This window comes from Thermobia domestica, chromosome 4, assembly GCF_964235325.1.
Source record: "Thermobia domestica chromosome 4, izTheDome1.hap1.1, whole genome shotgun sequence".
In the NCBI taxonomy this organism is placed as follows: Eukaryota; Metazoa; Arthropoda; class Insecta; order Zygentoma; family Lepismatidae; genus Thermobia; species Thermobia domestica.
In genome coordinates this window covers 232,792,621-232,936,799 of record NC_137457.1, presented here as the reverse complement: position 1 = coordinate 232,936,799, position 144,179 = coordinate 232,792,621, and the positions used below count along the sequence as shown (strand labels likewise).

At 34.8% G+C, this 144,179-nt stretch overlaps 1 protein-coding gene across 4 annotated transcripts; it reads left to right on the top strand.

Moving 5' to 3' along the window:
- Nucleotides 1–41,130: 41,130 nt before the first annotated feature.
- On the top strand, nucleotides 41,131–137,665 carry drm (odd-skipped family member drumstick). 4 transcript variants are annotated; one of them, XM_081755564.1, is made up of 4 exons: nucleotides 41,948–42,085; nucleotides 120,646–121,309; nucleotides 134,028–134,091; nucleotides 134,910–137,665. In XM_081755564.1, the coding sequence occupies exons 2-3, from the start codon at nucleotides 121,083–121,085 to the stop codon at nucleotides 134,041–134,043; spliced, it is 243 nt and encodes an 80-aa protein (XP_081611690.1). In that variant the 5' UTR covers nucleotides 41,948–42,085; nucleotides 120,646–121,082; the 3' UTR covers nucleotides 134,044–134,091; nucleotides 134,910–137,665. The 4 variants fall into 4 exon arrangements, with proteins under 4 accessions (XP_081611687.1, XP_081611690.1, XP_081611689.1 ...); XM_081755563.1 differs by lacking the exon at nucleotides 134,028–134,091 and adding an exon at nucleotides 133,403–133,455; XM_081755561.1 differs by lacking the exons at nucleotides 41,948–42,085; nucleotides 134,028–134,091 and adding an exon at nucleotides 41,131–41,941.
- Nucleotides 137,666–144,179: the final 6,514 nt, after the last annotated feature.

The following is a 144,179-nucleotide window of genomic DNA, read 5'->3' as shown; positions in this document are numbered from 1 at the left end:
CTGACTACCACAAAATTAAATACCGCCATGTATGAAAAAAAAATCACGTACTAACTACACAGACAGATTACTGAACGGACAGGGGGGCAAGCCTAACGTAACTCTAACAGGAATAGTTTTAAGGATAAAAGTATTTAAAGGGAAAAAACACCACTCTTCCGAAACTGTCTGTGGATATTTAAGAACCACTAGCAAACTGATGCACTTCGTGGAACCTGTCCATCACTCATTATATCTGCTCAACATGGCGTTGCAATGTTGCACTTCCTATTTCAGTTCAGTTTTAGTATGAAATTTAATAGTTTTTGGCTCCTAGAGACTTCCAACGATTTTAGGTTAAAAAACTCCCAAATATTACCTTGTTTGCAGTTTTTCTCACTCCGTTGCGACCTTTTAAGCTCGACGATCGAAATCTGGCTGTTGTCAGCAAGATTTTCCGGCTTGGAATGGAATAATTGCGCCCTAATATCATGGCGTGGGTTTATCAGCCAATCAAAACTAAGCATTTTGGCGGTGGGGCTTTGAAGCGAATAAAATTTGGTAAAAACTGGATTAAACTAGATTTTAGAAGGACCTAAGTATCTAAAAGAGAGGTGAAGGGTGGTCCTTAAAATTCTGTCGAATTTTAGATTGGTTATTTGATCTGGAAAGTTCCGTCCAATAGTGGATCTATATTTTCGGATAGCACTGACACCGTAAGAATTGTAATAATCCATTTACATATCCATATACGAAACTTATAACTAATTTAAAATATAAATAAAGGTATTGATTCCCAAAACTATAATTCCTAATGAATTTTTACAGTTCTCCATGCTAATTTGAAATAGAATAACGAATAAAATTACGGATTATCTGAACAGCCAGAAATTTTTTGTTAAACGTCAAGTACAGTCGGTGCAAAAAATTTCGGGCACCCTCCTATTAAAAACATAATTTCACTAGACTGTAATGGCATATTACAGTTCCCCGGCGTCGTTAAAAAAAATTTTGTTTGAATAACAAAATTTTGTTGAATAGAGTTAACATGTATTAATACTAATAAACTAACTACTCACTCATACTCTCATACACTCAAATGAGACAGTGTAACATTTACTTTGGGTATTGAGATAGAAGTTCCCGTTTTTTGTCCTCGGTACAGTTGAAAAGCTTAAGATTTTGGAAATTGTGAGTTCCGATACTTTCACCTTTTAGATTGTGTAATACAGCGCAATTTTTCAATAATTTAACTGCTAAAAACGTTCACGAAGGAACAGGACTGACAGGAGTTCCAGCTGAGATATTGGAAGAGACAACTCATAGGGTTTCACTCGCAAACTGGCATATCCAATGACATTAAGATCTAGTTTCTCGACTATCACTCCCTCGATTCGCTAGAATTCCATTTCCGCCATTAGTTTGTATTGGCGAAGGGGCAGAACTCTGAGATCTACTTGCACAGTTATTGTTAACATTGCCGTTTTGACCATTACCGTTTTCTCTTCTCCGGTACGCCCCGTTAAAGTTCCTCCTATTATCGTCCCTATTCGGGTTCGATTCCCCCATTGTGCGGTCATAGGGGCGATAACCCCGGCGATTGTTAAACATCGGTCGGTTACGGAACAGACGTCGACCATTATATTGATTGCTTTCTGAGCCACTCCCACTCGGATAGCGAGATCCAGCTTGGGTGTAACTCAGAAAGTCCGTTTGGCAACTAGCCGTTGCCTTGCTTTTCACGGGTTTCACAATTTTTGCCTGTCTGGCGAAATACCTCTTTGGTGGGCCTCCAGTTTCTTTCCCACACAGGGCAGCTAGGCGTGACGTAACTTCTCGCACCGTTTGGCACAAGTGGGAAGCAATAGCCCGCGACTCATCTGGTGGAAGAGCGTTCACTATGATGTCTACTAGTTCGGCTTGCGATGGATTCTCTGCAATCTGGTAGTACAGTTCTATGATCTTCCAAGCATAGTCCAGAAGGGACCCATACTTGGCTCGATCATATCTTAAAGATTGGAGGTTGCGTTTCTGAAGCCTCTCTATATGTTCATTGCAGTATTCTTCCTTGAAAAGGATCAGGAAATCGTCAAACGTATGGATTCTATATTTAATAGAAGCAAACCACGCGCCTGATGCTGCAATTAAAAGTTTTTCCACTATTTGTAAACGTTCTCTATCGGTCAGCCGATACATTTCTAAACACTGCTGCAATCTACGCAGAAAAACACGAGGCTGTCCATTGGTAATATTCCCATCAAAAGTGGGAAAACGTTCGATGTCCCTCAGCGAAACCTTGGAACCCATACTAACATAAGCAGGGGAATAGTTAGTGGGAATTAACATATTATCCTGCACAATCGGAGTCGTCACCGGATTTACCACCGACGACGTAGTAGCGGTGTTATAATTACCCATGTAATTAAAAGGGATTCTATTGGTCGTATTAAATATGTTGGGCTCCATCCCCGGACCAATCGCACCCGTGAACAACGACTCAGAATGGCACCCATCTCCTCTTCCCGGCAACACGCTATGTGATTGAATACCTCCATGTAAGGAGGGAGCACTCACGCTAGTGACCGTAGTCGTCACAACACTCGACTGATTCGGCACACTATTGGAATTGAACCACGACTTTGGTTCCGACCGATGCATGGGGTAGTGCGTCGCAATATTCCGTGCATCAACTGACATTAAATTTTCTTTTCCTGCGCTACATGTAGTTGTTATCGCAGGTAATATTTCTGAGGAATCGCTACCGGGGAAAGGATAGGTTACTTCTGATTTTTCGCGACTAGATTTTGTCATTTCTTGAATATTTGCTATCTCGTTTTGAATTTTCGAAATTTTCTGGTCAGTCATTTCCAGTTTGGTTTCTAATGATAAATCTGACAAGGTTGACTTTAAACTATCAATTTCGGCCTGCTGTGTTTCTAATTTATTGTTAATCTTGTGCAATTTGGTATCTATTTGTTCGATTTCAGAATTTACATTATCTAATTTACCCTCAGTCTCCTGCTGAAATTGCTTTAGGGACTGTTGAGCCTCGCATCTGACCAAATCAATTTCAGTAGACGTTTGCTGCCTCAATGTGGTTATTGAGGAAGCAAAGTCCAAACATATGTTGTCGATTTTCTGGGTTAATACCTCGAATCGAGATTCGGTTTCTCGTTTCGAGGTGTCAAATTTCTCATTTATTTCACGTCTCATCTCCCGGCTATTATTATCTATTTTTTCATTTATTTCGCGGCTATTTTCATTCATTTCGCGTCTCATTTCCAGGCTATTTTCATTCATTTCGCGTCTCATTTCCAGGCTATTATTATCTATTTTTCCATTTATTTCGCGTTTCATTTCCTGTAGCATTTGCTGCAATGAAAGGAGGAGAGCGTCATTATTAGATGACCCAGTCTTCCTTTGCTTTTCTTTGGGTTTATCACCAATTGGATCCCCATCTCTTTCATCATCATCGAGGTCAGATATCTCCACTGGAGATATTTGGCCTCGGTTCTTCGGGGTACTAAACCCTCGCTCACCGTCCGAATCGGGATGCTCATTTTCTTTTTCAGAGGATAAACTCATGGGTTCACGCGACTGGTGGAGCTTCCCCTCACATTCTTTACAATATTTAACTATCTCACCAGCCCGGACCTTTTCTGCATTTTCAGCAGTATCCTCTAAATTGGTACAACTGAAATGAATCCATTTCAGCCCACATTCGTGACACCTCACTAGCCTACGGGAGACGCGAGCTCTTTTCTCACTACTTTCTAATGTACATTGTGTACATGAGACTTCCGCGTTCTCGTGTGATACGACTTCTCTATTGGTTGCCATAGCTTACACCCAAAAAGACACAATATAAACACATGCAATTATATACTTATCAACTAACAAGACTTATTATTCAGGTACTATTCATAAATTAAGGGACTCCTATCTAATTCCCTCCTTGGGTCAACTTCCAGCATTTTCAAATTTTAGAATTTACTTTGACAAATTCCTTCATTTCCCCCTTTCTACAGAGAGAGACAAAGATAGCAGAACAGCCAATGACTACGACTATTTAATCTCACTGTAACTTTTTAATTATGCACCTTTTGTGGCCAAGTCAATATGTGCTCGATCCTAAACAGTGTTTAATAAATAATTTCAAATCCGTTACCAGGGAAAACAATTGTTTCCATGGTAACTGTCCTATGTCAACGGTCGCCAAAATTGAAAGAAAACTTCTTCTTCGTTGCCATAGAAACCGCCGTTTCCAAGGCAACAGGTCCTGTCACGGTTAGCCAAAATTGAAAGAAAACAAAAAGTAAACGAAGAAAATAATAAAAGCGCAATGTACTGGAGAGGAGTCGCTAACATTAATTCTCTTTAATGAGAACGATTTACGAAACATCATCTACTGATTGAAATCCAGATTATTTTCCAATAGAGTAACTTCCAATAAACCTTTTGTTATTGTTAATTATTCCATATCGGACTCCCGAAGAAAACTCATCGAAACAACTTATTGACCGTGCCAATAGCGACTACTCTCAATCATGACTCCGTTTTCTTTCATTTAGAAATAGGAAAGAAAGAGAAGAAAGTAGAAGGGTAAAAGAAGGAGGTAGGTAAAGAAGAAAGAAAAGAAATAGGGTATTTTAATGAGAAACAGATTACTGGATAATTCCGGAAATATAGTAAAAGGTCGGGAAAGTCGTTGAAAGATGAATCATTCTAAATGTTATTAACAACTAATCAATTTTGGAATGCTTCGGAATAGACACATGTTCCCTCATACCACCCAGACCTAGCTCCAGGCACCACGATCATGGGGTTGCCCAGACCTAGACCTGGAAATGAGAAAAGTGAAATTTAATTCTTTGTAAAGTTATTCCAACCGGTGATTGATAACTATCCAGCATCTGAACTCTGTCCTCTAGGATCGACCACACATATGAATTAGCCAAGAGGAAAAAAAAAATCAAACTTATAAACTCAATATAAATTTATGTGTCGTATCAATCGAAGTCTCAACTTCCTGGAAGAAAGATGTCGTATTTAGGCTTATCCTGCTATTTCTGCTTCACTCCTCGAGCCGATTTAAACCATTAGTGACGGTCCTTCATGACCTAGGTTATTTACCTTAACATATATATTAAAACATGACACATATATTACAGATGTTAATATGACAAATGATATCACTAAAATTACTTAAATTAAATCTATCATGCATTCACACGCTCACTCACTCAGGACAGTGTATATATGTTTAAAGGAAAATCAACTAGCTACAAGGGTACAAATAGTTTATTACATTCATAGTGAAAAGAAAAGACAAAACAAATAATTATGAAAAAAAAATATTAAAGCACAAATTCTTAGTTATATATTAATAAAGTACATAGTGTTATATTTTAGTAAATTTTATATATTCAATCATATTGACAAAAGAAAAGAAAAAAGGAATTATTACATATATCATATCTTGGGCATGCTAAAGCAAAATTATGATTTGCAACATATGCAAAGAAGACACTTATTTCACTTAAAAAAAAATTGGACAAAGAGGAAAGAAAAAAAAACTTTTAAGTGTATCAGAACTTATATGAGTCTCTACCTCACATCGGGTAATAAAATATTAATGATTTTGAGCGTTCAAATCACAAATCACGCACTACTCGTAGTGTCCAGAACATTTCGCTCCATTTAACTTCGTTCGTGTTTATATATATCTCTCTCTCTATATATATATATATCTATTGGTTTACAAAACCATTCGTCGTCTATACTTGGTTTATAACTCTTAACAGTTTATATCTGCAATCGCACACTGCTACGTTTCACCCATCTAGGGATTTCGAGAAAATCACTTTCACCAGAGGATGTTTCTCCTCTTAGACGGTCTATTTCCAAACTTATTAATCGAATAATTTCAAATTATTTATCCAACACTGGGACACGTCATGAGACCTTTCATTAGGATCACTTTCGTATATGTTTATATGCATGGTTCGGATTTAATTAAAAAAAAAACGATCTTCCACAGGTGTACGGAGTATAAAGGTTCAATTTGAGGATAAAAAAAAAACTGGTCAAGTCATAGGATACATATGCAGGTGAGAAGGATTCAAGGTGCACTTTCCACAATGGTTTTTGGTTGGTAGTTCAGGGATAATATTCGTTATGATGTGGGTTACGTTTAGACCTGCCGTTACTTTCCAATACATGCCATTACAGAATTACATGAGGTATCATTTACATTTATTCAAAAGAAAAGGAAAATTACTTGAATGCACGGCGGTATTCATGACAAAATCTACATTCTCACATTCGTCGGAAAACTCACTGGCAAACTATAGCAACCAATACACGTTTAGGGGGAACAGACACGAGCGCTCTTACATATATTCATAATACATTTAATATTATACTTTTACTATAAAATCATATTCGTATACTAAGTACATATACATCTCGACGTATTCATTTCTCTCTCTCTCTCTCTATATATATATATATATTTTCATATTCAATAAATGCGCACACATTTAAATTAATCACCCCAATAATAAAATCTTTACAAGGTTGCAAACATTGTCCAAAACAAATGACTTCCGACATTACATATGAAAAAGAAAATCGCTTTTCTACCTGATACCGCGCATCTATAAATTTTTAACTTTTATATACTAAATTCGTGCTTAAATAATGAAAAAAAAACTTTGTGAGGCAGGCACGTAACACAGAGCATTTCTAAAAATATAACTAAATAAACCAAAGTACAATTTCTGGGCCCAGATCAACTACAAAGTAATCGAAAACCAAAACAGAAAGGAAAGTGACCAACGGATTACACAAAAAAAAAAACTTAAGAGGAACGACGGTGAAAGAACGTAATCGAAGTGTCGTCAAATACTAAGTCTTTGTTCATTTCAGCGATAGGTCAAAATGTGATGGAGGACCCAATCACTAACTACTTTATCTATGAATCGTGTCTTGCAACGTCTCAGCTGGTAATTTCAGATCAGAGTTGTACGTTAAATAAATTGTAAGCAACAAGTTCAAAATCGGGGGGGGGGAGGTTGAAAATTTGAAAAAAAAAATCTCGAAGTAATGAAGACAGAGAGAGAGATAGAGAAGAAGGAAGACGAAGAATAGGGGCGCCAAAGACTTAAGTGGGAAATAACTAACGCTACAAAGACAGAAGTCGAATTTCTATCTTAACAAATCCATAGCCAAAATATACTTAGCATGCCAAAAGGGTGGTCTACTCAAATACGTAGACTCAAGGGGCGCCCTGCTGCCAAGGATGCAAGTTCTGTGTCCATCAGATCCCAATCCCACAAGAGTTTGGTTGTAAGATTGAAATCCGATCCCCGTATCCGGCCCAAACCAGCAGGTTCCCGGAAATCTTCCGGAAGTTTAGGGTAGGCGTTAATTTAGGATTTCAAAAAGGAAAAAAAAAAACATCCGACCTCTTGGAAACTAGAAGATTCCAGAATAGTAATGAAATTAGAGTAATAGCTAAGATATCCCTAATGAGAATTTGCCAAAATAAAAAAAAATTAAATAAACTGAATTTTGGATCGGTGATTTCAATAACCAAATTTCACCGATGGCTACCCCGCGCAGACATGCCACAGTCTGGGACGTCGTTAATTTCCCTCATCTAATTAAACTAAGAAAAGACATGAAAATACTTAAGGGGACTAGGGGTCGACGTCCGGGTACGCTAAAATAAATTTCAATAACTAATTGTTTTGATTCTGTACCCAGTCAGAGCTGTCGCCTCCATGAACATTGTAAGCTAGCCCGAGTAGGTAACGTGGGGAAAAAAAAAATCTCACGGAGCAGGATATTCTATTTTAAAACCGACCAGAAGATATGATTCACTACAGCCCTGTTGTCTAACTACTATTGTCTTTTCATAATTTATTATTCAATATGTCTAGTCAGCGATTATATGATGCTACCCATTCTATCAGATGGTATTACTATGGTTGATTATTATTATGACACATAAAACTACAAAGTACTACCATAGTCCGACTATATATATCGCCCTCCGGTCCGCGTGATATTATGGTGCAGGGGTCGGAACCTGAGATGTTTGTAGCTATACGTCTCTATTCAATATCTATATATCAACACGCGGCGAAGTATTCACTGGGCTACTATATATTTAACTATATGGGTGTCCTATATTCTATATTCATTTACTACAATATTCATACACTTTATATTCATATTCACATTAATATTCATTTGCCACGACGCTATATTCTACAAACACCCTGTTTCCTCTATCTACGCCCAGCCTATTTACACATTTCATCATAATACTTTAAAATCTATAATCACTACAAACATTTTCCCATTCCGATCACCGCACGACAACCTCACTCGAACCCAAGACTCTTTTACCACACACACAATACTATGTAATACTCGGTAGCTTTATTAGGAACGAAAGAAAAAAAATCCTATGTATGTTCACTGAAAATAGAATTATCTGCGATAATGTTTAATGTTTATGAAATTCTGCAACAACAATAAGCTTCTGCAGCCACGAAGAAAAATGAACATCTAATATATTTTCAAAGCGAAGAACTAGCATCATATCGCCCGACTTCTGTTAAAAATTTACGTATTGTTTATTTATTTAAATATTTAGATTTCTAGACTAGGCAGAATGTTGAAATTTTCAGAATATATTAATTTTGGGTCACTTGACCTAACTGTACATTCATATGGGCTGTGAATTATACCTTCTAGGTTTTATTTTGAAAAGAAAGGTCAATTTCATGAAATCTAAATCACTAAGCACATCGACAGAAGAATGGCGGTTAGTACTGACTTTTGACACTAGGGCTAGCGACGATATAATCAACCCTTGAACAACTGAATGTGACCTTGTACACGGAATCATTATACTATATTACGTTCGCTATTAAATATCGTGTATGAGTTCACTTAATGACGGAATAATAAAATATTTATCGCATAGTAAATACTACACTGTCCAACACACTCTTTCATCACTTAATTATCACTATCACTGATACTACATTACAAATATACACATACTACTCGAACTACAAGACACATCATGCCACATTCATACTACACACTACATTAATACATGTTATACTAATAAATATACACAGAAATCATTCAGATTTTACCATGTTAAATCGGCTCTATGAAAGGTAACGAAAGGAAAGAAATGAACAGGGCCAACTGGCTCTTATATTCACTGAATCATATTCTTGAAATCAACCTGTTTAATTAATGCCCTGAGGGGACATATCGGAGTATTAGCTAACAATAGGACCCCTGCCCTGAAGGGGCAGGAACCCGGAACAAACTGAATGTTCAACTCATCCCGCTGGAAGCCGTACTCCCAATTTGGGAGTCAGATAGGAGCCCTTACTGAAATTTACACGTGCATTGTGATTACTGGACTGACTACCACAAAATTAAATACCGCCATGTATGAAAAAAAAAATCACGTACTAACTACACAGACAGATTACTGAACGGACAGGGGGGCAAGCCTAACGTAACTCTAACAGGAATAGTTTTAAGGATAAAAGTATTTAAAGGGAAAAAACACCACTCTTCCGAAACTGTCTGTGGATATTTAAGAACCACTAGCAAACTGATGCACTTCGTGGAACCTGTCCATCACTCATTATATCTGCTCAACATGGCGTTGCAATGTTGCACTTCCTATTTCAGTTCAGTTTTAGTATGAAATTTAATAGTTTTTGGCTCCTAGAGACTTCCAACGATTTTAGGTTAAAAAACTCCCAAATATTACCTTGTTTGCAGTTTTTCTCACTCCGTTGCGACCTTTTAAGCTCGACGATCGAAATCTGGCTGTTGTCAGCAAGATTTTCCGGCTTGGAATGGAATAATTGCGCCCTAATATCATGGCGTGGGTTTATCAGCCAATCAAAACTAAGCATTTTGGCGGTGGGGCTTTGAAGCGAATAAAATTTGGTAAAAACTGGATTAAACTAGATTTTAGAAGGACCTAAGTATCTAAAAGAGAGGTGAAGGGTGGTCCTTAAAATTCTGTCGAATTTTAGATTGGTTATTTGATCTGGAAAGTTCCGTCCAATAGTGGATCTATATTTTCGGATAGCACTGACACCGTAAGAATTGTAATAATCCATTTACATATCCATATACGAAACTTATAACTAATTTAAAATATAAATAAAGGTATTGATTCCCAAAACTATAATTCCTAATGAATTTTTACAGTTCTCCATGCTAATTTGAAATAGAATAACGAATAAAATTACGGATTATCTGAACAGCCAGAAATTTTTTGTTAAACGTCAAGTACAGTCGGTGCAAAAAATTTCGGGCACCCTCCTATTAAAAACATAATTTCACTAGACTGTAATGGCATATTACAGGTAATTTTACTGTTAGTAACCCTAAAGTCTTTTGGTCTGTAATTAAATCTAGAACAAAATCTCCGGGCATACCGGCAACAGTTCAAGATGAAAATACTGAAGCGAGTGATGATCAAAGACCCGACCTCTTCAATAACTACTTCTGCAAAACATTTACTTTCCTTCCCTCTACAACCCATCTTCCCCCTCTCCGCTCCATCTGTTCGGACACCTTATCCAATCTCTCTACCACCCCGGGCGAAGTTCTGGCTCTCTTGCTATCGTTATCTCCACACAGATCACTTGGACCTGATAAAATTAGTCCTCTCTTTCTCAACAAAACTGCTTCAGTTATTACGGTTCCTCTATCTATCTTATTCAATAGATGCTTCAAGGAAGGGTATTATCCCACCAGTTGGAAACTAGCTCACGTGACCCCAATATATAAATCAGGACTTAAAGATCATGTATCCTCCTATAGGCCAATATCTCTTCTTTCTGTCATATCAATTATCTGCGAAAAATAATCAAAGACAGGCTACTTAAATTCACCTCACCTTACATCCATAGTTCTCAGCACGGCTTTCTACCGAAAAGCTCAAGTCTCTCAAACTTAAGTACTCTTCTTTCCTGTGCAGTCAATTGTATGAATAACAATACTCAATTAGATGTTATCTATTTTGATCTCTCGAAGGCCTTTGATTCTGTCAGTCACATTCATCTTCTTCATAAACTCTCCAATAGATTTAATGTACATGGCAAATTTCTCTCTCTAATCACAAGCTACTTGAAGGACCGTAAACAGAGAGTTGTTCTTTCAGGGGCGACTTCTAACCCCCAACCCGTGATCTCAGGGGTGCCTCAAGGGAGTGTACTTGGGCCTCTGCTGTTTGTCCTGTATATGGATGATCTCTACACGCACTTATCAGCTCAACCTAGTGGCCTTTTGCTTTTTGCTGACGATTGTAAGTTATACAGAGAAATATCGTGTCTCCATGACACAACTGCTCTATAGGAAGACATAAATTACCTTACAGGCTGGTGTGAAATGTGGCACTTGAAACTCAACAGTAAGAAGTGTGACAGTATTACTATTACTTTGAAAAAGTCTCCTGTTCCCTCCACATACCATATCAACGATTCCCCTATCACACATTCTTCTAGTCATAATGATCTTGGTGTCATCTTTGATTCAAAACTTACATTCTCTGACCACATCTCCTCAATACTAAAGAATTCAATGCGCATGTTGGGACTTCTTTATCGATTCACCGAACTACGCACTGTTTCTTCACTAGCAACTTTTTATAAGACATTAATAGCGCCCAAGATCGAATACTGCTCTCCCATATGGGCCATGGCAGCACCTACACATCTCTCCAGACTTGATTCTGTTCTCAATTTCTTCATCGCTATAGTCCGTTTTCGTGTTCCTGCACTTCGAATATTATCTAAGAAGGAGCTCTTGCGACATCTTAATATTCAGACTCCTGAAGTACGCAGAACTATCTCTGACCTGAAATATCTACATAAAATAGTTAATGGAAACTTAAGATCGGAAATATTACTTCAGGAACTATCCTTACGTGTCCCTTCCCGCATCACCCGGAATACCCACCTATTCCATCTTGCCCGTCCTAGGTTGGCTGTTATACAGAGGTCTCTTTTTTATAGAATACCAAACTGTTATAATCAAGTAACAACTGATGTGGACATATTTTCGAGCTACCCAGTGTTTGAAAGAGCAATTAAGCGAGCTTTGACGGAATAGTTTTACTCTTACACTCTTCTTTCTATGTTGTTGTTATTGTTGTCTTGTTTTTTTTCTTTCTTTTGTTAGCATGTCCCTGTGTAAAATGGCAAAGTTATGCTGTATCTGGGAATTTGTTCAATAAATAAAAAAAAATAAATAAATAATATAATATAATACAACATAATATAATATAATATAATATAATATAATATAATATAATATAATATAATATAATATAATATAATATAACAGACTTATAATATAAAATTAGAATGGTATACAATTTTAGAATTTTGACAAGCCAAATAGTCACAAATGCGAAATTATCTGTATGATGTTCAACGAGCGGATAATCTTCATTAATGTAAACAGTGTTGAATTCAGACGCAGATATTTTGATCATACAGACATAATAAAGTACAAAATCGTTTTTATTATTTCCGTCTTCTCTAAACGCATATTTGCACTTTATTTACTACTCGTAGAGCTATAGAGCTATTTTTCCGTTTTCGAAAGCACAACTTCTATAAGCATTTCCAGGTATATTACTCTGATTCCAGACGACGCCTATTCACACAATTCTGGATGAAAAATTCCAGCATGTTTTTGCATTACCATGTTTTTGTCTCATCGTTGAAATTCATAATGGCATTTTGATCTAGTAGAGGGGCCCCCTCAGTCACAGTCGAAGATCAAAATGGAAAATGCAGATTTCTCTGCTTCCCAGTGGATATTTCTTGACGTGGAAAACCGTACAAAAAATACTTTTTATATATCTATGTTCAGTCGCACTGAGCCAATATGACTCGACCCAAACCTTTGCTATCCAGTACAAAAAAAACCGAGTGAGATGTGGCTCATAATAGCGGTAATAACTTACTTGAAAATAAACTTGTGCTGCCATCTATGATCATTCAAAGAAATTTTCAAGTAGCCGTTGTACATTGATTTTGAAGATAACTCATGAATATTTCAGAACAAGGCCAGTTCAAATCCTTGAAGGAAATTACAGTTAGAGCCAGAATTAAGCGGAAAGACATTTTGTCTACAGTTAGGGAAGGTTAGACATGAGATGATGGCCTCCCATATAATGTAGTTTCTCCAAAGACATAAGGGAAAGGAAAGATGTCAAAACTCTCCCTTAACCTTCTCACCTCGCCCTTTCTTTCCTTTGAAGTGTTTTAATAAACTTTTCTCTGAAATCCTACGTTGTTGGACAACGCAATCAGAGCAAAGGAAGGTCCCTGCTGCGATTCTTATTGTTCTCTTGTCTTCACCCTTGTCATGGCTTCCATGCATACGGAAAGAAGCTCTATCTTCTTCGCATGGTAAGTGGCGAATGAGAAAATGAATGAAGAAAATAGTTAACGTTGCCAATTTTACTATGATTTTCATTGCTTACCTTTAAGTCAATGTTCGCTTTGCACATGATTTCAGTATTTAGAAAGCTTACTAGTTAGAGGACAAAACTAACGAATTAAACTTACAGTTGTGATGAAGATTAGATGTAAGAAAGGGTTAAGCACAAGAAGGGGATGACATTTGAGACAAAGGAAAGTACGTTAATAATAAAACTTAATATGTATAACAGAAAATTACCAGTTTCACGATACGTTTAGCTATCTAGTGAAAATACGAATGTGATCGATTTATTTATTATTTGTATACGTATTTCTGTTCATTACAAGCATCTACGGCCTTAAGCCCATCTTGTATGAAGGGAGAGGCAAGTACATTATCAGACTGGGACCTACATGTTAGGTACCACTCCGGGATTTGCCTGATGTAAATGTGGAAAACCCATGAAAAACCGTATTCAGAGTGGCTGGCCTGAAAAGGCTGTTATATATTTTTGACCGAGTGTTCCCACCGGGAATCGAGCCCGGGACCGCTTGCACCAAAGGCGAGAGCATTAGTGACGATACCAAGCGGGCCTACATTAATGTGATCGAGAAGTGATGTAAAAGCTGTGTTAGTAATGGTAGCTATGATGAAGAAAGCAGTGTAGATATTTAAAGATAACTTATGTTTTCAATTGAATTCTTAAAATTTTGCAATATATTCGTAAACTTAGTAAAATCTTTTTAAAATATTAATCTTGAGAGTTCTTCTGAGAATAAAAAAAAATCAGAATGGTCTCTTGAAGAAAGACAATAAAATATTGGGAAATGAGTGAGAGAAGCTTTAGAAACAAGAAAATTTAAATATGTTAAGACAATGTGTAAGAAAGTATAATGCTGATTAATTACCTGCGACAACATCGTATTCACAATAGATAATGTATATCTACAATATCTGGATTTTGGAAACATAACTATGTTGATTGAAAATATAATGAATGTATACTATACTTCAAATTATATTTATCTATTATTATTATTATTATTATTATTATTATTATTATTATTATTATTATTATTATTATTATTATTATTATTAATAATAATATTATTATTATTATTATTATTATTATTATTATATTACATTTAATTATAATTACATTTAATAATGATAAGACAGTGTAATGTAACATATGGTGTATGAAAAGAATTAAATTTTTATGTAGAATCATTTTGCATTCATCATACTTCTTAAATTCTGAATATTGGAGCAAATTAGAAATTGAAGTTAGTATGAACTGAGCAGAGAGATACAATTACTTGTTCTGGTTTAAAACTAACTTTTATCAATAAAGTCAATTTAAACAAAATACTACACATTATTCCAGAACAAAGAATAAAACAGTTGAAGGTATTGTTAACATGGAAAGATTAAATTGTATCATTATGTGTAATTCTGATTTATATTTTGTTTCTTTGTTTTAATTTGTAAAATATTGTGACTTTGTCATCATGGAGAGGAACATACATAAACAAAAAACTGAATGATTTTTTTATGTGAACATTGTGTTTTATTGATATAAAGCAAATCAAACTAAGTATAAGAGTTATCTTACCTTAATATGTATCCAGGGTGTAACAAATCAATATAGATACGAAGAAATGTAAAAAAAGCAAAGTTGCTGGAAACGATAGGTTTTCAATCTAAAATGTTTGAATTTTTCCGATTGGCTCAATACTGGTACTTTCCCCAATGGTAGGTAGAAAAGGCAACATTACCAGTCAGTGTTACAGTAGAAACATTAGTTCAGGCAATAATTTGTTACGAACTTTAAATCTCCAGATGACAATTTTTGTTGACTGGTGTTAACTTATGTGGTACTCATGAGTCCCAGTTTTTCACTGTACTGATTGCATAGTACCGCAGTGGTATGATGTATGCCTAACTTGTCCAGAAGGACCCAAACACATTTCCTTTTGTCTGCTTCCACAGAGTTCCTGAAGAGTCCATCTGGACAGGACGTTGGCCGGGGTGCACGAGTCTTATTTTACAGTGCTGTGACTCTGGAACGAAATTCAACCAACTAAAAGTGAATGGTTCATTGGCGTTCATTCACCATTCCTGGGTCAAATGCACTGTTAATCTGTTTTATATGGCTTACTATGTAGTATATCCCAGAATGTGTTCGTAAAGAAAAGTTATTTGCAGTTGTGTGTTTGCATGATTCATTTTAACACGATCCTATTCAACAATGCACTATCTCCTGGCTATATGGTTACCGCAGCTTGTTTGCTGGATTTATGCAGAATGTATGACGTTAAACGCGTGATCTTAGTCCATCCCTTAATAACTTGTGTTGGAGAGGTGAGTTTCTACCAGACGTTAAATTGAATATTTCGTTCGCACAACCTAATATACGTCTTCATTTTCAACAAAACTAAGCATGACTTAACTATTACTACTAACCAGTAACAGAGATTTTGTGGTTACGGGTACTCACCGGTGAAAGCTAGTAATGTAGATTCAATGTTCATCATTCACCAGTCCGGAGCAGTGATTACTGATAATCGCGGTTGATTTCCTCTAATCACGACATTTCCAAATGTCACCACGACATATATACTAGAAATATTTCTACTGTGAATAAGACGTGGTGTAAATAATCAGTTTATAATGTTGAAAAATATAATACAATAAGTCATTTATATTTTGTGTTGAAAAAAAATTGAAAAGATCTTTTGATAAATAGGTAATCTTTCTCCTTCCGCAATGTACCAAACTCACCTTTCTTACTTTAAGAAATCATCATGTAAAAGTGTTAAAAAATTAAGACTAATCAGAATTTTCACATTTCTGTGATCAACTTTTTACTGAAAATCAGAGTCATTTAAGAACACAAAAAAATATTGATTTTACAGTAAATAGGTACTAGAGCTGGGTAGAACTGTTACCATCTAATGTGGCTTAGAAGTTCTCTTTTCAGTCAATTTCTTACAACAAAATATAATTAATTTGTCTTCCCTTGTCTTTGCCATTTATCTTACCAAATAGGTGGACCTACTTAACTGGTAGAAAAGCAGTAAGGTAGACTGAACTCGCAAAGTTATAAACAGTGTTTCTTCCAGACATGTTTTTGGGGGGCACTGCCACCCCCTGGAGCTCTGAGAGTGCCCACCTAGAGTAGACCAAAATAATACGTCTATAATATAACAATAAATACAATAGTACCGCAGTGCCCCCTCGGAATACTATCTAACTGTGCTTCCCTCCCGGAACATTGTTTCTGAAAGAAAGACTGGTTGTTAAGTGTTGGATTCAGAATTATAATTAGAAATAATACAGATGCACAAGAACTTTATGGTTATCACATCATTACGTAGCTATTTATTTCCAAAGGTCTGGTAATATCCTCCATCTAGGGGAGATATATTATATCATGAAACCGTCTCCTCAACAGTCTCCTCAAGATCTTAACAGAAATCTGTAGTAATTTATTTCAAAAGAATATTATTAAATTTTACTTTAGAATGTTTCAGAAAGTTTCAAAAATTAAAATACAGTATCTTGGAAGTAATTTTTCCTATTGTTAAAACATATAATTAACATACTGATAATGAAATTGTAATATAATGTTATGAAATATTATATTAATATTAATATTATGAAATTGTTTCCACTACAATAACAATCAAAAATAAATGCAAAATTGGAAAATTAACAAATTGATTATCAAATTACTCTCATATATTGTTCTGTTAGCTATTGCTAAATTAAAAAGAAGGCATTTATGACATTATATGTTAGCAAGATGAGTTCTATTAGCAGGTGCATAACCACGATCACTTAATGATATGGTGATGAAAGCAATTTATCTTCTTTGCAATATGAAATTCTGCCTCCCCAAACATGTAATAAACTTGATAATAACATGACGATGGCAGAAACGTGAAGCAACTACCTGCTGACTTTCAAAACATCGTAACTATATTTTTCGTAACCTGGCAATGTATTGATGTACGGAAGAAAATCATTTAAAAATTCGTGCATTCAATAAATATATTTCACAACAACTTGTACAGCCAAAAGTAAAAGTGTTTTCTCAACATTATAATTTGCTAATATAGGCCTATATTCGTATTAAAATTACCCATTTCTTTCTTGAGTTATTGTAGGAAGAAAATGCAGTTGGGAAGAATTTATTCTTGTTGTTGACTGAATATGCTTTAGTATGTAAAATATCAAAGATAATAGAGGACTGAAAAACTAATTGCTGCCAAATTCAAATGAAAGTAAACAAAATATGAAATGTATAATGATACAGCTGTTCTAATATTATAATGACTATGTTTGTTTTGCTATTTTCAATTTGCGTAATAGTGAAAATACAGGAGTATATGACAGTACAGTTCGTGGGATTACGTGTATTGCTATATATACTAAATAGCAACAGATGTGTTCAATATAAAAAAAAATGTTTTAACAAAACTCTGTAATAGTTTTAAACAGATAATGTTTTAAACTATTGTTTGAAACATTAAATAACTAACTCTATGGCCTATAGAACTGGAGGTTCAATGCCGCGGACACAAAAGGTCTCCATTGGCTTCTATCCTTAGCCAACTGCATCCAGTTTCTACTTCGTATTCCTGTTTCTGCGAAATCCATCTTAATATTATCCTCCTATCTGGGCCTATATTTTCCTAATGGTCGTTTTCCGATTGGATTTCCAGTCAAAACTTTGAAAACGTTCCCACTTTCTTCCATTCTGGCTAGATGATCTGCCCACCTGAGCCTTCTAGATTTGATGACCTTAACAATGTTCGGTAAACCGTATAAATTATGTAGTTCCTCGTTATGAAGTTTCGCCATCCTCCATTCCCATTCCTCTTGAGTCCAAATATTCGTCTCAGGATCTTATTCTTAAATACTTTCAGTCTGCGTTCTTCCCTCAGAGTCGGAACCATACAGCACAGCAGACATGAGTATCATCTTATATATTTTAAGCTTCAAATTCCTCGACAAAATTCTTGAAGACAAATGGTTTTGAACTGAATAATATCACGAATTCCCTGCTTTTAGTTGACATTTAATTTCTTCATGAATATGGTCTGTTAATATTGGTCCTAGATATTTGAAAGTATCCACTTTATCGAAAGCGTTATTTGATATTTTAACGCATTCAATTTGCCGTATTATGATCTAGATGGACTTCCAAGTATTTAGTTTTCTCTGCAGTTACTTCTAAATCCAAGTCCCTATAACCGTTTAATAAGATCTCTGCATTTCTTTCTATTGTTCTTCTATCATCCCCTATTAAATTCATATTATCAGCATACGCCATATTCTGGTGAATACCATTGAGCTCTAGACTTTGGTTGATTCCTATCTTTGATTTTCCTTACAGCATACTCCAGGACAAAGTTGAATAATAACGGCAACAACGCATTTCCTTGTTAAAAACATTTTGAATTAAAATTTTGTTTGTTTTATTTTAAACGCAGAATATTATATTCTAAAAGAACGAACAAAATGTTAATAATATACGAAGAGTAAAGGAAAAAAAATTTAAAACACGATCTCTTGATGTTCTCACAGCACTTTCTTTTCCTTTGAAATATAAAATTATTTTAGATAAAATTGTATTTTTGTATTTTAATTTTATCGAAATCGTATTGTTATTAAGCCATTCTTCTGTGTGAAAGTTTTAAAGATATCTGTTTTTCTTACTTACTTTCTTCATTTCTCTCTCTCTTTTTTTTTCTTTCCAGAGACGAAACAAATGAAGTATTGCTGATCATGAAACAATTGAATTCGAGATTTCAATAGATTTACACGTTTCATGGCCCATAGATACCGAAAAATCGATTTTTCGACTTCTGTCTGTTTCCTCGTTCGTTTGTCCTAATGTATACTCACCTAGAGCTCATACCGTTTAATGTGTTGAAATCAAATTTTGAACTTATAGTTTTTATGTGACCCTCCAGAGAAGTTTTTCGAATTGTTTTCCTACCTCTAAATAAAGGGTTATTCAAAAAGCGCGACGGTTTTGGATCGTTTGGCAAATTTTTGTTTGTAAGTTGCCGACATTGTTTTGTGTTGCTCTACCCACAAATATTTCGATTGTCGCCTTAGTCTGAATTTCTCGCATTTCTTCAGTCTGTGTCTAGCTTAGTGGTGGGCATAAAAACCGGGTTTTCGGTTTTTAGAAAAAACGGTTCTGGTTTTTTTCAAAATTTGTTCTGTTTTTCACCAGAATAGTGTTTCGTTGTTCTCCGGAAACCGAATCCGTTTTCACAGAAATAGTTTTATGTGTTTTCTAAAAGTTTTCATCGAAAACCGAAACCGGTTTTTCATCGAACCGGTTTTGAAGAAAACCGAAACCGGTTCCGGTGAAAAACCGAACCAGTTTTTGGAGAAAACCGAAACTGGTTTTGATGAAAAACCGAACCGGTTTTGGAGAAAACCGAAATGTCGGTTTTTCGGGTTTCGGTTTTTATAAAAAACATTTTTGCCCATCCCTAATCTATGGAGCAGTTTACTATAGCGCAACGTGTACTAATTGTGATTTTTTTTATCAGAACGAATCGCCTCATTTCACGTAATGCTGACCAGTAATTGCCCCATAGATCATGCGAGTTAACTCCTCACTTTTTCTCTGGGGTACTCTTAAACCATTGGTGTATGTCAATAAACCCCATTCCATTCGTGAATTAAAGGAGGAAATCCAACGAGTCGTCAGCGAAAGCCAAGTGGAAACTTATCAGGCAGTCATAACGAATTTCACGAACACAGTTACTGCATACCGTACCAGCGCAGTAGAGGAGGTCATATGCCCAACGTCATTCACTATATCTGAAATTGGAATGTGTGATGAACATTTTTTATGAATTTTGTTAGTTTTTTTTTTAAAAAAAGTTCATAAATTAATGTAACAAAACCGGCTGGCTTTTTGAATAACCCTATAGAAGGGTAGTTTAGTTAAGGAGAAAAAATAAAAAAAGTTTGATTTTTTCAGAAAGGCTGTAACAATTTTGTCTACATTTCATAAATCAATTTTCGAAGAACCTCCCTATCACGTGGTATAAGTTATTTCTCTGGAAAATGTTGAGAAGGGGTAGTTTACTGTTGGGGTTAGTTTTTTCAGGAGATTTTCTCAAAAACGACTATGGAAATTTTGTTCGTATTTCATAAATAAATATTTCATTAATAACCTGCCAATATGACTTAACTCGTTTGCCATGAAAAAACGTACTAGGGGTAGTTTACGAGGGAAGTTTATTCTTGGATGTGAGTTCTTTTCGGACAATTTTCTCAAGAACGACTCAGGCGATCTTCTTCATGTTTCATGTACACATATTTCATGGTTATTCTTATAATGTTGCACAAATCACTTCCACAAAGAATATTTTGCGACAATTTTGTAAAATTTTGTCACTTCTCATCCGATTTTGTTTTTAAATAACCTTAACATATGGCATAAGTTATTTCTTATGAAGGAATATAAAAGGTGTATTTTACTTTTGAGGACGAGTTTTCTTTCGGTAATGTCTTCCAAAAATGCCTTATAATTTTGTTCTTATTTCACTAGAAAATGTTACGTTAACTGCAAAACAACATGATTTGCTTCAAGAAATTGGAGCGAGAAAGTTTAGTCTGGTGGCCTGTACCCTTTATTTGAATACATTGAATCTAAGTGGATATCAGGTACGCATGCAGTAGGAGAGTAAATGTGAATTACAAGTAAAATAAATTGAAAACCTATTTTGTTACGTTAAGTTCATGAAAAATTTAAATCAGAACGACAGAAATACAAATGGTTTGAATGCGTAACTAATATTGAAGTATCTATATATAATGATAATAATATAATAACACTTATAATACATATGATATATTGATAGTACATCTTACACATCTGTCCAACTATTATAGAATTCATTATATAAAAATCCATAACAATGACATCGTACTTCAACAAGTTAGAGACTATTTTCTGCCAGTAAGGTGTCTTTAGACGAAAATATCTGGTATCACTACCATTTGACCATGTTTGTGAGTACTGACATCTTCCAACCAGTGTTGGCAATAGAAATTTTATTTTTGAACAAGATTTTGAGTAAAAAGAAAAACAAGTAAAACCAGCAGAGAAAGATCATATTATACTTTATCATACAGTATGGTAAATAATAATAATAATAATAATAATAATAATAATAATAATAATAATAATAATAATAATAATAATAATAATAATAATAATAATATCTATAGTTTACGTCGCTTTTATGATTGTAAATCATTTTTAAGTCATTGTACACTGTTATTTTCTTGGCACATGCTCAAATAATTGCCTACATATTGATAATATACATGCAAACTTGTGTGCCATGAAAACGATTATGCATTCGAAAATCGTGCATCAACTAACGTGTGCTAGGATAGGTTAGGTTAATAGAGCAAATTGCAGTAAGATAGAGAAAGTTAGGTTGGTTCTCTTCAGTGTCTTCATCTACGCACTGTGGAAATCCGTTTTGGTCATCTGTGCGGCGAAAGAAGTAATCAAAAATGAATTGGTGCTGCCATTGGCTGTCGCATGAGGCATCATGGTTTATCATAGTAATCAGTAGAGAAACCATAAAGCATAAAAAGCAGTAAAGACATAATGGAATTTTTCACCTATGGGTGGTACCATATCTGTGATTTTGGCCACTTTACGTATCCAAATTTGCTAAACTTATAAGCATAATAAAGCATAATTTACAGAAATAAAACATAAAACATAATGCTTATATAATGCTTTTTATTCCAGAACCTTGTGTATGTGTATAATAAAGAAAAATTGTAAATATATTTTGTGCCAAAGAAAAAAATGATCAACAAAAACGCTGTTGCCAATGACACAAACAATGAAATTAACTGTCAATTGCCTTTACACTTAACAATGGAAAGTTCGAATTCCTCCTTTCGCCGCACCTTCCGCTCAGAACGATTTGTTTGTTTCCTCACTTTCTGTTAAAATGCTAGTTGTGCTTATAGCCCAAAAAAGAGCCGTGCTTTCCAAAAAATTAGGGGAAAGCTGCAAATGTTTTTAATTCACTTGAGACATCCCAAAGAAGAGAAAACTGAGTTTGCACCATTTTCTAAGTGGAGGTTTCGACGCTATGGCCAAAAACGGCCAACATTTTGGCTTTACAAACTTTTGCTTCAGATTTTTATTTACATAACTACTGCCTCCACAGTATCTGTTCGAATTTCATGGTTAGTACATCATTCTCTTCAGAATAAGGTAGGCTTTCAAAAACAATATGGAGTCAGTCCGTATCACATGTGAAAAAAGGGAAATTGGGGAAATTTTGGGAAATTCCTCTGCAAAAATTCTCTTTTTTGAAGTTTGGGACCATCTGGACAGGCCCTGGGTCAAAGTATACAAACTTAAACTAGTCTGAAAAATACGCTTAAATATTAGTATAATTTTTGCCAAATATCACCCCAATATCTTATATAGTAACCGGGAAAAATATTTCTAAATTTTTTCTCAAAGTAGTAACTATAAGAATAGTAATAGAGATAACGAGGATCTAAAATTTCTCGACCGATAAATATCCATACAAATTTGATGGCTAGTATTTTATCCTCTTTCGAATGATGCAATTTTTAAAATGCATTATTGTTCATGTCCCTATGACGTACCAATAAAGGGAAATTTTGACAAAAATCGAAAAATTTCTGTGAAAAATATTTTAGGACAGTGAAATTAAGATTTTGGTTTCGAAAAATTCAGGGATATCAGGAAATGTTTCTAATTTATTGGAACATCCCAATTCAGAGTAAATTGAGTTTGTACTATTTCTTGAGTGGAGCTTCAGTCGCTATAGCCGAAAAGCAACCATATTTTTTTTTCAGTGGGCCAACACCGACCTGTTATCGTTTTTCTATCAAACAGCTGTTCCCTTGAAGACGACGATCCCCGGTTAACTATATGTGATGAAGGCAGTATCTTGATGCATCGAATCATGCAACATTATGCCATTGCTCTACAGTTGAATGACATGGGCAAATGTCCATTCCAACCGTTATCGATTACACTGTACAGTTAACGTTTGTATACGTGTGAGTCTTCGGCTGAAGAGGCCAATATCTAACAGTGTACGGTGAATTGTGTGCTCAGACACACTCGTGCTTTATCCACTGCTAAAATCTGTTGAAGTTTCCTGTTAATTATGCCACAGTTTGCGACAAATCCTGTTCTACCAATTTGACAGTCTATGACGTTCGACATCCATAATGAAATATGGCCGCTCTGCAAAAACCCAACAAGTCGTGCTGTTTCATAGATACTCGTTCCCAGTCATCTGGGTATCATAAGCTTCCCATTATGATACTCTGGTATATTGTCGGTCTTTAGCATTCTTCGCATAAGTGTCACACTGACTGATCGAGTAAGATTGCTTTCACTGTCTAGCTAGCAGTTCTGCTGTTACATCAGCCAAACGCTTTCATTAAAAAAAGTAGAGTGCGGTGATAATATTTCAGCTGGTCGGTATGTTTTACTAAATAAAGAGGAAATAACAGGATTTATATTTAATGTATACGCGACTCCAAAAGTGCATTGCCACCGGCATTTCTCATTTTCCTGTAAAAGTAGGCAACCCAAAAAGCACGATATTGGGTTGGTTGCGAATGAGAAAGGCGTTAGACCAAACCTCAATTTTGTTATAAATTTATCAGTGTGTCACTTTGCAAATAAGAGAATAAAATAAATTGTTAAGAATGACGGTTTTATTATCGTGAGGCAAATGCATGACATAAAAAGTTACAAAATGAACTTACTTAAGCAGTTCAAACAAGATAACTGGTAAGTAATAGATATAAGAGGAAAGTAGTTTCTTTCCTTTTTGAAAAAAACTCGTAAAAAAGGAGAAAAGGTTACATAATGTAAAGGTTTAATATAAAAGCTTGACAGCACAACAACAAACATCCACAAGAAACGGAAAGAGAGACAAACACAGATACTATTGGCGTAGAAGACTTGCAGGCCTCCCATGCAAGATAAGAGATTGAACCCTAGTTGTAAAAATAATAATAATAATAATAATAATAATAATAATAATAATAATAATAATAATAATAATAATAATAATAATAATAATAATAATAATAATAACAATAATAATAATAATAATTATTATTATTATTATTATTGAAAACTCGTTTCCTTTTCAAAATCTCTGACTCGGCCTAAGAGCATGTCTGCATATCGCGGTCATGTATGCACTTTTTTCAATGAGCGGTCCTAAAGCCAAAAAGGGATGGAAATCTCCGAGAGAGAGGGGAACAAAAAATACTTTCCTATAATAAATTCTAGGTCAAAGTTCGAAGCACTCGCTTTTGAGAGGTACTTTCTTGTTCCTTTTTTCGGAAACAGAAGTAATAATAATAATAATAATAATAATAATAATAATAATAATAATAATAATAATAATAATAATAATAATAATAATAATAATAATACAATGATAACAATTGAGATTACAACTAGGGTCCCATCTCTTTATCTTGCATGGGAGGCCCGTAAATCTTCTACGCCAATAGTGTCCCTTAGTTTGTATTTGTCTCCCTTTCCGTTTCTTGTCGATGTTTGCTATTGTGCTGTTAAGCTTTTATGTTAAACTTTTACATTATGTAACCATTTTTCCTTTTCTACGAGTTTTTTTAAAGGAAGGAAACTACTTTCCTCCGATATCTATTTCTTACCATTTATCTTGTTTGAACTGCTTAAGTAAGATCATTTGTAACTTTTTATGTCATCCATTTCCCTCACGGCAATAAAACCGTTTGCAACACTGATATATTTGTAACAAAGTTGAGGTTTGGTCCAACATCTTTCTTGTTCTCAACCACCCCAACGATCTTGCTTTTGAGTTGCCTACTATTGCAGGAAAAGGAGAATTGCAGGTGGTAATGCACTTTTGGAGTCGTCCATACATATTATCAGATACTTCTGAATTTAAGCAAGACAGATAAAATATATGAATAGAAAATTGTAATCATTTCTTTTAAAAATTTTGTCATTTCTTCGTGTAGTTTTTGTTAGTATTTTAGATATATAAAATTTGTTTTTATTAATATCGTAAATTAGTTCATAAAATATTAAATTATAAGGCATGCCCAAATTAGAGTGGGACTGATACATTTAAGCAAAGATTTATTTAGTTTGAATGCATAGGCATGTTAAAAATTGAAAAGTGTTACATAGCGGACAAGATTTGTATAACAATACTGTCCATACATAATCATCTAGGTGGTTGAGACAGGTGTCCTATTGGTCCACGAGACGATTGATAGTGTCAGCGAAGAAAGTTGTGCTTTGCGCGTGGAACCATTCTTGAACTGTTTCTCGGACCTCATCCTTGTTCGTGAACCGGCGTCCCTTCAGTGCTTTTTTTAGTGGCCCGAACACATGAAAATCGCAGGGCGACAGGACAGGGCTGTAAGGGGGATGCTGGAGAACTTCTCACTCGAAGTGCTGAAGAAGATCGTTGCACACTTGTGCCACATGAGGACGGGTATTATCTTGCAACAGAATAATCCCTTTTGATAACAGTCGACGGTAAATGTGAGTTCCACTAACATTTTCTGATAACAAAAGTTAGATTACTGCGCATTGAGCCTGTTTAGAGAAATCCATGGCTCGCTCGTTACCTGTAATCTCGCTTCTGTTGCAGTCAACAATACACATATCCTACCCACTATACGTCAAATCTCTCCTGACATACACTGCCATCTACCAGGGAAATCACAAAGTTGTACCACTGGGAATAACGGTGCTCCAATCTGAGTCCCACTTTCAGTTGGGCATCCCTTATAGCTCAAACTACGCCAAAAATTTACCAACGATACTCTGTATGATTGATGTTTTAACTAGTGACAACTGTTATCCATGAGCCCTTTCCATATCCCCTGAAAGCATTTCCATTAGTTACATAGACATATGGTATTTTAAAAATACTTTTAGAAAACCGTAAAAGTACTTAGATGTAACTAAGTTGTTCTGTAAATGTGTTAATTTTAGTCAGTAAACAAAAACCATTCCGATTTTCAACTTTTCTTTTCTTCTTCATTATCATCATCATAATCTTCTTCTTCTCTCTCTGCAGTATTTTAAAAACAATTTAAAAACACCCGAAAAGAAATTAGATATAACTAAATTGTTCTATAAACGTAATAATTTTTGTCAGTAAACAAAAATCATACAAATTTTTAACTTTTCAGTTTTTCTTCATCATTGTTGTCTTTTCCTTGTTCTCCTCTTCCTCTCTCTCTCTCTCTCTCTCTCTCTCTCTCTTCCTCTCTTTCTTTGTTTTCGAAAAGAGATAAAACCTCATTCGTTTTTTCTATTAAATATACCAAATGTGACCTTCAGAAACAACAGACGAATTCAAACAAGTCAATGGTAATCATTTCCATATACGTCTCACCCGTAGCATCAAACCTTACATCTGTTCCATAATACAAAGGATTACCGTATTAGGTGTAAACATTACTTGCAATGTTCTTGTGTTCTCCGTGGAGCTGAATAAATATTAATAATAATGTATTCTAATGAACGCAGACGATGTCCTTGAAAATCAAATGTTTGTCGAATGATGCAGCCAACTAGATTCTATGGGTATAAAAGCATAGAACTACACAAAAATAAATACTAATGAACTTTTTAATAGAACAATATGGAGCCACGGTGACTCCGTGTTAGATCGCTTATCTCTTTTGTGTAGGATCCCGGGTTTGATCTCCGGCAAAATAAATTTGTGGAAGATAACATCATGACCGTAGATTTTCTCGGAGTATCCCGTTTCCACCTACGTTACCATTCCACTATTTTCCCCTCATCATTCACTTGCATTATTCCTCCGTCTCCCTTACCCTAACAGGCATAATCGTGGAACGTTTAACGAAGATTTCACTTCATTTCATTTAATAGAACAATATAAATAAGTTACTATCAAATAAAGAACGATAGCAAAATTTATAGGGAAACTTAGTGTCTCTAAACAGTTCTTATTTGTGTGTGTGGAGACAAAATATGTCTTAACTTTAATTGGTTACAGCTTTTGAATTATTTGTGCCAAATAATAAATACAACTTTATCTTTCTAAGACGATAGTAGACATTCAAAGTTTGAATGAAGTCATTCAAAAAATATGTGGTTACTTGCTTCACAATGTCAATATTACTACTACTACTACTATTAATAATAATAATAATAATAATAATAATAATAATAATAATAATAATAATAATAATAGCGAGCATAGTAAACTTCTACCATTCGACTCAATCGGCATGTGTGTGGTCTATCTATTTGTTACAGGATAATCTTCGTAAAATTTACACGATTTGAATGAAACATTATATATCAGGTGGTCCATTTGCGCCGTACAATTAGTGAAGTTGGACAACCAACCATACCGTGAAGTGAGATGCGTTGTATACATTCAAGGGGTAAGATGCTTAGAATTAGTATAAGTACGTATGTCACATTTATTTAAGAATTATATTGGAGGTATCATGCAAATCGCTTTAACAAACTAAATACTAAAAGAAACAAATTATAATTGCATAGCGTAAGAGACATGGAACTTGTTTAAAATCAATTACTGCTCCTAGAAAGTATAGATTTAACAACGATCTAGAGTTACGATAAATGAGATTTTTAAAAATGGAAAATAACCCAAATGTCCGAGTGAAGAAAATTGCTTTGGCAGGTTATGTGTTTCAGCAATTACTTTACTATAGGATCGAGCTCCAGGACTAGTGATGAGCAAATGCAAGACCAAGACCAAGACCCGGTTGGTCTTGGTCTTGGTCTTGGTCTTGCACATCCAGTCTTGGTCTTGGTCTTGCACTGGAACCTTTGGTCTTGGTCTTGGTCTTGGTCTTGCACACCTAGTCTTGGTCTTGGTCTTGAGTCTTGCTGCAAGAGTCTTGCAAGTCTTGCTTTTAAGAAATCTTATGCTTTTCATACGTAAATTTTACTCTGGATAAATTTACAATGCGCCAATAGTAACGGAAATACAATGTATGTTTCTAAATGAAATATAGTTTACCTTCGTGTAAGTATGATGATAGTATACAACATAAGTGATAACCTTTATTTTTTTCAATGAGTCCCCACGCTTCACTACTTATAAAATAAATTGCACCGTTTCGTAATCTTTTTCTATTTTTTAACAGATTCAATACTCTACTGGTTCCCAAATTGCCGAAACGCATGGAAGAAAATCAAGACGGCACAAATTACTGAAATACCATAAACTGCTAAATTATTTTTACACTCTAAAGGTGTCAGATATTTTCAACTAAGATTAGCTAATCTCTGTATTGAACAAACTTCCAATTAAATATTGAGATTTTCTTTTGCTAATTCCAATATGTACTCTATGGAACAGAAACATGAACATCACGCAAAAAAGATGAAAAAATATTGTAGGCTTTCGATAAAAAGAGAGAATTAGCTGGGTTGAACGAAAAACGAATGAGAAGGTGTTAGAAATAGTAGCAGTAGGGGAGAAAAAAAGAATTTTAGGTATAATTAAGAGGAGGAAAAGGAACTGGTTGGGACATTGGCTGAGGAGAAACTTTATTATGTGGAACATGCTAGAGAATATGGTGGAAGGAAAGAGGGGACAAAGGAGACTGTAGTTGAAGAAAGGTATTAAAACAGAAAATTGCTACGTCAAGACGAAGAGACCAGCTAGGGACCATCGTACATCGAAGCTCCTGAGTTGTAACAAGTGATCTGCAAATAATGGCAGAATAGCTATGATGATGATGTTAGCAACATTGACCAAAAAAAGAGAGAGAAATTAAAATAATAACGATTATAATCAAACTTCTTAATATTTTAGAATAACTTGAGTAAAAACTGAAAACAAATCAACTTTCCATGTCTTTTGTGTAAACTCAACTTATACAAATACTTTTGACCTATATTAGAAATACAAAAACACAGCATCAAACTCCAAGTTATTTGAAGAAATAACTGTACAAAATCACTCCCACTTGTGAATATGGATTATTTATTGTTGTATAATGTTATATCGCTCAATCCTCGTGTGCAATATACCTGAGGAGGCTAAAAATTATATTGATAAACAATTATTCAATGTATAAGCACTCGCCCATGAAATCAAACTTGCAATAACATACACAAGATTTTGTCCATGTCATGAAAATGTTATTTCGTTATTAATTTTTTGAGCACACATTAAAAATTTCTAACGGATGGTTGATCCTTGGAGCCAAGGCCCATATAGTCGGCACCTATGGTGTACGGAATTACCGATGTTCAATACTACATTTCTCTTAAGTTTTAGAAGAAGAACACCACTAATATGATTTGAAATAATGTAATATCTAGTTTTACGTGCCACGATTATGCACCGAGGCTACGAGAAATGGAAACGATGAGAAATGAATGAAATGGTGGAACGAAGAGGGTAGGAGCAAACGGGAAAACCCCGAGGAAATCTATGCACACGGTCTCTATCCACCAAGAAAGTTCACATGGTGCAAACTGGGATCGAATCAGGGACCCCAGCACAAAAGATGACCGCTCTACCACTGATCCGGTACTTGTGCAAGACTCTTGCGCAAGAGTCTTGGTCTTGGTCTTGGTCTTGCAGGTATGGTCTTGGTCTTGGTCTTGGTCTTGCACCCCTTGGTCTTGGTCTTGGTCTTGCATCGGGATTCCTGGTCTTGGTCTTGGTCTTGGTCTTGCATGCAAGACTCTTGCAAAAACTGCAAGACCAAGACTCTTGCGCTCATCACTATCCAGGACAAAACGTCTGTTTATCATTAATTATGAGCAACTGTTTTCTTAATGAAGTCTAGCCGAAATTTCTGAATAATGTACTAGCAATTTGTCATGAAATGCTTCGTAATGAAAACACTGACCAAATTTGTCCACCAACTAAACAAAAGAAACTATTTCATTATAGACAATTTAAACTACACATATAGTTTCCAATTAGCAGAAATCAGTAGGTTCCAAAAATATCACTAAATAAGTTATCTCCCATTAAAATATTTTAAAAAATCTCTTGTTACATATATAAATCTTCGATTTCAACTAATTCACAAAATCTCCTTTTTCATTTAAACAACTTAACCCAGTTATGCCAGATAATAACTTCAAACACTCAATATAAGCATTAGGAACACAATTAAGTTATATAGAAACCATCTTGTTGATCAAAAAACAATTCAAGATTACACAATCTTTATTTACCATACGTTCCTAAAGAAGTATGAATACCGAAGTGAATGCTTGAGAATAGTAACAAATGAGCATTTGGAGAACATTCGTCGATGTTCATTACCATTCTTTGCTGTAAATTCCGTGCATCGCTTACACCAACTACAATAACTTAATTCGGAATGTTGAATCAGTGTTGTCATAGGCAAGTGTCCAAATATAATACACAATTGTCTTTCAAATTGTATGTAGTCATACACAATTTACTTCACACACGGGTTGAATTTACAATAATCTATACTACATTATGTTGAATATTTATGTTCACCTCATTTACGAATACTAATTATAGGCCTAGTAGTATACGCACAAGATATAGAAACTTCGATGATTTGTATTAATAGAACGTAGGAAAACAGCAAGTTAAAGTAAATATGCTCGGAATAACCCGGGAAGATAGGAAACGAAATAGATGGGTCAGGAAGTTGACAGGGGATGGAGGATATAATCGCGTAAAATAAAGAAATTAAAATGACAATGCGCGAAACACATTGTAAGAACTGATGGCGGATGGACAAAAGCAATCCCTGACTGGATACAAAGAGACAATAGAAACCAAGAAAACATCTTAATGTGAGATGGTATGACGAAATTAAGAAGCACTGTGCATTAATTTGGAAATGAACTGCCAAAAAAATATTGGAGAGACCTCCATCCAGCTGTGGATCGACAATGGTTTATAATGAATAATAATCTTATTAGATATGGGCCGCGAAAATAACAAATAAGTTTACTAGATGCTTTTTAATTACTGGTGGTTATAAAGACAATTCATTGTACGTGCAATTAAGTTCAACAAGCAGAGAAACACTGAACATTGAACTGACAGGAATCGAAGCACAGTCGCCTGCATATTGGATAGTTGCAAGCAAAACTCTCTGATCAATTCTTGCCTTTCATACGTTCGATATTTGTTTCCCATACCTCACAACACTGTAGACCTAGTCACCCACAACTCCCTATTTCTTCCTTTTCGTTTCCTCTCAATTGGAGGTGACCAAATGTGTGTATACAAAAACAGCAAGTAGACATGTTCTCATTGATTTGGTCTTTTTGTTTGTTTTACAAGTGCATACGCATTTTCCTATCTTTTCAGTTGGAAACGCGTAGTTGCTCAAGCTCCACGGTAGCGAAGTTGTGGATGTGTGAATCTAGCATTTCATTTGAAACTAAGTTTAAGAATAATATTTTTGTGGTTAATCAAAATATGTAATTCTGAAGCCAGGGCCGTAACTTGTTGGGGGCAGGGGAACATTGCTCCCCCAGGAAAGCTTCTCGCCGTTCGAGGGGGGGGGGGCATTTTAAGACAAAATTTTCTTACTCCATATACAATACGAACATGAAATTATAAATGAAGCATCAAATAGGTTGACTACATTACATAAACAAAGCAGCACACAAAAGGTAAATAAAACAAAAATGAGTCTTGGATCCATTTCAGTAAAAATATGTTTACTACAAGGGGCCCTAGAAATAATATTTATTCTTCTGGCTTTTTGATTTGTCAATATTGTTCCCTTAATATAATTTGTCATGTATGGAACGGGCCCATCGGCATAACTAACGGCCCCGCAGATCTTGCCGTGAGGGAGGGCCCACAGGTTCCAGGGGGCCCATAAAGAGTAAGAGAAAGATGGAAAGAGGGGGTCCAATAATTAGAAAAACAACTTTTTTAGGGGGCCAAAATACGCGTATTAATGCCTGTCCCCCTCCCTCAGAAAAAAATCTAAGTTACGGTGTTGCCTAAAGCCCACTTTCAGTTTTTCGTGACGATATCTCACGAGAATATGGAATAAGATAGGGATCCAGTTGTACTGGGCAAGATCTTCTAAAAATTACACAAGTAATTTACTTTAAAAATTCTTGAATAAGGGTTCGATAGAGAGGCCACTTTCTCGAACCCGTAAGACTGAGTTGTGTTTGGTTTACAACAGAGACGTACAGAGAGATTTAAAAAGAGATTGAGAATTAACATCTTAAACGATAAGAATATTCCTGATTGTGTGTATGTGAACTTGTCATGGCCATTCTCGCACTGTTCACACAAAGGAACGAACACTACCAATGGTGAGGCCATTACACCACGTGAAGACATGAGTTGTTGTTTAATATAATGAAATGTGGTATTTTAAATGAAATTTGGCAAATCCCTACGAGGATACATTGAGCTGTGCCTTCTCTATGCGCCCCGACACAGTTCGATATCCATGGATTATTCAAACAAAAATGTCAAATCGCAATACTTCATTATAGTTTTAAGTACGACGCCTTGAATACCAAGAAATGTGACAAACATGATGTTTCAAATGTTCTTGAAAATAACCAACCGGTCTTTCTACATTATTCTCGTTGTCATGTTCTGATATGTGTCGGCTTGCTTGGAACTTGCATGAGCCCTGTGAGAACTTAGTCATTTCTGTATATCTAAATACATGTACTGACAGTAACTGTCGCATTGGGAATCGTTCCTGATATAACCTCCAAGTTTCGGAATATTTCTCCTCCTTTCATCATAGATAATAATAATAACCGGATATAACCGGACTCGTCCATCACTCCCATGGGTGCACTCCTGTACATAAATAAAAACTCAGAAAGAATAAACAAGTTCCAATGTAGCGATCATACACAGATTTAATTGTTTTCCATTCTTATTCGCAACCTGAATATGTCGTAGAGTTAGGCAACTGCTTTTTCACATATGTATGGATGGTCATCTACTTACGTAATTGTACGGCGCAAGTGGACCACCTGGTATATCTTTCTCCAATCTTCCGAAATAATTCTGTTATCTGGGGTTGAAATCTGTCAATAATAATGGAAAAAAAGACACAATATCCACCTCATGTTGCGAGTTTTATTTTTTAAAATACTTTACAATGTTTAGCATTACTAGTAATAAAATCTAGACATGAATATTGTTACGTTCTGGAAACAACAACCATGAGTCATGCAAAATTATTGTATTTTTGTTCTTTGATTATAGGACATGACTAATTTTAAATACATTCTTATATTTGTTTAAGTAGCCTATAAAAGATGTCAAACAAAAAATAGGTTTAATCTCTATTACACCCATATAGTAGCTTAAGGATTGAATATTCCTAATAAAAAAAATGGATTATTGTGAGATATGTAGAGTTTGAAAATGAACTGGCTTTTGAATTAAAACAAATTTAACATACATAACTTACACGATAATGAATGTATGCCCCTAATCGGAATATATGCGCCGATCTTATTACTTTAAGATATTTTATCTTTCTAGTGTTTGATAATAGAAAGTCACTTAGATCACAATGCTCCACAACGTTGCAATCTCAAGAGTTATGTTTCAGGACTATATTCTTCTTCTTAACCTTTTTTTTTTTTTTTTTTTTTTTTTTAAGTTAGATGGGATCGACTTTTCGGATCGCTGTCCCCCATCTGTTTCTATCTTGTGTTATATCCGCTGTGACACCACACTACACCATATTGTTTGTAACACAATCTTCACACTCTTCTTTAGCCGACCTAAGGCTCGTTTCCCTCTCACTTCTATAGCATCTACTCGGTGAGCTACCTACTTCAAAGGTTTTCTTCTTACATGTCCAAACCATGTTCGTTTACTTTCTTGCAGTTTTTCTATTATATTGGTCTCACCTTTACTGTTCTCCGGATCACTTCATTCTTAATTTTGTCCTTCCACGTCACTCTACATATCCATCGTAGCATCTTCATCTCCGCAACATACATCTTCTGTTCCTCTCTCTTCTTCTTCGTCCTTCATTCAGCTCCGTATAATAAAGCAGGTCTCACTATTGTTTTGTAAATTTTTCCTTTAAGGCGTATTGGTACCCTACTGCCACACAACACTCCTGTCTCTTCTCTCCATTTCACCCAACTGCTACTTATTCTGCTGTTTACTTCTTCTATTTTGCATTTTACTGCAATTGATCCCAAGTACTTGAATTTCTTCGTCATTACCACCTCTTTCTGGATTTGCTGTTTATGGAATATATCCGTACAATTCTGATTCTATACCCGATGAAGCTTACACAACTTCAGACATGATAGTTCCTGCAGAGGATGCCAATCGTACAAAATCCGTTTGCGAAAAAGGAGATATCACTCATTCTCAACATCAGAGATCTCGAGGGAAACAAATCGAATCCAATGATAAGTCTCTTGGAGAATCAATTCTAAACACATCTTAAGAAGTTCCAGTGGGTACTTCAACATCTATATGTACACTTCTACTCTCTAGTAGACCTTCATTTGCAAGTAGTAGATCTTGAACTCCAACAAATATGATATCATTCTCAGATTTGTTACCTGCCCCTACCTTCAATGAACCTCAGACAAACTGCAAACGCGAAGTTCTCTCATGTTCTCAGATTACAGTAAAATACCTAAGCAATACAAGAAAGCTGAAACAAAGAAATCGTCTCGGCCTCAAACTACAAAAGACAACCAATTACCCTTGTGAATACTAATGAAGATCAGTGTTCAAAAGAAATAACATTACTACACAAACTTCAAGTACCTTCTGAAAATATTATTGTGCTTTCTGTGGGCGATATTATTATAATCCTAATGGTCCTCCGGTTGATGGATACAATGCATTGGATGCAAAATATGGTTACATGAAACATGCACCAAACAACCAAATATTTGTGATATTTGTTTCAAGAATAAGAACATTGTTAAGAAAATGTAGTGTAGAATGTTTTCCCAAAAGTTAGTTTCAATGGATTGTACATATCCACATTGTCATGGGCATGAACAATATATTGGCATTATAAAATTACCAATATTATGTTATCTATGGTAGTTTATATGCTTGTATGTTTCATAGTATTACATATTGAGGAATGTAAGCGTATTTGTTTGGCTCTACATAATTATGTATTTTTAGTTCAGTAAACATTTTCTATCATGTAATCTTTTCCTCTAGATCAGCCTCACTTTGTATTTTTCTTTTTAAACTAAAAAAGAGTGCAGACATGCTTTGGTTTACTGTAAAAAACTGTTTCAATCATATATATTTTTATGTATTATACATATTCCTTTCCTAACACGCACGTTACACGAACTCGATTTCTGAGGCATCTTTCCCCGCATAGTTGAGGAAAGATGGCAAATTGTAATGTTGTGTTTGTCCTCTTCCAGCGTATTGGTTGTACAATGTTCTGAAATGTAACTATCTGTGCAGGTTAATAAAAGATCAAGCTTCAAAACTATACCAGTTTTTTTTTTTTTTTTTTTTTTTTTGCCTGTATACAATTTTCAACGAGTTATGACCTTCTACACATAAAATTAGGGCGTCTTTCTCCGAACCACTCAATATTAATATCCAAAAATGGCCGAAATTTTTTTTCACTTTGATGTAGTATACTCATCGCAGGTAAGTAAATAAAATCAAATAAAAAGGAAAGAAAAATGGAGGCCTTGAAAGTAAAATGTAGACAAATTCACCAGTTTTCAGAACATGCTGTCTATAATGCACTCAGCAGAGTGAGTCAGTGGGTCAAAGTGGATCATGGTGGGTCGGTGGGTCAGAGTGGGTCGCAGTGAATCATGTGCTGTTGACCTACGACCCACTGATCCACTCTCAAAGCTTGACTCACGACCCAGTGATCAATTCCATCTCTGGGCAGGAATCGTTCCTGATATAACCAAGTTTCGGAATATTTCTCCTCGTTTCATCATAGATAATAATAATAATAATAATAATAATAATAATAATAATAATAATAATAATAATAATAATAATAATAATAATAATAATAATAATAATAATAACCGGATATAACCGGACTCGGGCATCACTCCCATGGGTGCACCCCTGTACAGAAATAAATTGGAGAACGCGCTTCAGCCGCTTTTACCTCCAAGTTTCTCCAGGTATCCATTTGATAGAGGCTCCGTGAATACATAGTATTTACGTTTGAACCAGGATAAAACGCGAAAACAATCCAACTCCATCGAGGATTAAACGCAGGATGTTCAGTTGACGTCTTACCCGACTAACTCTAGAAGCAGTAGTAACTCTAGGATTGATGGGTCTTGCGGGATATCATAAAGGTAAAAATTAAAATTTTCTCGATACAAGGTGAGGGAAGAAACCTTGTCTGGTGTTCAAAATTTTCAATATTTGTTGAGAGTGATTTTTCTGTGACGAACACTGCAGTCAAATAAGAATGATGGATAATACAATAAATCATAAGATTTGCAATACGATTCGGTATAATAGTCATTCTGCCATCTACTATGTTATCTAGTATACTTTCGAATATACCTAACACTGGTTTAACGGGAAGAAAAGAAGTTAGAGCAATAGAGTTAAATGATTAGAATTTATCCTCCCTTTTCAGCACCCAGACTACTCGTATATAAGGCACATCTATTGCTTACAGTGTAATCTCTTCGGGTTTTGTTCGCATTTTCATATACCGCTTCATCCTAATGAAAAGCAATATCTTCTACCTTCATAAAATTTACTTAGACCTTCCCACTATACTATGCATAGTATCGGAAGTATTATTGAATGGCTATCTCCGTCTGTCCGTCTGTCTGCCTGCCAAAGGTATCAGAACAAAAACAATAAAAGATATCAGATTTTTTCAGTTGATTCAGAGTCTTAAAAATAGGTTGCAACTCCTCCATTAACCCTGTATTCAAACAGTCCACATCTGAGGTCAAAGTAGGCAAAGTACCAGGTTTAACCACAGTAACCTCTCGAGTTTGCGAATTTTGAGAGCGTCCCTTAGCACTTTCAGTGTGTTCTAAGGTTGTTGTTGAAACAACGGCCCGTTTTTGACACTGATAACATTGGTCTTGTAAATGACCATGTGATCGACAGTAATAACAAGGTTTTCTACGGTCCTGACCGTAATAAGTAGAGCCCGGATTTCTATGCACAAACAAACCCCGAGATATACATGCAAATATGCACAAAAATATAAAAAATATGCACTAAAACATTCATTAAAAGTTTTAACACATGCACTGAAATATACACTAAGAAAATAAAATTTCAATTTCTTATAAAAATATCTAATCTTAATGACCTCAATTGTTTGAACTATTAAAGTCTTCCTTAGGTTTTCTTCTGTAAACTCTCTGCTTTTATCAGAGAGAAACGTTTTGTAGATCTAAAAGTTCCTTTCTACATCAGCAGAAGTCACTGATGCATGTGAAAAACACCAAATGTCTTCCTGTGGTAAGTCGTTTCCAATTCCATGTTTTCACCATTAAGCATATTTGCAATGTCAGAGACTGTTTTGTATCCGGAATTTTTGCCTAATACTTGGCAAAGTTTATCTGATGGTAGTTTCGGAACACCGTGTGTTTCAATGGACAATCTGTGATAATTTGCCCAACAAAGAGAATGAATGCAGCAAAGCATTGTTACGGCATTCCAACTGTCTGATAATTTCAGGTATTCTCGAGAAGTGGTTGTGTATGTACTTAATTTTGTTCTCAGTGTCACTTGTAGAGAAACTTTTTTGTAACATATAAATAGCTGCTGCATCATCGGGATTTAGTGAGTTTACAACTGTCTTCACTTGATTTAAGTTTACTGCATAATAGAACACAGCTTCTACCCACGAGCCCCATCGGTTTTAAACTGGTTGCGGAGATAGCGGAACATTTGTTTTAATCGTGTATCTGTTCTTAACTACAACTGCTGAATTAAAGATGGACATTATATGCAGTAAACATCAGTACTTTTCTGTTATCACGGATATAGCATGTACGAGTAGAAAACGTTGTTTAATAGTGAAATGATAACTACTAATTTAACTTAGTTTTTTATTTATTTATTTAATTTGGTAAAAGTTAAGTACACCTTTGAAATTCTACAATCAACAAAATAAATTTCTAGTTTCGGAGAAAATTTGTCATGTAAGTTCAAAAATTACGAAACAGGGCTCTAGAAAACAGGAATCCCCAATATACTCTATTAGCATTTAATGTTTTTATTTTTATTATTATTATCTTGAAAATTTACGAAAATTAAGAATAAACTAGCTCTCCTGGCTACTAGGCTGAGACTACTGCGGAGGCTAGTAGAGATAATTGCCACAATGCTTATATATATGCTTTAGGAAGATGCCGTTTTCACTGATCGACTGCAAATTTTGTGTAGTTTGTTCAGTTCTAATTGAGTATTTAAAAATGGTCGTTATTACTTTATTACATTTTTAGGGGCACACTGGAAGTATTGAAGTTTTAAAAAATAAAGCATCATATCCTACGAGTTATACGTTTCAACACTACACATTTGTAGACAGGGTAGTATATCTTTCCGGCGTTTGTTTTATGGCCAAATGAAATGAAAAATGAAGGATATCCATTTCTTCAGTCGAATATGTAGGCCTATCTTTATTGTTAGGAGTGTTTTACAAAATGAACCTATACCGGTATATCACTGACATTATAATTAATTGTATGTGTAATGTATTTGCTTATGCATTCAAGAAAAGTAGGCTCAAACCTTCAAACGGTGCGATATATTGAAAAAATAATCGAAAAAATCCCCCCTTTATGGTACCCCTTGCCGATTTTTGTCAAGACGTCCTTCACTTGTGTCTTTGAAGGGACATGTAGAGATATTGTGAGGAGCGACAAGAAGACTCATGCTCATATGTGAATAATGCGCTGTGTAGAGAGCGCAGGTTCAGCTAGTTGTATTTAAAAGAGTTATTGTAACCTTAACACAAAATCCCGTGTAGCGAGAACAAGAGACAACATTTTTTTTAGCACCTTTATTGATTAGTGGAATGAAATTTTGGAAATGTTAATACAGTCCTTTAGGATCTACATGTTTCTAAAGTGCTAACCAATTCTCTGATTTAATCTGATATATTCTTCCTCTTTCCATAACTTTGCTCTTCTTGTTCAGGAATTTTTGCTTCTACTTTCTTCCAATCTGAAGATACCACCCTCAGTTTCAAAGGAAAGTTGATATCTTCAGATATTATAAGTGAAAGAGATTTTTTTAAAGTTTTTTTTTTCTGGAAAATTTGTGAGTTTGTAGAAAAAATAATGTTGGAAAGTTAAGAATTTATGTTATTGCTTTATAAAATTATGTTTCGGAATATGTGGCAACATGATCTTTAAGTAATTAAAATGATTGGAAAGATATCTGAAATATGTTGAATTTCCACTCAGATTTGTGTGCTGTCTGAAAGACTTTTGATGTATCAAGTGATCTGAGGTGACATTTACTCCCCTTTTCCCCTATATACATCTATGACTGAGGATATCCAATCGTTCTATTACCTTACATGCTCGTATCTTGTAACTTCACAACGCAACCAATTTCAAGGAAAAGTAATTTCTGTAATTTTTTGTCATTATTTGAAACGAGACCAAGCCTAATCTCAGTATCCTCTTGAATTACAAGTCTTATCTTAGAATTACAAGAATTATTTTAGATGTCTTGAGTAACTCTTGATATGTCGAATCTTGGAGACAAGACCGAGTCAAATCTCAGTCTCGACACCTTCCCTACATTGTTCTGCAGTAGAACTACACATTTATGTTTAGTTTATTATAATGTAATCCTCAATAGTAGACCTTAACCAAACGTTGTAGATACGGAATCATATTTACTATAAATTAATAAATCAATGAGAATAGAAGGGAATAAGTGTAAGCATTATAAGTTTTTAAAATGTTAAAAAGATCGTGAATAATATTTTTTTTCTAAGGAATACAGGCCTTTATATATACAGAATATAGGCAACACTGTTTCATAACTTAACTTCCACAACCTATAAGCAATACGTAAAATGTCCACTTCACCCTACCGCAATTTGGTGCGTTTAAATCTTCCATAACCCTTTCTATTATTGAAAGCTGGTAACAGTCCATAAGATGGGTGGTTTTGTATGATTCCAAAGGAGCCCATTCAATAAATAACCACCTTTGTAAGAGTATGTTCAAAGAGGAGCGGCAAAACTATCACTTGTACTAAAAACTAAATAAAAAAAGCACACACAAAACAAAACCCTTTAATAGTTTATTTTTTTAGGTACCCCTTTAGTAGGAAGTCAAAAGAAGCCTGGTTGCAGGAACATTTATGCTCTCGTATTTCCAAGAACGATTTCTGAGTATGTTGAAGAAATGTTCTTTTTTTAGTCTCAAGGCTAGTTGGCGGGTGGGGGTTAATTATTCAGCGAGTGATGATGCGTGTTAAGGTAGATTGTGGCTGTCAGGGATCGAAGGCCATATAAAGCAAGAGGTCAATGGAGAGCGGTGGGTGTGGGAAACTGTGCATCGGAGTGATTGGTATTCGAGGGATATTCTTCTCAAAAGGCAGAGACTACGAACAAAGAAGAAGAAAACATCTTCTTTGATTTTTTCCCTTTCATATAAAGAGTAACGATGTCTGTGTGTGTACTGCGCGGTTGGAACAGATAACTTCTTTTTCTCCAGATGAAGAACATGTCGTGACTTCATTCGAATGTGTATGGTGTGGCTCCGCCAACAGGCATTGTGGGCGGCAAAAGATGTGACATACACAAAGGAAAAGTGGTTGGGGGACAGTTTTATTTTTTCTTTTCTTTTCGCAAAGGCAGCACACACATACTCATCCGTTTGCTGGGAACAACAGGTTGCTGTAATTCCACCTCGCCAAAGGCAACTGTTGTACAATATGGCCATACCGGCATTTTTCTTTTCCTCCCCCGCCCTCCCTGTGGCTGGTACAAGACTTACTATTTCAGGATGAGTTGAAAGTTTGGTTGTTGCTGTTAAGTGCGGGGGAACAAAACTCAGGCAGAGCCAGGAGTGGTCCATGATTCCCACCCATTATGGTCGTTTTGAGGTTTGTTTCATGAGAAAATCTGACTCCTATCAGCATTCACCGTCAAAGAGTAAAGAGAGATCAGGGCCCCCTGAAGGAGGGAAGTAACTTTTCCCATCTCGTGGGGGAAGCCATATTGTTACACAACTACCAATTATAATTGACTTTGGCGGTCACGATTATTCAATCGCCAATCATTAGGCGGGTCGTGGGCGGGGCATATGCCCCCCGCTCGGTAGTGGTGCTGGCTACCGTGTATTTCCCACGGTCCCCGGCTAAGCCTCGCGGCTAAGAGGCTGGGCAACTTCCAACTTCGATCCACCTCTCAGACCTGTGCGACAACGAGTCAGGTAAGCAAGGCTCCTGTTGCTTGTCTCTGCTCCGTCGGTAGCTACTCTTGTTTTCACCAGCGATTTTTCATGCCAAATCGCGCTCCCATAGCTATTACAGCTTCTTTTAGTTGCTCCATATAGATCCTCTTCTTTCTTGTGCATGTAAGTTGTTTATTAATGTATCTACATTTAATGTAATGTGTGTTGTATGTATTGAACATAGAAATATTACGCAGTAGTGAGTAGCCGTAGAAACGAATGGAGTTATTGTTAACAGTAGCTATTGTAATTTTTTTTGTTCAGGGTGCTTCTGTTTAGCTACTGTTTGTGCCCATATGGCACCTGCTGATTCAGGTAGAACGCCTCCACATGGTTATGCGGTTAAAATCTTTTGACAAATCACTTTCCTTTCTTAATCTATTGTTATTTGTTTTCTTTAGTGTGTATTTTTATGAATGGGAAAATACGTATGTTGTAAATAATGTGTTTTAGTGGCAATATACTTGTTCGAAGCGTTATTGAAAATTTAAGTACAATTACAATAATTTAAGAAGTTTTGCTGCTTTTTAAGAGTAAGAGGTACTATATTATTAATTGCTCTTAAAGGACAATATTTTCTGAATATTATTGTGCTCGTAAAGCTGTTTTAGTACATGGGAAGACTTATGGGCATAGCTATATTACAGAAGATAATTATTACAAAGTTGTTTGTGTTATGGTACGTAACAAACAGATCATCATGTTTTATGGCTTTCAGACATTGTGAACATTCCATGCATCTTTGAATGAGTAAGTAGGCAATTACCAACGATCTTATGAATTGATTTCCAAAGATTACTTCACTAGTTAAGATCGCGACATACATCGAATTTACGTCTTTAACGGTTGATCCTATGTTTATTATACGAAAGACTTAAGTGTGTGATAACTATTTATTATTAGTGACAAAATGTGCTATATCTTCAATTTAACTAATACTGATTATAGTAATGTCGGGAGATAGGACGGATATAGTCTGATGAGAGTTACAGTGAATATCTGCTTCCAAATTGAAACGTTTGTGATCGATATTAACATATCAATGTAAACTTAAGAGGTAAGTAATACAATACGAACATGATAATAACTAACATGTCTCTAGACCTACATTCATTCTAAATTGAAATAATATGCCATCTTGACATTTAGATTTAGAATTCAAGTAATTAGAAGAAAATTAAATTTACATGCACACTCAAAATTTAAGAGTATTACTCATATAGACATGTTTAATTCGATACTATCGTAATGACATATTAGAAAATTAATTTAAATGCTCACTCAAAATTTAAGAGTATTATATATACAAACATGTTTGATTCGATGTCACCGTAAGAACATGTTAGGTATAATTTTCCTTTTTTTCTTTTATGCTAATATAGCATTTTTTTCTGTCAGTTACTAAGTAAATGCCACAGAACTTCAAATAATATTTGCAAAAGAGAGCAAGAAACCTTTCTCGAACGCAGAACACTTCACTAAATTTGAATATTCATTGGGTTTTATGCACATCTTTCTTATTCTCTTAAATTTCCAAGTACTAGATGGTAGTTTTGTATGGATATCAGAATTCACGGATTGTTTACTTATAGAACACCACAACGTTGTCAGAATCTGATATTCAAATTTGATACAACGTTGTATATTCTTAAATAAATAATTATGTAATTATATGAAAAGAATTCAGGAGATTTGTTTATTAGTATTTTTAAAGTTAAGTGGAAAACAGCATCGGCGTTAATTTAGGTAGGTTGGGGAGGAGGGCTTTCAGGTATGTGTATTTCATTGTCATGTATTCAGATATATATCCAGATTTTGGAGTCTCCCCTCAGTCCTCTCAGGATTGGCATCCATGGAAAACAGTACCATAAATAATATCTGATGCATCCATGTGTGGCAAAGTTTGAAATTGTTAAATAATAATAATAATAACTTGGATTTTTTGGGCCGAATCTGTACTATCGAGTATGATGCAAACACAGTAGACTATTATTTGTCTCATTTAAAGCAGTGTTATACTCCTATTTATTTCGTTTACATGAGTTTTAACGATTATCAAATTTAAAACTAGCAATAAATCTTGCGTGTTAATTCCAAAATCATTTGGTTAACCGCAGAAACCAACAAAAAATTAGTGATTTATTATTTTTCACTACATCATTTTTTTACTTTCTTGGGTAGGGAAGGGAGCAAAGAGTTTTTCTTTCTAACCTCATTTACTACTCAAATTATTACTAAATACTCAAACGTATTTCATCTTGTCAAATACGTAATCAGAAGATGATTTTATTGTCTTATGCTGAAGATTTATTCGCGTGAGAAAAGATGCGTGGGAACCTGACATTATTTCAAGGTACCTCACCAACATTTCTAGCCGATGAAATGCATTATAACACAGTAAATCAAGTTTGTAATTTTACAATTTCGATATTAGCTACTTACGGATGTAACAGCAACGAGCCTTTCACTAGTGCAGACGTCTATCAGAATTAGGTCTAATAAAAGTGTGTAGTGAATTATTGTTCCAAGAACAAGCTATGACAAAGAAAAAAAACTGCCGTAAGCCATACTGATGGTATGGTAGAATGAAGATTGAAAGCTTTTCTCAAATAAGGCCATTGCCTCTGATACAAAACACGAGGTTTTATGGAGGTATTACGTACATTATAACTTAATTCTCACGAAAATTTGTGTTTACTATTATTTAATATAAATGTCTGAATCTACGAAGGTTTACTGGCTTTACTTTGAGATACATTTAATATGTATTAATTAGAAGTTGCCGTGAGGAATGAATAGAAAATATAGGGTGTTTCAGTTAGGCATACTTGTTTGAAAATTTATATCTCAAAGAGAATTAAATACGCAACTTCAAATAATGGTGAACGCTGATATTGATCTCTATTTTACCTGGGACACTTCCACTGCGAAGGCTATTGGGGGGGGGGGGATTTCAAAATTTTAAACCAAAAAGTGGGTCGTTTTGCACATTATTCGAAATGTCTTTGCATCTACTCTAATATCATTCTAAATTATATATCTATGCGTACAAATCAAATTTTCAAATTAAGCTTTCTGAAGTTTCCTACAGTCACCCTCACAACGAGGATGCTCTTGGCAAAGTAGAAATTAACACTGCAATTCTCTCCATCCGTTTTGATAATTAAATATTGCATTGAAAAATTAATTGATTTTTAAAATGGATATATTCTTAGGGAAAAAATCACTTCTCCTTATCTTATTTTTTTTTTAATATTGAAAAATACTAAATTTAGTATACCATCTGAAAAAAAAAAAGATTTTCGAGAATGTTATTCCATCTAGTATTTTCAAAACGTTAAAATGTTTACATGAGAACAGAAAAGACAATACTTTTAAGATAAATTATTTTAAATCTACATTTTAAGGTTGATAAAGTGTTTCGTTTGTCTTTTTTTAAAAAATATTGAACATTTTTTATTTTTGAACTCCCGTTCTCTGTTTAAACAAAGAATTGAGATTTCATATGTATTTGAAATGTCAGTCATGAATGATACAGAATATTTGGTGATTATTTAAAGTTTACTTATTACTAGTTTTATTTATAAATGAAATGAAATTTTTGTTTTTTACGTCCCATGCTTGTGCCGGTTAGGCTAAAGGAGACAGTGATGATGATAGATGAATGAAATGGTGGAATGAAGAAAGTGGGAGGAAACGGGAGAACCCCGAGAAAACCCACGCACACGGTGTTTGTCCACCACAAAGTTCACTTGGCGGGAGCAGGGTTTGAACCCAAGACCCCTAGCACCAGAGGCGAACGCTGTACCACTGAGCCACCGCGGCCCCTAGTTTTATTTACTAGTGAGGTTCTGGACACAGCTATAAAGCCATTTTACACTGAAAACAATGATAAAACTTAAGAGGAATTTTGGAAGGGAATGCACCAAGTTCTGTTCTTTAAGGCACTTTCCCATCATTCGTCTAGTGTGATTGAAGATAACCAGTTAGAAGTTTCGGATCCGGAATACTTCGATTGCGATTAACATTTTCTACCTGACACATAAAAGAACCAATAGTTCTTTATGCATTCAGAAGTTCTAATTATGTATTCCTTGAGTGGAAAAGCCGCCAATATGAAGTTATTATTGTTTATTTATTACTCTTTTACCCTGAATGATGCTAAAAAAATCACTTCCGTAGCAATGAGTTTAGCTGAGAAATGAGTCTTAATTAACACTGCTGTCTTTCAGTAGTGCGTGCAGTTTTCATTTCTTAAGAAACTGGAAGTGGATATGTGCTATCATGTGATTATCATATTATTGTTGGTTTGTATAGAAGTTTTCTCTCCTTAACTCACGAGCCCCCTCTCGCGCTAAATCGGTCTCGAGGCTCAATAAATGAGCGCAAACCCATGTGAGCACGAGTCCTGTAAGTGCATAGTGAGCACGAGATTGAGAAAGTGGATCCCCATAAGACAAACATGAGCGAACGTGAACCTCATTGAGGACAGCGAGTCCGAGCTCTTACTAAGCACAAGATCGAGCCAACGCGAATATCTTTGAGGATAGCAAGTCGAGCAGGTTGAGTCAAAAGCGATAGTCTAAGCTAGTTTCACTGATATTAGTGAGCGCTAGCATCACTGAGCATAGTAAGCCTGGGCCCAAGTGAGCCCCAGCTGCAAAACGACCTCATTGAAGACTCTAAAATCCCTTTATGTCCAGCTCGTATTTTTCATGTGATCAATATGCCGAGTTCACCTTATAGTCCACTCAATTTTGTTTCCCATGTGTTATTGGATGATAGTTCGGATGGATGATACATATTTAGAAGTTCGAAATGAGTAGCTTTCTCTAATCACCTGTCAGGCTTGCAACCAGACACAGAAGTTTGGGGGGGGGCATGAATAAGACAGGGGGGAGGCAAACCATTAAAAATTCTCTTACAAGTATCTAAATTATGATTATAGCATTTTGTATTGAGGTCTGGAGGGGTCAAGAAAACTTTAGGGGGCCAGGCTTCCCCGGTTCCCCTCTAGTTGTGAGCCTGTCACCTGTTTGATCACTTATCTTTGTAACAGATGTTTCCTTTAAAACTTTGTTTTCGAAATTTCTCAGCCTGCACGGTGGTGAGCAACTTTTACTCACATTCTATGTATAATAGGTTAATGCTCAAAATACTATTTCTTGGGATATTTGAATATGAAAATGATAGCTTTCAGTTTTATGTCCCACAGTTATGTCGTATATTCTAAAGGAGATGGTGTGGTGACTATGAGAAAGAAATGAAATGATGGAATGAAGGAAGTGACAGGAAACGGGAGAATATCGAGAAAACCCACACACACCACCACAAGCTCATTTGGCGCGAGCTGGGATCCAACTAAAGACTCCACGCACAAGAGTTGAACCTTCTACCACTGAATCACCGCGACCTCTCTTGCGGTATTTTATTATCATAATGCAAATGTATATTCCAAGTTTTAGCAATATTTGAAAATACAATTACTCTATTATACAGAATTCAATCGATTTCAAATCAAAAACTTCTAGAACGCTTTTTGTTAAAATTATTGAGATTAATTTGTGAAGGCTAAACCTAGGCAACTCATTACAATGTATTAATAACTTGATATTTACATACAACTGGATGAGAAGATATAGAAAATACTTCTCATCATAATGAAATAGGCGTGTTTCAGATGAGTAACACAGAAACAATCTAACACTGACACTATTCTTTAATAAATCTAATATTGCTATTCGAGTGCTCCTCAGAAGTTAAAGAAATGACGACAACAATACTCCAAATGTTGTCAGTTTGACGTTGACTATCATTAAAATATTCGTTTGCAACTTTTCGATTTGAAATCGTCCGAATTATTTTTATTAGAGTTATTATCCTTTTACGTGCTGATAACCTATGAAATATATTATTTTATATTATAATAATAAAATGTCTTAAGAAATAGTACTGTAATAATTAAACGATTCTGATATAATGGAAAGAGTTACGCTCCTATAGATATTTGCTACAATTTTGTCCGATATTTGGCGCAATGATCGTAATTGATAGCAGTGCATGAAGAAGTAACATTTATTTCCGACCGTTACTTTTTATTATTTATTTCTTTATTTTCATATGTTACTGCTACGCTTAAATCTTTAAATGTATTCACTTTATGCAAGGTTAAGTCTTGCAATATTGTGGTGCATAACATACCTATATTTATTGCAGTACAATGAAAGCAGGTAAACATTCGTGTATATTCAATATTGTCCCGTTCCTCACATGCACGTCGATACCAAGTTTGTCCTTAGACGTCACTGGTATTTCTACCTCCTGTTGGTTGATGAAGCATTATGGTATCAGGAAGTAGTCATGGAATGAAATAGGTAATATTCGAAGGGGGTAAGGTCAGTACAATACGCTGGGTGTGGTATCAGTTCAATGCCATCAAGTTCCTGAATTTGTTGTTGCGTTTTTCGAGTCGAGTCTGGTTTTGCGTTTTTCTGACGCAGCAGGGTGCGTTTTCGGTTCACCAATACAGAATATTTTGGACATACATCCTCTACAACTGTTGGGAACATAGTTCACCACCATTGATGGTACAACCGTTCAGAACGAACAAGGAATGAATTACTCCCTAGCAGTTCCATCACGCACAGAGTATAACTTTATGCTCTGAACGAACTTGTTTGATGATCGCTTCTGGATGTTTTCCCTTTCGCATTCACTCAGTTTGTACATTGGGTTTCGGAAAAACACCCACTTTTCGTCGCATGTGACAATCCATTTCAAGAAACGCACATCACATGGATTTTGCAGTAATTGTTGCCACACGTTTACTTTACTCTGGGCCTGAGCTGAGGTAAATTCATGTAGCACAATGCGACAGCTCCTGATATTTTTACCGAATTCGTGAAGGTGACACACTACAGTGGATAGGCCATGCTGGGTTAGTTTGACAATCACCATGCGCTGCTGGATGGATTTTCCTCAGTGGCGTGTCGTATGAATTCATAATTTGTTACTCTGCGGCGGCCGGACCTTGGCTTCTTTTTGATATTTTTACAACCTGCGTAAAATTTCTGGAACTACGAGTTGCAGTGCTGTGGTTCACTGCATCTTCCCCTTTCATATGAAAATTTTTACAGGTTGCTGCCGCAATGTTATGGCAATATTGGTGTAATAATACCGCAACAAATGTTTGAGCTTATACAGTAAAAGTTCAGTATCAACCGTTGTTAAGCATTCATCGTCATTGCCACTAAAGAAACTGAAGATAGTGACGGAGTGATGACATCTGTGCTAAATAATCAGCTTGCCACATTATCTCTTGGGCCAGTTTGACCTTGTACTTACGGCCTACCATGACTTAGAATATCCACGAACATGCTGTTTGGGTTGTGGAAATATTGCAAGACTTATGACTCACCCTTGTAGCACTAGCTTGCCACTAATTAGCATACTCGTGTTAACTACACTATATTACTTACAGAACGGATTCCTTAGGTGTCAGGAGAAATATTATATATTCCCCTTTTCTTGTACTGACCTTGTATCATGTCCGATCGATTCTACATTGCGTACACAAGTAGTTGATTCAGAATATCCAAAATTTATTCAGGTAAACTTATGTCGCTAATCTTCTATCCAAAGGGAATAAGACGTTACTCTGCTTCGGACAGTTATAGAGTATAGAGGAATCAGACAGCTTTTTGTAGATGTATCCGCACTTTACTACTTAATTCATTGCGATACGCCCTCAACAGCATTGCAACCTTTTACCCAAATCATAGACTTTCTTAAAAACTATTCATAATTTCTGTAATTATCATCGAACTATTATTGATATTATTACCATATTTTTATCCTTCTTCATTTTAGAAGTATCAAGTATAAACAAAAAGACAAAAAAATTTTTTTTTTGTTGCATAAAAAGAGGAAGCTTATGTATTATTTTGACTCTAGAGTTGTGCAGGATAAATAATTTCAATAACAATTAACGAGATATTCTATCAATAAGAAGGCTTAAGAATGTATGTAAATGTTCTGTACCTGATTCCTAATGTGCTTTTAGTATTGTTCCCCAAATTAATTTTCGTTAGTTAGATGTCAGAAAATATTGAATGATACTATAAAAAGCAATATAGTAAAAATTTAAATTTTGAGTCATTGTGGTTCACAGTGTTCCAACTTGACCAAAAAGTTTGAGTTACAACAAAACAAACTGAAATAAACCACTTTCTTAATAATATTTTCAACTGACCAATCATCACAGAAGGGGGAGGGAGGATAAAGTTCTATTGTTACTTTAATTATCAGGGTATTCCAACCATCATTTCACTTCCTTTTTCGCGGAGAATATGCATGCGTCTGACTAAATTCAAATTAAAGAAACGCTAATAACAATTGGACTCTACCATAAATTGCAGGTCACTCACTGCAAATTTAGAAATATCCGTGACATAAAAGTTGCTTCTCTTATTGTTGTGAATCACGTTATCTTTTCTTCCCTCTTTTACCATCTCGATATCTTCTATCACATCAGTAATTATCTTCAGTACTGTTCTTCTCTTCCTCAGTTTAACTACCACTTCCTCATTGTTCTTTTCCTGAATCTAATCTTCCCCGTTCTTCTTATACTCACATTTCGAATTCTTTTGGTTCTTCCTTATCATTCTTTCGTGTTCTACTAAGAAGGCTCAAAAATGTTCTGTCGGATTGTGATTCTAAAAAAGGAAGGTGTAATATAAAAATATACCTGAAAATCGGGAGCCATCATGGGCACCTGAAGCGGGGGGGGGGAACCTGGCTCACGAAAATGTATACGTAATATAGAAAACCACGTATATTAAATACCAAAAATAGCAGACGTAATATAAGAACCATGGATATGCCCCCCCTAGAAAATCTTCTTCGGGCGCCCCTGTCAGCCATAACTGTTTCCAATGCCCGGGAAAACTATTGATCATACGGTGATAGAATTGAACGAAACGTGAAGCAAAGTATTTGTCAAGTATGTGAGTCAGCCCGTATGTTGTCCATGGACGACAAATTTTTCATCCTGCGAGTATGAGAAGTACATTTTTCAAATTCGACATGGCACGAAAAACTTGACAATTCTCGTCTCGTTCTTCTCGAGATGAGGTTCCCAATTTCATGACTTTCTTAGGTAACACTAGTTCATCCAATTCTTAAATCCCAAACATTGTTCTAGTGTTAAATGATTAATAGTATAAAAACTATAAATGGTCAAAGTGATTGTATGGACACAATGAAGAATATTTATCAACGTTTAAAAATATTTAAGTCATCACACAATATACTCCATTAATAAATATAGTCTAAATGTTGTTCGGTGAATTTCTCGTGACGCGGGAGGACTCTGATAACTTGTAGAGGAAGTTAAGAAACAATCGGGACTTAAATGTTCTCCATAAATTTTCGAAACGTGACGAGGCAAGAATTTTTTTTTTTTTTTTAAGAATTGAGACTAGACTAGAAAGTTCTTCGAGAATGGAGACGAGACGAGAAAATCTTATTTCTTGTCTCTTGGGCAACCCTCGTCGTTACAGTGGTTCTCAACCTTTTTTGACTGACGGCACATTTTACTGACATCGCGACACACTTGTTTGATATTTTAATATAATAGTAATAATAATAATAGTAATAGTAATAATATAAACTGTAATGGTGTAATCGTATAAGTTTTTATAGGCCTAATGTAATGACTCTAAGTAAGTTTTTATAGGACTAATGTAATTACTCTACGTAAGATTTTATAGGCCTAATGTAATGACTCTACGTAAGTTTTTATAGACCTAATGTAATGACTCTACGTAAGTTTTTATAGGCCTAATGTAATGACTCTACGTAAGTTTTTATAGGAATAATGTAATAACTCTGTAAGTTTTTATAGGCCTAATGTAATGACTCTACGTAATACTGAGCATTACTACTGCCGCTGGAGGTGGACTTATGAAATGCGTCTGTCTCAAAGTGGATTTTAACTAATTATTGTTAAATTCTTCATGATTTTTAAATTCTAAAATTTCGTGACCCCCTCCCTCCTAGGGACTGCGTGACACATCAATGTGTCCCGATAGAATGGCTGAGAACCGCTGGTGTAACAAATAAAAGAAATAGTAATCTTATAGTGGAATGTTTAGGAAATAGAGGGAGCCGTTTTTCAATGAAGTCGGATAATGGTGACACGGATAACTTGAACAGCATGTGATTTAGCGTTATCCTGAAGCAGTACTGGCTCCACAATTTTTAATTTCTTATCCCAATTACTGCCTGTATACACTTGCAGTGATTATCAGGATAGGTGGCAGTAGCTCTGACGTATAATGACCTGAACAGTCTGCTAAACTAGAGTATAACTTATTTTCATCCAAAGGTGGATTTGATTGTTTGGGAGTGACTTCAAGTAGTACAAACCAATGATGACAACACTGAGAAATATCGTAAAGAACAAGTAGAAGTGTCACGTGGACATCACGTGAAGTAGTTTGGTTTGTATTGCGTAGTATTTTCTCAATTAATATTACAATCAGAAGTGGTAATGGATTTTTACCACTTCCACCTTTAGTGGAGGTGGAATGTATTCTAGGGCGCTCAACTGATTCCAGAAAACCATTCATTATCTATTACCAATTTTACTCTATATCGATCAACGTTAAAAACAGCATTGGTTGATTTCTCCAAATTCCGGTCTGTATAGAGGATTAAAATAAAGAGGGCACCTACTGGGACGGCACTAAAGCGATTTTCTTTCTTTTATCATTTTTACTCGGTTGTGGTGGATTTCTTCCACTTTCGGTTTTAGTATAAAGTTAACGATTGAGATGAAATGTATTCTTAGGAAGCTTAATCGATTGCAGAAAACAGCTTTTTTACTATCTATTACAGTTTTAACTCTCTAATAATCGACAATAAAACTGGAAATGGTGGATGGACCACCAGCATCTAGGAACTTGATTCCTAACTTTTTTTGACCCTTAACATTCTGGCCAAAATTTATGGCACTGCATCAAGTAGTTTCAGATTTTTTTTATCACGGACAGACAGGGTAAATATTTAAAGGAGTTTTGGTAAACCAAACTCGTTAATAAAGAACTAACTTCTTATTACACCTTCCCCTCGGTGATGCGTCCTAGAAGGATTGATTGCTGTGCTAAAACTAGTAAGCCTACCTTACTTCCCGCTTATTTACAACGATGCTACCAATTAATTTTGCCCGCGAGACGAGACGACAAATAAAGGTGTCTCATTTCGTAAATTTTGTAAAAGTCTCGTCTCGTCTTGTGAAGAATTTTCTCATCTCGTCTCGATTCTCGAAAAAAAACTTTTCTGTTTTTGTCTCGAAGTATTTATTGTCTAGATCAGCGTTTCCCAACCGGTGTGCCGCGAATGAACCGCTGGTGTGCCGCGAGGAAATCGAAACAAAATTATTAATTCTATAGCAACCAAATTGAAAGACATAGGAAAATATGTATAATTTTGTATTTCACATTAGTATGAATTTCTACCATGGAAAAACATACTGTAATTGTAATATATTATTCTACATCTATTACTGTGTAGCAGATTCGGCTCGTACACATTTCCACGATTAGCTGTTATGTTACGCTTCAATTGAGAGTCATACTAAGACCAAGAAATGGAAGCACTTGTACGATACGCATCAAGTGAACGTTCATAGAAGACTCATTCGCACGTGAATGACAGAACAACACTTTGTTCAACAGCTGTGTTTTGACATCGACGCATCGCAAGCTCTGTGATTGCAATAATATGCACCGGTTTTGGTTAAAACGGCAAAGTTAAAAGTACAGGACATTTGTTTGTTCGTTCGTTATTTAGTGATCTTCGTTCTTAGTGAAAGGTTGGATACAGTTTTAGAAAAATAAAGGGTATTTTTTAGAATCAGAGTCCTATATTTCATTGCAATTGTTTTCTATTTTAAAATTAGAACAACAAATAAGCATAATGAAATAGCATAGGGGAAATTAGTGATCGAGCTTTCATCTCTGTGAGAAGATCAGTAATCACAGAACAAAATTACCGTGGTATTTTATATTTGCAATTAATAATAATATTATCAGTGTGCCGCAAGAGAATTCAAGTTACACCCGTAGTGTGCCGCAAGTTGAAAAAGGTTGGGAAACGCTGGTCTAGATTTCTAAAGTTATGTACAAAGTTTAGGATTTGAGTTTCTTCTAAATTTTAGCAACAAGTTATCAGAATCGTTCAGAGATCCACGAAGGCTGATATAACAATATTTAAACAATATTTACTATTGAACTACGTTATATTAATGACTTGCGTATCTTTAAACATTATAAATACTCTTATAGTTCTTATGCTATCAATGATATAACAGTAAACAGTGCTTAATATCTAAGCCTTAGCAGCGTAGCCCAGGAGACTTGTAAAATTTCTAATCTTGTCTCAATTCTTATTTCGGAAACGAGACGACGGGTTTCATTCTCATCGGCATCGCATGTGATTCAGATTCTACGTTAAGCTGTAGCTTTACGTCTCATTAGGGATGCGCTCGAGTCGAGACATGTCTCGAATCTCGACTCGACTCGACTCGAATTCGAGTCGAGACACACTTTGTAAAATTCGAGACGAGTCGAGACAAACGTATTTCTCGACTCGAATTTTCGAGTCGAGACACGAGTCGAGTCGAGACGGCTCTTAAAAATCTCGACTCGACTCGAATGTCTCGAAAATCTTTCTATAATTTTTAATATTATTTTGAAGAAAGTATTCGCTCAGAAACAGCCTTGAAACCAATTCCAGCTTTTATTCCTTCAGAAAGGTACAGAACGCATAAAATTAATAGTTAATCTTTAAAGATCAAGATTTAATTTTCAGCTCAATTCAGTTAATTAGAACTAATAGTTAATGTCGTTGTATTTGGTTGTACTGCAAATATAATGATAATAATAATAATAATTGATTATCTAGTTTGTATAAAAGTATTATCCGTAGTCTAAATCTAGTTTGTATAAAACTATTGCGATAAAGTGAACTTCATAAATTCTCTGAATGAGCAGTTGGTAGTCTATAGTAATTTAGCATAGTTATAATTATTGTGTTTTCGTTCCCATGAACGCAATAGGGTTACGTAACTTCTGGATTATTCGCTTGCCCAACTATTCTGAGGCTTTAATATGTTGCAGCATATCACGAGCTACGGATAATATATAATGTAACATTTGTTGTACATCACATATTATGAACGAGACTATTTTACATAGTATATCTTATCTAATATAAATAAAATAAAGAGTTTGTTTGTGTGTTTGTCTGTCTGTCTGTGTGCGACCTGGGGACCAGACGAGTGGACCGAGAGTTCCCAAAATTTGGTCACGGGTACCTTAGTCCAGGCCCCAGATCAAGACGAAGCGTTTCTTTTTAATTTCGAACCAGGGGGGTCTCGGGGGGGACGTTTACTGGGACCGACCTGGGGACCAGACAAGTTGACCGAGAGTTACCAAATTTTGGTCACGGATACCTTGGTCCAGGTCCCAGTCTAAGGCGAAGCGTTTTTGTCAAAATTGAAACCAGGGTGTCTCAGGGGGGCGTTTAGCGAGACATGTAGTAAAAGTAATCCAAATTGATCGACATTAGTGTCAAATCCATAGTATTCACGGTCGCTGAGATCAATGGTGACACTTCCATCAGCGATGACTTGCAAATTCAGCTAGTACTGTATGCGGGCCGGGTGTCAGCGGGTGAAGAATACCGAGACATGTATAAATAGCCCATATTGATTGATACTAGTGTCAAATCCATAGTTTTCGCGGTCACTGAAATGAATGGTGATACTTCCACAGGTGTTGACTTCCAAATACAGCCCCCATGCGAAGAATGGGTATATTAAGCTAGTATTACAATAAATGGACTGCTTGGATGCCAAGAAGTAGTACAGATAAGTATCATTCACTTCTATGAATAGGTATTTTTTAAAAGGATTTTTGTAAACACTAAGTTATAAAACAATGAACTACATACAGTAGTTATGGTTTTGGTTCCCAACATAAAAGAAATATGGATTGTTCATGAGATATTGAACTTCAATTTTCACTCCTGGAAAATTTCAATTTTGGAGTTAGGCCACTTGGCATCAAAGCAGTTCACTGTAAGATAAATACATTCCGCACATTAGTAACATAGTTGTTCAGGGGCCTTCGATTTCCATCCTCTCAAATGAAAGCTGAACGATTGCTTGATACATGCTGACTATATAGGAGAACTAGTGTATTAAGTTTTCGAGTTTTGGTGCGTATCTGTATTTACACTCTGATATAACTTTAAGTTCACACTCAAATCGAACTAATTGTTTAATGCATTTCGAAAGCTTTTGTTTTTATGCAGCTCATTAAGGAAAATCTATTTCATAATCGTAACATTTATGTACTAAGAAACTATGAACGTAAAGTGGACTCGACCTAGCCCCGCGGCCGCTGTGACTCAGTGGCACAGCTCTCACCCTTGGTGTGTGAGGACTTTGATTCTCTGTGTGTGTGTGTGAACTCCGCGGCTAATGTACGCGTCTTTGCCGTGGAAGACTCGGGTTCAATTCCCGGCGCGAGCTCATGTAGTTCGGATTCCACGTTAATCAGTAGGTCTACATTTCATATATCCTCGCTGCTGAAAGAGACGGTAAAGTCAAAATCAACTCAACAATATATATGTGTGTGTGTGCTTATGTGAATTTCCTCGTGGCTGTATGGTTAACACATACGCCTTGATCGCGGGAGACTCTGGTTCGATTTACGGTGGGAACTCATGAAGTTGTTACCGGTATCCCACTTTAAACTGTAGATCCATGCCTCATATAACCATAGATATAATATATATGCCTTTGATACACTTATTTTCCGACTTGGAAGCCATCGAAAATTTCCGGACACAGAGTCCCGTAGACCGAAAATGAGAAACATGGGTACAGAGTAAAACAGCCATAGAAATTTAAGCTTTTTAGGCTAACTTAATCCTTACATATAATGCAACTAGCTTGGCCAAGTTATAATGGAGGAAATGCTATCATTGCAACACTCTGAGAATAGAAAATGTTCGTCAGGAATTACTATCTCCCCCTCTCCTGCAGAATGAAAACCCTGACTAAAACTCAATATATATATATATAAAACTATTTTGTGTAATGTAACAAACAGTGGCGGACAGTATTCATGTTTCCTTGCAGAGGTCCTTACGAGGGTTCGCTTCCATCTTCCTCTCCCCAAGAACTAAAATAAATTAAAAAATTGCTATTACTTGTTAATCTTGTACAAAGGACGCAATTAAAGTCCCAGTGTAACACCCCTTCACATTTAGATTTTTCCCCTGGAAGAAAACCAGTTATTATTGTTTCTTGATTTCTCAGTCTCACCTACATAAACATACGAATAGAATTACAGGATAGGACATGTTTAGAGTGCTTGCACGTGACATCTAACTATATTTCTCATCAAATGTGTCACAGATGAAAATTTCCGTTTGTACTGCCTCTATTTTCTGGTACATATGTTTCATTTATGTTATGTTGCTAAAATTCGTTAGGAAACAAGTACAGACTGCGCCTGTGTGCCTGACCAAACGTAAATGTACTGGATAATTATTTCTTCACTTTCTTCCAGAAAAAAAAGTAACCCATCTCATGTCGGCTAACAAAAGGAGGTAGCGGAATAAAGATAGCCGTTGTTTACCTAAGGTCGTTACACAGCAGGGGTTTCATTCAGTCAGAGGGAAAAGAAAAAATAATTTAAGGTTTCTACATTTGTTTTGAACTGCAATATACTTCTTCCTTTTATTTTAAGAACCATTTCCTTCTCATTTGTCTGCATCAGAAAAAAATGCAAAAAAATCACTAGAATGTGCCTATTTACCCAAAGTACGTACTAGATCACTAGTTCAATACTAAAATCACTAAATCTAGTACGAAATCATAAATGTGGCATCCCTGGGTTGGAGCGAAAGTAATGGTTGGAGTAAAAACTAGTCCGTATTTCTACTGCGTTCTGTTGTTGAATTCACAGAAATGTTCAAAAATAAATTCAAGAAGTAAAACACTATCCTACAAAAGACTGTTTACTTGCTCACTGGTTTTCGTATTGTGAACTGAAATTCAAGTGCGCAGTCATGTTGAATACTTCTGTCCCTTTCTACTTTACAACTTGAGATGGGATGAGGGTCAGGATAGATCTAGTGATATACCGCTAAAGGAAGTGCTTCAGTACAGAGTCGGAAGCGGTATGTATTGTTTATACTACTTACAACGTTACCCCCCCCACATAAAATATAAATTCACCCTTTCTCCCTTCCCTTTTTCGAATACAATGAACCGACTCTTTTGCTGAAGAAAGATGCTAAAAGAAAATTGAAACATCTGTGTCTAAACTTTCTTTGAAGCTCAGTCTTTTGTATTTGTAAGGTTTTGCGAGTGTTTTCGAGATAGCCAAATCTTTTACCATGGACTCCTGCTGCGAACTGACCGTGAGTAAACATCCGATCTCGCTGTGCTCAATTTCTCTCGCACACGTGAAATGGGTTTGTTGTTTCCAAAACAAATAGGAAGTTACCTTGTGCTTTTGCATTTCTGCACGCACACAGGTACCATTGTTGTTTTAATGATCAGAAGAAATATAAAAAAAACATCCGATATATATGATACGAAACAGCTAACAGAGGGAGGCAAAGATAAAAGTAGGCCTATACCAAGTTTTCCGCGTGGTACCATTATGGAGAATAAATATTTGATAAAGTCACGTAGATGCGCTTAAATCTATTCCATCTGTCCTTATAACTTTTCTGGTCTCATCAATTTATCAGGAGAATACGTACAACATATGTCCAAATTCCATATATACTCTTTCTAAACTAATGAGTAAACTCATTAAGAACACCAACTGATATCAATAAACAGGAAAGAAAACAATACTTTATACTTCTATCATTTGGTACACATCTCTATGAAACACAGCTTGTTTCTTTTCGAAATAGCTCCTTCGTGTCACAGCTGTGGTTAGTTTTGTTTTGTGTTAGGATGAAAGAGAGAAATGCAACATTTGCTTCGCGGTGAAATTATATATATTATTAAGATGAGCGGTGATAAGCGAGGTTTAACAAAGAGTGCCTTTCGGATGCACAATTTAACGGGTAGTTGCAGTCCGTGTTGAGAATCGAACCAAAGCTATGTAAGACATGTTATGACAAATCCAAAAGGTGTGTTGTATCGGTGCAGTACCAGTTTTTCACGTTTTTCAAAATGTTCCAAAACCCAAAGAATAATCTTTAATTTCTGATATTTTAGTCGTCACAATTACAATTTTATAATGTAGTCAATGTTTATAATTACTGGGCAGTTGGGAGTTTAAACTAATGACATCATAATAAAGTCAAAACCATAATTTTGAGTTGAATTGATTCTGAGTTTAACGTCCCGTTCAGCAGCGAGGCTATGTGACACGTGGACCTACTGATTAACGTGGAATCCGAACCACATGAACTCCCACCGGGAATCAAGCCCAGGTTTCCCACGCCAAAGGCAAGTATGGTAACCGTTAGCCACGAAGGAGCTCCACCATAATTTTAGTGGGCGATAAGAAATATCTCGCCAATTCTCTATTGCTTTTACAATAAATAAAATTTTATAAGTATTAAAGAATAGTGGTAAGAGATTTTATAATAGCTCTTTTATTTATGAGATATGAGTATTTAAAAAAACAACTAAAGAATAGGTTGGCGGAACCACAAAAGACTCGTAAAATAAACTTTCTTATAAATACATACGCACCTTACTCATCTTTTATAATAGCCATGCTTACGTTGTCCATAAAAACAGAAATTCTCTTTTAGTAATACTTTACACAAGATCATGAAGTGGGTTCAAATTTAATTAAAGGCAAAATACAATACAATAATCCACAAATATTGCCTCAAGTGAGTTTAAAGATTTCTAAACACTAGTGCGAAACCGGGCTCTGCCGTTGCGATCGATTTACAGGTCTTGAGACGAAAGTAAAAAGGGACTTACGCACACAGTAAGTAAAAACAATTAATATGCCTGTAACTTTCCCCCAAATGGGTGTATCTTAAAACTAACCTCACCATTATTTTTCTAATTAAATTCTACCCCGAAATTATGTATCATATTACCCTATTCCCATTTTGAAAACTTGACCTTAATTCAAAATCGCGGATTTCAAGATGGCTGCCATCAAGGTCATATCTACCATACGACTTCCCCCCAGGACTTATATGTATCCACATGGTTTTTCTTCACTTTTCTTCATTAACGCTCCGTTTACAAAGGGTAGTAAGGGACTTCTGTAGTAATCTCCAATAACCACATCACAATTCTTAAAAGTTATTAAAAAAAATAGAAAACATGCACCATGGCAAAAATTTGTCATCACAAGTAATGATGCATACATGCCTTCTATCAGCAAAAAAAGTTTCATTGAATTTGAAGCCGGACATTTGAGTGATGTCCCTTGTGGAATGTGATTGAACGTGAGGTCAGAGCACATCGCCCCCCTTCCCGGAATTTACGGGAATTAGGTGACCTGAGTGAGCACATGTGGTGCCAGCTCTCTCCAGCGACCTATCAAGGATCATTGCGTGTATGCCAAGACGTGTCGCCGTTTTTATCCATGCCAAAAGTCGAATTACTGACAATTAGGTAGGTAGTCATGATGGTCTGGCTGATGTGTGCGTATATTTTAACTCGTACATTTTGTCTCGACTCGAATTTCGACGTCGAGACAGAGACTGTCGAGTCGAGACACGAGTCGAGACAGAAACATATTTTCGAGTCGAGACACGAGTCGAGACAACATTTTCTCGAGACGAGTCGAGACAGGCTTAAATCTCGACTCGACTCGACTCGAATGCATCCCTACGTCTCATGTAGCCTTGTTCCTGAAAGAGTCGCTAAACTCTGATCCATCCGTCGAAAACGAGACAAAAATTGTAATGTCTTTCGTCTCGAACTTACAAGTTTTCGAAATGAGAATCAAGACAAAAACGAAAAACTTCGTTTCTTTGTTCTGAGTTAAAACAGCCAATTACAACGATGCCTGCAGTTATCAGTTTTGACCTAGTCCTATTGGCGTTTCCATTTAATTATGACGACCACGACTAGCAGGCTACAAGAAAGAAAGAAAGAAAAACACTCATTAATTGGTTACCTTCGTCTTTTTTGTCATCTCAAGTCGAAACTTTTGCTTTTCACGTTATTTTTATCACGTGCAGCGCTACCACATTGAAAGTAGTTTTTAGTGGTACCTGATAAACTGCACATACTGAAACCATTTCTGATTAATCGCGTATTACGGAGAATTATTTTTTTGGTTGCTTCAGATTGTAGATACAGCCGATGTTTACTTTTCGTATGTAAGTCAATAATAATAAATTCTGGTAAAGACAGTAAAGAGAGTAGCCCCGCGTAGCGTAGTCGCTAACGCTCTAGCCTTCGGTGAGAGCGGTCTCGGGTTCGTTTCCCCGTCGGGGCACTCGGTCGAAAAAGTGTAAAAAAGCTTTTTCAGGCCATACATCCTAAATGACGTTTTCCTGGATTTTCCTCATTCACGCTAGGCAAATACCGGGCTGGTACCTAACATATAGGTGCCAGGCTGCTACCTTCCTTCCCAAATCCTTTCTTCCTTCCCTTTCCACGGACAGTATGTTCGCCGTCATCCCCAAATGTGACGGGCTAACATGACCATAGATGCCCGAAAATCCAGAAATCTAAATCCCAAATCCCAAGACAATAAAGAGGATGGCGTGATTTTACATTATCCATGTGTGGAATGTGAGATAGATAGCCATTGATAAAGCCATCATTGTCTGTGAACATGTTAACGGATTTGCTGCACTAACAAACGGGACCAAGATATTCGCTCTATCTGTCTACTGTAAAAAAGCAAAATTTTAAAAATAGCTATCTTTCGAGAGTTATCGTGTGGAGTAACGGACAGAAGGACGGACGTACATATTAACAGAACAATCCTACTTATAGGATCCTTTACATGGCTCTAATAAAGGCACAAGTGACGTCTGCAGAGAACAGGACATTTGGCAATCTTCTGTCTTTCTTCAACTGAAAGCGTTAAGCACGGTGGCTCAGTGGTATAGCGCTTACCTCTGGTGCGTGGGGTCACTGGTTCGATTCCTGGCCATGTAAGTTTGTGGTGAACAACATCGTGTCCTTGGGTTTCCTTGGGATACTAGCTTTCTCATTCCACCAGTCTTTCATCTTCCTTCACTTTCCTTACTCATTGTCTCATCTTAGCTTAAATGGCATAATCGAGGGACGTTAAGCTGAAATACTTCTAATGAGGGCCACCTCTTTTTTTCTCTGATATCTAAATAGTATTGGAAGGAGATAAAGGAGTATAGATGTACAAACGTTTCTGGAATTGAGAATTTTTTGTTCTGAAATCAATTATAATTATAAATTTCCCTACCACTGTTTTTTTCTGTTTTCATCAGTACTTTTTTTTTTTTTTTTTTTTGTCATAACAATGATCATTTTCCACTTCAAAGTAAGACGCAACACCTTATAATTTCGTCCAAAACTCACATTTTTTTCCCTTGTAACAAAAAATCAATACTTTTGATATCAATAAATTTTCTTAAACATTTCTCTGTTTCTTTCTATTTATAAACTTTAGTTCAATATTAGTATAAGGTTTAATCTCCCTTTATTATTCTACCACTCTAACTTTATATCCATTCTTTGTTTCATGTTAAAGCTCAGTGGTAGAGCGTTCAGCTCTTGTGCATGGGGTTTCTTGTTCGATTCCAGCTCGCGCCACGTGAACTTTGTGGTGGACAAACACCATATGCTTGGGTTTCTTCGGGGGTTCTGCCATTTCCTACAACTTTCTTCATTCCACTATTTCATTCATTTTTCATTATTACCATCTCATTTAGCCTAGCCGGCATAACCGTAGGACGTAAAAACTCAAAAGAAGAAAAAGATTTATTTCATTTTAAAGTTGGGGGCCAGAATGTAATAGCTTCATATTTGACTGAAATTAAGATAGTTCTAACTGGATATAGATCTAATGTTTTGATATGTCTTTACCTTTAAAATGTGTAACGTCTTAAGGATATAACCTTCTATACTGTATATTTGAGATCAGAATATTTCACGTGAATACGGTGATATATATGAAGATTGACTTTCTTAACCTTTGACTTTTCCGTAACCATTAAAAATGGCAAATGACTATTTTGGCTTTTAACACTTCATATTTTCTCTGAAGTTATAAATATAAATTGGAATTTTCCTTACATTATATTGAATGTAGTACGTTATACTAGTAGATGGTGCTTCCACGTCATCGAGTGGTTAACGAGCAGGTGGCACCGAGTTCACTTTCCGGTAGAACACATTATTTCTTGTGTTGGTCCAGGATCGTGAAACAATTGGGAAGGTACTTGAATAAATAGATCGAGATCTCTGGACTAAACATCCAATCATATTGACAATGGGAGCGAATATGCTGCTGAAATACGTCGTATCTTTCAATTACAAAAGCTGGTCATAGCATCTCATAGTCTGTAAATCCGTGGAGTTTTATTTCGCTCGGTTCGTCACTTGTAAGTGGATTTATCCTCTAACTTGAATTTTAAAGTTCAAAACAAAGTGTTTTGTTATACTTTACAAAGCCAGTGATGAAACGGTCACGAATTTCGTAATGTGTGACCCAGAGACAGTCAGACACCAGATCAGGTCACCCGGACAGATCTATTACTCGAAGTAACCTACTCTGACAAGATATACTGACAGACCCGTGATCCGAAGTGACTCGGGTTGACCCATGACCATGAATCGGACAAACCCATGAATCAGAGTTACCCGGACAGACTCACGACCCAGTGTGACTCGTTTATGACGCAACTTCGTCATATACAGATGGAGAGTATAGGCCTATGCAAGCCTGTTAATGTAATTCTAAGATGCTTATGTAGTTTCTGTGCTGGAAAGCTGACATTAATATGTATCCACAGCCACTAACAGATCCACCATCAGAAAGAGTCTAGGGAAACAAAATTTGCATGTCTGTAAATTATGTTGAGTAGCGGTCCAAACTTACGCTGTACACACCTCTAAACTTTGTATTGCTCCTGTCTTCTATAATTTTCTGTCGTCAAGTTGTCTGCTGTTTCTGACCATGCTAAGAAAGCAAGAATCCCGTATATACACATGAGATTAGCCAAATTGATAAAGGAAAGCACAATTTTCAAGTAGCAGTATTTGTGGATAGACATGTTTAAAATTATATCGAAAATCTAAAAAGTGTTAAAATCATTTTCAGCGAAGTTTAGCTACGTCTCTGAAAGGCTAACCATTTTTATGATTAGCATACATACCTCGGGTCCAAGAGTCTGGGTTCGATTACCAGTTGGAGCTCACGTGGTTCGGATTCCACGTTAGGGTGTAGGTCCATATCTGATATATCGGAACAGGACGTTGAACTCCAAACCATTTACTAACGGAATAGCATTTTGATTAGGGAATTCCCTTCGCTATCGTTGTAATATTTTATTTAGATTTGCCTAAATTTGTATAAATGTGATAAATTACATAAGAAATTATTGAAAATATTTAACATAAAAAACTGATGCTCTAACGTGTTTCATTGCTTTTGTTTCCACCGCAAAACCAATCATGAAGGTCAATTTGTTGAGACACTTACGATAAAGGGAAAGCAGACATAACATCATTATCATCAAAACCAAATGCATTGCGACTGTTTAACGGCTGCGTTGGAAGCCAAAGGGAGCTGAATATATGTTGCAGGAACCGGGTAACGCCTCCCTACTCAAGTGTTAAATTACGTCGCTGCTCTCTCAGGTCTTCAGCAACATTAATAGCCATAACTATGAAGTTGGGTGAGAGGTCTGTTACGGCATAGTTTTCCTCCTTGCATCAAATCTCACCTCACAACCCTCAACGCCTTCTAAATGATCACAGGTTTATTTTCAGCCTGTTAATTTCAATATTCTACGCGCATACGTGTATGGTTGGGATAAACTATCGTATTACATGATTTTATTAGTATGAGTAGAACGTTTGGCGGCAGTATTATATCTCAAAATTGTTTTTAAGTGAAAGAATAACGGTTGATACATTCTTGTCCCAGTTGGAAGATTCTTGTGTTTTAACTTTGCAGTACACCACTCAACACAGCTTTCTCTCTCTGTCTGTCTGTCTGTCTGTCTGTCTCTCTCTCTCTCTCTCTCTCTCTATTGAATTTACCTAAGCATTTTCTATCCCGTTTCACAGAAACAAAAATATTTAAGAAATTTAAGGTGGGATAAAATCTTAAGTAAAGGTACATGTAGAAGTTTTCGAAAATAAAATTTATTTTGTTCATACCACTGAGATGGTAGGTCAATGATTAATTCAGAGTTTTATTCGGAAGATCCCTGCTTCGAATTCCGCAGTTGCTTACTTTGACTGCTTTTCTTGGCAAGGTTTTCTTCTTTGTCGTATGAAATGAAATGGAATAGTGTCTCTAAATCTGGTACTAACGGTTTTCTTCCAAAATTCCTTTCACCCATTATTGTTTTAATGCACAATGGTAGTGTGTTTGAAACTTCAATAATACTAAATACCAGGGATTATTTTCTCAAGCTCCAGCAAGCCACCAAAGGAGAACCATGTGAGATGGCGAAACACAAATTAGTCAGATCTATTTATTGGAGATCGCATATCCTCTATATCAATGTTTCTCAAAATGTGGGTCGCGGGTCGTTTCTTGGTGGGCCACGAGAAGTTTTTCCTTTTAACTATGAAAATTTTATTTTGATGCAAAAAAAAGTGTTGCAAAGTACTATTCAGAAAATGAAAATTTGAAGTGTTTGCTAATGAGATGAAGAGTAAGTGGTTACTCAGAGCCCTGCCTTGTTGTACAGTCAGTAGAGATGCTGAGTTAGGATAGAAAGAGAGTAGGTGAGTCAAGATCTGTCACGGGGAAGGACATTACGTCGGGAGTAGTGTTAGCTCTGTGTTACTTTTCTGTGGGAACACTTTAATTCTCTTTGCGTATGCGTACAATTTCATATGATCAGTTATTGAGAAAGAAATTTACATTACACTTCTCGATCGTTACCGACTGATATTCTTGTACCGACAGAGCAACTATATTCTTGACTTTTTAAAATGTAAGCATCGAGCTCTACTTTGTAACATTCGTGGTCGCTCGGGGTGTTCACATCTTCAAATTAATTTCATGTTAGTCACTCATACGGACTGTTATTGAACGAACTGGTATTAGAGATATGATTTACAAAATCGAATTGCTTTGAAATACACCACCATTACGTACAATGTCAATATGTATTTGAATAAAAGTAGGTGGGCCACAAAAAACTTTTTATTATTTAATGTGGGTCGCAGTAACAACAAGTTTGAGAATCACTGCTCTATATCAAAAGACAGACTCTGGTACTTAATCATTATGGAGCGGAGCAGCGAGGTGAAACCGTATTGAGTGCAATCGAAGCGCCCGCTATGGATGACCTACGTAGATGTAGCCCAGTGGTTTTCAACCGATGTATCGCGACACATTGGTGTATCATGCAATCGCCTAAAGTGTATCGCGAAATTTTAGAATTTAAAAATCATGAAGAATCTAATAATAATAAGTTAAAATCGAGACAGACTGTACCAGTCAACACCGCCAGCGGTAGCAATAATACTCAGTGCTATATAGAGTCATTATATAAACTAATTGATTTCACTATTATAATAGATATTATTATTATTATTATTATTATTATTATTATTATTATTATTATTATTATTATTATTATTATTTAATAAAAGTATCAAACAAGTGTGTAGCGATGTCCTAGATGTACAATACAATGTGTCGTCAGTCAAAAAGGGTTGAAACCACTGATGTAGCCTAATTTGATTTCTCCAGGCGGCTGCTGATTTCCATCAAATTCCAAGATCAAACAGTTCAGAAACCGTATTTTACCCCCTTTCACAAACCACGTTGATTTAGGCGTTCGTCAAGGTCGTCTTCCACCACAAATAACCACCTTTGTGTTCTTTAGTCGTGTAAATCGGTAAGTCTTTCTCTAAATTCTCTGTAGCACTTGTACACACAGCAATCACTTAATAAAGTTCCCGTAATAATTCTTAATCATACGACGATAAATGGTGGTTGTATTCGTCCTTTCGCCTCGGGAAATTAAATTAAGCATACATAGTGTTGTTCACCCTTGACTAGTGATTCGATTCATTCAATACTGTTTCACATTCACTACTTCACAATGATTAAACACCAAAGTTTTGTATTTGTGTATAGAGGATATGCAATCTCCAATGAACAAATCTGACTAATTTGCGTTTCGCCATCTCTCCGTGCACGCAAAGAATGCGTATTTTTAGATAGTTACTTAAATATAAATACAAGCAATCATAAAATTGTTTTCGTGAATTAAAGAAGCTTAAATGTTAATTCAATTGTAAAATCAAAATCGTATATACAGGGTGTGTTCAAAAAATATCGAATCTTATCCCCCCCCTTAAACCAATGAAGCACGGGATATTTTCTTCAGTATAGACGTAGAGGGGACGCTCCTGTACAGTCATAAATTTGTTCCCTCCCACAGAAAGCATCAGTTGCTGGCAGTTACCAACAGTGAAGACGTGTAGTGAGGGGCAGTCGGATTTCAGTTTTCTGTAAAAATAACAGAAAAACTTGAGCAGCGATTGGGCCAATTGCATCAAACTTTGCGAAAATCTTGGCGATACCCAAGTGGAAACCATTCAATCGGATTGGTGTATTCAATTTTGAACGAGAATTTTGGCATGAATCGAGTGTCCGCGAAATTTGATTCATACTTTCATCGGCAAACACAACATTCCTGTGTATCGTCAGGTTCCCTACTCACCCGACATGGCTCCGTATGAATTGGTTACTTCCCGTGCTGAAAATGCCTCTAAAAGGGACCGACTTGAGTCAAAAGAAGACATCATGAAGAATGCGACGCCACGGTTGCTCACCATTTCAAAAACTGCTTTCCAGAAGTGTTTCCAACAAGGCGGGAGTGCTGGGAGAAGTATGTGCATTACCAAGGAGACTACTTTGAAAGTGATTAGAGTTTCGAATTTCCAAATCAATAAATGTATTTTTGCCAACCAAAGGTTCGATACTTATTGAACACACCTCGTACACTTATTCAAAGGATTCAAAACTTTATAGATTCGTGGACATACTGTGGACGATTGTATCAACTTGCATTGTAGTCTGAAAAAAGTAAAGCAAGGTGAGATCATTCGTTGAAGTTACTACGTTTTCAAAATCTCTACAATTATATAAACATCTAAATAAAATGCTAGGTTTATAGACCCTATGTTTATCCTCAATACTTTCGACAATGAGATCTCGCAACCCACACCTGCTAGAAACGTGCCATTTTCACTGGTCGATTCCAAATTTTGTGTAGATTGTCCAGTTCTCATTCAAATTTTCAGAAACCGTGTCGTTATTGTTCTATTCAACATTTTAGGGGTCTTTTAGAGCCCATAAGATTAACATTGTTGCAGACCGAAACTACGGTGTTAGGCAACCAGTAGAGAAGTTACGTATGGTGGGTTGTCGGACATTGTAGGCGCTTTGCTTTAATCTGAATAGCAAGACCTATTGCATGCTGGAAACTTGAAAGGCCTCAAGAGACGCAATGAGGCGTACTCGGACGGATACGGATTTATTAGATAAACAATTCCACTTGATATCGTGTTACTTCTACAAATTTCCTACAATACCACTCCAACATCTATACATAGCAATTCACTTCCTTTGTAAGTCTCCTATCCTTTACTTGTGTGAGTAAGGAGACATGCACAGTGGGAAGGAGATTCATGATCATAACGGAACAATGCGCTGGGTAGAAAACGCAGGTTCAGCTAGTAAACATCTAAATGGTGGAGCCCTCCCCGTTGGTCTAGTGGCTAGCTTGCATGCGCCCCTGGTGTATGGAGTCCCGAATTCGATTCCTGGTAGAAGAGACTTGAAATTTGAATACATTATGATGGTTCGGATTCTACCTTAAACTGTAGGTCCAAATCTTATATAGCCTTTGTGCTGAGAGGGGCGCTAAACTCTAATACAATCAACTTTAAATGCTGGGATATTCGTACGTATTTATTCAATTGATAATTTACAGGGTCAATTTAAATTAAACACTCATCATCAGTAGCATGAAAAATACAAAAAGATGTTAAAAAAGAAGTCATTTATTTCAATTTATTATTTTGATTCCTTGAAGCGTTATAACCTATCAATTTTGGCTAGATTACTACGATTCTACTTTCCAAAAGTCCACTGAGGAATGCCAATATTAAAACTATAGGAATACATAAGAGTTGAGGTAGTCTAGGCTCTAATCTTGTCCCGAAAATTATCTGGATTCGCCCTGTGCGTAACCCTAAACTCATTTCGGTAGGAGGGAAGACGACAGATTTTACTATCAAATGTCATAAAACAGGGTGAACCTACTGTTTTTCAGATATGATAAAGCGATTTAAATACTGTTTTGAATTTTAGATCATTCATTTAGGTAGAACTTCGGAGAAGTGTGTTACAGGGTTTTAATATAGCCTATTCAAACTCCCTTCAGCGATTCTCCTGAACCAAAAAGTCAGATGGCTATATTATACACAAAATGAACCTGAAATTGTGCACAAACTCCGGAAGGTGATTTGTGACATCAAAAAGTCATCTTGCATGTTGTCAAATTCCGTGCCGTGTACCAGTGACAGTGTGCACCTCTTTCTGTTCCGTTCCAATTGTCAGGACTCGAGTTTCGATTCCAAGTTGCCAGCCCGTCACTCGTGACGCGGAATTCGTCAACGTACAAGAGACTTTTTGTCTTTTTTTGATGTCACGAATTACCTCCCAGAGTTTGTGTACATCTTTCAGGTTCACCCTGTATGTTTTAAATATTTTCCAATAGTCTTATATTTTACGGAACGAACAGCAAAAACTTCAGCTAGTGGTTAATAGATTATTATCAGGTTAGGTTCCTTCTAATAGAATGTATGAGGCAAGTATACTGTACATTCTAGAAGAAGGATAATGGTAAGTCAATAGACCTTAGAAACAGGAGCGCTGTTTAGAAAGAGCATGGAGGTAATTGTCCCTGAGTTTGAGAAACGTGTGTGCTTTCTAATAAATTGTATACTAATATGCTAGCAAAAAATCGTGGAACTCTTGTGTCGTTGGACAATCAGGCCACAAAACCTGAAATACGCCACTGCTTAGGGAGAAAAGCGGATCTCAGTGCATTTTTTTTTCACAGAGTAGTGAAAGTTGTAAATAACAAGGTAAATAAATGAAGGTGATATAAGTAGCATAGTTAACCTATTCACACACACGGTATTGTTCACTACAAAACTCACAACGGTTCGGACACTTGATTCTGCGTTCTTATAGTGAGTGTCATATCACTAAATCACCGTACTCCATGAATTTTAGAATTCTACGAACTTGTTTTTCGGTTTATCTCAAAACGATTAGTAAAGTCTTATCTTAGTTTTTACCCCCGGAAGAGCATTCTCTGTGCCTCAATGGTTAGCGTTTCCACGTATGACACCAAAAATACAGAAACAATTTCCAGTAGGAGCTTTTGTAGCTGAATCATACGTTAAACTGTTTAGTCCACGTCTCATAGGATATATTACATTGATATTGATAAGTGATAAAATTCCAATCAAACAAATAATAATTCCTTATCAGTTTAAACTTTTTTTTTTTTGCGCGTTTCTTATTTTTTCCCTTAGTTTTCCATTCTATAGTTTTTTGAGCGTTAACACCAGATTTTAGTGATAGTAGTTAGCTACTCTGATGGCGCATAATCGTTGCTCAAGAATGAAGCATCTTTGCATCCCCCGCGTTCAACAGACTGAGTCAACGAACTGACACACCTAGAGAGAGAGAGAGAAAGGGAGAGAGGTTTCCCCTCTTCTATATACCTCTCTCCGTCTCTCTCCTCGTTTCCTTTACGGCTGGGGTCAGTTGTGTTGACCTTTCTTCGTCAGAACAAACACTCCTCGCCTCCGCAAACGCTCTCTTGCCACGGTTTGCAAACACCGCAACCTCGAAGGGTGGAGATTTTTTTTTTTTTTTTTTAATTTTGCCAAAATGCGTGAACTCTGACCTGTTGCGACGTAAACTACACCTTTACACATTTTCATCTGTTGGCAGCGGGTAACAGCAGTCCTAACGCTATTGTAGGTTATGATAATGCGAGATGTTGGGAGGGAAGGGAGAGGAATGGGCTCAGAAGCTGCGTTCTGGTCAAATGTCACCTAATTCGATTTTCTTCTTTTCTCGAAGCTTATTTTTCAGTTATACGGGGTGGGGTGAAATTTGCCTTTGCTATCTTTAACTTTCACTTTCGAAATGTCCAACTAAATCATGTATTCGTACTCCTTGATATAGTTGAAAATAACTTTTAATCAGATGGAAATGTTTCTCTGAATAAATAAATAAATACATATGAACTTAGTGATCTATATTTTTCGTATCTTATGCCTCTGTGGTATGAGAAACGGAGAATAAACGGTCTTCCTTTGAGTCATAGATGCACCCCATTGCATGTCTGAGGCTGAACTGAGGATAATGAATTACAATATCCGCAAACATATTCGAACTAAATTAGAGATTTCTGATTCCTGACGTAATCCGTGAAGAAATCCAGACCGACAAGATGAATTGTTGACCTATATTTCTTTGTGGGCATAAAAGAATTACAGCTGAAATTTCAGTTTGAGTCAAAATATCTGTGACAGCACAGCATCCTAGGTAAGATTGTTGATTTTAGCTTTTGTAGATTGTAGTTAATACAAACTAGAATTTTATTTTATTTATAAATACAGTATACTTATATTGATTGGTAAAATTTTTGAAAACTCACCAATGAGAAAATAATGAAAAAAAAGAATTAAAAGTCCCCTTTCATTTACCAGAAGATCTAGAAATATGCACCTTATGATGCATATCGGTGGTTTGAATTGTCCTCTTGGTACGGTTTGAATCAATTGTCTTTCGAATAGTTATGAATAGAGATCTAGGCGGATACAAAAAATCGCATTCGCATTCATACCACTCTATTTGCATCCGTACCCGCATCTCCAACGTCTCGATTCACATCTCACACTGAATATTCATATCTGGGAATCACTCTAAGAGCAAATTCTTTTCTTTGATTTTTCTAACTCATAAAACGTAAGTCTTAGAAAGCAAAGGTAAAATGGAGGTAAAAGACTCTCCAGTAAGAAAGATAAGCCTCCTCACACGAACAACCATAACATCCGATTAGGACTTCAAATATACCAATTCTATAGGGTTTTAAGAGGCCCCAACACGGTGAAATTAAAATACCGCTAATTTTACAGTAATTATGTGATATCTTCAAATAGATAAAAGATAATCGAAAAGTGAAACAAGAGCTCGCTAGACAATATATTTTACATGAGATACCGTTATCATGACTCACTTATGTGCTTTCGATTTCCAGACACATAATATCGGCATTTATTTTCGCGCGTCTAAATGACTGCAAACGGAGAGCTACGAGGTGACTCGTAATAACAGTACCTCATGCAAAATAATATTGTCTATCGCGCTTTTCTGCCACATTTCGATTATCTTTTATCTATTTGAAGATATTACATAATTACTGTAAAATTAGCGGTATTTTAATTTCGCAGTGATTAGGCCTCTTAAAGTGAAGAAAAAGAGAATGTAATTAACGAAACTCAATTTTATTTCGGTGGTTTGTTGCGAAAGAGTAAATCACATTTTATTATTAGATGTAGATATATCTAAATCTAATAGTAGGCTATTGAGAAGAGAGATACCGTAACTAACCCTTTTGTTTTTTCAGGAATATAGCATTTTTATCCTCCATCCGCACAGGAACTGACAATATATCCGAAAAAAAGCTATAATGATGTGGATACCCATAGATACTTCTGCGCAGACCTCTCATTATGAAATTACAATTACATTATTTTGCTATTTATTTGCTTGTTTGTATATGCATAAAACGTGAACTCCACTGGGAATTCAGCCTGAATCTCTTGCACCAAAGGCGTGCACTCTAATTATATCTAAGGTAGAAAGAAGCTCATATAGAAAATTGTCGGAAGTCATACTTTTCCATCTTTTATAGACCCCCTAGGTAGATTTTCCGTAGAAATATATATTGTCTTTACTGATTACAAAAAAAAACAAAAAAAAAAAAAAAAAGCTTAAGGTAATATTAAAAATATTACAAAATATTTTGAAGTTGTTTGAAAATGACTATCTACAATTAGGGTCTACAACTTGATGTTTTTCTTAGATGATTCGAGAAAAAAAAGCGCATGTGTGTGTGTGTGTATGTATGTATGTGTGTGTGTGTGTGTAACAATCAGTTGAGGGTTATGTTTGACTTCTCTGGAAGAAGCGACCAAGAAGTGTAAATATTTGCAAGGGATCAGCAAACGGGAGAATTAAAGTTCGCAGTTTCCCAACAAACTGAACTGTATATCGAGCCCAACGCCCATAAAAACCACCGAGCACACGCCCTTTAAACATTAGATTTTATTTTACCAAAGTCCCTTGAACTTGTCCGAGCAGTTTCGGTGCTCACACTAGAAAAGAAAACAAACTAAAGCCGATTATCACTTATAGAAGTATCACTTTCAGGCTTTGTCTTTGGTTGTTCTATGTTGTTTTCAGTTATACCAAATGGAACGTTGGAGTAAGGCCCAAATATACTCTTAGCATTTGAGCAAATATATTTGGAAGTTTCCAGTTTGTCTCTTATTTACAACAAATCACCGCCCTGCTTCTGTCTAAAAGATCTTTCCTGTTTTAAAAAGACAAAGAAAAGGAAGTTTAAAACTTACGTTTTCTAAACTAAGGTCATTTTACATCTTACATTTTATTAGTAGGCTACAATTCAAACTTATTTTCAACTGACTCCGAAACCCGTAGTTTGAAGTAGAGCATAATAAAGTAAATAAATAAATGTACGTACAGTATGTGTGCATCGAAACAAGGAAACAAGGAGAATGGCCGTGAAACATTCTAAATATCAAGAAACTTCTTACTGCTTCATTAACTGAGTTATATGAAATAAAAACCAAACCATTTAGCGTGACAGCCCCCTGTGGGCCTAAGCCGCTCCAATGCCATCTGTTAGCGGCCGTCTAAATTCACCTGGTAATTAACACGTGGACCGCGTGCTGCGCCGCCTTGACTCTAGCAGACGAATCAGGGGCTTTCTAGACGTAGTGGCCGTCACGTATTTTATTCACGTGACTCCCCAGTTTGCATCACAATATGGGATGGACGCCAAAAATTGGGAAGCCCTGGCTGGGAATCGAACCCGGAACCACGAGTTAGGTATATAAAATTGAATTTAAAAATATCCCACGGTTGTTACAAGTTAAAACACGCATATAAAATGTACACTATTGTGTTTAGCTCGATGACATCTTATTTATATTACGCACACGTTACATAATTAACAAATACTGAAATTTGAGACTAGGCCTAACGATAATTTTATGTTACATCTCATTAGCGATAGTGTGTGCTGTACTGTTGTCTTATTAGTGCCATAATGAAGAGCTTGATTCGAATTAGTGTCAGTTTCATACGTTTTAATATCAGTTTCTTCCTGAATAGGTGGCGTGGTTCTCGTATAGCACAAATTTCCTGTCGTTTTCTCTGGAAACTATGCGTTATGTTTCACCCTTAAATATAGCATTTTGTTCAGGTCGATCAGATCTATCAATTGCTATAAAATCACGTCTTCGTACATTTTCCCATTAGATGCAAATAATAGGCTATTGAAAATAGTGTTGCCCATGGGACGAGACCAGACGAGAAACTATGTATTATCTTGTCTCGTAAATTTTCACAGTAGTCTCGTCTTATCTCGACTTTCGAAGAATTCTTTCTCGTGTCGTCTTGATTCTCACAAAAAAAAAAAAAAAAAAAAGACTTTTCTCGTCTTGCTTCGTTTAGTAAATTTAGATATGTACTAAATGCCCTGATCTTTTATTAATTTCATCTAGAAGTTAGAATCTTCCGAGTCACGAGAGTGAGATATACCAACAATTAAACCATTCATGAATGTGCCCTTGTTCTTCACTGGAACTAAAACCCACTATCGATCGCAGAAACAGAATGCCCAAGAGCATTAAAAAAAAGGCAAAGAAAAAGAAAAAAGAAAAGAAAAAAGAAATAACCACTTTCACACTCTTATTTTCTCTGCCTTACCTTTTAATTATTATCAGACTCGACAGGAGCAGGAATACAGGAACATCAAGGAACATAATACGTCTACTGCTTCCTGCATCATTTTGCTGTGTTGTTAAGATCGAAATGGCCTATTTGTGTGGATATCCGTATAACTATTGATTTTAAAGTACATACTTTACTATTGCTGATATCAGCTGGGAGAGGGGAAGGACAACATTTTCCAAAGATATAGTATTACTCTACTACTAATCAAAAAATTTCTCAAACTCAGGGGGGAGATTGGCTCGCTTGTTTTCTCTCAAAACATCCCCGTGTGTCGAATATATTTTGTTTGTACTGTACTTCATATTTTACAATATTCTATTATCAATTTCTACATTACACAAAATATTTCGACTAGTTCTCTATAGGTACCTTAGCTAGTGGTTTTAGTCTCTGATTGTCATTTATAGGTTGTCATTTGATTGCTTATAGACCTTACAGTTTATGGAGTAAGTTGTCAGGAACAAAACATAACTATACAGTAGACGGCACGTAAATTATAGTCTACGGCACATCACCGGTTTAATATACCAAAAAAATGCAATAAAAAATTAAAACTTATAATTTATTGTACTTTTATTAGCTCTTTCTTAGTAGAGCTCCTTTCAGCAAATCACTTAACTAGAACACAGACTATTTTTTTGTCATTACAGATCTAAAGAAAGAAAGAAAAAAATGAACATAAATAAGCCTGTTATTTGCTATAGTGAACCGAAGTGGCGTGTTTAACATTCAACCAAAAGGACTCGCTCATTTCTTTGAGTTTTCTATAAACTTTGAGCAAGCATTTGTCCCTCACCCTTACCTTCTTCCATCTGTCTTGTAAATGAAGCGATTACAGTGAGGGAAGCTGTCAACAGCCGGCACTTTTCACTTATCCATCACATTCCTCCTACTTGTTCCACCGTTTTGCGGTCGCGGCCAATTTCATTTTCAACGTTCTACAACTACGACAATAAAAGCTTAGCCTATTAGTTCGTGCTGTCCTGGCTTCAGTTTGTTTTCCACAGGTTAAAAACCCATTACCCCCTCCCTCTTCATTTGCTTTTTTATTTCTTCTTTTCTTATTTTTTAATATATTATGTGTTTTCTTTCTTGTGTTCTCGGGGTTAAAATCAAATGACCGAAACTTGCAAAGCTTGAGGAACCCAATAAATTGCTTGTTCTTATGTCGCAAAGTCCATAACAAGTTAATCTGACGTAAACTCAACTCTCTCTATCTCTATCTCTTACTTCATATAGATCCTGTATGTAGAAATATGTGTATCGTACAGCTAGTATTTATGGGCTATTTTTTCAACGGGATACTATCAGAGCTTTAATAATAATAGATGAACGGATTAACATTAAAAATAGTTTTATATCATCATACGTCAAACATGTACAAAAAATGAAGAGGCAGTGTCACATGTATACTACGTGAAGGAGTTTAGTTAGAATATTGCAAGTAACTGAACGTTATGCAACCAATATGACGTTTAGGTACAACTGAGTTGCATATTACCAAGGAATAGTTAATCTATAATGAACTCCTATGCGAATAAATGGGGGGGGATATCCTCAGATCAACTGGATAGATCAAATCCGTCAACGAAGTCAATGGTATTCCACCAGGAAGTACTTAAAAAAGACAATGTAAATATATAAAGGGGTTGTGCTTGGTAAACTAAAATCCTTTAAAAAAATTAAAAGAAAGAGTTGAAATGTCGAATTTGATTGTTTTGTTCGTTATTACACGAGTTCCTTCACTCTTGTGCATCCTCTAAAGCAGGCTTTCTCAACCTATTTCATACTACGACTTCACTTTGATCATATCCTCTTGGTAGCCATTGGTGTAACTAGGATGTTCTGCTGAATAACAAAGGTATGGCCCTATTCTTCTGAAAATTATAAGAACCTTTTAGAAGACCATGTTATAATAATTTTGTCTTTTAATGTTAGCTTCTGAGCCCCCTTCTTCTGCTCTCATTGTCATCTCTTCAAATTCTTTAGTCCTTTTTTCTCAACTCTACTTCTGTGGCCTTTTACATGGAATTTCTTCTAGATTGGTCCCGTATCATTTCTTTTATTCTGATCCCTCCGCCCAATTTATTTTTAAAAACACAAGTCTTATGTGCTTTAATTCGACACTGACACATATAGAGACCAGTAAAAATTTGTTACATCACATTTGTTTAAAATTATACATTTCCTGAGTTATGTTACTACTAAATAATTCCTAAAAATTTAAGTAATTACTACTAATAATTCCTAAATAATTCCTAATTATAAGTACTCAAAATGTTCTATTACAGTTTCATACACGATTTATTCGTGCAATTCTTGGGAAATGCAAGCATATTCGTAAAAGTAACTACGTCGTTCCCGGTTTATTCTTACACCTTAAAGGAACGCAAATAAATTTACATACAATACCATATTATAATTTATTATACCATATTATAATTCAGTAGGTATAATTTATTATTTAACATGTTAGAAATCAGTTATGGATTAATTTTTATTCATTTTTGTATTTAAAGTAAATTGTAAAATCTTTATATATTAAGTTTTAGTAAATCGCTATCGTTTACTGGAATTGCAGCTTAATTACACAAACCTTTGCTAACAAAAAAAAAGAAGAAAAAAGAAAAAAAGAAAAAGAAAAAGAAAAAAAGAAAGAAAAACATAAGTTTTTGATTTGAAAAACAAACAGTGATATGTAAACATGGCCGAGTCGGAGGAATATAACTGTCATTCCGTAAGACTTAAAATTAAAATCTGCAAATAAACAGAAGAGTAGCAGGTCACGATAGAGTATACAGCAAAAGAAGAATCGTTGACGGACTTGACAGGACAGCAGTAACAGTCAAATTAAATTTGGAGTAAAAATAACATAATAACATCGCTTCTATTAAATACACCTTTGAGACTGTACAAATTTCTATTCGTTAAATTACAAAGCACTAAAAGATCACATCTACCTTAAGACGGGGTTACTTTGCACAAGATTGACGCAATTTTAAAGAAAATCGCGTGTAACTTACAAACGTAATGATTTAGAACACTGTATTTTAAATATATCATAGGTAGATATATAAGGAAAACATTCGTGCAAGTGCATTAATAAACCACAATAGTTAGTGAAATATAAACTTTGGTGCAAAGTAACCCCATAGGTGGAGTTACTTTGCACAACATACAAGAAGGTACGTTTAACATACGAATGTAACATTTCTGTGCAATGTTTTCCCTTCAATATTTATAAATTTTACTTTCTACACAAAACTTCATGTAGTCTACAAATATTCTATTAGAATGATGGTACTGGCTCAATACTTAGTTTGAATTATCGATAGACTATTTGTAAAGAAAATTATGTCTTTTCTGGTACCGACACAGGAACCACATTTTAATAGTTTAGCGTATGCCCAACAAAGATATCAACTCAGGAACAGAAAAAAAATCCCCGTGAACTGATTTGCCTTGGTTATTCATTATGTCCAAGAATATCGTCCCAACCGTAATTAGTGGATTAACGGGGTTTGGGACTTTCAGGCTGAAGCCCACCCAAATTGCATGATTTCTTTTTTTAAAAAATCTAATGTTAGTTATTCCTATGGGTATAAGCTGCAAGCCTCCCCCCGCCCCCCAAAAAAGTCTAATGATTTATAAAAGAAACGAAACGTTTGTGAATGAAGCCCCTCTCAAACTACTTTTCTGGATCCGCCACTCTTCATAATTTATTTTCCAACAAGAAATTCATTCCGGCATCTACCTAAATAGGAAATTTACCTACATTTAGAATGCAGGAGGTTCCAGTGGTAATAATTTCCTATCTAAGGGGTATTTTGGACCTGAGCAAAGTAACCCCGAGTAGAGGCTGAAACCGCCTTCTCCCAGTTTTACTTTTTATATGACTTTAAAACGTTTCACATTTCAATTTCAACTATTGCATCAAAGTCCCATTATACACAGACGAAACTGACTTAACTTTGACAGAAATTCTTGTAGGAGATATCTTTCAAATTTTGGCGGCCTTTACAGTGACTGCTTTCCATACCTGTACAACACGAACCCTCCCGGTAATTACAACTGATGTTAACTGCCAACATTATAGCCAAAATACAGTTATATTATCTATCTTACGGTAGCAGTTGAAATTTCCTCTTTACTGTTTATGGTTCTGTAAACAGAGGTCTGTGAAACTCTTTTCATATTTTGTACAAAGTAACCCCTGATGTGCAAAGTAATAAGAATAACCCCGTCTTACGGTATGTCTTTTATATAAATAAAGTCAAAATTTATAACATTTCTCTTAAAATTTTAAATGGCTGTCCTCTACAATTCTCACAATATAAAAATCGACACAGGAAATGTCAGAATGCACAAGGAAACAGTGTTGTGCCACAGAGTCCCCTATCATTGATTCAAAAATAAATTTATTAAATAAATAAATAAATAAATGACACGGTATATAATTTGATGCGTTATTGAAAGAATTATGGAAAAGTAAACAACTTTTGAAGCTAATAATCTTTCGTGTGTGGCACCAAGTTGCCAGTACTGAATTCTGAATTCTTTCATAATCTGATTTCGCAGTTAAATGGTGGCTATTCCGTAAATAATGCTCCACACAAAAACATCTCTATAAAGAGCTGTTTGTTTTCCCATGATCTTTTCAATGAAGTATCAAATTATTCTACATATCATACATTAAAATTTAAAATATTCAGGTGGACTCTATAAACAGAGCGCTCAATTTGATTCACTTTCTGATATTTTCGTATCTCACTTTTTGTGTCATCCTTCCATCGATATTTTCCTGAAAAAGTTGTTTGTTTTTCAACTATGTAGCGTATTACATATACCTATTTAAAATTCACTTCTGTCAATTTGGACATAGACTTTCGTAAACTCTAGTGCCATTCAGTTTCATGTAATAATAATAATAATAATAATAATAATAATAATAATAATAATAATAATAATAATAATAATAATAATAATAATAATAATAATAATAATAATAGTTCTACAGTAGGCCTATTACAATGTTAGTATTTAATAAAAAATATCGAAAACCATTCGATAAATTTCATCGTATTGAAGAAAATGATATGAATGAGTGTAAATTCTCATGTGTAGTTTTTCAGAGAATATTTACTAGGTTTTCTGTAAACCGAAAATTTGATACAGTAATTAGAGACACTAAGATGAAATTGATAATGAAGTATAGGCCTACTCTCACCAAACTTTTCATTATGGCACTAGCAGCACGACAGCAGGCAGAGTGATAAATGACATATGAAACAAAATTATGATTCCCTGCTAAATTGTAACGTTTGGTTAACTATAATATCATATTTACAAGGTGTCTCAAAATTCCCCGGCGAGTGGTAACCTCGTGGTTTATCGGCTACTGAAGTCCGTATGATGAAGCGAACGTTGTCTACTAACTATCCGGGTGAATCCCTTATTCAGTTGGGTGGCCGTCTGGGCTAAGGTTTACTGGTGTTCGGTGCAGTAAGCAAAGTTATGAAAACATTTTTATACCTTGTTCTCTTACATGTGAGTTTCTTTTTACATTGTTAAATTACTGTAGATTTCCAAATTATGAAGATTCAATATTGAAACCGGAAATATAATCTATAACTTCCGGCAGCAATAGAGTGATAATGTGAGACATGCAATCTGTTTATCGGAAGGTGAATTCTCATCAGAGACGATTTCTCGTTATCTCTTACGATTTTTAATATTTAGGAATCAATATTGAAACGGGAAGTTGTACTAGTTCTTGCTTTAATAGAAGACTCAAGCTGAGATGAAATCTATTCTTAAGATTTGGAATACATACAATTATTAATATGTAGAAATCAATATCGAAACCGGAAGTTGTATTAGTTCTTACTACTTCTGGCTTCAGTAGAAGAATGAAGCTGAGATAATATCTTTCCTCAAAATTTGGAATCCATACAATAAATCATTTGGATCGATAGAGAACGTGTCGATATATATATACGATATATATATTCGTATATAGAAAAAAAATATGCATGGTCATAGTAAATACATAAAGGAGTTTTGGTAATCCTCACTCCTCGAAAATAGTTAATATAATATCAATCTATATAAGTCTATTTTGCATTTCTTAATTCTTCATAGGCCCTATACTAGGGAATTTTCTCTTATAATTTCCCTGTAGTTGAATTTTCTAATTGTCCGCCATTTTAGGCGTAACGAGGATTAGGCCAAACGAGGATCCTTCCTTCACCTAAAATGGCTGACACAAATCTTATCATCCATCTGTAATAAAAGTGTCAGATAATTGGTTCGGCGAAACGAGGATTAGGCCAAATGTGGCGACACGCAACTTGTAATAGCCTAATAATAATTTTAAAAGGGAGTGGAAGGTAATATTTGTCTTCATTTACACCACATATGGTTGCACGTTTATGTTGTGTTCAGGGTCGGGTCCAGGATTTTCTGAGGGGGAGGTTATGCACCAATAACTACCAATCACGCTGAAAATTTTCAGTGACATGTGACAATATTCTTTACACCTGACAACATTGGTACGGGAACGGGGTATTTTAAAGAGGGTCGTAAGTGATAATGCAGGAAAAAAATTCCTCTCTGCTCCTGCTTTCTGTTTTCTTCCCTAGTTGACAAATGTTATATTACTTTTTGCTTGGTGAATCCTTTTCCTTTAATCTTCAGAAAACCGACTTAAACTATTGCTTTTGCAAATCTCTACTATCTTCACTGCTATCTTCTCATTTTAGATAGTGTAGGCGATATTTACAACAAAGAGGGTTGCACGTGCACCGGTGCACCCCTTAAATCCGGCTCTGGTGGTGTTTATTCGTTTCGTTTTCTCTTCGTAGAGCTATTTTAATTAGAAGAGCGGGTGCTTCTCTTTGAATCAAGAATTTAAACCGTTTTAAATCACCCGTTGCATCACCCCACATTAATTCTTCTGTTTAAAAAAAATCTTGACCTTTAATTTTTTCACTTTTCACTTATCGTGATATAGTGTTATTTTCCGACCTATCAGAACATTCTCTTTTTTTTATCCCCTCTTTCTCCCAACATTCATCATTCACTATGTTGCGTAATTAAAAGCTCCGGTGTGAAACAGGAAGTGTTCATTTTTTAATGTTTAAACCATAACATCTAATTTTAAAAATATTGACTTTGTTTTACAGTATCGAAAAAAAAAAAAAAAAAAAACAATATGTGCAATGTAATTAGTGTTGCCCATAGAGACAAGACGAGGAATAAGGTTCTCTCGTCTTGTCTTTTAAATTTTTGTAGAACTCTTTGTTTCATCTCGATCCTCGGAAAAGCTTTACTCGTCTCATTTAGTCATTTAAATTCATACACCTAGGTAAAAAATTTACTTTTTTTTCTTTTTTTTTTTGTAAATTTTAGTTAGAAGTTATTAGAAGTCTACGAAGTCTACGAAGTCATCATGAGAGTCTACGAAGGATTTGATAGGCCTATAACAACAGTTAAATAATAGTTGTTGTTGGAGTATATTGTGTAATGACTTGCGTATCTTTAAATATGGATAAATATTGTTCATGGTGTTTGTACTAGAGATGACCAAAATTTTCCGGAATCGGAAATTTCACTTTCCGGATTTCGGAAAAATTCCGGAATTCGAAAAAATCCAGATTTTTTTTTGAAATTTGGAGATTTTTTCGAATTCCGGAATCTTTGCGATTTTCCTTTCCAGATTCTGGAAAGTAAAAATTCCGGAATTGGCCATCTCTGGTTTGTACAATAACCTTATGAATTTATAGTTTTTATAGCCCTACTATGAATTATGTAACTCTATAATAATGTTTGAGATTTAAGGTAAGATAGTGTTGTCCACGAGGCTCCTGAAATTTCATGTCCCGTCTCGAAAATGAGACGAGAACTATCATCTAACTCGTCTCAAACATAAAAAGATTTTTCTTAACTCGTTTTCGACACAAGATGACAAGTAACAGACCCTATACGTATGCCTACCATCTCTATTGTGCCTTAAACAATAATAACTTATTTGTTGGAATTGTATTCAAAAATCAAATACCAAGCGAATGGGATAGAGAATAGATCATGAAACCACTAGTAGATCTTTCATATAAAAGGGAAAATTACACTAGATCGAATTTAAGATTTGCCCTCGAAGAATAAGAGGAAGATAAGAAATTATTTATACATGAGAAAAACATCGAGATACCTTTCGAAGGAAAAGTTGTCTCAAACCCAAGGATCTCTCTTTGTTCCCAAGTCTTTTTCTTTTTCTTTTCTTTTCTTTTCTTTTCTTTTCTTTTTTGGGAAAATATTGTTTGAATCGCTCAGGTATGAAGCCCTACTTTTTTTTTTTTTTTTTTTTTTTGCGTGCAGTTTTTCAGACTTTGTTAAATACTTCTCATCGCAGACATGCAAGAAAATTATTCAGTATTGACTCGGTGTAATTGATAAAATATCTAGGTTCACAATTCCAAGTGAAAGTACCGGTACCTATTCTGTGATCGTATATTACACATATGAAAAGTTTTACAGGTGTTAATACTAAATTTACTGCATAACCATTACATTAATACTAAACTTGTCGTTTCTTTATTAATATGACCAGGAGACGCTTTTGAAATAATAATATCTTATCCTAAACTTAATAATGTACATTTGAATAAGCAAAAAATATCTACAAGAAAAAAATTCTTGTGCTAAATAATTCATTATTTACACTTTTCGAGAAATTTAATTTCTTGGAAACGTAATTTATAATTAAATAAAGAAGGATTTTCCTAGAAAATAGTACCTATGTCTTCTTCTACTTCTTCTTCTTCTTCTTCTTATTATTATTATTATTATTATTAGTAGTAGTAGTTGTTGTTGTTGTTGTAGTAATTGCATTTTACTTATAAATTATTTATATTAAATAACTTATGTCCATTATCAGGAAGATCCATTATTTTTCTGAATATATATATCTATATATATATATATATATATATATATATATATATATATATATTTACAGCAATTAGTTTCCACGATATTTTTCCATATTGCTTACTTTTAGCTTTATTTATATGAGCGGTAACATAACCCACATAAACTGGTTCTTCACATGAATAACAGATGGCTCTTAGCAATGACGATTCATCTTTCCCTATTTCCCCCTCTCTCTCACTTTCGTATATTTTCATTTCAATGCGGCCTATCCCATGCGTGCCTTGATCTGCGTCGTACAGTAGCGAATGACTGTCGGCTATGGCAACAGCGTTGCATTTGCATGCGATGTAAGATTTCTGTTGTTCAAACTTTGAGTTACATATCACGCATGTTAAGCGATGAACGAGGAATTAAATTATATCACAAGAAAGGTAAGGGTGTAGCCGTTGTTCTAAAATAAAATTATTGAACATGTGCCGATCTGATAGACTTTTTAAAAGAAACAAAACTATAACATGTGTACGGGGCGGTACTAAGTAAAGCTTGGCAACTCTGGGAGAAGCTTCATGTGCTGCCGGGCACCGACTGGCTACCGGTTCTACGCCAATGATTAAGGTAGGAGAGAGAACGCGGTGGCGTTGGTGAGGGGAAGAAGCCACCAGTGGCTGGCTACCTGAACTTCTATCTGTCTTCTGATTGGTTCAGTCCTCTCCCCCGAGAGAGCAACTGAGCAGTAGCAGGACTCCCACCTGGCTAATTATGGAGCTGAAATCTTTCAGCCGCAACAACGGGTAAAATATATTGTTCTTCCGATACGTCTGTGCTCATATCATGGTCTACTGAATTGAATGACTTGTGCGTGATGTGTGGGAAAGCGAGATGATCTTGTTCGTGAATTTTCATGCAACCAAATTTCGGTTTCGTGATTCTGTACAATGAACGTCCTTACAAAAACTGGCCACGCGAACATCTAATGACGTGGGATCAATAAAATCCCGAAACACATGTTCTGGGTATCTATACTTTTTTGTGATAGGTCTAATAATCAAGCTACCTATCAAAAATGAAATTATGTGTACATTTGCTTCGACGATTCAAACTTGTCAACTCTCATCTCATTTTAAGATGGCGTTCGAAGTAACTTAATGATGAATTGCTCAATTCTGGGGTACAAGGTTTGATTGTAGTCCGTGTAGATTTGTACCAATCCGTGTGTTTCGAGGATATGTTTTCACTTTCTTTTAATTTGTTGTCACAAAATATTTCGCCATTCATTTGCGTTAATTGTCGTATCCTTGAATTATAGGGCACAACATAACATTAGCTATAATTAGGACAGGCAAAATAGAACTTACTTTACTGTCCCTTTCTTTTTAAATATATCTTTGAAACAAAATACAAGATTCATGTGTCATGAAGTTAAGGAAAACATGCTATGTTTCATCACAGAAAATAGAACCATGAACTACAAACAATATTTAATAGACAGACCCTATTCGCAAATTTATCTTTGGCAATTTTAGCAGGCGGAAACAAAGTGGAATTTCAAACGATAGATATTATATAATAATAATAATAATAATAATAATAATAATAATAATAATAATAATAATAATAATAATAATAATAAAGCAAAGACAATAAATAAATCATTTGTGTGCTTGATACGTTGGAAGCTGTGCAAAGTGACGTAAGTAAGCCTGATACTGGACGTATATCTCAGTAATTTGAATGTGTATATCAAATGTTGATTGTTCAGAATTCTTATCACAATTTTTATGTGCATTAATAAATCGACATAAAAGCTTAAGCATGATAAATTTTAAACTATTATTATTATTATTATTATTATTATTATTATTATTATTATTATTATTATTATTATTATTATTATTATTATTATTATTTCATTTCTTGAGACAGGATATTACGATGTCAAATCTCATTTTTAGATTTGCTTACTTAGCTTAACGTCGGGCCGCGGTGGCTCAGTGGTAGAGCGTTCACCTCTGGTGCTTGGGGTCCCGGGTTCGATCCCAGCCCCCGCCCAATGAACTTTGTGGTGGACAAACACCGTGTGCGTGGGTTTTCTCGGGGTTCTCTCACTTTCTTCATTCCACCATTTCATTCATTACTCATCATCACCGTTTCCTTTAGCCTAACCGGCATAACCGTGGGACGTAAAACACAAAGATTTCATTTCATTTTTAGTTTAACGTCTTCCCGTAGCACCGAGGCCATATGAGTCATGGATCTGCAGCTTACTGAGTATGAATTCTTATTGGGAGTCAATCCCACTCTTCTACTTCAAAGGCACGAACACTTACTGTTTAGTCATGAGAAAATTCAAAGCCGAATCTGAATTCTTATTGTTGTGCGTGTGCAGCATTAACTTTTTGCTCAACAACCATACTGTAAGAAAAAACAGTATTTAAGTATTTAAACACTTCTAGACCTATAACAGTTTTTTTTTTTTTGGAGAAAATGAGCCAAATAGTGTTCAGAAAGTGTTCTTCGTGTATCCCAAAAGCGTTAGTTGTATCATGTATCCTAAAAACAATGTATTTAATACACTTCTTTTTTTCAAACACTGAAAACAAAGTTATGACATATTTAGCAAACACATCGTTGGGACATAGTTGAAAAACACAGCGTGATATCTATATTTTGGCATCTACAGTATTTAAATAATTAATATTTTTCTGACCAGAGTATGCACTTTTTTATTAAAAATAAAGTATTTCGTCACAGTTTCCATAGGGTCTAACATAACGTTATCTTCCTCAGACGTCTGAGGAAAACTGTGACGAAACAAAGAAGTGCATAATCTGCAAGCCCGTAGCTTGCCCAAAAATTTAGGGAGGCCCGGTCGAAGTTTGGGGGGCCCGATGCAACCACATTATACTTCATCACTATATTATAGTTCGCTTGTAAGCCTACCGTGAAAATTTTAGGAGGGAGACGGCCCCCCTAGGCCCCCTCCTGGATACGGGCCTGATACTCTGGTCAGAAAAATATTAATAATAATAATTCCAGAGTTATAATGGAGGAAGTTACGTATACAGTATGTTTAGCAATTCAATTACCAAACCCCGAGAGATTATTTCTAATATCAAATAAAAGAAGAAAAAATATTCTAATAAAAGTAGAAACGCCTGCTTTGAGAGTCATAAACTACTGAAAATGCGAAGTATCACGATTTAAAACGCCTATGGCTTGAAAACTATGGGACCGCAAGCAGTTCATCAAAACTAGCATGTGTTCTATCTAAATATTCATGTTTTATAATCTTCTGGTTCTGGCGAAATGAATTATATAAAAGAAGTTGGGCTACAGAGCTGCACTTTTAAGTAGGAATTGAGAGTATGTTTCGCCGGTATAATTAAAAAAAACTTTGACCTAGTAGGATATACTTCCAACGGTACTTCTTCTCAAACTCTTTGAGAGCATAATAACTAGGTTATGTTACATTTGTAATGAAATTGTATGTACTAAGAGTATTCAAACAACTATAATGATACTTTCATTGATCTTTAAATTACAATAAACCATTGCTGATCTTTTCCTTGTGTGTATGATTTACTTTCAAAGAATAGAATGCATGGGAGGTGCTTATTTTTTCTGGATAGCACCACAAATTAAAAAGAAAGAAAAAAAGAAGAGGCAATGAACTATGTGGAACTGTACCGCGTTGGAAAAAAGAAAGAAGCAAACTAACAACCGAGGAGTGAAAGTTAGAAGAAAGTGTGTTGTATTCCTCGGGAGGTTTCCCACATAAATTATCAGGCGATTGGCGTAGGTGGAGAACAACGCTTCAGGCAGCTTCCCTGCTTCACATATACAATGACGTGGCCATCACTACATTGATGAGTGATGATACTGGACGTGAAGAATACCGCAACGATGAAAGGGTATAACACATTACTTACAAAATGAATTACGTATATTAAGTGTATGAAATGATGAGGAAACAATAATTTACAGAGTTCAAAGATTTTTAATAGAATATTAATAATAGAAAATTTTAAAGATCTAAAAGTTGAGATAGGCTATATCTATGTAACATTTTTCCTGCATGTGACGATTTCCCATGCTTCTCTCAGAAACGCTTTAAGTTGGGATGCTTTTCTGAGAAACTTGGCATTCTTCCTAGTTTAATGACTATGGCACATGGTTCCTGTGCACGAGATCCGAAGTTCGATTCCTGGTAAGAAAGCATCAAACATACAACCGCTGTTCAGATTCCACTGTAAAGTGCAGATTCGTCCAATATAGCCTCGCTACAGATTATTATAGTAATAATTATTTTTGATTTGGAAATGTTTCTTCCACGTTTCTCGATTTTCAGCTTCCTTTTTTTATCTCCCAATATTTTCTTCTATTTTTCAAATCATCGATTAGTTGTGTTTTTCTTCTTCCTCGCTTTCCTTCCATCTTTACTTCTATGGTAGTATGAAGAAGATAATTTCTTCGCAAGATATGTCCTATCCAATTGGCCTTCCTAGGAAGGATGCTGGATAAAAGTGTCCTCTTCTCTCCTATGCGTTTTAAAATATCTTCGTTTGTTACTCTCTCTGTCCATGTTATTTTCTCCATCTTCCTCCAACACCACATTTCTAAGCTCTCTAAATATTTTATTCTCTAACTTCGTCCTATTCTAATGTCCAATCTCTGAACTATACAGTCCAATACTCCGTATAAAGAACCTCATCAACTTTCTTCCTTAGTCCAATAATAATAGAGAACGCAAATACGAATAAATTTACTGGGCCGCGTTTCTTCCATATAGACAGTGAAAACAAGTGTTGATAATAATGGCATTCTACAACAGAACTTGTTAAGATGGCCACTCTTATTACACGGAAACATACTTAGTTTGCTCCTAGTGTTATCCACTAAATGAGACGAAAAAATGACAGTTTCTTATGTCATTTTTAAGATGAGACATTTTTTCAAATCTCATGCGCAATGCTACTTATGCCTGTAAGAGGTCAGACGTTTAGTCAGTTTCTTTGCATTTTATGTGGGTCTACGTAGGTTCCTATGTGTACTCCGAAAATTTGCCTTGTTAAAAATCAGTTATTAGTATAATGATTAAAGAACCTGCGTGAATTGTAGATATCTTTTTCAATTAACGCTAATTATTCAACAGTTATTCATATATAGCATTTGAATTTCCTATTACCAACTGTACCCAGATAAAATTCTATCAACATCACTCCTGAAAATCAAGTACACAAATTTACAAAATGAGACAGGACGATACTTCCCACAAAATTTATGAGACGAAACGATATCATGGGCAGTATTGTTTGCGGTTTACTCCTTGAATCATGAAATGTGACTGTGAGTTTTTTCATTTGTAAGAGTTCTATTTAGAGCTACAGGTGTAGCCTTTAGGCAGCTTCATTATTTTTGTTGGGATATTCATTATGAACTCATTTGATTTATTAATTTGTCTAAATATTATTTTGGTTACAAAGGTGAAATAAAAGCAAAAATAGAAATGGCGAAAGAAGACTAGGAGGAGGAAAATATTATTTTGTGAAATCTTGAGAAAAGAGTTGAGAAAAACACGCATAAAATGCTTTGTGTGAGGGTATTGTGCTGTATGGGTCAGAAACCTGGAAATTACACGCAAATTATGAAAAACGACTGGAAGATTTCGAAATGTGGGTATGGAAAAGAATGGAGAGAATTGACTGGGCCAAGTGGAAAACGAATAAGAAGGTGGGGGAGAAAAGAACAATTTTAGGGGAAACTGGTTGGGACATTGGCTAAGGAAGACTGTATCATGAGTAGCGTGTTAAAGAGTATGGTGACAGGAAAGAGAGGAAGGGGGCGAAGAAGATCACAATTAATTTACGATATCAAAATAGAGAAATCTAGCGTAAGACTGTGAAGCATGGAAGCTTCTCAGTTGCAGCAAGTGACCTGCCAATAATGGCAGAATGATGATGACATGGTAATATTTGAATATATTAATGGGAATTTCCGGTACGCTCTAATAGATACCATGCTTGCTTTCGATTCCATGCTCCAGGTTGAATCTCTGTTACTAATGTGACTTCGAATACCATAATCATTCAAACTTGCATGATACTGTATGTTTGTGAACACACAATCAAATAAGTGAAGACAGTACAAACTAACTATGAATTACTGTTTCTGTACTCCATAAAATTTAAGGATGCAAACACATAGAAATTTCTTTTTAGTAGGATTACCTACGGGACAAAAGTTGAAACTATCTCGACTCGAAAATGATGTCATCTTGGAAAGGATATCCTGTTTCTATTGGAACAGCTTTGTCTTTTTCGTATCTCGTGAATTATGTCTCGTGAACAATTCTATCTTTTGGGGCTTGCAAGACTTGGCTCGGTACTAACTTGAGCTGTCTGAATGACTAATTTCTGCATTTCTTCATTCTTATCTTTACTCTACAGGGCGACAGCAACAGCTAAACAATAATTCCATTTCAACGCGTTTAGTGATAGCTAAAATAATTGCAGTTTACTAAATTGCAAAACGAGAAAGCGTAATAATTTGGATAAAGAGCTGAGAATTTTTTACACTACTAAATTTTTGATGTTTTTGAAGATAATCGGCGATACTTTTCAAGTAACTCATCACGCTTCTTACGGAACGTTTAAAATTTTCTCCAAACTATAATTTAATTTAAATTATTCTAGGATATGCATTAGGTACAACCACACCCATCTTAATTCTTAGAAAAAATATTTAACAAAAAGAAAAAAAAAATCCTAGAATTACAACCCATCCAAATTATTTCTTTCATGATTAAAATCACTATTTCTAAGTTCATTTACAAGTAATTGTCTGCATTTTAATTAATTTCTAAATCTTGTTTCAGTATATATATAATACTCAAGTGATGTCCAGTTTATAACTTATTATAAACTTGAGTGTGCTTATAATTCTGACCTCTTTCTTCGAACACCTAATCCAAGAATACCAAGCCACTTAAAAATTTTTCATGATTATCTTCACAAATACAAAATTTTGTAAACATACGAAATAAGCATGTCCTGATTTCTCTGTCCAAAGTAACATGTACCAATCAACATCGCTCCTTTCACCTGTGAATGACACACACATGGATATGTGTCTCTTGTTAACAAGGTTAAAACAGAAATTGGGGAAATAATATTTGTATATCATGGCAATTTGGATAAAGGAGAAAAGATTCTTTCAATTATTACACATGTTCGCTATAAAATATGCGTATTTTCAAGAATTTCTTGGTAAGTATATCGCTCCGAATTGATAAATTCAATCGCAACGTCCAATAAAAACCTATAGCATTTATTTTCCTTCTGTAAGAATGTCCACTCAGTAGGCCATTCGTAAATTCGTATATCGAGCCTCAGTCTATCCATATGGCAGACCAAACAAGAAGAATTCTTTCCTTTTTATTCAGTAGAATTCCACAATGACAGGGGAAGACATAACGATTGCCTCGAGGATTACAGCGGTGTTGGCAAGGTTAATTGCTCATTTGAAACGCCGGCCAGGAATCTTTCAATCGTCTCTACAAATTACTTAAGCCTCCCATAACCCCTCCCTGTGTTCCAAGATGTTTTCTTTCTTCATGAAAGAATAGGAGAAAAATATATGGATTTTGGATTCTAGAGACTGGCACCCCTGCTGATCGAGGCCTTGATCTATCCACAATGACAGGGTAGCCAGGCTTTCTCTTAAGTAACCATATAAGCAAATATATAGTATTTTTGAGTTAAAAAATCTAGCTTCGTTACTATAGAAATTTTTCTAAGCTCAAAATAGCTATTTAGAAGAGTCCTAGCCTAAAATTATCTCTGTTTAAGAAAATTTGACACACATTGTGGAGGGTAGAATATTTTAATATACTTTGGCTTTTAACTAATGCTTTATAACATGAAATATTTCTTATGCGTGAAAGACTTTACCAATAATTGGAAATTAGCTTGTATATTTAGGCATTTCTTGCAACTTGAAAACGATTATATTTTTTCTATAAAACAGAAAAATACTAGACGGAATCAGATTATGAAATATATTCTTATACACTTTTCCAAAAAAGGAGAATAAACGAATGTATTAAAACAGTATAAAATAAAGAATTTACTGATTCATCATCCACCACCTTAGCAGAAAAGTCATTTAAAAAATTGAGTATCCTCCTTACAGCCCCCAGGTTCCAACCACAACTTAGATATCCAACCAAACTGTCTTCTTTCTTTACTTTTTAAAATTTGCATTCATTCCAGATATTTAATCATTGTACTCCAGAATAGACCCTATCATTGTTAATTAAGCAACACAAATGATATTTTTTTATTTATTAACACAACAGACAGAAGACCAATTATTACAGTGTTACAAAAAATGTATACAGTATATTTCACATATATACACATATACCGGGTGTATCAAAAGTCCGGGACCACGGGGCCATATGCCAACTCCATTATGAATAAAGATATGAAAAATGGAAACAGAGGAAAGTTGCTGGAAATAGGTGGGTTTTAATAATAAAAAAATGGTGGAACATTTCCAATCGCTCCAGCCGTTTAGGCTCCACACTGGTAAGACGATCTGTGTTAAATGAAAAAGCAACGTTGCCAGAAATTTATTGATATCTTTAACTAGGTAAACTCATTTTTTTAATGTTCCATCTGTGTTTTATTTATTTAACTTTCGTTTCAAACGTAGTGACTACGTTCGTTGATCGTCGTCAGAGTAAAATTCTGACGATGAATGCAAATCAGTGTGTCTGACACTGATGAAACTTTTCTTTTTAAGTTTAAGTAATTTAAAGTTACAGCACTAGTAGATATGATAATCAACTAACATTCACTCACAGATTTTGGCATCTTCTATTTTAAAGAAAGACCTAGTTACGAAATATTAAAATACTCTGCCCATCTAGTTGTTCCAATTTGCTAGTAATTCACATAATTATTACGAGTTTCAGTTAAAGATACGAGTTCCTAATATTGTATCATTGTCATTCAGCAATTCAATGTTCAAATTATAAATATAATTACTACACTTTATTATAAGTTATTTGTTTTAATAGTTATGAATAACGCGTTCAGACCACTAGTAATACCCACAAGAGTATGCACGGTTTTTTCTTCGAGTTTGACACTGTTTGTGTATAGCAGAGAAAAGACCAAGACTAGTGACTAGGAAAAGCCAAGTTTTTAAAAAAATGGAATTTGAAGATAAGATGAGATTGTGGGTAGAATGTGTTGAAGCTTATATGAATTTAACAATCAAGTGAACTACACCATTGCATAGCATTGAATAATATTAATTATTGAGGACGCGGTAGCTCAGTGGTAGAGCGTTCATCCCTGGGTCCTTGGTTCATCCCTGGATCCGAGCTTGCGCCAAATGAGCTTTGTGCTGGGCAAACACAGTGTGCGAGGATTTTCTCAGGGTTCTCCCGTTTCCTCCCACTTTCTTCATGCCACCATTCCATTCATTTCTCATCATCACCGTCTCCTTTAGCCCAGCTGGCATAACCGTGAAATGTAAAACTTAAAGATTTCATTTCATATTTATTATTATTATTATTTGTAGGTCTTCTAGCAAAAATCCGAATTTGTGACTTAATGTGACAATTGCCGTAAGTCTTATATTGTTTTCTTATTTAAAAAATACAGTTTGGCATTTTCAAACGTTAGTTGCCTTTTTTTATATACCTGTATAAACATAAAGGTTTGTATAATAATACAAACCAGATTTTGTTCTGAGTTTGATACTTATTATTATTATTATTATTATTATTATTATTATTAGTTTGATGCATCTCAACGATATAATCGAAATCGATATTAAAGTCTATCCTGTTTCATACATGACAATACATAGAGCTTCAAATATTTGGCAGATACTTTTTGTATTCCTTGTGCTAAATATTAATAAGTTTAAATAAAACCAGGACTTTCAGAATTAGTCATTGGCACAGCACCTTATCCATGTGTTGTTTATTGCATCATATCGTTTCTTGCCTTCTTGCTATAAGATTATATAAAATGTGAAACATGAAGTAAATTATATATTTGACGTAATTCTCACGGAGTTATCTCAGAATAAATGAATGAATGAATCTATAAATGAATTCACTTTTTGGTGATGCATCAGTGTTTTATTAATTTAATTTAGCTTACGCTTTAAACGTACTGATTACGCTCATCGTTAAGTTTTCTAATTTGAGGAATTCTTGTATAATTATTGTAATATAATTTAATTTTTACAATTTTACATTTCAAATTTTGATCAAATATTGTTATAATTCACGGTTTGATTCAAATTTATAATAACTAGCCTTTGGCTAGCTGGAGGCTTCGCCCCCCAAACCCCCGAGTCAGCTCGGCCTACGGCCTCGCATTTCTTATCTATCGGCCTTTGCATCAACAGTGAATTTCGTGAACTTGCTCTTCATATTTCCTGAATCTGCCATCCGGGGGTTCGCCCCCTACACACTGTCTTTGCTCGGTCTACGGCCTCGCACCCTTTTAATCTTCAATTCTATCGTTTCTTATCCTATTTCAACAATCTAAAAGATAAGATTTTGTATCCCTTGAGAACACCCATTTAAATAGCATAGTAACTTCTTCACCCCCTTTAGACCCCTAAAAATCAAAAATATTCACATTTGGCAATTTTCCTGTGGGTTAGTCCTGGAAGGCTACAATCATGTCAAATTTCATCATTCTAATCCAGCCGGAAGTGCCTAAACATTTTGGGGTGTAGAAGACGTCCCATATACGTAAATAACATGGGAAAGATTTTTCGATTCCCCATAAATCCACTCTACGTTTGAACATTTTTATTTCTGATGATTCACTTAGGTAACGCTAACGAAAACGTACAAGCATACCGAATTTCAAGTTTTTATTCCAATTCTAAGTACCTAAAACATGAGATTATAGATCCAAAAAAGGCCCATTTAAATAACATGGGGAAATTCTTCATCCCCTCTTTAGACCTCCTAAAAGTTAAAAATATTCACTTGTGGCAATTTTCCTGTGGGTTAGTCCCGAAAAGCTATAATAATGCCAAATTTAGTCATTGTAGCCCTACAGGAAGTGCTCAATAATTTGGGGATGTGAAAGGTGTTCCATATGAATAACATGGGAAAGATTTTTCAGTTCCCCATAAAACCACTCTAAAGTTGGATTTTATTATTTTTACTGATTTACTTAGGTAGTGATAACGAAAACGTAAAAGCATTCCGAATTTCAAGTTTTTATTCCAATTCTAAATACCTAACAAATGAGATTATAGTTTTAAAAAAGGCCCATTTAAACAACATGGGGAGATTCTTCATAGACCTCCGAAAAGTTAAAAATAATATTTACTTTTGGCAATTTTCCTGTCGGTCAGTTCCGGAAAGCTACAATCATGCCAAATTTAATCATTGTAGCCCTTCAGAAAGTGCTCAATAATGTATGTCAGCTCATGTAGTTTTATATATAGTTATAGTTAAGATAAGATTAAGATTTCAAGTTTTTATTCCAATTTCAAGTACCGGTACCTAAAATATGAGATTATAGGTCCAAAAGAAGGCCCATAGTATTCTTTTATAGAGACCTACATAGGAAGGGAACTTAAATAATATAGGGAATTTCTTCATCAGCCCTTTAGACCACCTTATAGCTAAAAATATTCACTTTTGGCAATTTTCCTGTGGATTAGTCTTGGAAAGCTACAATTATGCCAAATTTCAACTTTCCACGTCAACCGGAAGTATCGATTTATTTTATGTCAGTTCATAGTTTTATATATAGTTAGGATTATAACCGTTTTCTTAATTATCATTACTATTGTTCTCTTCTTCTTTAATATTATCGTAATAATAATTTCAAATTTCACTTAATTTCAAACTTTCCTATCTGTTCATACGCTATCACATAATATATATAATGCGTATAAAAAGCTATTAAGAGAAACAATAGAAATAAAATTATGTCTATTATTATTATGTGCAAATAACAATTGAAATATTTAATGAAATTTATTATTCAGGTAATGAAGTAAAAAATATTTACAGAAAACTAGAACTCTCTTTGTACTGACTATAAAAATATCGTTGTATAATTCTCTATAATTTCCTGCTGCTGGTATCATCACCGTCGATGTGTTCATAGCAACACTGTTTCGACATATAGCAAGCAATGTCCATTAGCACCACCAGCTACTCGCGCACCACCTCTCGCCAGGGAATGCAATTATTTCATCCAAAACGCTTACCACCTGCGGATCAAAGAATTCTTTTTCCCTGACGTTCCTCTATCATCCATTCATCACTCGATTCCTTTTGGGAAAATGTCAAAAGGATCAGTGGAAGTAAGATCCCTCATCCCGGTTGTCCTTAATTCTTCCCCACTGTCAAGAACTCGTAAGAATGTTATGCTGCTCTGGTCTTACCATCTGTCCGCAGAAAACACTAGGACAAATAAATTAATATTGTCCTTATTGATGTCTGGACAACCATGAAAATTGTTTAATTTTATCTCTGGTTGTTTTCAAGAGCACCTGTTCGTTGTACGAGTACTTGTTAGTATTTCTGTATCAAACCAAGCAAGCTTTTCCAATAGCTGAATTTAGAATGTACATTCATGAATGTTAAGAACTTTTTCAAATTTTGCATTTGGTCGTGCAAATATGTGAAAATTTGCATAATTAACTTCTAAATTAGTTGTAGTTAAGACATAACAAATGTTTTTTCCTTTTCTTTCTTTCTTTTTTCTTTTTTTCTTTTCTTTTCTTTTCTTTTTTTTTTTTTTTTTACTGGACAAATGGTGTTGTTACAAAAACTATGAAGTGTGAGCGGGAAATTAATTCAAAAGTACGAATGGAGAAAACTTATTTCGTGACCATTACTCTGTTCCTCCTAAGAGAACAAAAAATGTAGGAAGCACTGAGTAAATACATGAGTACGAAAAAGTGAAAAAGGAAGAAAAATAAAAACGCTGGAAAGATTGTAAAATGGAGTACCAAGAAGAATTAGAAAAAATCATGAAACGAAAGTATTCTATAGGGAAAGCTATGACAATGAAGTAATAAAAATTTGCGATTAAAATTAACTAATCGTAAGAATTGTAATAAATGTAGCGTAACCACAATATGCACAATCTGTTCTCTTGTGATTATCATTAAACTCATTACTGTTTATTTTTGAAAGTTCACAGCTAGTCTGGACATCGTGTTACCGCAACGACTGTTAAAACATCCTGTTTATATTCATAAACTTAACTAATTAATTGTAGATACATATAAGAACATTTAACAAGTGCTTATTCATTAATTTGTGAATTCGAGTATTAAAATAGTGGAATTATTGTGCATGTCTTAGTGGAATAGTATTTTAAAAAAATACTTTAATACCAAATGACAGACAATAAGAACACTTCAAAAGTTTAGAGAATTATGTACAATGTTAGCAATAAAGATAACTACTGAATTAATTAGGTTTTCGCAGCGTATATACTGTATATTTGAAAGAAGGAAGAAGAGTGAGTCTTCGTCTAGTATGCGAAGAACGTGTGCAAACTGTCATTTGAGATGTATGCAGATAACTACCTATATGTACGGCGAAGGCTTTTGAAAACACTGATTCACATGCATGTATTAGCATGACTGTCAATAGAATCTGAAAACACGCACATCATGCGAAATCCGTCGTTGTGAGCTAAGAAAATGTCCACATAAATGATAGTTATGGATTTATTTTTATGGATGTGTATTTCCAGGTCACATATTGATTCTGTGAAAGTTTCTTTAAAGTCACAAAATTGAGTCCTGCGTGTGTGAAATTACAAAAGACCTCGGAACAAAGATATAGATTAATAGTTGTCAAAGCTGTTTGTTATACGTAGACGATTTACGAAACGTATGTGATCTGTGCCACAGTGTACGCCCTTTATTATTACGACGCTCTGTGCATTTTTAAAAGGAAGAAATATAGCCTTCGATGCTGTGAAAAATTCTTAAATATTTTGACAGTAACTTTCAGTTGAGCTACTTCTCTGAAATCTTTTCGATTATAAAGCTACTTTGAAGTTAAAAATTTCGGGAGAAAGTGTTTTTTATTAAATTTAATATTTTTATTAAATTTAATTAAATTTAATAATTTTATTACATTTATAGAGTACAAAATGTATCAAAAGAAAAGTGAAGCGTCTGTATGTGTCAAATGACTATATTTTGTTGTGTAAAAATGTTCTTCAGTTTTGTCTTGGACTAACGAAAAAATAATGGAGGGATAGTCTAAATAAAACACTTAAATCAATAATGAATGCAATAAAATACTTCTATTGAATAAAAGTGTATGTATTAAAAAAATAATAAAAAAATAATTCGAAACATTACCGATGCTTGTCTCTTAACATCTCACGATTATGCATCAAGGTTAAGAAAGATGGTAGTCATAAGTTGGATGGTAATGGTGGAGTGATGAAAATAGAAGGAAATGGGAAAACGCCGAGAAAAAAGCGTTTGTGCTGAAATCGAATCAGAGATCCCATACGCCAGAGGTGAACTACCGTGGACGACATATTTCCAATAATTGCAGCTATTTTAATGTATTGTCAAATATTTTATTAGATCTTCTTGCTGTATACACTCTTGCGTTTGTGTGGACTGTAGATTAACTGCCAATTGTTTCATTATCTTTTCTTTTACTTATATAATTTGTCTATCCTGAAGGACTTAACGTTCTTAATTAAAAAGAAAAAAAAAATGAAATCTGACTAAAGCAAGTCACTTTTAATAGTGATTTGCTTTGATCAGATATCACTTTTTAATTTAGGCAAAGCAGTTCCAAAGCTAGAATGAAAGGTTAGTCAGACGTAACGTTCAATTAAAATTTTACCTCATGTCTGTTATAAGTTACGCTATCAATTAAACAGCAAATCCTGTTATTTACTGTCAATACTTTGATTACGAGATTCTAGATTCCTTTCCCGAGGTGCGATTAAAAAGCTCAAAGCGACAGGTCTTCAGAGAATCAGGCCTGCCAATTAATTTATGTATGTGAACTTAAATTACTATTGAAATAGGTAATACTCGTAATCAATGTCTGAATTAAAGTATCTCCACAATATTCTAATGACGTTTCACAAGGGATACGCACGAGACGAGTCGAAACAGAATTTTCCTGACAAAATTCGAGTCGAGACACAGCTCTTTCAATAGAGAAACATATATTTTTCGAGTCGAGACATCACTTTTACATCACATTTTCGAGACGAGACAGCCTCAAATCTTGTCTCGTGTGCATCCCTACGTTTCATTTGTTTCACTATTTGAACTTACGTTTACTGAAGAATGAGAAGTTGTTAACCCTTAGACAAAGCTTTCCTAAGATTTTATTAGTATTTCGAAATTTGTTTATTTATTAGCACAATAGGCAGATAGCCAACTAGAGTGTTGAAATAATACAATATATTTTTACAGATTTTCTTTAGTTCCCTATAAAACGTTGTGCATATATTAATTTTATCATGTTTTTGACATAATTTGTTGTACAACATATTCTTCAGATTGGTGACTTCACATTATGTTGGTCCTTGATTTTTTTTTTTGCAATAGAATAGAATAGACTTATTAGTTCTAGTTCTAGTTTTTATTGAAGGAACATGGAAGTATAATGATGATTTAAAGTATGAACGATCGATTTTTTAAACTATTTTTTGAAGGAATCAGATTGGAAGTATACTAACACAAATTTCAAGTAATAACAGCCATACCCTAACAGCACAAGATGTACTAGGCATGTGCCATTTAGGTGTCCCAGCTACTTTTTAGGTACCCGACACTTGGTACATATGGTATTCATGTGCTAAGTATGTACTTCAGCTACCTACAGTTTTAGGTACTTGTTATACCTAATTGATATTTGCAACTATGTACCACAAATATAGCATTTATATACCTGGCTCAGTTTCGCACTCTATCAGTCATTTGTTTTATGTCGTCACTTGGGACATATATCTGTCATGTTCTAGGTACGTTCTTTAGGTACATTCTGTTTCAGATACACTAACAGCACAAGATGTGCTAGCATGCGCCATTTATGTGTTCTAAATTCATCTCCCACATTTGATGCATTTGTTGTTTCTTTTTCTAAGCGATTGTGTATTAGAAGCAACAAACGCATCAAATTTATTAGATGGCAACTGTCGCCGATCATTTGAAAATGAATATGGAAGAAACATGAAATAAAGTACATAAACACTCGTCATTTTTTATATAAAATTACATGGCGAGCAGATTTTATCTGATCCCAAACGGTTATCGTCGAATATGCGTGGTTAAATGAGCACTCTGATTAGCCAAATTCAAAAGACTTTAACAGTTTATCTCTCAACAAGCGACGTTCTTTTTATCGCCTCCGTGGCCAAGTTGGAAGAGCACGCGGCTTGTAATCCAGAGGTTGGTAGTTCACGCCCACCCCGGGGTATATATATATTTTTACTTGTTTAAAGTGTTGTTTAGACTCATCTTAATGTAAACACATTACGCATATAAACGATTTAACATATTTTGGGGGAGTAATTTTGTGATTCATTGACGCTTACGGCATGGGGAACATACGTAGAACATACTAGGCACGTTTCCCAGGTACATGTCAGGCATGTGCCTAGGGGCGGACATAGACTGTGACTATCACTTGCCATCCACGTGATTTCTCTCTCAGAGGTACATAAGGCACATACTGGATGCATTCCCATGTACATGAGGCAACATGATAGGCATATGCCTGCTATGTAATTGTGCTGTTAGGGTAGGTCTTTCCATTTGCATGAGACATAGTAAACGTAAGTAATTTATTAACTATCTCCCAAAAAGAAATTGAATAAAAGTAAAATAAAAGCATATTCACAGTAAATATAGTTGAAATGAAACAGGTAGAATGAATTTTCTATATATTGGATCTTTTCTGTTTATTATTGGTACTTTGTACTTTGCACTTGAAAGAAAGTAGAACTGCCAATTAACAAATTATCTAATATCACATAATTCTTAAATTATACATTAACATGCTTAATTTGAAATTTTATTTTAAAGTGTCTGTAATAGCAATTATTATTTTATGATTTATCTAGTGTAAATTAAAATTAGTTTAAACTATACCTCATATGTCATCGTAACTTTTCGTTCTTGTTTATTAGGAAGATAAAAAAAAAATACTTTTCTTGTCTAGAATAAGTTGCTACGGTCTTCACAAGTAAAGCTATTAATTTCTAGCGGGCAGGACGGTATCATATCGTAACTTTTCACCCTTTTTAAGATAAAAAGGTTTGAAAACTTATTGCTAGCGGCGTATGAAAGAATCTTGACTTTTGACAATTACCCATCACGTTTCTTCTCAAATCTAAAAACTTCCTTCAATTGTAGTGTTATCCAAAAGAAACAGTTTTATATTTTTTCTTGTTCTTCTGTATTTCTTTGTTTTCTTTTAGGGTATAATAAGAGCGTCCCTTGGCGTAATTCGAAATTAATGACAGCTCAAGTGACAGCGGATGTTAATAGCGTTTAGAAGGGCAATCAGAGTTTTTCTGATTCTTGTAGGTAGGTCTCTATACTTCCAAGTTTCCGTCTCCAAACTTATGTTTACACATCAAAAAGGAAAAATTGTGCTCGCTCCTTCTTGCAGTGTTGTCAACCTCGTTACTGTGTCCAATTAGACGTCTTCTATATACTGTATATCTAAACTTTTCCTAACTAAACTCTCTGCAGGACAAAGGATTTATCCTTTCCCTTGTGATTATTTTTGGTTAATGCGCAATCAGCACACAAGTTTTTACAATAATTATTTTCAACTTTTAAAATCAGAGTTCGCTCTAATTGCGCAATATATCGGATCAACAAAGTAAAAATCTGTGTTGTCAACAGTAGACGAACATGATAACTATTCAGGGCCACAGTGGCTCACTGGTGGAGACATTACATCTGGTACAAAGCATCCCTGTTTCGTTCCCAGACCGTGTGAGTTTGTGGTAAACAAGAACATGTACATGGGTTTTCTCAGAATTTTCCCCTTTCTTCCCACATTCTGATTTCAGCATTTTTCTTTATACATCAGTCCTCTTCAGTATAAAGGGCATAATCGAGGTACATCATATTATAAAGGTAAACAAGAAAATTCTGTCGCTTTTTCTGGAGATCTGTGTTCAATTAGCCCTCACACCTTGAGTTAAATGCGAATGGAGATAAGGAGAAAGTCAGTTGTTGGAGTGGGTATATCCAACATACTCCCTGTTTGTGGTAGTTCAGTTACACCATGAACTTGCGTAAGGACAAAGTTAACATGGACCTCCACAGAGAGTCATAAGGGCATGTATGCTGTACAAGTTCAAACGGGTCAAACGTCGCTGCAGCGGGTCGGAAGATATGCCAGGCCTTTGGTGAGGGTGTCGTGACTACACTGACAGTGTAGCGATGGTTTAACAATTTAAGGACGGTGACGGAACACTCGAAGACGTACCATGTGCTGTAAGACCAACACATGTACAAAATGAAGATCTTCAAGCAGAAATTGAGACAAACAGTGGCCAGACATGTGAGGAACTGGGACTACAATTCAGTGTGAGTGAAGAAACCATTCGGCATCACTTTCATGAACTTGGGAAGCACTACAAGTTAGGTCGATTGGTCCCACATGATTTGACTCCAGGCCAGAAGGCAGCGCGAGCAGACACCTGTGTTTCTTTGCTCTCTTGCCTGAGGAATGAGCTATTTCTGGATAGGGTGTTGATATGTGATGAGAAGTGGATCCTGTACGAATGTCCATGGCGCCGTCATCAGTGGTTAGCATCCCATTGAACCGGTTCCAAAACAGCCGAAACCAGCACTGTATCAAAATAAGGTCCTCCTGTGTGTTTGTTGGACTTCTCGCGGCATCGTGCATCGGGAACTGCTACCAGCTGGTCAGAGCATCAATACAACTGTGTACTGTCAGCAGTTGAGCCGTGTTCAAGAAAAGTCAAAACTCTGGAGCCAGCACTTCTGAATCGCAAAGGGTCTTCCTTTTACAGGACAACGCTAAGCCCAACGTGGATAGGATGACCCGGGACACCATTCTACACCTTGGATGGGAAACACTATTACATTCACCATACTCCCCGGACATTGCAAAGTCCGATTATCACCTGCTCCATTCCTTGGACAATCACCTTAGAAGACACCAGTTCAAATTCCTAGTAGAGGTGCAAAATGTACTTGATACCTTCTTCGCTTCACGGCCTACCAAGTTCTACCGCGATGCAATCCATGGCTTTCCGGAATGTTGCAGAAGATCGTCGATACTGATGGAAACTATTTTTGATCTTAGGTGACATGCTGATATTCGAAGTTGGTGGGTGAAAAATCAAGAGAACTTTCTTGGTTACCTTTATAAATAATTCTTATCATTTTCATTTCATATCATGATAACCACTAGATTCTACTTAAGTGAAAATCATCCTGGCTTAAGTAGGGCGGGCGGAAGGCTAACAACTCAATTCGGGATTCAACATCTGACATAATCTTAAAAATTAGTTCAATAGAAGTGACCCATGATCGTATTTAGAACAAATTGAATACACGGAAGATACTATGGTATATCTTTCCTTTAACATCTTCTATCAATTGCAGTCGTGTGGTTTAAGCCTAAGTTCAGTTGCAGGATCACGACTTGCTAGTCCCGGTGCTGAAAAAAAAAGACTCCAAACCAAAGAAGCATCAAATCATTTGCAATCAACCTCTTCTTATTTCTCCTTCAGTTTCCATCATACTTTCTGAAATAGTCCTTAGACTTTTTATTGAACCACACCCAGTTCTTTTAAAATTCTATATTTAGTATTACATTTTGTTTTTTTATTTTCACAATAAGTCCTAACAGTTCCTGTGCTTTAGTTAGAACAATTACCTGTGATTATTAACTAGAAGATATGAAACAGGTGTCGTTCTAACATATGAATCTTTGTTTAATATATTTTGTACTATAGCAACTTTTGAAGGGTGAACTGAGGCAAGCGGAGTGCAAGAAAGAGAGAAAGATTTGAGATAGGTGAAACAACAAGTGTAATAATACGAGCCAATTCATTGTTTGAACTTTTTCACGCCTTTTCTTCTCTTCAAGTTTTAGCTGGAATTATCCGTATAGCCACAATCACTTATAAATTTTTGCTTTTACAAAAGACATGTTGTCTTCAATAACAATACCAAGACTAGAAGTCTATATTATTTCCTTTAATTGAAGAACATATTACTACAATGTGTCTAAATTTTTTCACTACCAAACACTGTGAGGCTATCTTTTGATATTGGTGGTTAAAACATCACACTCAAAAGTTAGTTCTTCGAAAATTTGTACTTGAATTATATATAATATATAATTCAAATATATATTTTGCACACTGAAAATTTCTAAGTAGATATTTGCATTTCTTCGTTCATTTAAAACAGAGAGCCTGGTATTGTGAGTCCTATAAATTAATGGGAGTTACATGCTGAGTCCGAGCGAGCGAACCCTAATCAGGTAGTAAGCGCGAGCAGATGCCCATTGAAGATAGTGAGTCCAAACCTTAAGTGACTACGACCTCAATGAGGCTAGAGAACGCTAGATAGAGTGAGCTCAAAACTCAATGAGGGCGGTGAGCTCAAACTCCAGCAGGTGCGAGCCTAAGATAGCGTGAGGCTCATTGAGGATAGTGATCCTCAACTTGCGAAAGTCCGGATAATTATTGCAAAATGGCCATCTCTGATTTGAAATTATTGACTCCACGGTTTCTTTTTATTTTATGCAAATTATACTTTTGTTTAATCATATAATTTCTGAACGTATTTATTTGAGTCTTGTTTGACTGTTTAGCCCTGTAGACTTAAGGTGAATGTGTAAATTGAAGTGTAACGATATGTTGTCTGAAAACTCAAGCTCTCAATCGACACGCTTTGAAGAAACCAGCATAATGCGGCAGCTGATATTTCGAAAACTCTAGAAAAAAATGTAATATTTTCGTTGAGTACATTCGAAAATAAAATGTGATTGGCAACACTTCGAAAGTTCGTCTTCAAACCCTGCATTGAAATCTCCTGCTGCCTAAGGCGTTAAACTCTTTGCGTGGTTTCCGTGACTGGTCTTTCGGTGGTGGCACAAAACAGGAGAAGGAGAGAGACCCACACATCCTTCGCAGCAATGCTCCATCTATCCGAACGATAGACGAGAGATGCTGTACCATAAGGTTTGCGTGTTCAGCCGCTGCTATTTCCGTGTTATTGATAGCACGCAGTTAGCTAACTATTAAAAGAGTCCAACAAACGCTAAAGGATCGGATTTTGCTTTCTTCTCTTCGCAATAACGGTGCGATTTTTTCCTTTTATTTTTTTTCTAAAGAAGCGTAAAATATAATAATAAAGAAAGAAAGGAAAAAACGTGGGTCTGCCAGAGGCGACGTCTTGTCTCAATTACCTCATTAAGACCGCCATAATGCGACGTATTATACCCGTATCACAAAACCCTTAAAATATTCAGGTAACGCCCACCCAATAGCCAACAGCGGAGGTGCGATACTTGTTTAAAAGAAGCCCTGGGAAACAATATACGAGGTATGCGTTTATTTATTTATTTTCGGAAGTCTTGTTGTCGGTAGTCAATACAAGAACTAAAATAAACTTAGGAGAAACATATTGGTCAAGTTGGGTTAATAAATGACGCTAGTAATACTGCTAATACAGTGAAGTTCCTTGGGTCCGATGTTCAATCCAGAATATTGATTATTTTTGGATTTTTTTCCTCAGACGCATTATTTGAACAACAACGGGACATAATGTTAGGAAAGGAACCATCCATACACATTTTAAGTGATTGAAGTTTAACCATTACTTCGGAATACGTTTAAAGGCAGAAGTTTAGCGATTCTTTTAAAGCGCCAGACTTGTGTATATAGTAGCTTATAACATGAGATTTACTACGTACTATTTTTGAATATCATATTATATTTTAGTATAAATCATTTACTAGAAGAATTAAAAATTACTAACTGATGTCATGGGCCTGTTATCCGGTTCTCTTGGAGGTGAGATACTGTGGTAGGAAACGGCTTATGCTGTGAGAGTTGATTTTTTATGATGGTCTGATTACTAGTAGATAGCCTTCATTTTTTTCAACTTTCAGCAAACGTTAATCGTTATATAACTAATGCATCTCGGCTTTTGCAGTCTCGAAATATCATCATCAAAAATATGTTCTTCTTCGAAAAAATGACTGATATTGTACCCTTCTAAATCTATACAAGCTTAAAAAGTACTTCGTTTGAGGGTTCCATTATTTTGTTATAAAAACTGGTTTCATTAAAAATATGTTGTCTTCCAAAGACAAAGAAGAATTTAAAAATAGTTCAGCGAAGCAGAATATCGAAATGAAACACACACACACACAACAAAACAAAGAGAAGGCAAAAATTATTTGGAATAAAAATAGAACCTATTCAACTTTTTCAAATAAAATTCATCCCATCTTCCTATATAAATATCTTGTTTCGTGGTTACAAGAAATTCACTTTCTGTATCAAAATATCGATATCTAGGAATACAAAATCTGTGTTTGGTGCTACTGCTGTTTTTAGACTTTGAAAAGAGATATTATTTATTAACGTGTTTCAGGTACAACTAAGAAGTCCGGGTTCGAATTCCTCTCAGTTGTCCAGATTAAGTTTTCATATAGGGCCTCTCCTGATTGCCTGCAGCAAAGTATTATGACTACACTTTTGCGTGTTGGTCACAAAATCCCCCTATAACTTGCATTGTTCTTCGTGTTTAGCTTGGACTGGCATTAGTAACTATATCAGAAGCATTGCTAAAGTTACCAAGTATGATATTATTAATTGTAGTTCCTGTTTATTCCTACCAAATACAGTATTTGGCAAAAATTTCTTTCCTGTTTGCTACATTTATTCACATGTGTTTCTTTAAACTAAACAATATTGTGTTACTAATTTTAGCTAATAAAAAAATCCTCATTCAAGAGTTTTGGTTGTTCTGAACAATATATTTTTTTTTAAATCTGTTTTCTTTTTTTCTTTATTTCCTGCAATGTTCTGTCTATGAAGGTTGCAGCCTTCGCGAGGCTCACATTCGAGTAAGAATAGAGACAAAGAGGGGAAAGAATGACTAAACGAGCAAAGAGAGACTTTAAAGAAACGCCTATAAAGGACATCATTTCAGCCATTCTAGAAGTCAGAAGTCATTTTACATTCAAAACAACAACAACAACAAAAGATTGTACTTATAGTGGTAGTCGTTGTTAAGCAATTAAAAATGTTAATATGCGCTTGCCATCTCTTATTATTAGTCTCGTAGCTTCTCCTACTTATTGCCCCAGAGCTCATGCAAAATCCCTTGCTAATATTAGTTAAATTTACATGAATCTGCACAAAAAAATTAAGGTATAGTGGATAATTTGTTATTCCATACGTTGAATAAACTCTACAATCAGTTTTTAAAGAGACCGATTTCTTTCAGTTTGCATATTCGAATTTTAAAATATGCTGCTATGCTGCATTGAAAGCTTTTCGTTACTGATTTTTAAGAAATCTTTTTGCTTATTATTTGCAATGTTTATACTAGTTAATAATAATGTTTGCCAAATAGAGCTTCTGCGGAAAGTAAGGGTTTATGTTCTGACACTAGAAACACTAATATAGTGGCATTTCTATTGTTCCACCACTGCGACGATGGAAGAAGTTTACTATAAATTTAACTATCAAGACGTTGGCTAGGTAACGCACAGCCAGGGACATAAAGCATTTATGACTGTAGTGACACATTGCGTAATATATGATCAGATATCACAGACTAACACCAACATGGCTGAAAGTAGTCCTTTATAGACTGTAATGTCAAGCAGCTTAGTTTAGGGGATTTTGTGCGAAGTGCTCTAATCGACTTACTGATTTTACTTAGAATTTAAAAAAAAATGTAGAAAGAAAGAGTTTTGCGAAGCAAGATCGTCGAAGAAGTGTAGATTCTTACTTTGCAATTGAAAAGTCAGGGTTCGAATTTATTTCAGTGGTAGACTTTCTTCTCTTCGCCTCCAACAAAATACTACGATTGTACCTTTGCACGTAGGCTCTTTCTTTCTCTCTTTTTTCCCCCCCAAATCCCTCTGTATCTTGCATTGTTATCTTAGCTTAGAAGGCATTAGTAACTATATCAGAAATTTGTTAAAGTTACCAAGTTACGATATTTATTGTGAATTATTTTAGTTTAATTTTTCCTGCCAAATATTTGGAAAAATATTCCATTTTGTTTGTTGTGTAATTAATTCTATTTTAAATAATAATAATCTTCAATTAAGAGTTTTTGGCTATTCTAGCTATTCTAAATAATATTTTTAAGTATATGTTACAAGATTACCCTCTTTATCAGTTATCACTCAATTTGAGACCTTTTTTTCTTCCTTCATCTGTAAAATGCTAAAAATCGTCCGTTTCCAAGAACTAGAAGAAAAATTGGTAATTTTTACACTCTTCGCTTGCAGTTGAATTTTAACCCTTGTGAGTGTACGTCTATTTCTCCGTTTCTCTTCAGATATTGCCAAGTGTAGTGGTAAGGGAAGACTATTGTTGAATCTACGATATTAATCTTGATATTAAAATCATTCCTTCAGTTTTATAGTGCACCTATAGTCATTACATCTATCGATTATTAGTAGAATGAAATTTTGTCTTTTGTATGTATATTAAAGTATTCTTAATGTCTGTGTTGGAATATTGGAATATTAAAATTATAATTATGCCTAAAGGTGTTTATTATAGATGCAAATTCAGTGAGATTTACAGAATTAAGTTAAATGTTGAATGGACAAATGAGAGAAGTAGTGTGAATATAAAAGCTGTAATATTGATATAAATACGTATGTTTGTATACTTTAAAATATAACAGATGTACAAGATGCTATCATGGTATCGCATCTAAGACATTAACTGAAGAAATTTAGAGATTGTGAAACATGCGAAAACTACGCCACAAAAATAATTTGTGCAAAATTTTCCTGTCTTTTTTAAAATTTGGAAATATAGTAACCGTGACCTATGTATCTTTTTTCTTCTTTTTATTATTTCCTTCAATGTTCTGTCTATGAAGGATACAACCTTCGCGAAGCTCACGTTCGAGCAAGTGAAGAGCCCAAGAGGAGAAAGAATGACTAAACAAACAAAGCGGAACCTGAAAGAAAAACCTACAAAACACATCATTTTAGGTACTCGTCAATAGATTCGACCTGAGAGATAAAAGATAGTAACTTCGCAGATTTCATACTCCTTTTGTCTCTTTCTTTGTTGTTTAGATGCAATTTAATTCTCTTATTATTTTTCTTTCTTTCTTTCTTTCTTTCTTGTTGCATCCACCGACCAAACTTTACTGTGGGGCAATAAAAAGAAATAATGTAAAGAAGAATAATGAAGTTACTTCTAGCTTTAGCACTTTATGATGCCCATTTCTTTGTTTCCTTTCCTTTCCCATTCAGTTTTACCATTCCTCGTGGTTTCTGTGGCCTCCAGTCATTCACTCCTCCTTTGCCTTGGCTTTCATTCGGACAGTATCAAGGATGTGCACAAACACATCAACTTCCCACGGCTTCTTTCACTCCATTCGTAAAACAAACATCTACCGATCTCTACGTTTTTTAAACTTAATACCTCTTTACTTTACTTCCTCTTTACCTTCGCTATATTTTATGTGTAAAGCATGGGTATGTTCAAACCAAAAACAAACAAATTAAATATAAGAGTATATTTAAGTTATGATTCAATCAATATTCTATATCAACTGAATATTATTTTATGCACTAGGAAGAAATAATAATAACACAACCACAGAAGAAATTTAAGTTGTGTGAAATGGACCCCCAGAGTATGGATTCGATGTAGTTTGTTACACAGAATCCAAATTTCGAACCACAGGACGATTGACCCAGTCAGTTTTTTATGGGCTAAAAACTTGAGCGATTTTTGACAGGGAGGATACGCGATTTCGCCTATAAAAATGGATATGGTTAATCGTCCTGGGGTTTTGAAATTTGGATTATGTGTAACAAACTACATCGAATCCATCTTGGGGTTCGCAGCGCAGAACTTTTGTTTTTATGTGTGTGGCTGGTTAATTCATTCGAAAGCTATAGAAACTTCTGGTTTGAAGATACTAGTTGGACAAGTTCTTATTCATTGAAATTATGAAAAATACTGACAATCCATCTCCCAAATTTACTTCCAACGTATATTTAGCCTAATCGCTCTTCTGTCTAAAACCGGTAGATTTATTCCATTGCAAAGCAATCTTTCGGCAAAATCGTTAAACACCTTCGCTCCGAAACGAAATTTTAAGAGAACGGCACTTAATCATTTTCGCCAAAGCAGAGGACTTGTTTAATCGTTTGTTGCCATCTGTAGAAGACATGCTAAAATAAATAAATAAATAAATAAATTATTTTATTGAGTTATCTTCATATTGTATATAAATAGAGATCATCTGACATTTTGTGAAAGTGTAATGAACTGTTTCCACTTATACGTGTGTTTGTTTAAAATTGTTAAGAAGAATTTTCTAACTCGGCACTTTATATAATAACTTCATTGAAGAAATATAAATTTCATAACTACAAATACTTTTCCAGAAAATAAATTTATGGTGAATGGCTGTCGTTCCCAATTAGTCTCAAAATTTAAAAATTTATATATATTGAACTGCGAAAAATTGCATCATATGTTGCGATGCATTATGATCATAAGTTTTTATTGAAATGAGATATTTTTTACCAAGAAAACAGCATAATTTTTTTCCTTCAAGATAAAAGGGTTCTCTTTTGATCTTGTATAGCTATGATATATCTCCCCTCGAAAACCTGATTTTTCTTTTTAGGTAGCTCTTTAATCCGCTATGGACTAGACAGCAGAATGGAGAGACAGAAATGGAATTTATGACAATGTGCATTCTGACATTTTGTCATATGGAAATAAAGGCCTCAATAGTCTTTTCAAATACAAGACCTCAGTTTACTTTTCGGAAATGAAATAACTAATGAAATCACCGTACTGTAGCAATAACCCATTTTCCATTCTTCGCTTGTTTCAAGCTTTGGGGTAAGGAGTTAATAAATGAGACATTTGCATAGTTATTTCATGACATTCATCCAGAAATATTCTTTCCTTACGTCCTCTTGTTTACACTGAAGTGACAAAAGAAGTGTTTTTTTTTTTTTTTTTTGGTAATGAAAAACTAAACTTGATTCGGGTATCATTTGGCTTCGATATGAGTTAGAAAATTAATACTCCCTGAAAGTTATTTTTAGTTGTCATAATTGTTTTTTTTGTTTGCCCGTTTCTTGACGACATTACGGATTCAGCACCTAATAAAAAATTCCATAATTACGTATTTAAAACTAGATACTATCTTAAACAACTTGTAGAATGACAAGGTTTGTATTTAAAAAAAAAAAAAAAAAAACATTGTCATTACTTTTCCTCTATTTTACGATTCACTATCATACATGTTTGTAGTTATATACAGAATTGTTTATTTTTATTATTTCATGACAACTAAAGCACAACAAATAATTTCCATTTCCATTGCTACCGAAAATGTTCTACAAAATTTACAAATTGCGAATCAAATTGGAATTTGTATTGCAAATTGCTTTTCAAAAGCTGAATTTAAAAAACGCTGACATATATATAAATGTACCAAATTTAGGTTGCGAACAAGGAAAGAGTTGAGACTGTCTCGTCTCGAAAAGGTATTATGAAAGCGATGTTTCGATCTCGGAAAGTGTATCTTTTTCTATTGTTTCTGTTCCCATCATACAAATTCTGTCTCTTGCCCAACCCTAAGTCTACATTCCATAGAAATTATTAGACATAATTGTTATTCCTTACAAAATATGTTTTTCCTTATCCTATCCCAGAACAGGTTTGTCTGAAAGTCAAGACGTAGCTTGATAGTTTTTTTCACATTTCAAAAAGGAAGATTTTCCCAAATTGACAGCAGTTGATAGGCAAAACTCTTAAGCTCTGAGAAATGGAATACTTAAATAAACATAATAATAGTTCGTATTAATGTATCCAGAAAAGTATTTTGTAGATAGTCATTTTATTTACGTTTATTAAAATATCAGAGCAGGGTATTCTTTTTTTTTATGTCTAACTAGTCTAAATTAATGTTAGCTGTGATATCACTTCCGTTATTATATAAACGTTACTTATCATGCAAATTTTGTATAGAATTATTTGGAACTCTATTTCAAATAGTGGATAAATGAATGATCGAAAGTAATAGCGGAATGCTAAATAGATCAATAATAAGTGTTGAATTGAGATTTTACTTTAGTTATATCTGCTTGTGAAAACAATTTGTAAGTTGTCTAGGTAACAATCTTCTGTTCTATTGCACACAATCGAGGTCGAAAACCTCCCCAAACATAACGTTAGTCTCCCAAACTTTATATTAATTCCTAATGCTCCATTGAACCTGATTTTGTCATATGAATGTATGTGAACATATCGGGCGATGAATGTCCTGTGCTGCGAAGATCTTGGTTGTCACGGGAGTTTTCACACTAATGGACAAGACATTCCATAGCTGTCTGAATTTCCCACGGACCCGTGTGTACTTGTATGCGCATCACGTCAACATTGGTTTACTGCTATTCACATATATTCACACAGTACAGCATATATGCCTTTGCAAATATTGAAAACTAAAAAACTTCACATACATAGCATATTAGGTATATCGGTGCCTCCCATATGTGCCTTTGTGCGTGCATTGCCACAGGGCTAACAAGCAAACACAAAGGAAACACGTCAATATTTGGTGTCACGGAACTGCTACTCATCTCCATTGTTGATCAACAATGAAGATGATAACGTAGAGTGCAACTTGTGACAGTAACTTTCAAGTAGAATTCAGTTGCTTCCTCAGTGTGTCGGGTTAGTGTTCTATGTTTCTTGGTGTGTGAACGTGCATTCAGTGAGTGATTTAGTACATAACCGATAGAATTTTCAATAAAGTGTACGTAAGTAGAATAGTTCTTTATTGTTTGCAGGAGAAAGGTAATATGGTATGAATACAAGGTGTTCTTACATATTTTTCCAAATAAGTGTATTTTCTAATATTACTTATCTCAGCAATTAATAATTATATTCGATATGGAAGTGACTAATTGATATTTCTATGACATCTAAAAATCAAGTATTTGGATTAGTATGGTTGAAGTATAAGTAATCAGATTGGATGTTAATTACTCTAAAATGATGATCGATTCCCAACTTTTCAGATCGGAACCCAATTAATGATTCTACTGTTCCTCACAGAATGAAATAAATATATGCGACAATTAGTTTTAACAATGTGTTTTAAGATTTTCTTTCAAATTAGTAGCATTTACACTGAATAAAAACGTTAATCGACGCTGAAAACGCTAATACTCCGGTTTTATAGCTAGTACTTAAACTGGGCTAATAAGTATGTTAATAGGATACAGGATATTGAATGCAAGTTGTTAAATTGAGAATGTTGAGCTGAAAAGAAGAAAAAGTGAGACAATTGACTCTTATTTAAGTGTTTAAGTGTTTTTCTTTGGGGAGAGGGGAAATACATAACAACGTATTATAGGTTTCCAAACTGAAATCGTTAACTGAAGAGTCTTTTGCAACTTTAAATTTCTCTTCTGACTTCAGCTACCTCCATTACCGCTGCAATATTTGTTAATACGGCATGAAAAGAGTATGAAGTCAATTTGATTTAACGATGTGCACGCATAGCTCACTGCTGGAATTAGAAATGTAACACCAAGAAAGAGACGTCGAATTGACTGCATATTTGCAGAATGTGTACAGGACAGGACAGTAAAATGATTAGCAGTACAGTTCTGCGACACATCACGTGCGCCGGCCATACTCTAGAAACAGTGACTCAAAGGAGGCCAGAGAGCCACAGTTCTGCAATAGCCGAGTGTTGACGCGACGTGTTTCTACTTGAATAATCTCTCGTCGTCGAATGCAGAAGCAATTTCAATCATAGTAGAATTGAGCCACAGCGGAACTGCGGATTATCTTTCCGTGACATTGGTACTTGTACGGAATGTGGCCTTGATGTTACGAATATGGAATCTATGTCTCCAGGATGGCAGTACACAACGTTGTGCATTGTCATATCACGTACAGAGAGGATCTACTTGTTATGTGTATAGGTATGGCGGATCGAAAACCATATCCCAAGCATTGGTGCATAAATTTGAGGTTGCTGAGCAACGACCAGTTTGACGTCGTCTGTAGGGGCGCGACTTGTTTACATGTCACTTTTTATGACGGCCCCTTTGCTTGCGTAGCAGAGGCGTCTGCGGTTGTAATGGTGCCGCAAATCTCGCTCATGGAAAGCCGAATGACACAACTCGTTTTCTCGGATAAATAATGTCTATCTGTAGCATCATCGTATCCGCACTCGTGTCTAGCGGTACTGTCTCAAACGATTGGGCTACGCTTACATTCTGCAGCACTATACCGATCCAGTAGCGTGTATTATGGTATAGTGTCCCATTGAATTACGTGAGCTCTCGGGTCTGGATACGTTGACAGGATCCTTGGCTATCCACCATGTCACACACGTGCTGAATAGTTTCTGGCCCGAAGATTTAGTAAGTCAGTGTAGGTGTCGTACACTGAGTAGAGCTTGCTGATTGTTTTGGCGATATAGAAATTGTTTATGTGCTTAATCCTGCTGGAAGATGGGGTCCTGCAGTGTACAGATAAGGAAGATTGAACCAGAAGAATGTAAGAATATTCAACGCGATAGTCACACTCCCTCAAATGAAGATGAAATGATAAGAAGATGTGTAGCTTATTCCCTCTTCATTCCAGAGCGCATATACCACCGATAGGGTGAATACACATATGTTATATTTTCCCGCTAACTTACGTGTCTGCAAACAAGCACACGACCTTGTCTGTGGCTCAAACAGAAACTCCTCTCTTTGCTAATACCAACACATTTTATTTCCCTCGTCACTGGAGTCTGGAAAATCTTCTCAGCGATGGTCCAAGGTTGATTGTGCGAGAGAAACACGAAAACTTAGATTGCTTCAACGATCGATTGTTTAATGTTCGTGCATTTATATGGGGTGTACGGACAATATCTCGCGGCCGAAACATCGCCGCCCAAAATCTCGCCGGCCAAAACCTCGCGGGACAAAATCTCGCCGGGCCAAAACCTCGCGTGGCCAAAACCTCGCCGCCCAAAACCTCGCGGGACAAAATCTCGCCGAGCCAAAACCTCGCGTGGCCAAAACCTCGCGGGACAAAATCTCGCCGGGCCAAAACCTCGCCGCCCAAAACCTCGCGGGACAAAATCTCGCCGGGCCAAAACCTCGCCGCCGAAAATCTCGCCGTGCCAAAACCTCGCCGCGAATGAAACTTTTCTTTAAAATTTACCCAATGTGTTTCCTAATATGCAATTCCACGTTACAAATAATAATAATAATAATAATAATAATAATAATAATAATAATAATAATAATAATAATAATAATAATAATAATAATATACAAAACATCGTGTGCGTGGGCTTTCTCGGGTTATTCCCGTTTCCTCCCACTTTCTTTATTCGATCATTTCCTTCATCCTGGTCATCTACATCTCCTTTAACCTATAGGACATAATCAAGGGACGTCGTAAAAACTCATATATTGTTTCATATTTTCATAAATATTATTAGATTTTTGTTAAAATTTTAAGTTTTTGGATGTTCCAAAGTTCACGAAACTAACCTCGTTAGTTGTCATTACTTTCCTTATGCAGACTTTCTTTCCCTATAACCAGTTTAAAAACATCCTGTCGCCCTACCTTCACATTGAAATCCTCTAATACAGAAATAGAATTTTCACATGGTATCGCGGGACTTGGTCAAATACCCGTGATACTTCTTCTGAAACAGCGTCTTTTATACCGTCATTCTTATCATCTGTTGGAACATTTACATTTTGGTCAGGCGAGATTTTTGGTATGGCGATATTTTGGGGCGCGAGGTTTTGGCCCGCGAGGTTTTGGGTGGCGAGGTTTTGGCCAGGCGAGGTTTTCGCCCCGCGAGATTTTGGCCCGCGACGTTTTGGGCTGCGAGGTTTTGGCCAGGCGGGGTTTTGGCCCGGCGAGATTTTGTCCCGCGAGGTTTTGGGCGGCGAGGTTTTGGCCAGGCGAGGTTTCGGCCTGGCGAGATTTTGGGCCGCGAGGTTTTGGGAGGCGAGGTTTTGGCCAGGCGAGGTTTTGGTCCGCGAGGTTGTCGCCGCGAGGTTCTGGCCGCGAGGTTTTGTACCCAAACCTTTATATGGAGCGCACTGTGACTCTGATTACATTGTCGATTTGTATCGTATCAGTTAGGGTGGTCGCGACCCGAATTATGATTTTATCCAGGTCTTGCTGTTGCGTCGCCGTGACGCGGGAGGAGAAACCTTTACGGTATACATCACCTATGAACTACTCACACGTTACGATTCACATGAGCTTTAATTCTGCGGAACAACCCTAAGGCATCTGGAACTCCACTACTCGGCCACGTCGAAGACAATTACGTAACAGACACTCACTGTCGTTGTGCTGTCGCATTTCAAACACATACTATATTCCTCATTCAACGGACTTGAATACACAAGTACACTCGTCGTGTTATACGACGATTTTCAAACTGTTAAGAGCAAGTTCTGCACAAACACTATAATCAGCTTTCCCCTCTACGGTGGACGGTGTGCTGGGATCTTCAAAGTAAGATCAGAATATCCTCTAGAAATATTTAGTCTGTGGTATGGATTTTGTTTTAATCTGATGACATATACCATATATATATATAAAGATACCTGCTAGTTACTCAATGAATGAGGCTGATACAAGATTTCAAGGTGAATCTGTAGGCAAAGTGGTCCCAATTTTTTATTTTTCTATGAATTTAAAAAGAAAAGATTTAAATGGCAACGGAGATTAAATTAAACTACTCAATATTTTTAATTCCGGATGATAAACGAATACAAAATAATTAATAGATACTCAACGAATGAGGATGATAGAATACATTGATTTTAGAGTCAATCTGTAAGAAAAAAAAAAAAAGAACCAGCTCCGATTCTCGATTTTCCTTTGAATCTGAAAAAATTATGAACAATGTATTCGATAGTCTCAAGTGTAACAGAAAATATCATTACTAAATTCAGCCTTATTAGTCCTCTTTCGACTAAAAATTCTGAAAAGTTCTAAATAATTACTATTCTAGTATTATCGAATGGTCAGCGCAACCATATTTGGTACTGGAAACTTGGTCTAATTCGAGTTCACGTGGTTCGGATCTCATTAAGCCGAACCTGATTTCAGACTCCATTTCATCTAGCTTTAGTATTGAAAATGTACTATAAGGGTTTTAGCTAGTTCACTTTCATTTAAAAATATAAGTAATGGTGTCATGAATACATCACGTGAAGAAGTTTGGTTTATATAGCGTAATATTTTCTCAATTAATATTGAAACCAGAAGTAATAATAGATTTCTATCATTCTAGTTTTAGTAAAAAGGTTATAATGGAGATGGAATATATTTTTGTACCTTTGATTGATTGCAGAAAACTTCTTTTAGCTATTATTGCATTATAGCTTTTCACTTTATGATGATCAATGTTAAAATCGGAAGTGGTTTATTTCTTCTCCTTCCAGTTTGAAAAGAGGATTAAAAATGAAGATGGTACTTATTCTTAGAACGATACGTCGATCCCAAAAAAACTGTTTCTTGTTACCTCATACCGTTTTCGCACTATCTAGATTAATATTAAATATCTATTACTTCCGGTTTTAGTGCGTGAATTAAAGAGAGATGAAATGTACTCTTGGGACGCTTAATCGATTACAGGAAATCGCTTCTCAATATCCATTACCATTTTCACTCTACAATTAAGAATAAAACCCAGAAATTAATGATTTCTTCCACTTCCGATGGCTGGCTCACCTCTATCGTCGAACTGGGGCCGCGGTGGCTCAGTGGTAGAGCGTTTACCTCTGGTGCTTGGGGTCCCGGGTTCGATCCCAGCCCCCGCCAAGTGAACTTTGTGGTGGACAAATACCGTGTGCGTGGGTTTCCTCGGGGTTCTCCCGTTTCCTCCCACTTTCTTCATTCCACCATTTCATTCATTACTCATCACTACCGTCTCCTTTAGCCTAACCGGCATAACCGTGGGACGTAAAACTCAAAGATTTCATTTCATTTTTACTATCGTCGAACTGCATTCCTAACTTTTGAACATCCATATTCTGGCCAAAATTGATGGTTATCCATCAGTGTGTGTAGATAGATAGATAGATAGATAAATGAAGACTATGTTTGTGACTTAATAACTCTTGAATCACCCGACCATCGACCAATCTCGTTCAAATTTTCAACGTAGATGTGATTCGGGCCTGGGATGATTTTTATCATTTCACTTTGGCGGTACAACTTAGGGAAGAGAGAGAGGGGGGGAAATATAAAAATGATCAAAAATGACCAATATTAGTGTCGAATCTATAGTTTTCGGGGTCGCTTAGATGAACAGTGACACTTCCTATGCCGTTTAAATCCAAAATTAGCCCCCGTTAGTACTCCTAAGGGGTATGGTGACTTAAAAATAAATGAAACTATCTATGTTAGTGTCGAATTCATAGTTTTTGCCGTCCGTAAGTTGATTGGTGACAGTTTTAGTATATTTTAGGTTCAAAATGAAACTATTTTCCCCGTGTGAAGAACGAGCATTCTGGTAGTAGTGAATAATTAAAAACAATAAAGAATATAAAGAAATAGAAAGTGCTAGACAGTATTTGGAAGATGCTAACAAATGAAGACATAATTTGTTCCAGACTTTTTATTCAAATCTAAAAGTCGGGTGTGCAGTTAGTTTATGATGCAATCATAGTCAGGCACTCAATTTCTGCAACATGAGAAAAATCTCGAATACAATATTACTTCAGTTAATATCATTTTGTAGATACTATCAGGATCATTTTCTAAATGTTTGATGCCATTTATTTCCGTATTTATTTAAAATTGAAAACAGTGTACTGTATGCCTAGCGAAGAGCTCTTAAACTTAAAAGAATCCAAGAAATACTTTCAACAAAACATAATACATTTTTTAAATTAATACGTAATATTTCACTAAACAAATTGCAGTTTTTTTGACACGATATGAAGATAATTTATCTGCTTATTAGGACGGTTGAGACGAGAATTTTAATTCGTATATAATATTTCTATTTTTGATGAAAATTTCAGAATGCAGTGTATATCTATATTCTCATAATTTGATCTCAAACAAGTTATCAAAATAAATGAACGATTAAAATAAATCAATTGTACCAAAATTCTGACTGTTCTGTGTAATAATTTAAAGCCAAAAGAAGTGTACAGTAATTGCACATTGTATTGATAATTGATACAATAATTCAACAAAGATTCGAGTAACTTGAAAAAAAATGTAAGTAAAACATTGACAAAATTGGAATTCATTCCAAACGAGTATCAAGAAAAGAAAATCAGTTGATGTCTTGTTCAATGTATGACAAAATTCCAGTTTCTTGGTTATCTAGCGAATGATGGAAAAGACAATGGAGTGAATCAGTAAGGAACTTTATTTAAAATACACTCAGATGTATGTATGTCTGATGTAATGAAAATAAACATAAGAAAACATGTCAGGTCATTGACTTAAGCAGTACTTGGACCATTTCAATTCCACTTTGGTGCATTTATAATTATCAGAATATTTGATGTTTCACAAGAGCTTTTTATTTCGTAGGAGGGTGAGTAATAGGGATTTTTTTAAGTGCTTGTCTTTTCCGCATTATTTATCTAAGAGAAGATCAGAGGAAACTAAAACCAAGGCAACCTATTCCTAGAATCAAACGCAGGATATCCTGATTTCGCAAGGGGCACGCAACTGCTAAAGGGATAAGGTGAAATCTCGCGAAATATATAACGAATGTAGATGAAACCAATGACCAATTTACAGAAGACATAACAACGCAAATTCTTTAAGCATATATTCCTTAATGATTATTTCTTGGTAAGGATGTTAGTCAACATACCTAATAGCGGAACACGTCATTCCTGGTGATTATTGTTTTACATTTTCACTGTTCTGCTTGTGATGTATGTATATTAAGTGTATGTGTGTGTGTGTGTGTATGTGGGATAATGTGCCCACACCCATATCTCAACATCCTACGGATCAAATACTAACAAGAATATTTACCCCTCTTCTTTTGTGAAAATCCAATCTCGCAAAGAGTGGAAGAAATCTGTAGCTGTGGTGTTTCGATTCATCTGCATCTCTTTTTCCTTTCACTCTACAGGTTTACGGAGAAGAAAAACAAGTGCGCAGTCTCTGTTGTCATGGTGATCTGAGAGGAAAGAGCCTCCAGGACTTTGTATGGAAAGTGTCTCTGTGCCGAACCGTCTCATGTGAAGGAAGAGGATGACATCTTGACCATATTCTCCTCCACGAACTCCCAATCATTAAAGATAGGATTTCAAGGAAACAACTGATCTAGTGAACAATCAATTGAATTGGTGTGAAGTGATTATTTGCACACGTGCAGTATATAAATCTATCAATCAATCTGGATAGGAAGAAAAGGCATTGTTGATATTGTTTATATTTTATTTATTGTTATTTGTTTTCTCTTATTGCTTTGTCCTTCTTACCTTTCTTCTTCCTCCCTGGATCCTCAGAGGAAAATTGTAATTTTGTTTTTGGAGTGTGGCAGCGGAAAAATAAAAACTATTCCAAATGTTTGCCGTAATGCCCATAGAGACTGAGGAACGCAGTTCCGCCAGAGAAGCATTTCGCAGAAAAATGAGAACCAAATGCGAATTCATCTGCAAATACTGCCAGAGGCGTTTTACCAAGCCTTACAACCTCATGATCCACGAAAGGACCCACAAGGATGACGTCACATTCACGTGTGAAGTCTGTGGAAAGACTTTCAAACGACAAGATAATCTGAAACAACATCGGTGAGTAAATCCTCTTTATACTTTTAATCCACTTGTACAAACTTGTACGAGTATTTGCATATTATCTATCCCTAACAACTTATTTACTATTTAAATGCAAAACAGCTGTATTTAAAATGCTCTAAGATTTTCTGCAAGAACACTATAGTTAACAAATAATGTTATATTAATTTAAGGGGCAATTGTAACATACAGATTCTTACCTATGTAATGTCGTAATTAGTCTGACTAAGGACGTATTCCCAAATTTGAATTATAATAAGTTTGTTTAGTTAAATTAATATTTTGCACAGAAAAACAAGGATTTTTTAAAATATAAGGTACTCTATCTAATTATATTTCTCATAAGCCACCTTAATTGTGTAAATTCAATACCTACCAAAAATAACTCCTTAACAGATAAATTAATGTCTTTATTTCACATTTGCTTCTTCGGAATGTTGTCACTTTTGAATAATCACTTTATATACTGATTATATATGTAGTAAATTATGGATATCTTGTGGAAGTGTATATACAATTTCATTTTACAATTATTTTTAAAAATCAGGGATACGAACCATTGGTACAGCGTATAGTGTATGCAGCTTTTTCAGTGTGGGACTTTAATGGGCAACAGGAGAAAATATTCTCTTTCATTATTTTTTGGCTATTTAATTGGTTAATTAAAACTAAACTTTATTGATAGAAATATAGTAGTGATTAGTACATATAGCGATAATAACTAGCTCCTTTGCTCATCATATATCTATATAACGGAAGGAAGCAAACGAGAAGATGAAAATTCTTTGTATGTAATCACATAATATTTAACTGGACTTGAACTTATTCACGATTCTTAAGCTCATATCTAATGGGTAGAAAGTTACTGTACATAATATATTGCATAAATTGCTATGCAACTGACAGAAACAGTAAAAACTAATAATGGTTTCGCTAGAAATTTGTAATTTCAATGTACGTAAATAATATTTTAGTAATATTATATTATTTATTATAACTTGGAACTTCATGGCCTTAAAATTTCGTAAATATGAGCTACAACATTACGTTCGATACGGAAAAGTCTAATACGAAAATATAAATAACGTCCTATAAGTATACCAGTATGTTTGTTGTGAATAAATTATTATAGTAGACTGGAACTTAAATAATCAGGAACAGTTTAGTGTTTATTAACAAACAGTTGAAAACGTGCGAACTGAAAATTTCCAGGACAAAAGGAAAATTGCTTTAACTTTCCCCGTAATATCCCCATAGGAAACAAGTTACAAATTAACTGAGGTACGAGCATGTCTCGAGCTATTTGGTTATTTTGTATCCTTGTGCTATTTAATTCTGACTTAGTCTTCTCCGCTGGTCTAGTGGCTTGCGTGTGTACCTTTGGTTCCCAGTGGGAGAGCACAAAAATAACTTTTATTAATTATCCGTCATCTTTAGCTGAAAGGGCATAACCGTGGGACGTTAAATTAAACAAATCACTTCACTTCATTTCATGCTCCTAAATTCTGACTTCTACTCGAAAGATGAATACCCGATTCATAGGCTATTCAGAACTGATGGAAAACATCAATATGCTCATTTTTAAGGAGAGAAACATCTTGATTTTCACTTTTGCATAAATTGTTCCATCTTAAAATTCACTGTCTTGAATTGAAAACTCTACTTTATGTCCTGGTCAACATCCAAGTAAGGAATAGTAATATAGGTATATTCTACTGTAACAAGGCTCTTGTCACAACCTTTTATGTGAAAGAAGAGTGCTTCCTACCAGGTAATCCAGGAATTCATAAGGATTTCTTATGAATATTTCCTTGGGGGTCGGAGAGCATGTAGGCTACAAGAAAATCATTTTAAAGAAAATATATAAAAGAAGGATTTTTGCTGGATTTCAGTTTAGCGTCTCGTTCAGCATTGAGGCTATATGAAACATGGGCTGTGGAATTTGGTTCACATGAGCTCCAGCCAAGGTCTTTCTACGCCAAAAACGCGTACGCTAACCACATAGCTACGATGAAGATCTAAAATCGGATGCTTTTATACATAACTGTATTACAGCACAGTAGTTAGGCCTGGAGTTTATTGGGTTGTATAAATAGAGTCCCATTCCAGTAAGAACCTGAATCACCATTTTGCCTCAATACTATATTAAAACAATGCACACATTTTCTCTATAATGTTATAGTAATTTTTCTTAATTGCAATATATACTGGTAATAATAAATATGAACTAAGTCATACTCGAATTAAGTATAAAATCAGTCTCAAGGCGCTCGTATATAGGAAGCAACTCCTTGAAAAAAGCAATTTGTTCGCATGAGTTTTAATATTAAAGTTAATCAAATTAGGATGGTAATTTTGAAAATAATTTACATAATGACTTTACGTAAATTAATTTACTATTCAAATTCGATTTAGCAAATAAATTTGGAATAAGATAACTACAAATCACAATAACATCTACAGCATACTTGTTGAAATTGACAGGAAAGAACGACTTTATTGTATTTAAAATAATCACAAGCGCTTATACATGCAGCACATGGAGCCATAGTTGATACTTGAGTTGTTACCTGTCTCTGTTGAAAACTGCGACGAGAATGGAAATTTTGCAATTGACTTTTCTTTTCTTTTCTTTTCTTTTCTTTTCTTTTCTTTTCTTTTCTTTTCTTTTCTTTTCTTTTCTTTTCTTTCATTTTTCTTTCTTTTTTATACTTGTTATTTTATGTAATGGGAACGTAATCTTTAACTTAAGTGAAACTTTAAAGAGATATAGAAAGGGACACAAAATAAATTTCACCGTCTTAAAATAGATGAATGGCATTCGTGTTTCTTAATGGGATGGGAGGATACTGGGTTTAAATCCTGCAGATGCCCATCTTGATTGGTTTTTCATAGTTTTAATCTGTCTTGCCAGACAAATGCTGAGGTGCCAGACAAAAACTAGTCAAATTTACACAAAAACAATCTTCCTAAAGTTTTGCTAATAAATACAATGACCGTGATGTTCCATTCTGTAAAGACTATGGCTGACCAGCTGACTTTTAGATGGGTAATGAGTGGTCACATCGGACACTATTGCCAATATTTCTAGCTTTCTAGAACGGATATCGATACCTCTTGATTAAATTAGGTCTATTTTCTTCACAATGATGAATCAACACGAAATATCTGTGCCTCGTGTTGATTCTAGGTCGGGAATCTAACCTAGAACCACACCCGCTAATATTTGACTATGATGGAACGTCACTACCAAGAAATTTAAAACAACTCAAATGAAGAAAAAGTAAATAAATCGAAAAACGTTATGAAATAGAGAAAGGAACAAAGAAAAATTGAAGTTGTGGTAGTGTTAATATTGTAAAGTAAAAAACTATGTAACTACTAAGCGTATATTGAACTACACTACCTTTTTAAGTACTTAATTTTTGTATATACAAAAATCTCTTAATCTTGCAACACTGTTGTAATACATTAAAATATAAGTTCTTAAAGATAAAACTACATGCATTACTTCAGTCAGTTCTAATTTGATGAGTATGTTATTGCATAGGATACACACATAAATGCAAAATAAGTACGTATATTGATTCCAAACGACATACTCAATGCGAAGAAAATCATCTTTAGAACTTTCATCTGTAATCTGGCAATAACACTGAGCAAGATGAATATTTGATAGAAATCAGGTTCTATGCCAAGCACTTGCACTTCCATTGACCCCTAGCCTGAGGAATCCGTGACAGAGTTTACAGTTTTTTTCTCTTTCAATTGAACTACCGCCCAGTTCTCACTCTCAAGTTCTAACATTCAATACTTTTTATTGTCTTTTACTATCAATTTTAAACCTGAAACTGGTAATGCCGTGCACTAAAACCGCAAATACGAAAAAGAAAAGAAAATAAGTTGCTTTCTCTTCTGTACCAGCTCTTCTTTAGCACACTTGTCTACGACAGTTGTAAAGTGACAAATCTACAATTTTTAAGCTCTAAACCTGATCCACGTGTCGGCTTAACTTTTACACAATTTGTAACGGTATGGTTCAACTGTTTGTAATGCATAACGTGTTATCCTTCTGTTGTTGCTCTAGGCTTCAAAATTCACTCGATATTTGTTAGCGCTTTCAAAGTCAAAACTTGCAAATTCATTGAGGTCATAAATTACCTGACACAAAAGACATCCAGTGAAAACATCATGTTAAAAAAAGGCACTCACTTGAAACACCTTCTGACACTGGATTGTTAAATACAAACTTTATTCTTAGTTAATATTGAATGTATTGAGGTGTCTGTTACCTGATTACCAAGACGTTTTATTACATCCTGAAGACGTGTTTTATATTACTCAGGTGTAACAATATATATATATATATATATATATATATATATATATATAAAACTAACTTTGAACAATATTCTCAAGATGGTTTGAATCTTTCTTAGGTTGTAGATTCTTCCTAGACTGCGATACGTTAAGGACTAACTAAATACATAATTTATGTATGTAGAAGCCATCTTCATGAATGGAATCAGTCTACCGTGGAAATTCCAAGTTCGGAACTTGCTTTATTTATCTTAATTTACTAATTATTCTTAGAATTTGCGTTTTCCCGACACAAGAAACAGATTTTGATGTAAATTAAAAACATCCTTACGAATTTCTCGAGAAATTCGAAGTATACTTTCAAATTTAAATCCCGAGTTCAATTCAAATCGAAATTTTCAATAGTTTACATTCTTGAGCTTCCTCTGTGAGTTTGGACTAATCTATGGAGCTTCTAATTTATGTTAATAGACTATAGCAGTCAGAAACGACGCAGGGGATGGGTTCTGAGGGTCCGAACCCCCGAAATTTCGACCTTTTTTTTTTGTAAATTTAGACTAATTTTACAGGTGATTTTACAAATTTTAATATAATTTATCCTCATATTGAATTTGGACCCCTCCCAAAATAAATTCCTGCGTAAGCATTTACTAGTAGTTTACATTTTCAATTGTAATATTCAGTAAATATACCGAAAATGCCCAATAACATGTAACGTTTAATGGATATCAGCATATTTATAGTTAGTCACCTGGCCACCTGGCTTCCTTGCTTTCCATCTCTGGTTCCAAGAGATGAATCAACAGCATTAAAATATTCATTCATTAATTTTTGTTTTGCACATGCAGCATTACCTCTCAAAATATATAATCATAAGTTACTTTGATGTACTTTAATTTAAATAAAACTGACACGGCCATGATAAAGCAAGAAAATACACCACCTCAGTAGTAAAATGCGTACTTGTAGCACTCAGACTCTCGGAATTGAAATTAAAGTGGTGTTATTGAATCAGGCTAGGTTCAGGAATTACTTAAAGTACATGCTCAGTACAACATAGTAACAACAAGAAGAAAAAAATGCAAATTCAGCAGGAATATTTAAAACAGTAGTGATTTTCCTTTTGAAAAATCTCATTTAGTTTAATTGGAAGCTATCAAGAGTGGTTCGTGTTTGCATAGTAAGACTTATGTGCCTTCTTCTTCTTTGTTTCTTTTTTTCTTTTGATACCTGTTCAGAGAGTTCTGTAATTTCTTGGGTAGTGGGATCTATTGCGTAACTAGTTTTTTTTTTTTTCAAAAGTGTAATTTGATAAATGGGCGTCAATCTATATGGTCGGAAGACTTTAGCTCTCAGAGCTCTCGCGCAAATTTATACTATAAATATTTCGAGCAGATATTATATTTAATAATATATCATTTTAATCACGTAATTAACTCCTACGATATTTTATTTCAAATAATTCATCATGATAAAAGTGAACTTTTAATTCAAAATTTCAGATACAATTCTGTTTAGTTTGCCCCGAGTCGTTCTTCTGTATCCCCGAGAGACTAGCTTGCATGATTTTTCTGCGAAAGATTTCGAGTTTGATCTCCAGTGGATGCAAAATAATTGAAATGTACATTCAACTAAAAGCATTTGCGCTTTATAGTCAGGTTTCAGATTCGAATCCTGAAAGCAGATATCCAAACTTTGATATTACAGAAATTGTCTTTAGTTCCGGGGGAGCTCTTACGGTTCGAATCCTATCTAAAGCTGTAGTTCCACCCCTGCTGCTGGAAAGGACTCTAAACCCAACTCATTCCCCCAAATAATTGTTCTTAGTTTTCCTAAATGTATTCGGGAGGTTACTTTTAAGATATAAGAGCGTGATGGTGTAGTTGGTAAGGCGTCTACTTACCAACTTAATGGCCCCGGATCGTTCCTCGGAGGAAGTGTGATTTTTTTTTGTTTTATCCTTGTCTAAATCGATTCAGAGGTTCACACAGCCCAGTAAAGTGGGTACCTTGGAAAACCTGGGAGGTAAATGGTTCGGAGCATGGTGCTTCTGTGTGTCCCGATGTATATAAAGGGTAAGACCTTATTACTACATTGCTCGTGGGCCAACTCGTCCTTGCGAGCCACCATTTATCTTTCTATCTTCAACTTTTAAAGTACAAGATCTGGCCCACTTCCTTACAAATATGTCTTCCCCTTTTCTATAATGTTAATACTTAAAAGTTAGAAACAAATATTCGGTGTATTAGTATTGAGTTAGTAAATAAATAATTCAGTTTGCTATTATTGGAACTATTACCACCAAGGATTAATTTATAGATTGTTATTTATTAATAGAGATAGACCTATGTTTTGTTTGTACACATGATTTTTAAAAAATGACTGCAGTGATTTGGTTCATATATCATAAATCCATATGTTATTAATAAGCTTATGATGTGATGTAGAACCCTCTTGTGGCTGTACGGTTAGCGTACTATCTTCGACGTAGGAGACACATGTTCGATTTCCGGCGGGAGCTAATGCGCTTCGGATCCCGCGTTAAGCTATAGGTTCACGTCTCATTTGGCATCGGTGCTCAACGTGAAGTAATATTCAATTCCAACTAAGCAACCAACAATATGACATCGGAAACAAGGGCGCAAGAAGAGAATTTTCTACGAGGGGCTCATCTTCCTGGTTACTATATTACTTTTGGTACTTCTTATTTGTATTAAGAAAATCTTAAGAGGCCTCATCCCGGCGAAATTAAAATACCGCTAATTTTGCAGTAATTATGTGATATCTTCAAATAGATAAAAGATAATTGAAATGTGGAACAAGAGCGCCCTACACAATATTATTTTGCGTGAGGTACCGTTATCACAAGTCACCTAGTGGCTTTCCCTTTTCAGCCGTTTAGAAACGCGAAAATAAATGCCGATTTCTAAAATGGCTCGAAATCGAAAACAGATAAGTAAGCCGTGATAACGGTATCTCATGTAAAATTATATTGTCTAGGGCGCTCTTGTTCCAAATTTCAATTATCTTTTATCTATTTGAAGATATCACATAATCACTGTAAAATTAGCCGTATTTTAATTTTGCTAGGACTAGGCTTCTTAAGAAATTTAATAAATTTTCGTAAGCCAAAGGGGAAGGGGGGAGCATGATCGGAAACTCATTTCTCTTTGAAATTTCCAGCAGTAGAAATTGCTTACGGAGTTGCGTTTTCTGTGCATAGTTTTATTGAAGACGGCTGGAACGCTTCTGTTAAAATTTCGGAAATTAATATGCTATTAATAAGTCATAAAGCAATGTACGTTGTATCATCATTGACTCTACAATATGATGTGATTCACAATGTAACGGCAACAAAATCAGAATCTAGAGAGCGTAATTTACTGATCAGTAACATTAACAGTATCATTAGGAATTTAACCTACGACCCTCTCTAATACGACCGTGATTAGATTTCTTACTACTGAATTGGGAGATTCTGGGTTCGAATCCAGCCTACTATCCTGAGTTCTCGATAATTCCTCATCAGTTCGCGAGTCGAATACTGAGACGATACCTTTAAGTATGAGCCCTTCCTCTAACTAGCTTCTTTTTTCTATTGATTGTTAATTTCTGTTAGCATACGGGCGCCTTTGGTGTGGGAGACCCGGGTTCGATTCACGGCGGGAGCTTATGTGGTTCGAATTTCACACTAAGCTGTAGGTCCAGTCCCATATAGCTTTGCAGTTGAAAGGACGCTAAACTGAAAATGAAATCAAAATTGTTAAATAAATAAATTCACTCATCTTTTTCTTCTTTTCATTTCCCTTTCCACCACACTTTGGTACACATTCCTTAGAACACAAGTTCTTTTTACACAGTGTGTTAAGCATTCCTTTTTTTTGTTGTTTTTTTACAAATTTTTACCTAAATTGTTTCTGCCCTCCTTTTCTATCACTTCATTTATTTTCCGCATTACTCAGTTAATTTCTTCACACCTACATTTCGGAAGCCTCCAGTATTTTTTGTGACTTGTAATGTTTAGTTTTGTGTGATCAATACTTCACACAATGGGTTGTTTCCTTAACTATGTATTGAAAGATAAAGGATACACTTATTTTCTTCCTAAAGGCATTTACAATATCGGATCAAATCTAATAAATAATAATTTTATGTAAAAAAGAAAAAAATGTGAATGAATATCGTGCATGCTATGTAAGCAATAGTGTAAGAACTAGTACTATCGATACGTAAAGTAACTTTTCTTATAGTGGCTAAGCTTAAACTTAAAAGTAAAAATTCGTAAATAAAAAATATTTAAAGGAATTTTAGAAACCTTCTTAAAGTAAGAAAAATAGATGCGATTTAAGTATCTGAAACTAGTATTTCCTGCGTTATTTGTACATTTATCTAACGTATGAAAAATAAATTCTGCTGAAGATAGTAAAGAGGATCACGCTACTTTAAGTGTGGAATAGAGACATCTACTTTTATACATATCCTTTCATTATGTAGCAACCAACACTTCTTTGCTACTACGCAGGTTGTACAGAACGCACAGAATGTTTTAGATTTTAAGCCCCCGTTAAGGTGCCAATTATCCTGGAAGATGTTAAAGAATTCACTCCATTGACAAACTCCGTCGAGGTGATCACTTCAGTTGTCCATTGCACAAATCAAAAATTTAAAAAAATCCATTTCGTTCAATAGTAATCGTGTGGAGTAACGCACTAATGGAATTACTAACAGTACACTTTTGTAAGTCCCACTGCGTGATTCTAATAAGCATGTACAGCAACAAAAGTTCTTGCTGTTTGATGAAGTTTATTTTGAGAATAACGATGGAATGTACACAGTTTCACCGAGTTTCAAGCAGAAACTTACAGAAAATTATATTCTTTTAACTTACTGAAAACTGTACTCAAATTGTCCTTCCATTCTGAAGTTATTTACAAAACTAATTTCATCAAACAGAAAAAGAAAAAAATGTCGCTGACTATACTTGTTACAGTCATATTTCGCATGTGTTTGACAATTTATTAAACCTGACGTAATTCAAGGTTTAATTTGAGAGAACGTAGTTAAATGAAATGCTAAACCTTTAATTCTGTCATAGATACACTAGCGCGTTTTCATATTGACGTAGAATATAGTTTGACTTTAGCTGACTAGAGTAATTTTCATCCAGTTACACTGTGGGGATACTTGTAAAACCATCGACAGTTTTCTTTTACCCTCACTCAAAAATGATAATTTCCTGCTGAAACTTTTAAAAGAGGAGAGATTTTCAGATTAGAATTTAGCTCTTTATATTACTTAATAGACTTTAAACTGTAGTGATTAAATTGTACTGAATATTGGTAGTAAAAATAGAAGCAGGATGTAATTGACCCCTAATATATTCCAGATAACCATCTGTACCTCATACTAGAAATATTATTAAAGTGATAGTTTTTATAAATCCTGAGTACCGGCGAGGAATTAGAAAGCGTTACATCTACACACCATTCTTTGTTTCTATTATACCTCATAAAATCAAAATCTGTGTTTCATTGAGAGTCAGTTACTGGTAATCAGTTATGCAAGTATTTTTCAACCCATTTTTTACGTTGTACATATTTTGGAAGTGTTGAAGCATTTTACACCATAATTAGTCTCTTAAGGAAGGTTTAATGTATGCTCTGTTTAGTTGATACTTTTGTACTTAAATACCTCACTGTATTTAGTTTATGCTATTAATTGCACATTAGGAATTACATTTTAAGAACCTCTTTGATCTCACTTGTTCCCTTTAGCTTTTAAAACTTTGTCCTTAGGTTTTACATTCAATTTACCTATTTGCACAATCTTTCAAACAAGATGTTGCAACAAATTTAACTTTGATTAAATCTTTCTTTTGAATATCGTATTATATTTGTATATATATATCCTTGTATATATGCTAGTCATTTTATTGGGAGTAATAAAGTGGATAAAGAAATGTTTTTGATTTGCTTTTAGAACTAATGCACATAGATTTGCATTTATTTTAAAAAAGAAACGGGGTGTTGCTATTGTGTGAAAAAGACAGAATATAGAAAATACGAATATAAACAATTAGTATATAGATATAGCAACCATCAATGTCGGAAATCTTTACTAAGAGACTCTGCGATTTGTGGAACATATCCATTGAATATACTTATAATGTTACTATCAAGTTTAATTTTATCAAGATAATAAGAATAATATTTACCTGGTGGAATATTTACCAATTATTTTTAATAACAATCTTCATATATGTTGGCTAACAGAAGAAATAAGAACTTGTGATTTAGCAAGGAGAGTGTATTTGAAACTAACAGAACAAGATGGGCTATTGTAGAAAATAAACCGATGAATATATTAAACTTTCGTATGTTGAAACATGAAATAATAAATTACTCTGTAACGAAAAAATATCGAACTTGATAATATAATTAAATTATTTACATAACATTCGTATTTGTAATCATTTACAAAAGTTCACTCTCCTCATTATAGAATTGAAAATGAAGAAATATGAAACATATTACAATGTTAGATTTAAGGCATAGTATGCGAATATTTGATAAGTTATGAGGCGTTAAATATCTCTGTCATAAAAAACAGTTTGTAAATTCCATTTCGATATCGCCAGAATATATAATTTGATATAATACTAAGGAATGTAAACAGCACAAATAATGCAAGCGCAAAACGAAAATATTATATGTTTCTTACATTTAGTTGTTCTAGAAATAATAATAATAACAAGTAATTCTATTACATTTGTTAAATTGTCATAGCTGTGCAAAATCTAACCACCAATTATTAAAAACACAAACTTTTAGTTTATTAGGTTCACCGTAAAATTGATTGAGAATTTAATTACAATATCTAACGGTATACAAATTACAACACACTCAAATTCTCACTAGTGTATGAATATTATTTAATATTCATCTACGATCAATAATAACTACTTTCATATTATATATGCACACATTGAGATCAAATATACCAAGAACAGAAAACAAGTAAGTTCGAATTTAGCAACCTGAAAGCTTACAATGTCTTTAAAAAAAATGTTGTTGCTATATTGTTTATCTTCTTGATACTATATGAGAGGTGATAACTCTTCTACAGACACTTATTATGTGGGCAGTATTTAAAACAAACACTAAGAATTGCGCAACAAAGAATAAAATCGCAGGAGTCTATATAAGTAAGATTTCTGACATCAATGAAAAGTAGACATTTCACTGCATAATTTTTAATGGGACAATATTATTTAGCACTTAGAACTTACATATTTTCAACTTAGTGGGGCGATTTGTGTCGAATTGTGTAAAAAGTGTTAAATATTTTTCTGAGTTACGGCTTTCCTTTCCAAACATAATTGGAAACCAGTATCAATACTTAAGTTTCTCCTTTGTAAGTAAAGTTGCATTGCAAATACATATAATTAAACAACATTGTATCGCAATAACTGTTTTACATTCTTTATCTTTCAAGTGACAAAGTCTCTGTTTAAAGACAATCTACATAATTTTTTTTACCAGAAAAACAATCAGATATAACGTAAAATTATATCTATCGGGTGTCAGAAGAGAATGATTGCTATTGGTGAAATATTTAAAATCAAAAAAAGGATTAGACTGGATATCTCGAAATTGACACATTGGCATACTTGTGCCAAAAGTTTTAAATTAAATTTGATTGGTGAACGATGAATTTACATAATGATTTGAGTTTTCTTTCTAATAAGAGTTATGTACTATTATTTTACAGCGGAAGTAATTGTTTGGAGAGTTAAGCCGCAACTTAAAAATTTGTTTCTTCTGGTAAGCATTATTTCAGAACTACTTAATGAAACCACGATATATATTCTTTCAATTTTTAACTAAACATGTTCTCTTGGTAGATAAAACTAAATTTATTTAAAACTTACAATTCTTGAAGGAGTTACTCTCTAGCTTACACTTTTGAAACCTATTCAAGCATGTGCTAGCACTTTACCCACTACTACTAGTGCTCAGTATTAACAGTTTTAGCAAAAACATAAAATGTTTGAATAGGGAGTCATTTATTAAATATAATTTAATATTACATTTAAAATGATTGAAATATATTGTGGTTTCATTCATTTCATCTGAAGATTTAGTAGTTCTAGTTCTTACATTGTGGGTTTATAGAACCTGCTCTAACTGACGATTCTTCTTCATAAAAAGCATGTGCGGAAAGGTTCTATTTGGTAGTTCTGGTATAGCTCTTATGAGTTTCAACGACATACACAACTACATGAGCAAAACCATTCTCCACAGGTGTTCCCTATTGACGTTCAAGTATATTTGTATCTTGGACATAGTGGTAGTTGATATTCTAAATTTGGAAATCCTTTTTTCTTTTTGTATAGCTGTGGTTCGCGATGATCTAGTTGTCCAGTTGATGAAAATACACCATCGGCAACAGTTAGGATAGTAAGGATATATTTTTCTTCTATTTTATTTAAAAACAGCATTATTTTGCAAACAGCATTATATAGGAAAAAGTAAACACTGCTGCAACTACATAAAGAATCGTAATGCAGCGAAGCACGTATTTCTTGCACGCTTTTTGTAATGACATGTAGAAATATTGCTCTTTCACTTTTGAAATTTTATTACATGGCATGAAACCAGCGTTGTAAAGGTATCTCGCTTTGCTTTTGAATATCCATTTTAAATTATAATAGCTCAGCCAACGAAAACGATCTAATTTCGTGGCATATTTTGTTTAAGTACATGTAACTTTAAACTTTTGCATCTGTTGTATTGTAAATATAAGATATTGTAATATTTGAAAGAAAGACTAAAGAGTAGTTCTGCTTACGAATGTAGTTACAATATTTATCGTCCCAGATAGTTTAAAGCCTCGTATGTTAAACCAATATTGTTTCGCCCTACGTCGCGAGTATCTAACCTATTTCGATTAGCAACAATATAATCGCTCGTTTATCATTAAAACATTTCCGAAAATTATGCAACAATTCCAAACATATGCTGAAACCGAAATGCTACTTTGAACATTTTATGAAAAACTCAACAACATTCTTAACATACTGGGTTTTGTGCTATCAGAGACGAAATTATACACCTTTCTTAGTAATGGAATATCTTCCTTCTCTAACAATGGTTGAAGTCTCGGTTTTACTAACAAATTTAGTGGCAAAGTAACAACTTTAAAAGAACTAATATATTTATATACCTGCTATTTGCAATCTTTGTTTTACATATTTGTTCTTAATTTTCATTTTCAGATCTATACACCACACAACAACCTGCAAGTTAGCAAACGGTTTCGCGAATGGATTGTAAATAACCAACAAATAATGACGTCCTAACTTTTCCCATAGTATAAGAAGACAGAATACTTACAGTGATTCAAATGTTTCCCGCCGTCCCACAAACTATTTGCAAACTACATTATATCCCATTCACCCAGTGACACATTTCAATAATTCATGTGAATATATGTTCTTTTGCGTGTGAATTATAATATTACATATTTCATATTCATAAAAGTGGTAGTTAATCCTGAGAAATAGACGATAAATAGAAGAGTTTATAATTCACTATAGATAACATTGTTTCCATTGTCTTGCAGTGCAGAGGTATTTTGTTTAGCAAACATGCATCAGATAAACAGAATATACCTTTTACGCGAACGATTGTGGTATATCGCAGTTTATGACAAATATGCTAAGGAACCTTCAGACAATTTTCCTAAAAGAAGAACATATAACATAGATCAGTCAATTACTCGTAAACATACACACAGGCCTGCATGCAAAATATTAGTGAATGTATCCATAGTGCACCCAAATGATACAGGCATTGGACTGCTTAGACTGCAAGGAAATAAGAAATAGTGATAATAGTGATAATAGATATGGACTGAAGTGCAGATTATTTTGGTTCTTGTTTGCTTTAGGACATGTTAGCATTCCTATCATAACGTACGAAGTGCAGAGGAAAGTCATCAGCAAATATTCTATTAATTTTCTTTTCAGCAACTCTATGCATTACCGGTAATTAATTTAAATTAAGTTTGTGTATTTTACCCAATTCTGAAACTCAAAACTCTTCTCATTGATTCACTAAAAAAAAAAGTTTTACTTTTGCTGAGCGAAAATCGTATCCAAATCTTTTTCTTTTGTTATCTTCTCATTGTTTTCACATTTATTTTATATTTGATACTTACTGTTAGTATCTTCTCTCCAAACATTACGACTGTAATGTGTTGTTGCAGAAGGAGAGGTGTTTGTTGAATAGCGTTGCAGCAGCCTTGAATATACATAAATGTGTATACTATTTTGTGTGTATTACGAGTCTTTCTTTGTTGTAGTCTAAGTAAATATACGTATCAGCAATAACAAAGTTACCAATGCATTATGACATGTGCTTTTAGATCATAGGCAAATATATTTCCGCACATTTTTTTTTATTTTCTTTAAACTGCAAAAATAACCAAGTGCCTTTATCTTTTCTAATATCAAATTGGTAGTAATATCAAGTCATTTCAGTAGCACATCTAGCAAGATACCAATATAATTTACTAAATAATAATAATAATAATAATAATCAAGTACAATAGCAAAACTTGAATATTTGTAAATTCCATTTTAGTCCGAATTTATGTTGTGTGGCAATGAAAAAAGAGATCCAAAGTGTAAAATTTACTTGTATACGTGAAGAGATTTATCTTGTATATACTTATAGAGATCCTATAATTAAATATATATATATAAATATAAATATTTATGCTTCGTACCTGCTAAATAGTAGCAAAAATATAATTCTGAAATAGTCTGAGAATATTGCTTGTGCTAGGCTGTTATGTTTTAAGTTAAATATCAAAGAAACAAGAGTTGATGTTTTCACCAAACTTACGATGCTAATTGGCATAAGGAAGTATTGAAACATTTGGATATAATCTTTATGTACATAACATATTACAGCCATAGTTAAATTCTTCTATCGTAGCATCATAAATGTAAAAAAATAAAATAAATAAACAGACTGTTGAAGAGACTGAAAGATATGTTAACAATGCAGTAAATCTATCTGAAAAAAATACGTAATGATGTAAAGACATCAATAAACATGTATATTTTACAACAAATGTTCAGAATAGTAATATAATCATATATTTAACATGTGTGTGTCTTGTTAGAGTTTCAAACATAGCTACATATGAACTATAATTTTACGCTTTTAATTAAGATAATAATGAAGAGGGTACTTTTTTGTTTATAATTTGATATTTAAAAAATCAATTTATGAGATTAAAATACTGACAAGAATAACTTTTAAAATTTACCATGATGATGCCCATGTTGTTCTAGTCGATTATTTAAGTACAGTTCTATTACTGTGCAATATAGGATCTAAACAAAGTGCGATTATATATTTATGTTGCAAATTTCAATGTCTACTATTATTTGACAGAATCATTCACTCTAAGACATGTATATGATTCTCAAACTCAGTTCAGTGTTTAAAAACTATTTAAAATTGTAAATTGTAATTTTAAATTGTATCCTCTATTCAGTATTTTTAAAAATTCATTCCTATTTTAATGTAAAAGAGAACAAAATTTGATTCGTACTACTAAATCTTCTTATTGAAAGGTTGTTTTCAAAAACGTGTGTGAAATAGATATTTCAGTATTTTGTAGATATTTTAACATATATTTCGTGTAGAGTGCCATATATCGTTCATAAAAGTGTCTAGTTTTATTTTTATTGCTATCAGCTTCTTTTGTTGGTAGAATGGTAATTTTATATAACAAAGAATAAATAAGATTAAAGAGTATGAATATTGTTGAAAACTATTACAAATAATATTGTATATGGATATTTTAGAAAACTTATTTGTTCAGTGATTACATGTTGGCAATAAGATCAGTAAATTTTATTTATTTGTTGCAAAGCTTAGCCTATATTCTTAAAAATGTAATATGTTTCTGTATTGCTGCCCAGAAAAACGTAGTGAATAAAAGCCTAATACATTACTTTACATGTATATTCTTCCTGTTTTTTGCTTAATAAAACTAATAAAATTAAAGGTTGAAAAGCAGGTAAGTTTTGTAGAGACTTTGCTTAAAATTGAAACATGTACACATCTATTTCAAGTTTACGCCTTGGATATCTTCCCACACTTCTTATTATTACAAAAAGTATTTGTTAGTTGTTAGATACAAAAACTAGATATTTATAAATCTAAGATTATTTTATTTTTATTTATTTATTTATTTATTTATTTTTGAAAAGGTACAACAATACCGTCAATAACACTACGATAAGCAATGCGCATGCGGTAAGCTTCTAACAGACTTTCACTCATAAGTAAGCACATCATGCAGAAGAAAATTCTAGTTGATTCTAAATAAGGATAATCTAAGTACATAAAACCATATACATAATGTTTTGTATTACAAATTGACACACCATTTATTATAATTTTAAATGTAACACATCTACATGATTTTTTTGTATGGACTTTTAGATGAAAAAGAATCTACCGTTGAGGGAATTTGATATTTCTTGATAATGATCGAAGGAAGTAGGCTTAAATAGAACTATCTGTTTTGGAGTTTATCGTTGTGAAAAAGACATAATTATTAACAGTAACAATAATCGTTAATGTAGGTGTTTTTTGATAATTATGTATGAATTATGCATCGATCTGCACAGTTAATTTTCAAAATCAAAAATTAAAAAAAATGAAAAGGGTTTCTTTCTTTCTTCCTTTTTCTTTTCTTAATTACTGTATTTACTAATTTCTAATGACAATCAGCGGTAATAAGGATTTACTCACAGTATATGTAACATGTCTACAATTTACGTAACGAATAGGTCATAGCGTTTGGTACAGGTTAATGATATTTCGAAAAATTAAACGCCGGGACTGGTGGCGTAGTCCTGTATTTCAGTATTCTTGCAGGTGAGATAATGTGGTGGGGAACGATCTGCACTCTGATGGTTGATCTTGTATGATGATCTATACACCTGCCAACTGCACTGCCAGCCCTGATTGTGATTTAGGGCCCATGTTAATAGTTGGTTTCTCATAATTTTCACAATCTCGGTATTGCTAAGGACGCGAAACACCAAAACTCAAATCCAGAAAGAATAGCTCGAAAACATTATTTTATATCATATAAAATAAGAAAACGTCCAAAACTATAAAGCTCGTATTAGTACATAATCTAAAACCATTTCACAAACAAGTTGCATGAAATACACTCAAATTTTAAGCTGACTTTCTCAATATATATATGAAATGCCTTTTCTAATTTTCTCATACTGTGCGTTGAAAGTTATAAAATAATCTCACCTAAGAGTTTGTTTGTCTGTCTGTGTGCGTCTGGGACAAGACGATGGACCGGGAGTTACCAAATTTGGATCATGGGTACCTTGGTCTAGGCCCCAGACCAAGACGAAGCTTTTTTTTTTGTTAATTTCTAAGCAGGGGGTCTCAGGACCGGCATTTACCAGGACATGTAAAAGTAGTAGAAAAATGACCGATATCAGTGTCGAATTTATAGTTTTCGCGGTCGCTGAGATCAATGGTGAAACTCCGATCGCATTCACCCCATTCGGCCGGGATTCACACCTGGGAGGGGGGTATACAGAAACATGTAAAAATAATCCAAAATGACCGATATTAGTATCAAATCCATTGTTTTCGAGGTCGTTGAGATCAATGGTGATACTTCCACAGGCGTTGACTTCCAAATACAGGCTCCATGCAAAGAATGGGTATTTCAGCTAGTATCTAAGTAAAGCTTACTTAATTTTACACCAAGTTACGCTAATTTCAATTTTAACAACTAAATCAATCCCTAAATATAACTTTAAAATCATTGTTTATATGAAACGAATGCAAGTATCAACTTCGCCAAAAAAAGAAAAAAATCGTCCAGAAAATCGTGGACTGTTTCATTCTCTGAATGTCGGACATTTATCTTCCGCTTTAACACTAATTTTCCCGTCCCATAGTATCAGGATCTTTCCTGCATATAGAATATTTCTTCACGTAAGAGAAGAATTCTAATGTTTTGAAAAGGGACAACATTCTAAGAGTTATCTCCTTATTAAATAATCTGGTACAATTCTATTAAGAAAAGTGCAATTGACATGGGACATTTGGGGAATTCCGACAGTTTTAAGCTTGCAGCCCTTTAGCTTACTTGATTTTCGAGGGAGACAAATGATGTCAGTAGACTCACAGGGATCCGAGTGTGTTGTAAGTTATGAGTAGCTTATCTTTTTCTATGATTATTATCGTATCGGATAAATGTGTTTAAGTCAAATGATTTGTTTAAACACTTCTCGTAGCTAAATTTTATTTGCTGGATAAAAGAGAAAGGAAAAAATAATGCACTATATGTAAGTTTGATATTCTAAAGGCTAACGTGTGGTGGGTGGTTATTGGTGTTTAAGTCTTTCTATATAAAGATATATTTAGGTCATAACAGTGGTTAGGTCGTTTCGGAGTATTCGCGACAGTCAATATTGAGAATTTCTGACACTTCTGCAATTTTGCAATTCGTTCGAACGTATTATATTAGCATCAAAACTAAGAGGTTCAAGCGAATTTATCGTATTTTACATTTATCATTGTGCAGAATGATACGTAATTATCAATATGAAACTGTTCAGTGTAGTTGGTCATTAAGAATTATGAAAGTACCATTGAGGTTGCTCGAAACGAAATATTTACTGCAGCTAAAGGATTTGATGTGCCTAGAAACACGTTACGAGAAAGTCCTTTCAATGTAGATAGACTCATTAATAAGAAGTACGGGGGTTGTCCAATGTTATCAGCAAAGCAAGAGAGTAAAACGAATCTTAAAGTTAGACGCCATAAGATTTGGTCTTACCATCATCATCTTACGTCGGCTAGCTTCCTTTTATACTGATAAACACTAAATTGGACACTGTTTCAGAAAAAAAAATCAGAAATCGCTGGATATAATTGGATGTATAGCTTCTAAAGGTGACATCCATTAGTGACTACATAGAAAGCTCAAGAACTTTCATTTGCTAAAGCTAAAGGCCCAACGAAAGAAAGGGTAGAATAATTTTTTAAGACTTCGGAAGAATGAAAAGAACAATTTGGGGGATACGCCAGAACACGTTTTTAATTATGATGGAACAGGTTTGCAGTTAACCTATAAACCATAAAAGGCGTATCGAGAAAAGGGAGTATAGCCGTATACTCCCAAAGAGATGTGGAACGAGAGAAAACTGTGGTTTAGCGTGTACAAGTGGCTCTGGCAACGATATTCCTTCTTTTGTCACTATGAAAGGTCAACGTGAAAAGGAATTATATGCAAATGGAAAGTCTCCGGGAACTGTTATTGAAATGATTAATTCTTGCTATATGATGTGTGAAGTGTTTTCGAAGTTTATAAATCATCTTGAATTCCATTTGCCTCAGAACTGCATTCTTTTAATTCTAGGCAGTAATCGATCATATTGCAGAGATTTGCATACTTAGTAAAGTCTGCGAGTTAGGTATAGGTATACTGTGCTTACCACCACATGGGACACACGAAATGAAGCTGTTAGATATTGCATTGTTCTGACCACTAAAGCTATCTTACGAGGAATGTCATCTTCAGTTGCATTCTCAAACAACAAAGACAATATCTAAATACACTTTTTGAAATCTTTCTATAAAAGCCTGAATGACAGCAAAAACAGTTTCCAATGGATTTGAGGCATCTGAAATATTTCTAGTAAACTCACAAAATATTTCAGAATCTGCACTTTTACCTTCAAATCACATTCCAATCCAAATTCAACTCAGGAAGTTGAAACCTCTCACATTCACTGAAACTTGCCATACGACGACATTTCATAGCAAAGAACGACAGAAAAGTGGTGCAAGCGTTCACTTGAGAAGATAAATCTAAGTCACGTATTTACTTCACTTTACGATATAAGAGGTGTTACGTGCAAAAGTTACCGCCAAGACCACCTCGAATACTTCGAATATTAGAAACAAACTATTCGTGTTTTTGATGGTGAACAATTACTAACTTCTCCGGAATATATTTGAGAAATAAGAAATGTGAACGAGCCAACTGACTTCGCTGAAGAGATTAAAAAAAAAAAAAAACAGTGACTTGCAGTTAATTGGTACGAAAACAAAGCCCGAAAATTAAATCTAAATAAGAGATTCATCAAGGAAAAGGCAATCTCAAGCTACAGAAGTTGAAGGTGATTGTGGAATGTGTTACGCATGGTACTACGGCAGCCTTAAAAATGGTGATTGAGTGCAACGTACGAAATGTTATATATAGTTCCATGAGAAGTGTATAATAGGCGGTGTAATCGCCTCTGGTCGCTGTTCGTGGTTCTGTCCTTCGTTGCCCTACCAATGAGTGTTTTCCGTAGACCTGGACTTACCTGGGTAAGACCTTGAAGAACATCTCCAAAAAGGGATTACAGAATTGTTCCCAAATTGCTCGTCGCTCTCAATGATAAGATGAGCATTAGGCGCGAGAGGTTCGGATGTCTCGTCTCAAAGATCTCACGGACGATCAGACGGTCATCCAAACCACAACGCACACAAACATCACTCACACACACACAACGAAAACACACTGGGTTAAACGACACTATACTTATTTATTAGAATACTATTAAAAAGAAAAATAAACAAGAGAAACGATCACAACACTTAACACTGAATATGTATAATTATTCCCATTATTAAAACCACACTTTACTTCTTCACTATACTGTAACCCTTTATCACTTATATATATATATATATATATATATATATATATATATATATATATATATATATATATATATATATATATATATATATATATATATACGGAAGATTATAATTGAGATTTTACTATAAATGCTTTTCTCACACCATTGATGCACTTGGGGGATTAGCACTGGAGGAAAAGTTGCCGGGATAATAGCACGTACTAATATGATTGCTGCTCCAAAGAGTCCTGAAGAGTCGACACGAGTCTTCAACAAAATTACATACTCTCCAAAGTGGAATGCTAATGGTGAAGGGCGCGTTTGTAACTTTACACACAAGATATATGAGCCTGGAACTTATTGATTGGGGCTAGCCGTAAGAAAACGTCCTTCACCGGCTAATAGCTTGTGCCCCGTAACACAATATTATACTTGATGCTCGACACAACGTGCATGGCTGCTGCTTCGAAACGTGGAGTAACACTCTCCAAATCAATAGGTTCGCGATACGAGCTGCATTGGTCCATTAATCAATGTTGGCAGTTCATTCTTAAAGCACTCAGGTTAAATCACCTGTATGTACATGTAAATAGAACATAAAAAAGAGTTGACGTTATTATTAGTCCACTGGCCATGACGCACAAGACATTCCGACAACTTGACTATGGGAACATTTAGATAACGAGCTGCGAAAGCGATGTGCACCAAATCGCAGTATTTCCGTAAATGATTGGAAGATACACTTAATTCATTTGGAAATGACCATAGGATATATTTTTTGTATATTAATAAGTCAGGAAGAAACACTGAGAAGCTTCGTCACTTACTGAAATGTTCTCACCACAAAGCAATGTTTTAAATATATATATGAAAAAACGATGAAAGACTTTATTGTTCAATTGCGTGGGAAAAAAGCAATTCCTACCCAAGAAAGAAGTTATTTGCGTTGCAGAATAAAGTATAAATCGAAAAAGTAATCACTGTCTTTACGAAATATACAGAGCGTCCACAAAAATACTTCTATAACCTGGTGATTGTTATGGATTGGCTTTTGGCGAGAGGAACGACCTGTTAAGAACACATGTAGACAGGTTGAAAACTCCTGGCCGTTTAATGAGATTGTAATAAAATTAGGTTTTTCACCAAAAATTTAAAATCAGTTAGTTAGCAACATTGTGATATGGTGTGAGACTTACATGCATAAACGTTCAATGGTTTTTTATCTGAAGAAGGGCTACTTAAAGTAGTTCAATGACTTGTTCACTCACTACAACATGATGAGGTTCCTGCATCAGCAGTATCCAGTCCAAGTGTTCCATGAAGTGATAAGATCTTCTTGAACGATTGGTGCAGTTGGGTTTCCGTATCTCCTGTCTCCTCGTATATAGAAGTCTATGTTGTCTTCCTCTGACGAACGTCCCATGTTATATTCCGGCGTTGAGTTGAGGGCAGAAGGGAAGATTTTTTTTTTATTAAACTGGTGTGAGAAACGAGGCATGGGTTAAACACCTGCATAGTAACTTTTTCTTCCACTGAAAGCGCGCAGAAAGCGTTCATAGGGCTATTTAAATTGTTGTTTACCTTTTTCCTTTTCATAAAAATACTTTTCGTAAAATGTTTTTAATTGTTCCGTTTCGATCACTTTATTTGGTATAATATGAAGTAAATATACACACTCAATAGCTATTCATGAAAATATCGACTTAAAGAGTTATCAAACATTGCAATAAACGTTAGAAAATTTCTCCTTTAGAATATTCTGATACCTGTATTTAAAACATTAAA

What these genes read in the sequence shown, in the direction of transcription:
- drm (XM_081755561.1), top strand. Translation starts at nt 121,083, where the DNA reads ATGTTTGCCGTAATGCCCATAGAGACTGAGGAACGCAGTTCCGCCAGA. An exon ending in GATAATCTGAAACAACATCG is followed by an intron (nt 121,310 to 134,909) that starts GTGAGTAAATCC and finishes TTTCATTTTCAG; the next exon opens with ATCTATACACCACACAACAA.